Source organism: Nuphar pumila, chromosome 2 (genome assembly GCF_984573655.1).
Source record: "Nuphar pumila chromosome 2, dmNupPumi1.hap1.1, whole genome shotgun sequence".
Classification (NCBI taxonomy): domain Eukaryota; kingdom Viridiplantae; phylum Streptophyta; class Magnoliopsida; order Nymphaeales; family Nymphaeaceae; genus Nuphar; species Nuphar pumila.
In genome coordinates, this window is record NC_143250.1 from 2,097,090 (window position 1) to 2,216,987 (window position 119,898).

The window sequence follows — 119,898 nt, forward strand, 5'->3', positions numbered from 1 at the left end:
GTTGCTTGGAACGCCACTCTCTAAAAGGTTCAGACTAAAATTTTGACTTGGCAAGCCTCCTACCTTTCGATTGCCGGCAGACTTACTCTCATCAAGCATGTTTTAAATGCGATGCTAGAATTTATTATGTCTATGTTCCTTATGCCTGTGGGGATCAATAAGAAGCTCTCTAGAGTATTGACCAGGTTTCTGTGGTCTGAGAAAGGTAACAATAAAAAACGTCACATTGTGGGTTGGGAAACGATAAGGCTACCGTAGAATAGAGGGGGTTTGGGGATTTCGGACCCTAGGTTAAGAAGTATTGTTCTGGTTGTTAAGCAAAGTTGGCTTGCACATCAATCGGGGTCCCCTTGTGCGAATTTCCTTCAGGCTAAATATGTATCAGTGGAGTCTTTGTTTGGGGGTCAGCACGCAATTAGGTCGCCCATTTCGCATCTGCGGAGATCGTGGATTCAAGCTTGGTCTGCTGTGTGGGGTGGTGAGGGCGACGACGTCGCTCAGAGCCAGTTCCTTTGTAGAGCGATCACCCATAATGGCTCCGTCCGCACTAAAGACACATACCTTTCTCTCCTTCCGGCCGGTGTGAATTGGTTCCATATGAGAATTATCCGGGGCAAAGGTCCTCCTCCGAGAGCGCACTTCCTTGCTTGGCTTATTGTGCATGATCGGGTGCAGACGGATAGCTTCCTCAAGTCTATAGGTTTCTGTATTGTGAGTAAATGTGTTCTCTGCGAGAGGGTCGAGGAATCTGCGTTGCACCTATTCTGGCAATGTCAGGTCTTTCAAGATATCTTTAAGGTTACCTGGAATAAACCGGTTGTGTCTGTGCGCCAGGAGTTATTCGCTGTAGACCTCTTGTGGGGACCCCAGCCAGTTCGTAGATGTAAACGTTGGCGGATCATTTGGAGAACTTGGTTGCTCTCTTCCTGGTGGGCCGTTTGGATGTCGCGCAACAATGCTATTTTCAGGCAGACCCCGGTTAATTTCAACAAGTTAGTAAATTATATTTTGGCGGATGTATACCCATCGTTACGCATATGCCTTCCGGATCTTCAACGCCACTTGCCGCTAAGGCCTCCTCTGGATCCGGACTGATCGCCTCGGTTTTATCTGTATTTTGTGTCTATTTTTGGCTTATGTGTTCTTTGTCTTGTTTGTCGGTTTCAACGGCTGTTGAACCGGTCGTAATGTTGATATCTCTCTCTCTCTCTCTCTCTCTCTCTCTATATATATATATATATATATATATATATATATATATTTATTCCCCCGGCCCACCTCTCTCTTTCCATTCCTCTAACTCCCTAACCCCCCTCTCTCTCTCTACTTTTTTTGTGCCCCTTCGTCAACCCCACAACCATAGGGCACATGTGACAAGCCCATCGGCTATGGGCCACCATCCATGGTCCACCTCACTCAAACTTTCGAAGGGATACAAAAATTGGCCTTAGTCCGAAGGCAGCTTTCGGCGCACCGCACACATCGCTACCTCAATGCGACAAGACCAAGTCTTCTCGATCTCTCTCTTATTTCTGCTCAGGCGGATGCCCTAGCCCGTTAATCTGCCATCCAATTTCTTTTATTTTTTTCTCATGTTCTTTTTTATGATTCAAGTTTTTTGTGTTTTTTTAATTAATATTTAATTAGTTTTTTATTGTGATTTTTTCAATTAACATATGAAATAAAAAATGTTGTTGGTTAGTACTAAGATTTAGGTTTTTTATTTGCTTTTTCTTAAATATTTGCATTTCAATAAATAGGGTTTAGGGCTTTTTGTGCATTTTTTTTCAATTAGCATTTAGGTTTTTATTGAAATGGATATTAATTACTTATTTTGGTATTTTTTAATCAATATTAGCCATGATCCACATTTTGTATTTTAATTAAAATTTTAGGGGTTTTGTTATTTTTTTCAATTAGCTTATGTATGAATATTATGAGTGATGTTTGCTAGGATTGAGGTTTTCATTTTTTTTTTTAATAGCATAAATATTTAATTAGATTTTAGAGATTTTTATGTTTTTAGAATAGCATTAGTTTATTTTATTTTATTTTATTTTTAAATAAGATGAATATTTACTTTAGGTATTTTTATTTTTTTAATTAACATTAAGAATGATTCTACATGCTTGATTATTATAAATGCATAGTTAATGAATTGAGAATTAAGGTTTCAATTTTGTATTTGTTTAAATGACATGAATTTTGGATTATGCTTTTAAGGTGTTATGTATTTTTTCTTTTTAATTAGCATTAAACATGAAGAATGAATCATTGACTTTGGTTAGAACTTAAAATTTTAAGGTTTTTTTGTTTCAATTAGCATCTGATAATTTTAGTTTTTTTTTGTTTCAATTAGCATATATTTATTTTTTAAATAACAATAATCACAATTTCATCTTTAGTTTATGTTATGGTTTGATGATTTTTTGTGTTTTTTTTCTAATTTATTTTAGTATTCAATATATATATTGTCATAGATTTTTTTTTTTTTTTTACAGTGCATTTCTACTCACCCTGGCTCAGCCCCTATTTGGTTAGCTGTGTAAATGAGATTCATTCTCTCAATTGCATGAGATTCCAAATCACATTTGAATGTTTGGGATACATCCTGGCACTTGTGTGGCAACAGCAAATGGAGGGTGATCAGGTGTGCAAACACACCAAAAGTGTGAAATCATATTGCACCTGATCTTCCTTTCTCATAGAAGAGATCAATCATGATGACTAATGACAGACAGTCGGATCCAAATCCAAGCTAGGCCTGACTACGTAGAGTCGAAATTTTACAATACTATATCCAATAAAAATAGACTTAAACGTGTTTTACATATAAAGAACAAAAAAGATTGGATTTGATTTAAATCTCAATGCAGATCTGACAGAAAATGTTGATTTGAATCCAAGCTGAATATGCATTTGGATATTTGAAGAACGATATCTGAAAACAATGCATCAGGCTCATAAGGTCCAATAAAACCATATCCAAACTCCCATTCAACATATATACATAGTTGCCGCATAAAACCCTAACGCACCCCTAGCCACCACACCAAACCCCTTTGGTACTGAGAAAAACAAATCATGTGACGTGATGGCATACTTTGGCTGCACCTGATCACCCTCCATCTTGTAGGGGTATGCCAACCCGCTAACCTGGCTGACCGGTTTAATAAACCGGTTAGGTGGGCAGGTCAACCCATTTACCCAAACCTTACCCGCCCACCAACCCGTTTACCTGACACCGACCCGCCCGCCAACCTGCCCACCAACCCGTTTACCCGACCCATTTATTAAATGGGTTAACCGTGTTGTGTCGGGTTACCCGTTTAATAAATGGGTCGGGTCCGTGTTGAGGTATGCCTGCCACCCCTAGTTGTTGGGCACAAGAAACGATGGCGGGTGATTAGATGCAGCGCGCACTAAAAGTGTGCCATCACATGGCACCTGATCCTCCCTCATTGGGGCTACAGGTGTACACATTTGATTTTAAAATTTTGAGCAGATCAGGTAAAGGGTACCCTTTGATGCGTTTCATCCTTATCTTGAATGGCATCCAAATTCCAAACACCACTATTTAGCTTTATTTTCAACCAGTCCATTCTGGATCCATCACATGGATGAAGAGCAACAGAGGGAGCCCTAACAGATTACTGTCAAAGATAACCCTGACCTAATCCACTCTCATTTTGTATTGCTAAGTATGGCTAGTTATTAGTCGACCTTGATTAGACTTAAGCTCAAATTGGAGCCCAAATCTAATATGATTCTTATTCAAGCATGGAAATATGCATTCAGTATGGGGATATGGTTTTGATGTGAAAAGACAGGTGCATAATTCACCTATCACCCTCTATCTTGGAGACAGTGCCTGTCAGGTGGGAGTGCTTAATGCACAAATTTTTGTGCAATCATATTGCACACGGACTCGGTTTTGATTGGTTTGGAAGCAGTGCCATAAATCTTATTATCTGAATTTTTTTGCAAGAAAAAATCTCGTGGTGTATTTAAAAAGTGTTTTTCACAAGAAACCCACGAAAAATAACTGGTCCCTATTTAAAATACATAAAATATATAAATTTTCATGTCAAGAAATTAAGAATTCGATAATATCACAGTAATATCATGAATAAATCATAATAAATTTAAAAATAAAATTGCTCTTGGCATTGTGCTCGAGAACCGAACAAGTGATATGGCAAATCACCGCTCTTATGTGTCTTGGCATAACCACCGTCCATCCCCAGGGATCAACAGCAACCGCTGTTGATGACGTCAGGAGCAAGTTGTGGTGGGCTCCACTGATTGCACGATGAATCGGTGGCTACGGAGTCATGCCAAAACACAAACGGAAATGTGATTTTGACACATGAGTGGTCTCATACCAAAACCATGTGGTGCTGGATACTTATCATGTCAATGGTTCATGAATAAATTAAGGACATGCACGCAGTTGCTTGCTTTGGAAGCTCTATTACTTTTTTGTAGCACACGTTACAACCTAACTTGTCCAAAAAACAATAAAATGAAAAGACCCTCAACCTGTTTAATGAGCAAATATGGGATGCCAGATTATTTTATATACCTACTTTATAAAATATTTTATATATAAAATATAAAACAAATTCTTTCAATCATTTTTTAATCTTCTCAAGGGCTTTCGCTCGTTTGATATGAATGTCAGCAAGTCGATGAGACGTCATAAGTTCGAAACCCAGGATAGTATCCGTTGTTGCCAGGTCGAAACTGGGTGAGCTCCCCTGATGAGCAGGGAAACCTCAAAAGTTTTACCAATTGAAAGCCAACCAACGTATGGTCGAGAGAACTATAAAAAACAAAAAAAATCAAAGTTTTTCACATACAAGAAAAGAATATATATTTACGCTGCCAAGTGCCAATTAGGGCTTCACTTGTTTGGTAGGAGCTGTTAGTGCACGTCACCATGTGTTGCGACGTTGCAAGTTCAAAACCCAATGATATATTGTGTAACCAGGGAGGGTGGTAGGACGTCTGACTAACCCCAGCTTGGCTATCAAAAGTATATATATATATATATATATATATAATAAACAAATAAAATATCAAGTCCACACGTGCTAAACAGCTGTACATAATACATATTACATCATTCCAAGTCAGTCCCACACAAGACAAGCAAGAGAACATATCTCATACGTATTCAATCTGATCTATGTGCACGGATAGATTGAGCAAAGGCAGCAACCCTCCTCCTTATCTCGTCTGGGTTGGCCCCAACCATCTTATCAGCCAACTGCTTTGCCTCATTCAGGAACACAAACGTTGGCATAGCCTTTACCTTCATCTTGGATGCAACCCCCTGTCAGAAAACAGCATGTTATGTATCAGAGTAAATTTATGTATAGAACTCAAATAACTAAAAAAAACTACTTGAAACAAAAAAAAAACTTGAGATTGTTGTTTTTGTGTAACTCGAGAAAAATTGCCTCGCTAATCGAGTTCATTAGCATAAAACCCCAGATCCTCCTCGCCCACTAAGGAGTACGCTGAGGATGCACACTCGTAGGTTTTGAACTTGTGACATCCTGCCAACTTGGGAAAGTTGGCAAATCTCCCATACCAGATGAGCAGAGCCTTAGTGGGCAAGAGCATTTGAGATTCTTTTGTTTGGAAGATATTTGGTACCTTGACTTCATCAACATCTACCAAGAGGAAGAGAATATCTTGATAACTCAAGGCCAGTTCCTCAAAGAAATGGTTCATGGCAATGGATGGTGCACACCAAGATGCAGTGAAGTGAACCACAACCTGAAAATCAATAGAAATTATGAGTAACATAACAAAGAAATGGAAAGTAAAAGGAGAGGGGGAAAAGAAAAAAAGTTGGCACAATGATATCTAGTCAAAAGAATGTTTTACAGAGCAGGATTGGTCTTTGGCTTGAGAAAGGAAATAGTCCCAAGACTCCTCTGACTCTACTTTGAGAACCCTTGATTTATGAAGCTGCTCTTGAGACGCCATGATGAAAACCCACAAAATTCTTTAGACCTCTGACAGGCACAAGAAGGTTGGGAATTTATAGAGGGAGTTGTAGATAGAACCAAGCAATAGCAACCCATAGTTTTTCTTTCTGTCGTCCAGAAGTGGTTATATGAAAATGGTGTTCATATAGCTTAGATGAGTCATCATTCAGATCACCGCTCTACAAAAATCAACAACTTGGATGCACTGAGACCCCCAACTTGAAGCTGAATCGATGGCCCACAACAGATGATAAAACTAGTTGGCATATACATAACAGCTTCATAGAACACAATGTTCACGTAATTCTCATTGGCAGGATCAATTTTACTTTAGCTTATTATTTGGCCCATTATTCGGTGGGTCCCAGTCAATTGCCCACAAGTATGCCCGGGATTGAACAATATATCAAGCAACTTGTCCCACAAATTGATTGATAATTCTAAAACCCACATCACGATCACAGGCATATGGGCACCATGTTTATGTAGTCATAACTCATTCGTGATTTGTAATCTTTTGAATTATCCTGGCATTAAGTTGAGCATGGGACCCTCTCTAAAAGATTAGATAGGGATCTCCTTTCTTTCTTCTAGGATAGCAGGGAGGACAGAAGAAAATATCTGAGACTTTTTACTTTTTTAGGTACCTTTGTTTTATATTGTGTGTCCCTAGTGTAGCATATATTAGTGGTGCAATACCCGCATTCCTGATAATTTATCTACTAAAGGGAAAAGGATAATTATTCAACCCAAAAGAATCCTATGATGGTAGCACCTACGCCTGTGAATCTTGGTTTCAACTTGAACCATTAGGAAAAGTATGACCGCCACAAACGAGGTCTATGCAAACATGACCCAATTGATGAACCGATAACACAGAATGCCCTATGCATGTGCGCGTACACAACATATCCATTATCGAATGAAGGATTTGCATAAACACTTGAAAATAAAACCTTGTTGTTAGCTTTTATCACAACAAGAAGCATTTTTTCTTCTTCCGTGGTGAACATTTAATTCAACAACATGAATACTGCATATTTTATGTATGATTGATTTGGAGCTCCAATTATTTGCCCTTTTTCTTTTTCATGTTTGTGGACACATTTCTAAACATATAGTTAATTAAATGACTAATGCTTCCAAGCCATAAGCTTACGTAGGGCTGGTAAACGAGCTCAACGAACCGAACAGGGCATGTTCGAGCGCAGCTTGTTTACCAATGAAAGGAGCTCGTAGCTCGGCTCATGCTCGTGTTTAGGCTAGCCAAGCTTCAGCTTGGTTCATCCATGAATGAGACGAGTCGAACGCGAACTGGCTCGTGTAAAAACTTTTCATATGGGATATATATATATATACATACAAAGAGAAGGTTGCATAAAAAGATATATACATAAAATATAAAATATGAACTATTAAGTATAATATATAAAATATATATGCTTTAATGTATGCATTCTTTTCTTTATATATTACACTTAAAATATATAGTGCACATATATATAAGGAGTAATGAGTTTCTTAGACCTCCTTTTTAGTTAGGTCTCGTAAGGCCCATTTAAAAATAGTAATTTTAAGTATTTTTTTGCACTAAATTGCTCATGCTAAACACATCTAATGGTTCAGATCTATCATAAAACACTTATAACCTATAGGGCAGAAGGAGGAATGGGCCTAATATGTTCATTTCTCATATATATATATATATATATATATATATATATATATATATATATATATATATATATATATATATATTTTAAGGTACACAAGCTACTCGTGGCATGGCTCGCCAGCTATACGAACCGATTATGAACAAGTTCATGATGAGCGGAGTCACGAGCTTCTGGGTTTGTTTGCCAGCCCTAAGCTTATGCTTCCAGATGAAGTTAGTATCCAATTATTTATTAGACAGTTCTTTTTGTTTTATAAAGGAGAAACCATTATTACGGTTTGAACATCTCGTCGGGGCTGAGAGGTGCCATGTTTTTTTTTATGAAGGATGGAAAAACCACCCTAAGGATTAGAGACCTAGTTGTGTTGGCTCAGCCAGATGTACGTATCTCGATCGTGTAAATTTGTGGTGCACCCCTTGCCCCTAGGGAGTTGCCCTACTTTGGCTAAACCAGGCTGTTAGGAAAACCACGAGCAAGAGACAACCAAAAGGAAACAAAGAACAAGAACGATCAAACAAAACACAAGAACACAGATTTACGTGGAAAAACCTCTCCTCAAATCCGAGAGAGAGTAAAAAACCACGGCCGCCCAAAGAGAAATATTATTACTCTTAACTAACAGTTACAAGCTGCGGAAAGAAAAGTAAGAATATAAACAAGGCAAGGGCGACAACCCTAACCAAATCGGGTCGGATCCACTGAAAATCGGGTCCCAAACATAAGTCCCAAAAAAAAATTCTTCTGGGGGGGGGGGGGGGGAGCCCCCAGAGCCCCCCTGGACCCCCGCCCGTTGACCGCGCAGCGGGACCCGCGCCGGGGGGAGCCCCCAGACCCCCCTTCCTGCAAGGGCAAAAACAGTGAATCAGGCTCCACAACTCATCACAGGCCACATCCCTTGCCCTCATTAATGATGCGAGAGGTTTGACATTCATGTAAATGAAACCAAAGGGTCGGGTTTATCCAGACTCGACCTGTACCAAACCCTATAGGGTCCAAGTATGGTGATAAAGACCCACAAATTTTATACTAGACCCGGTCCTGACCTGAGTTACGATTAAGACCTGGGTTCAGTGCAGAATATATATCTGATTAATATATGGATCTAGGTATAATTTGTGAAATTTTATACCAGACCCAATCCCGACCTAAGTTTCAATTAAGACCCGCAATTTTTCAATGTAAAAATGATAAAAAATAGTATTTTACTAGGTATGGCCCAGGTCTGGTTCATGTATTTCTTATCAGATTTAGGTATGGTTTCTCTTATAGTAGGTCTGAATACACTTGGGTCTGAACCCGATACCATACCTAAAAATTGGGGTCAGGTATAGTTCTACCTGTGTTAAAACCAAACCCGACCCGTTGACACCCGCTACTGACCACCCGTCTAGTAGCCAAGGCCCCTTCTACTTGTGAGAAGTATTCTCACCTTGCTCTTAGAGGATAGCTTTTCATTGGCTAAATAACCACTACCATAGTTTGGATGTCCAACTATATATGGACCGAGCTGTGTCATTTTGATCACGCCGTACCGGAGTCTGTATTCTCAGTGTAAAACTCTATGAGTACCCTCCTCCCTGCCTACGAGAGAGTTTTCCAGGGAGGACACACACCCCAAGTGTCGAACTCTCGAACTCTAAAGCCCTAAGCATTTAGCAAGGTGTGCATGCATACTCTGGGCGTCAAACTCATGACATCATTCAACTTGAACACTTTAAATAGACCAACCTATCCAAGTGTGCAGATCCCTCGTGAGCAATTATTTGCTTGATAGTTAGGAAACAATGTTAAGAAAAGAAATGAATTGGCTTAGCTTTCAAGTGGAATGGGTATCATGAGTTCGATACCTCTAAGATGTGTCTCTTGCCACAAAGTCAAACCATCCTTTAGTGTAAATGTAAAGGAAAAAAGGCCTCACTTTCCATCCTAGAGCCCAGATTTCAAATGAAAACCATCATAGTCAACAGTTTTGTTGCTTTGAATGTTTATCACTAAAAAAAATTGATTCGGACTTTTTTTTCCTAATATTTACACGGAGAAACTGCCCATGGGATTAGAGACCTAGCCACACTGGCTCCGCACACTGTCCTGACCGCGAAAAGTTATGTGATTACTTTTTTGCGCTTAGGGAGTCACCAAACTTCGACTTGTGCAAGAGATAACGCGCATAGGATTTGAACCTAAACCACCTGTCTAGCAGCCTAGGCCCCATCCCACTACGCCAAACTCCTTTGGGGCTTGGGACTTGGAAACTGCTTTCATAACCAACTTGTTGAGTTTGAAACATAAGGCCGGCAATTGCCCACAGGTCTCAGATTTTCTCCAAAAACATTCTTCACTTATTCTTTTCTGTTTATCTCACTTTTCACAACCAGCAAGCCAACCCCCCTACCTCTTTAGTTTCCTCGTGGCTTCGAACTTGCGACAAGGGATGCACACTCCATGTATTAAATTTAAACAACTTAGACTTGTGAAACTTTTAAGTTTCTCTTTTTCTCAACCTTATTTTTTGTGGCCATAGCCATATTTCGTTGCATCCATTGAGGTATTCAAAACCCAACACTTTCCTGTGCTATATGTGAAACAAAAAGGAGCTTGGTGACCAACTGTGATCGAAGTTTGAAAACACACACTTCAACAATCCCAAGACAGATTCAAAATCACCAACTTATAAAATAAGAAAAAGAAAATCTTAAAGCACCAAACCAACTAGTTTGCCATATGAAGGATGCGATTTGTCACCAACCAGAAATCAATGGATTGTTTGGCTTAATTCCACAAAGTTGTCGCCAGGAAAATCTCTTGAGTTTGCTGTCTCCCTGCCTATACCATTTCGACATCTTTCCATCTTGTGTCTTATGCATAAATGTTTGAAAGAGCAATATAGGCCCCAACACCATCAGCCTTCAAGTGAAAAATATTATCTGGTATAAATCTGAGCATAGTGCTACCATTTGAGGAATTACAGAATACTCTCTCTGCAATTGATAAAAGAGCTGAATACACTCACCTACCAAGTTAGCATGGCTGCACTGAGACAAATCGAGGCGCTAGTTAACCCCATCTAGTCTAATTTCAATCTGCTTCATCTCATAAAAAGTGATTCAGAGTCCCCTCCCTTTCCAATGAAGTCTATAGCCTGTAATCTTAGCACTCATAACAGAACAAGATCCTCTCTGGCATCTCCTAAAAAACTTGCTATGCACGCTCAGACGCTACCCATTTAGCATACATATCCAAGATGGCAGTTTGGAAAGCAGCTCTCCAGATTGAAAAGACGCAATTGGGTACTCTCTAATTCTCTCTGTAAGAGAGAAATAGAGGTTTTTGTTGGGTGTTTTGATAGATTTGAGGAGAAGGAAGCCATTGCTCATGAGAACAGTCCCAACTCCCAAGTGTAGGTGTCTCAAACGGTAAAGAAAGAATGAGGATTTTCGTTTATTTCACGTTAAGGCGGTGGTTGGGGAAGGCGAAGGGGTGTTGTACTTCGTTTTTTTAGTCCCATATCGATGGGATGGAGGAAAGGAGGGGGTTGAGATTATTATAAAAATGGGCACGAGAGGTGTGATAAGGCATCTTTGCGCTTGGGGCAATGACGCAGCTAGTGAGGTAAAACCGAGGCGCGTCAATTGCTGGTTGAAAACTATTTCCAAACCCCCTCTGAGGCCTGGGTTTGGCCTAGGCCTTAGAGAATTTCTGGAAGGGTTCCCTTAACAGGGTAAGCCCTACAATTGGTTAAATTAAATATTTTCTGTAGCCACTTTTATGGGGTATCCGTCCGAAAGGTTAACGGTAATGATGCTCCAACCAGCCAAAGGAAACTTGTTTAGGGCCCAGTAATGGTGTTGTTTTCCATGATTGGGAAGCCCTTTTTTTCTAAATTATTTGGGGATATTTCACCCTAGAAAGAGTATTCCTTATGAAAGAGAGCTTTCATACGAAAGGGAAAGAAACAAACTCCCCTTTGATCGATGCTTAATATTTTTCTTCACCTACTTTTATGAGGTCAATGAATGATTTAGCGTTATATTTTTTATATCTCTTCGATGGCCTCCCAATTCTGGGTCTGTTAGGTCAAGGGCCATTCGGTCTGATGACCCATTAAAACCCAATGAGTTTGGTAGAACGCCTGACGCTTCGGCTGTGGCTAGGCTAAATGTTCACCGGGCTTGACCCAATGACCTGAGTCCATGAAACCAAATCCAGCCCACGTAGTTACCAAATGCAGTATTTGGTGCAAATACAAAGGGAGAGGGTCTCACTCTTCCAAATGCATAAACTACCATCCCAGCTACCAGTTCCCAAACAGAACCGAGCTGTGTTTGAGAGAGTAATTCTGACAACTGAGCATGTGCATTGCTTGACTGCAGGACATGTTAGTAAGAGAGACTAGTTAGCCATGGGGGGCTGAATGACTAAAGGCACTTAAAGCAAATGGAGAAGAATTGACCAAATAAAAACACTGTTTGGTTTTCACTTTTCAGGTTGGTACCCCCAGATCCTACATTTTATACAAGAAACACTACAGGTATGTGAGGAGTCTAGACGTGAAAAATAGCCGAAACCTCTCGGTTTAGTACTCGTTTGCAGCTTGGTATGAAATATCTCTTTTCACCTCTATCAAACTGCATCCTGGGGTCTTCCTCAACCCTCTTTCTCTCATCAAACCTCTCAACCGCTCTGCATCTTCCCACCTCCCTGCCGCAGCATAAATATTCGACAGCAAGACATAGTTTCCTGTGTTTTCAGGTTCCAATTTGAATAGATGGTATGCTGCCAACTCCCCAAGGTCGATGTTCCCATGGAGCACGCAGCCACCGAGCAAGGCACCCCACACTGCATAATTAGAATCGAACGGCATTCTTTTGATCAGATCATGTGCTTCCTCAAGCCGACCAGCACGAGCTAGCAGATCGACGGCACAGGCATAGTGATCGACGGATACTTCCCTATTGTAATTCTTGACCATGAAGCTGAATAGGTTCAAACCCTCTTCCAACATTCCAGCATGACTACAAGCTTGGATTGTAGATGTAAAGGTGATCTCATTAGGATCTAATCCAGAGTGGATCATTTGATGGAACAGAGAAAGAGCAGCTTGTCCATCACCATGCATCCCATATCCTGAAATAATTGCACTCCATGAGACAACATCCTTCTCACTCATCCCATCAAAGAGCTTGCGTGCAGAGTCTAGGCTACCACATTTCGTGTATACACCAATGATCCCTGTGCTAATTTCTAAGGCTGAGCTGAATCCTGTTTTGATTAAATGGCAATGCATGTTCTTTCCTTGCTGTAAATCTGCTAAGTTAGCATATGAAGGAAGAACTGACACCATAGTTGCATGATCATGATTCACTTCCTCCAAAAGCATTTGCTTGAAAAGTTTCACAGCTTCGCTCGCGAGCCCATTCTGTGTATACCCGGTGATAATTGCATTCCATGGTACTGTTCTCCTTCTAGAAGTATTCATGAACATTCGATGCCCAAGATCCACATTCCCACACTTTGCATACATGTCGATCAGTGCAGTCTCTACAAAAACATCCGAGTGTAAACCATTCCTAATTGAAAAACCATGAATGCATTTCCCGTAATTTGAGAAAGAAACACTTCCACAACCAGAGAGAAGACAGGATATAGTCAGTGAATTAGGTCTCACGTTGGAGATTTGCATCTGGTAGAAGAGTGAAAATGCTTCACCAACATCTCCTTGCTGGACATAGCCATCAATCATGGCAGTCCATGAAACAACATCTCTTATGTGCATCTCATTGAAGATTTGGCGTGCATCATCTAAACACCCACACTTTGCATACATATCCAACAAACAGTTTCTTACTGAGAGGACTTCAACAAGCCCCAAGGAATCAACTAATTCATGAATTTCCTTCCCCTTCTGCAAGTTCTGCAACTGCGCACAAGCAGGCAACACACCAGAAAGAGTGGCTGCATCGCTCCCAACACCCGCATCCTCCATCATATCATACATCCTTAAAGCTTCCTCAGCATGCCCATTCTGAAAATACCCAGAGATCATAGTGTTCCAAGACACCAATGTTCGCACGGGCATTTTATCGAACAATTGGCTTGCATCATTCAAACAACCACATTTCACATACATATCCAAAATCGAGTTAGCCACGAACGAATTCGATTCATACCCATCATTTCTTGCATCACGATGAAGCTTCCTCCCTTCTTCGATCGCCGACAGGCACGAACACGCCTTGAACACAAATGGGTAGGTAAAATTATCGGCAGAAATGCCTTCACAACCCATTCTTTTATACAAGTGAAGTGCCTTCACAGGATACCCATTTGTTGCATACCCCCTAATCATGGAGTTCCAAGCATAGGAACTCTTAGTACCCATCTTCTCAAACAGCGATTCGGCGACGACCATTTCGCCGCAGAGTGCATACATTGCAGTAAGAGTTACGTCCACTGCGTTCAAGCGAAGCCCTGAAACAATCACATTGGCGTGTATTTGCTTCCCTCTTGAGAGGTTCTTGGCTTCCCCTGCTTTTCTCAATAGAAGAACGAATGGATGAGAGAAAGGAGGCCTTTTCATGGTAGGATGTAGGAGAGTATCTTGAGTTAATCCACGGAAGATTGTTCATATTTATTTGATTTACTGAGTGAGGAGCGAATTTCTCAGAAGAACACTCGATTGGTTTTCCCCTCTCTGTGTTTCAGTTGCCAACTTCCAGGATGACGAGAAGCATAAACTTGTCGCTGGTTGCTCTCCAGCAGAGATCTTCATAACCATAGGATAGAATACGTGAACGAAAGAAGCGTCCAAAAGTCGAGCAAATTCTCACCAACTCTACCAGCTAATTTTACATTTGTTAAATAGAAAATAATAATATTTGAACTTGTCAAGCTCAACGTAACTCATAAGATAAATACATTGTTTCAAAGCTGTAATCAATAAGATTTGGGATTTAACCTATTGCTTGTAAGACAAACCCTTCAATCAACTACACAAAATATATAGAGAATATATTTACTGCTAGTTATGGAGCCCAAATCGAGCATGATTGGACAAATTTTTGTTCTTGCTAAACGGTGAATTTCTTTCTTTTTAAATTTTTGTTTTTCTGGAAATATTGTTTTTATATACACAAGGTGTGTAATTTTCTATGTACCAATGCTTAAAGGAGATAAAGGGGGGCCCTCGTATTGCACCACCACTGAGAAAGGATATCCCCCACGTGCCTGACAGCCATTCATTTGGACATGGTAGAAGAGGTTTGCTCAGCAGCCCCTGTACCAAGCAAGAATGAGGGGAGCTTCTGAAACAGTTCTTCAAGCAAGTAGGATCATCCCTAACAAGCTCATAAGCACCAGAAGGCCCAAATGCCTAAAGATTTATGCACAGAAACAAGCTCAGTTTCCAGACTCAGAAGACACTGGTTTGCAGTTCACAAGAAGGGTTGCCGCACTCAGCCTTGCCACTGTCACACTCTCTGGCCAACTAAATGCAGGAATGTCACTAGCTGAGGAGGGAAGACGCTTCTGGCTGGATGGCCCTCTAAACACTCTGCCTCCTGTTTTAAACAGTATGTTTCTTTGTCACCTGTCTCCTAAACTAGATGGTTACAGCATTATCTCTGTTTGGGAGCTTTGCATTAGGATGGAAACACCATTTTCTTGTGTTGCCAAAACATGGTTTCGCCCGAATGTGGTGTTCAGAATAGAGTTGCCAAAAACATCCTCTTATGAATTGGTCTAAAAATGTAACTTTAGATTTGTCGACTTCATAACCAGTACAATGTTTTGCCAACACCACTGCTCGCAAACAGCAAAGAGTGTTTGAGAAACCACAAGGCACTTCTTCCAAACAGCGGAGGATGTTGTGGAATCCACAAATCCCCCAATTCAAGGCACCCAATTAATGAATTGTTGAGAGAAGTAAATCCTGAGCCAATTGTTAACAGACATTGTACATAATCTTTGCTTGCAGATATAGCCAATGAGACAGGAACACGTTCGTTTCTCAAGCAAGGCATTTACATGGCTAAAGTTGGACCCAAGGGAAGTGCCTACAGACTAAAGAAGTATGCTTTTGATCTTCTGGGCATGGCAGATATCATAGAGCAGGATGCGTGGGCATACATAAGAAGGTTTCTGCGCCTTAAATCGACATTCATGTACTACGATTTCGACAAAGTGATCACTGCAGCTCCAGCAGATAAAAAACAGGGCCTCACCAATCTCGCCAACAGATTATTTGATAATGTTGAAAAGGCACGTACAGTAAGGCTCCATTTGGCAGCCGGTGTTGAGAGGGGACTGATGGGGAGTGGAGAAGAGAATGGGAGATGAGGCTGGAGTTGTCAACAACATTCTTGCGAGGATGTAGTTGAAAATGGCTCATATCCACTCCCAACACGATTCTCTTCCCCCAAAATGGAGTTCCCAAGCACCTGTGGGTGTAGGTGGTATTTATCAGTACCATCTCCCCTATCATCTCCAGCTCCAAAACAGAGCCTAAGACGCAAGAAAAAATTTCTAATTTTTTTTTGAGGCCACAAACCCAAGCTAGATTTTCTTTTTCTGAATATTTGAATCGCATTGGAATTGGCAGTTGGAAGATGCAATCAAGTTACGCAGTGTTCCTCAGACGAAATCTTGCTACAAAGAGACCAGTAGCATTCTCGAAGAGGTGATGATTCAAATGGCTTAGCAGCATGACAATAAATTTGGTGGTGTTTTGCTTGATCTCATGTTCCAAATTATACCATTGTGATTTTTGAGGTTCAAAAAACCAACCTTGCCTCTCTCTCTCTCTCTCTCATCAGAGGGTTCTTTTTCTTCGTGGCTTTCTGAACAAAAGTGAGATTTCTAAAATCTCTTTCCTCAACTTTGAAGGAAGATCGCCTAACCAATCTGAGATAACTCTGCCATTGGAGTGTTTTCCTCGGATCCTCCTGAAACCATTTTCTAAACAACTTTCTGAGACAAATAAATGGGCCCTAATTCTTGTGGCATTACTTGATTGATCAAGTCTCTGGCCAAAAAATTAGCCAAACACCAACATAGAAAACATGGCCTCATGTCCAATCAACAAATTTTACCAGAGAGAAAACGAGTAAAATGCAACGCAGAAATTTCAAAGACATCGAGAAACTGCAATGAGTGACTTCAGAAACATAACTGGAAGCACAACTCTTCAAACTTCAGGAAAAGTAATCCAGTGTCATACAGCTTTGGAGTACAAAGCAATTAGCAATTTGAATTCAACATGGGCACAAAAAGGGTACCCAAATTAGAATCTGCATGAATTTCTTCACAATAATGTTACAGTAGGTATTGTCAGAAACTCCTACATAACTGCATACGTTATACAGTCACGCCAATGAAAAGCTACAGAATTGAATAGCATCGAGGCGCTAGTGCTAATCTGCATTCATATTCTAGTAAATGGACTTTCGCTATTGCAACAAACATCATAGAGAAAGTGCACTCCCTGCGGAAGGATCAGATGAGATACAGACAGCAAAACACTCGGTCTCCACCAAGAAAACAAGATATCTGTTCACCAAGAGATTAAAAATTAGTAAACTGAACGAGATACATTGCTGGTCACTGATTAACATTGGAAACTCATTATAGAAGGATCAAAGAAAACAACCTAGCCTCTCTTGATTTGGCATGCAACAAAATTGATGCTATCCAAAACAGAGATAATCATGAGCAGTCTAATTCCTGGGTCCAATCAATAGCCCACAAGCACTACAGTATAATATTTCTGATATAATACTAATGAGGCAGAAAAACAAGCAGTAGATATGAACTTCCAGGATATCAGAGAACAAACACTACATGTAAGAAGACTGGAAAAAGATTCGTAACATAAAATTCTTCTAGGCCTTCATTTACGCATTGATCATAAGCTAACAGGTTTATCATTATACCATTACTCATCATAAAGACTCAAAGTATTCAAAAGCAAGAGAACTCAAAAAAACAAAGTACCTCTTCAACCATAACTCAAGCGAGCATCAGAAGGACGGACATGAGTTTGACGGCGAGGAACGCCAATCTCACAAGCATTTACTTTTGCAGCAAAACGTAAAGAGCACAATGACTCGTTCACAGAGGAAGGAGCAGGAGAGATGTTGAGAAACATCAATGTCTTGGAATCACCCCCAAGACAAGGCTATCAACAACAAAACATATTTGTCAGAAATAAGAACAAAAAAAATGAAGATGTCTGAAATACTAAGATGTTCTACAAACTACTAGAGCCTAAGATCATACTCAGCAAAACACATTAGGGAAGAAAGGTTCACCTGCAAAAGGTATGTCAACTTTGAGTTTCTAAATGGCACATGGGCATCTCTGTTTGCAATAGCCAGGATGACATCTCCCAAGCATGATAGACTTTTATTAATTGCCTGTAGAAAATTGCCAGCCAACAAATGTAACTATTTTGAATAGCATGAATGAAATGCCAATGGAAAAGGAAGTTCTGAATTTAAACGGTCCCCAGTTTCTAAATGGCACAGAAATTGGTACCTGAGTTTCTTTTAAACGGTCCCCAGTTGAACCACTCTTTGACAGGCGCTCGCTTCCAGCAAGATCAATAAGATTAAGGACCCCTCGTACTTGTTGCTCAGTGCTCTATCAAGAGAATAGGCATCTAATATATCAATCAAAATTCAGCCATAATGCAGAAAAAGACAGACATGATACGAAAAACCAAACATATTTTACCGCATTAAATCCTGAAATTCGTAATGTGAAAACACAATGGCTCCGTGATGACTGTTCATTCATTTGTGTATAACCTACAGACCTAAGGGAGTGCACAAAATGTCAATACCAAACAAAGTATCTACTTTCAGAAATCACAAATTAAAATGTACGTCTCCAACTAGGGAACAAAAAGTAGAAATGCTTGTAACAAGGAACTCTCAGAATTATCACCATAGGGGATCTTCAATACTTTTTGTCTCTAGGAATCATCACGCAAATTGTGGAGAAAATAATGGGAGATGATAAGATTAAAAGAAAGGTCTTACTGATCTAAGTTCATGATGCTCAGCTGATAAAATTGGGATAATGTTGTAATAAATTAAAAGCAGAGGTATTCTGAAAATGCCCAGATATTTCTCAACACTCAGCCTTGGAAAATCACAAGAGCAATATTCCAGTATACCAAAATTATCAAATATACACATGACAGATTAGAATTACTTGACAAATCTAAAACTCTAGAGCAAGAATCAAAAAGTTCCCACATTTGTCTTAATTGTGCAAAACTCGGCACTTTCCCCCCTCAACGAAGCAAGTAGTTATCTTTGTTTGAACACAAGGCTAAAAAATCACAACCAAAAGCAACCAAAAAACTATATTATCCACAAAAAACAAAAAAAAGGGCATGATACATACTTAAAAGCAAGCCTAGATTGTGAAAATGTAAAACTGTACATATATGTATATATAATAATATTATATTATATATATATATATAAATACATTTTTCATTTCTTTCTTTTCTGTAATTTTTTTCCTTTATTTTTATTTTTTGTCTTTATGTCATCTAGTTCAGTTTGAACTAGAATGACTGTTGCTAGTCAAGTCCTGTCCAGACTTGACTAGCAATAGAGCTGTTGGACTGACACAGTCCAACAGCTCTTAATAGAGCTGTTGAACTGACACATTCCAACAGCTCTAAATAGAGCTGTTGGACTGTGCCCAACAGCTCTATTGAGTCCTCTTTCAGCTGTGTATATAAAGGGGTGCAGCCCCTCTTGTATTTTACTCCAATGCTTCTTAAGCAATTGGTTTTTCATATCAATAAAGAATACATTTTTTTTTATTTTGTTTCCAGTTATACCCTTTTTAAGGGTTATGCTTTAGTGTCATTCTTGACACTTGCTCTTGTTAATCTAAGCTCGTGTTTCGAAAATCCCCATTTCATTTCATGGTATCAAAGCTGCGGAAGTACTAAATCTTGAGGAAAAGCTGCCTCGGTTTCCGTGCCCGTTTGCAAAAGTGTTCGCCACTTGAAGAGAAGTGTTTTATCACTTCATTGGAGAAGATTTCGTATCTTGTTGTATTGTTTTTTTTTCTTTCTTTTTCATTTTCCTTCTTGTTTCTCTTCTATCCCTATTCTTTCTCTCCTTGTAATCGATGGATGACAATGATAAAGTCACCATCATGCCTATGAAACTAAGCGATACGAACTATGTAACATGGGCTTCAATCATGAAGCACCATATATAGGGAAAAGGCTTATGGGGGATTGTGGATGGTTCCGATTCGGAACCTAAGCTATCTCTTACTAAAAAGGAGGGAGATAAAGAGGTCCCTCTATCGGAAGAAGAGAAAATCAAGGCTATTGCCTCATACGAGAAGAAATGGAAAGAATGGAGAATATCTCATGCGAAGATAATGTCATGGCTTATCAATAGCGTTGACATTAAAAAATGCTCAAGTCTTGCCAAATTTGATCATGCCGATAAGGCATGGGAATACCTTAAGAATATGTATTCCCTTAAAGATATTGCACACGTGTGCAACCTCCAAGAAAAAGTTCGAATGATGACACAAGGAGACAAAACTATTCGTGAATATTACAATGGGTTGTCCGAACTTTGGGAAGAACTTTCCCTTTTAGAACCAAAGTGGCATTGTGCCGAAGACATCGAGCTTCGTCAGAAACAACTTGATGCCGAACTTTTTTACCAGTTTATCACTGGATTAAGGCCGGAATTTGAAACCACTAAATCGGCCCTACTTCACCGGGGAAAAATTCCTTCTATTGTTGAAACTATTGAAGAGTTAACAATGGAAGAAAATCGTCTCCGAAAAGGTTCTTTAAAAATTGAAGATGATTCTGTTTTAGCCGTGTCTAGACTAGGGAATCATGTTCGATCATATAGGCCTCCTCACTTTAACCGACAAAATGGTGACTATGATAAGAAGAAAGTTATTTGTCATCACTGTCATGAACCGGGACACTATAGGCCACAATGTCCCAAACTTAAGGAGCTGAGAGAAAAAAGAGCTGCAATTGCTGGATCGGAGCCTAAAGATCAGGATGCACCAGTTTCCCTGGCCCAACTAATGGAGATTCTTCAGCCTCTCATCAAAGGTGTCTCTTCCGCATCTGAAGCTTCAACCGGCGCAGCAGCCTCATCTTTTTCTGATCTAGGTAAAATTTCTTGGCTTCTTGACTCTGGTGCATCTTTTCATATGACCCCAAATAATCAAAGTCTATCCAAATGTGTTAAAAATAAAACAAGTGTGTCAAAGGTCTTTACTGCTGATAGGACTTCTCTTGAAATAGAAGGAATAGGAAATTTTGAAAAAATTTATAAAACAAAAAAATTTTTTATTCCAGAAATTAGACATGTTCCCAAATTAAATTTAAATCTTTTATCTGTATCTCAAATTTCTGATTATGGGTGTAATATTTCTTTTTTTTCTCATGGTTGTTGGGTACAGGATTGTCAGTCAGGCAAGCTGATTGGAGAAGGCCATAGAGAAGGAGGACTCTATTACATGGATTTTTTGGAAATGCCGAAGAAAGCTTTTTGTTATAATATTCAAAAAATAGAGTTGGAATTGTGGCATAAGAGACTTGGTCACCCACATATAGCCAAAATCCAACATTTTCCAAATCTAGGGAAATTTTGTAACTATGAATCATTTGATTGTAAAGATTGTATTCTCGGCAAAATGAAAAGATTACCATTTCAGAACAGAACCTTTTTCTCTTCAAGACCACTTGAATTAATACACTCGGATGTTTGGGGTCCTGCACCAGTAATTTCTAAAGGAGGATTTGTTTACTATGTTATTTTTGTCGATGATTTCTCCCGACATACGTGGATGTACTTTCTCAAACATAAGTCTGAAGTATTTTCAAACTTTCAAACTTTTCATAATATGGTTAAAAACAAGTTTCAAAATGATATTACTATTTTTCGCACAGATTCAGGGGGAGAGTTCTTATCCACAGATTTTCAAAATTACCTTAAATTGCATGACATCACACATCAAAGATCTTGTCCTTATACACCTCAACAAAATGGACTGGCAGAACGAAAACATCGTCATATTATAGAAACCACTAGGACTTTATTAATAGCAAATCAAGTCCCGAAAGACTTTTGGGCAGAAGTTGCCTTAACTGCCACATATCTCATTAATAGGATGCCATCTTCTTCGTTACAAAATATCACTCTCATTGAAAAACTTATGAACATTTCTCCAGACTACTCTAGACTAAGAATATTTGGGTGCAAATGTTTCATATTTACTGACAAAAATGATAAACTTTCCCCTCGTGCGATTCCCTGTGCCTTTTTAGGATATGCTGAAAACCAGAAAGGTTATAGATGTTTTGACTTCAAAAATAATAAACTATATGTGTCTAGAAATGTTTCATTTCTTAAAAAGGAGAGCTTCTTTGATTTTAGAAAATTAAAAGACGTCACTGAGTACTCCTTTTTGCTAGATCTAACATCAACATCTAATGAATATGACCTTGACTGTAACTTTGATGATGATCAAAGAATTATTGATCTTAATGTTGAAAATGAAGAAGTTCATAGAGATACTAGTATTCAATATTCCAGGCGACAAGAGTCTAATCCTCCATGTGCACTTGAGAGATATTCTAACATTCCAACTAGACAATCAATCCGAATCTCGAGGCCTCCAGGAAAGTTTGTATCATACGAGTCTTTCTCACCCACATATAGGGCAGTTATTGCATTAATTCACACATATGAAGAACTATCCACATATTTTCAAGCAAAAAATGATATCAAATGGATAGAAGCCATGAAAGCTGAATTAGATGCACTTGAAAAGGCTTCTACATGGAATATTCAAGATCTTCCTCCAGGGAAGAAAACTATAGGATGTTGATGGGTTTATAAAATTAAAACCAAGAGTGATGGTACTCTTGAAAGATATAAAGCCCGTTTAGTAGCCAAAGGTTATGCCCAAGAATATGAGATTGATTATGAAGAAACCTTTGCTCCGGTGGCTCGTATGACTACTGTCCGAACATTAATTGCCTTAGCTTCTATCAAAAAATGGTCTATTTTCAAATGAATGTCAAAAATGCTTTTTTAAATGGAAGGCTAGTTGAAGAAGTATATATGGAACCCCCTCCTGGTCTAAGTATTCCTAAGGGTAAAGTCCTTCGCTTAGAAAAAGCTCTTTATGGACTTAAACAAGCATCAAAAGCTTGGTATGATAGGTTTAGTCGTGTTATGATTGATATCGGTTTTCAATTCTGTTTAACTGACACTGCTTTGTTTATTAAGAATTCTGATGCAGGGATCATTGTGCTTCTTCTCTATGTGGATGATATGATCATCACCGGAAGCGATAAACAGGGAGTTGAAACAATCAAAACACTTCTTAAATCTCATTTTGAAATGACTGATTTGGGCTTGTTGAGATATTTTTTAGGCATTGAAGTTGCTTATTCTCCTAGAGGATATTTATTATCTCAGACTAAATTTGCTTTTGATATTGTTTTCAGGTCTGGTATTACTGATGATAAGAAAGTCGACACTCCAGAAGTTGTTAATGTTAAAATGAAGATTGATTATGGAGAACTTCTTGCAGACCCTACTCCTTACAGACAGCTTGTCGGGGCACTTTCCTATCTATCCATTACCAGACCAGATATAGCACATGTTGTTCATACAGCAAGTCAATTTCAACATGCTCCTATTTCTGTTCATATGGGAGCAGTCATGCGTATTATCAGATACATCAAGTCCTCTCTTTCACGAGGACTTTTCTTATCTTCCTCTTCTTCTCTTGATTTAATTGCATATACTGATGCTGATTGGGGAGGTGATCCCAATAACAGACACTCAACCACTGGCTTTTGTGTCTTTTTAGGGGAATCATTAATCTCGTGGAGGTGTAAAAAGCAGCAGAAGGTATCTCTCTCATCCACCGAAGCTGAATACAGAGCCATGGCAACCACGACCATGGAAGTAGTTTGGCTCCGACGACTGCTTGCTGACATGGGAGTTGAAGCAACAAAGGCTTCACAAATGTGTTGTGACAACAAAAGTGCGATCTACATTGCCAGTAACAGAACATTCCACGAACGCACCAAACACATCGAAATGGATTGTCACTACGTCAGAGAGGAATATCTACACGGGATAATTGATCTGCCATATGTCACTTCAGAATATCAGTTAGCAGACTTCTTTACAAAGCCTCTCACTGCTCCCCGATTTCACTTTCTCTTAGACAAACTTTCGCTCATTGTACCGTAAGTTTGAGGGGGAGTGTTAAAATGTAAAACTGTACATATATGTATATATAATAATATTATATTATTATATATATATATAAATACATTTTTCATTTCTTTCTTTTCTGTAATTTTTTTCCTTTATTTTTATTTTTTGTCTTTATGTCATCTAGTTCAGTTTGAACTAGAATGACTGTTGCTAGTCAAGTACTGTCTAGACTTGACTAGCAATAGAGCTGTTGGACTGACACATTCCAACAACTCTAAATAGAGCTGTTGGACTGTGCCCAACAGCTCTATTGAGTCCTCTTTCAGCTGTGTATATAAAGGGGTGCAGCCCCTCTTGTATTTTACTCCAATGCTTCTTAAGCAATTGGTTTTTCATATCAATAAAGAATACATTTTTATTTTTATTTTGTTTCCAGTTATACCCTTTTTAAGGGTTATGCTTTAGTGTCATTCTTGACACTTGCTCTTGTTAATCTAAGCTCGTGTTTCGAAAATCCCCATTTCATTTCATAGATTACACAAGTAAACAAATCCACAAACTTTTCATATACCCCTAAAACTCAAAATGTTCTAAAGGGAACATTAAGAGTTTGGCGTGCAAGAAGGAATGAGATGCTCAATCAAGATATCCAAGATCAAGGATCCAAAGCTTAGTACATGGACAAGATTTTTGTGTTAAGCAATATTGCTTATTATTCTCGTTTTGACAGTCAGTGGAAGACTTACCATCCATAGGAGTAGAGTAACTTAAATTACATTTGTTTTTTACTCTTGAGTCATAGATTAAGTTAGTTTCAGATATTTCTTCTCCAGAGTCACTAGAATATGAAAACTGAAATATGAGAAATAGAACTATGGGCATTTCCAACACTTTTTTTGCAAATCCAACCATGTGGATGTGCTTGGCATGGTGAATTTGCTAGGAATCAAATATTGGATCATGTATTTTCGATGAAAAAAATGCAATTTTTGAATGCTTTAATTTATGAAGATCATGAGCCATTGATTTTAAAGCCTTAAAAAATCTCATTTATGCATTAAAATCACATGATTCAAGAGCAGGCTCTTATAAAACGAAGCATGTAGATCACATCTGTACAGTTAGATTCAAGAGAAAAGAACAAAAAATCCATAAAAACATTGTGGTTCACACATTAGTTCTCATATTTCCAGTTCACATATTCTAATGACTCTTCTTCTCTACATGTAAATCTTTGATTTGTGCCTGTTGATTTGCAATTAGCGGATTCAGATCTACTTTAGTTGACATCAAAGTCTTACAATAGCTATGTTTGACTGCAGCTTCTCAAAGGTATCTAGCCCTAAAATTCATATCCAAAGACTTGAATATTCAAACAGAGATTGAAGGCTTCATACAATTCCTTAACACATTCAGCAAGAAGTATTTTCTAATGAACATCCTTCTACTGTCTTTAATCGATGAAATTGTACTTAATCGACTTATAACCTAAGACACATCAATTGGATCCCTCAAACACTGATGAATGCATGACATTCCCGAGATTTGAGTGTTGCCTGTTCGAAAATAGGAACATTTGAATCACGACATTTCCCTTTCATTCAAATCACAAAGAAAGATATTCCTAACAGGCTGGTTGACCATATAATCAGAAGAAACAACTGATGCAGGTCCAAATGAAAACCAAAAATGCCCCTCCAACTTGAATTTGATTTCCTTTTAAGGAGAATAGTAGATAACGGGTATGATGAGAAAGTTATTGGAAGCTTTACATGTTGGTTATTCGCAAGGGAGTAGATAAAAATTATTCCTCTGTTTTTCTTTATTATAGTTTAAATTGACTTAGATCTTTCTTCTCCATTAGATGATTTGATCCCTTTGGAGTGCAATAAGTGCAATCCATTCTATTTCAGTTGAATTGTATTGGATCAGTTTGCAAAGAAAAGGACAGAAACAGCAAAAATTAGAGGGTACCAATATCAAATCTTGAAAAACAAGGGCACATATGACCACTAGAGGAATACAGCGTCTATATCAGAGTTAATAATGACTGCACCACATAACATACATGCAGTATTATGCATTCCAAAATTACCTGCTTTGAGCAGCCCGATGCAGAAGAGATGACACCTCCTTCAAACTACAAACTTCTACGATAGTAAGGTCAGACACAGACGTGTTCCCATTCGCATCATGTTTAATTGAGTATTGCTTTCCAACAGTACCATTTTCTGATCGAGGTGTCTCATAACCAGCACCCCGGCTGGGTGATAACAGATCTCGTATTGCTTCATTATATATCTCAAGCATAGAAGCCTACAATTGTGGAAGAGAGACAATAATAAAACATCAAATTGAAGACATCTATCATAGACCCAAATATAAATGGAAAAGATGAACTGATGTAAGGTCTTATGATCCTACCTCCATTTTAAACGTCCATCCTTGTGAAGAAAGAGACTGGCTGGTTTGAAATATTTGCTCCAGAGAACGAGGAATCAAACCTTTCTGCTCTGGGACCTCCGTCCCACCCATCATCGTATAAGTTTTACCTGACCCTGTCTGTCCATAAGCAAAAATGCATACCTGCCAAAAGAATATTGGGTAAGTATGCATGACTAAATTGTATGTATTTAACCATAGAAAGAAAGGAAAACAGTAAAACATTATGGTAACCTAGTGAATGCACTAAGAGCAAGCATAAGACAATAATGAAGTGAATACAAAAAAGTAAAAGAAAAACATAGAAGCACAAAAAACATATTACCAGGAACTTCTAGGATATTAAGCACATTGGGATGAGTTTTTTTAACATTGGAAACCAAGTAACTGGCATCATGAATAAGAAATGTCATTAATTCTAAAATGAATTTGTGCAATGCAACATGCAACTGAATAGAAGAATAATGGACATGATAGGTGGTTGGGCCACCAACAGTTCACAATTCACTCTTTGGTGCAGTCTGATTTAAAGAGAGGATGACAGTCCAAGGACCAATTATGACAGTAATTCTACAAACAATCACATATATCATGACTTATAAGTTGTAAAGGATATAAATGATGTATCCAATCACCTTATAACCATCAAGTGCACTTTGAACCAATTGAGAAATCTCAATGAAGACATCCTCCTGAGACGCCTCATGGTTAAAAACCTTATCAAAACTGAATGAATGTTTCTGTCCTGCCAGGCGAAACTAGTGTTTAAATAAATAGAAACATGAAATATTCAAGTAAAAGAACAAGCACTTTACATATTCCACAAACATTCCCACAATGAATGGACATTTGAAGCCATATGAATTGGACATACATTTCATATTCTATTAATCATTATCACAGAAAATGTAATGTTGAAGATATTCTCACCAGGATTCTGGAACAGTTCTATCCCACGACCAAGCAACTCTGCTGATGAAGGATATGAAACAACAGCCGTGTCACCACCACCACAATCATCTTCAGGTAACAAGGGCCTAACCCTACAAAAGACTCGTATATTTCCCTTTAATTCCTACAATATAAAACAAAAATAAGAAGATAACAAAGAAGAAATAGGAATGCTTTAATGCACAAAAACATTGCTCAATACCAATATGGTATTGTGCAATTTCCTCCGCACTAACTCCCCATCAAAAATGCAACGTTCTTTATCGACAAGGATATTTTCCAGCTCATTCAATTTTTTTTCCCTGTTTTCACATTCTTGTTTCAACTCTGAGGCCGATATTTCTAGCATCTGCAAGTTAATAATTGACAGTGAAGTTGGTTACTGAGGATCATATGTCAAAGGTGTATACTTAAGTGAAACCAAGAAACTTTAACCCAGGATGATGGATTTTATCCACAATCGAGGCAAACTTTGAATATCAGATATGACCCTAAAACAAAATAACAGTGTAAGGTTGGCCAGTGAAAAAAGCATAGGTTTTGCAATCCTTTAAACTCAACCCAGGCATATTCCAGCCCAGGATTCAAAATTAACATTAACCCAAGGCATTGATGTGAAACTTTGTAACCGAATTAGCCTCAAGACCATTCTGAGTCCCAAATGCATAAATTAGACAGATCTAATCATAAGGGCAGCAACAAAATTTGCAGTTTGAAAAAATATATAAAAGAACCATACCTGCTTTTCTTCACGAGCAACTTTCAATTGCTGCTCAAGCATCCTTACTCGCTCCTTCTGGAATTCATAACTCTCCTATAAAATCAATGGGACAAATAAGAACAAACCGAAGCTAGAACGAAGACAATAAAAACTAAACTTCAGCCAAAAGTTAAAATCCAAATCGAACCTCAAGGCAATTAGTCTTTGTGGACAAATGTTCCAACTCGGCAGTTGATTTTCCTGTACATTCCTTATACCTTTCAACCTCAGCAATCAAAGTGTTCACCTTGGCCTTTTGCATATCCCTATCCTCTCTCACTAGCTGTAGCTCTGCAGTTAGGCGAACCACTTCTTCCTTTGCCAAATGTTTAGCATCTACAGCTTCTTGCAATGAATCCTGGTAAGCAAAAAATGTTGAATAATATTACAAACCCAAGAAAAACACAGAATCATGTAAAGGGAAAAATATAAATGCATGGCATCACTAATGTGGGAAAGCAATAAACAGAAAATAAGACTTAACAGGCGAAAGGGGGATAGGTTAACAATTTTTTCATAAATGGTAAATGTTCAACAAGCCTAGGCTGATTCCAACATAGAATGAGCATGTGCAACATATTGTAGACAAATTGGATTGTAGTTCTAGGAAAAAAACTGCAAAAGCAACTAGGACAGATCAAGCCCGCAGACAAAGAAACACCAAATTAGTGTTCAAGTATTATGAATTCAACCTTTTATTTTTTTTGCCTCATTATTTTCCTTTAACTCAATCCGGAAAAAAAAAATTGGAAGCTAAAACTTATGAATGACACCCTTTTCTATCACCATTCTTAAATTTATCCAAGGTTCACACAGTCAACAATAAAATGCTTGAAATCAAACTGTTTCCACGTCCTAGCTTGAGATGACATGTCCAAGACCAAAAGAAACTAAGTATTTATTAAGAAACAAATAAACTAGTATATAGATCAAAAAAAATTATCAGTCCATATTGTATGCCAAAAAATTACTGCACTACAGGACGCTCTTTCCTTTAGAAACAAATAACTAACTATACTAAGTCCAACAAAATACAAATTACCTGCTTCCAAGCAGCATGAACCAAAGCAAAAAATGAAAACAGAATTTTAACTTTTCCCTAGGATCTTCTTGTAAAAGATTAATGGAATGAAACAAAGTAATAAAGAATGTGAAGAGAAGAAGGAAAACTAACTTACTTTACAAGTGGCCAATTGATTCTGCACTGAAGTCAAATGAGCCCTAATGCCACTCAAAGTTTCCACAATTGCAGCTTTCTCATTTTGCAATCGGGAAATTGTAGCCGAGGCACTAGCTGCATCATTGCAGAGTCTACTGTTGTACTGCTGCAAACTAGAATTGTATTCTTGCACCCTTTTGTTAATGTCACGAAGTTCGGCAATCTGCTCAACAGAATAGGACAAAGAAAACATCAGCAATGCATTGATGAGAATACTTGAACTAATTTTGATAAGTTACCAGTTGGTTGGCATTTGTTATTTCTTGATGTGCTTTTTCAAGTTCTTCAGATAGAGATGCCAGTGACTTTTCCAAAAGAATTCTAGCTTGCACTTCCCTCTCATAGGATTCAACGGAAGCCTGAAAATTCAGATCATAGTATGAAGACATTAGCAAAAGAGAGGCTTATCACAGCATGTTAAAAGACAAAAGCATCATATATGAATAAATAAACATGGCTACCAGTTTATCAGCTTCTTCCTTTAAAAATTTTTCATGCAATTCTGCAGAGTTTTTCCTGAGCTCTTCAATGGTCTGAGACAACTCATCTAATTTTTGGTTCATCTCACCCACTAAACAAACATAAAGACAAAGTTTAAAATGTAAAATTATTGCAACAACAAATCAATGCTAATTCCCACTAGTCCAAAGCCAGAAGTCACTATGCTTAGTTTGGCCAGAAGGCCTTCCTAAATACAGATAACTTCTGCATAGATAGCACTGATTTCACCTCCAGAAACAACGGTTCATTAACCAAATTAACAATTTTCGTTCAAACGTACATGTTTCAGCATGCTTTTCACTTTCCTTAATATGGCGATCCTCCAAGTCCAGGTACCATTTAACACAAGCACGGAGCTTTTTTATATGTTCTGCCATCATCTCACACTTCCCCTGACAACAGAAAAAGGAAAGGTTACACATTTTCGCTATCTTCTTATCAACCCCAGAGTCCAGTTGGCAAGAGATGCAATGTGGAAAGAAAATGTAAGAAAATAACGAACCTTGAAATCGTACTTTGTTTTCCCTTTCAACTTCTCATTCAAAAGTGTCAGTGCATCCTCCTTCCGAAACTCAACTAACCCACCATCCATGTTGGTACCATCGCTAGAACCTTGAGTGGCAGAAGAAGTGCTGCTCATCGAATCACCCAGCCCTTGACCCGCATTCGCATCTGAAAGTACTCGTCTATTCCTCACAGTCGGGCCCCCCATCCTCCCCATCCCTGAAGCTTCACGGGCTAATTTCCGACGTTTGTCTACAGGCACTTCCTCCGAGGGTTCCTTCCTCTAAGAATTTCGAAAAAAGATAAAATGAATCAAACAAAAAAATAAGAGCCAACAAGATTGTCAGACATCAAAACCTGACAGACAAGGATGCACCAGCACGAATCTGTGTGCCAAAAACAGAAATATCTTTTTTGGGGGGGATTAAGAACCAATTCCGCAGAATTAAAATCCTGCTTTGAGCCAGAAACATCAACATTCGTATGGGGAAAATGATTTCTTAACTAAACCCCAAGAAAAACCTCTGTCCTCAACATTCCCCAGATACAGATTCAGTATTTGTTGTAATATACACAACAATAATTTCAATTCCACAAACAAAGCGCACTAAAAGGCACAAAAATCCAAAGAATTACACGAACCATAAAATGCAAAATTGAGAGAAAGTAGATCTGACAGATACGATTTTACATTTTCAGCTAACCGCAACAAAATCCCAAATTGCCAATCCAGATACATAAAAAAGAAAACCCCAGTCAAGCGAATTCAAATTAGTCACACAGCAAACACCCTAAAGATCAAAAACCTTCTCATCGCAAGCAAACAACCAAACACCCACTACAAAAAGCACAAAACTAGAAACCCCAAAGTCAAAAACCATCCAAAAGCAACATTATCTTCATCCAGAAACCAATCAAAACCCCCGAATCACGAAAAAAACTGATCTACGAAATCCGGGACGCTGAATCCGACGGTAGAAAACTCGAAAAAAAAAAGCACAGGATCATCAAGCCTTACATTGAAAGGGCTCCTGGGGGGCTTGCCGGGGAATTTGTTCTCGCTCCTAAATGACATGAAACTATCCCGATGGGCGGTACCTTCCTTTTTCAACGCCAGCCAGGACCCAAGAAACGCACCAGATAAAATAAAGAAAATTGGCAAAACAATAAAGAAAATTCCGGGAGAAAAAAAGGACGAGCTTTCAATTTCGCTGCTGGGCCTCCATTGACGTGGATCGGAAGCAACGGAGACGTACGAACCCTAAAGCTTTTCCGTCGCCCGAGCGATCGAAGAAAAACCTTAATTTCTCGTCTGTCTTGAACGCCCCACTTCCTCTTTCTTTCTTGCTCGTCGTGAGAGAGAAGGATCGATCGGGAGGAAGGGTTTTTTCTGGTGGTGGGTGGAAAATTAGTGTTTGGAGAGAGCAACGGTAGAGAGAGAGACAGAGAGATTTCGGGGGAATTTGAAATGATTTGAAAAGCCATCGTCTGGGCGGGCTTGTAAAGGGGAGCTCCTTCTTTCTTCTTCTTGTGATTTGACGAAAATGTCCACAAAGAGTTCCCGAAATTACTTCATAAAAGTTTGTGTCTAGGATTTTTGGAATTTTAAAAATGGGAAATATCTTGTTTGGCCCCTCGGTTTATATTAAATCTCAAAAAAAAACTATCATTCGATTGGGCATCTCTCTCTCTCTCTCTCTCTCTCTCTTTTTGTCATTGGGCAAGTTAGGATGCAGAGGGATTAAGAGTAGGATGCAAACGGTACAGATCCGAAACAGCTAAATACATAGGAATTTGGATCGAAAGAGGATCCAGAACAGCCACAATTTACAAAACCGCTATCATAAATCCGACCCATTTGCATCCCTAGGTTAGAGGGTCGGATCAAGCACGTGAGCTAACATCATATCAGTTTTTAAGTGAGGCTAGGAGCTAACATCCAGCCTATCTAAGCTGAAATTCAAGCTTATGTGATTGATCTGCCTAAATGAGTAAAACCTTTACTTTTTTAAAAGTAAACAGGTCAAATTATCTTTCTTTTTTTTTGGATAATTGAAGAAAAAGCATCTCGCTCGTTCAGTTCATTCACGTAAAATCTCAATCTTTTTTTTGAAAGGCAAGCTGGGGTTAGGCAGACCCCATCTGTTATTATTCATAGTACCACTGAGTTTTGAACCTGCAACGTCCCACCACAAAGAGATGTGCGCAGAGCGCCGATCGGCAAGACAAGCTGCCTAATTTTATCTCAAATTTGATTTAGTTTGTACCATATTTGTTTTGACCCTAATCTGGAGACATGTCATCTGGATCAGACAATGTGGATTGGGCTTAGGCCTTTTGCAGGTTGTGAGTTGAAGACTGTGTTCTTCTTGCCTTAGGGGATTACAATCATTTGTACCAACGGGGCTCTGCTTGTCTGGTAGGAGCAGCTACTGCACATCACCTGTGTTGAGACTTTGCAAGTTCAAATCCCAATGGTATTGTTGTATAACTAGTAGGGGTCTGCATAACCCCAGCCTGCCTTTCAAAAAAAAAGATTACAATCATTTGTCCCTATTTTTTTTTTATGATGAAGCTTGACTTTTGGGTGCTATTCCTATTCACTCAATCAAGCTTAACCATGATTCCATCTACATTGAACCGTTTGAAGCATGAGCATAAGCTTAGTTTTACTTTTTTTTAAATGATCTTAATTAGTTTTATCAATGCTTACCTAGTGCAATGTAGGCCCGTAAGGTTGACTAGCTTTATCATATCTATGCCAAAATCTTGTTGGGGTAAACTAGTGTTGGGTGCAGGAGAAGTAGGATTAGCTAAGCTTAATATTTCTTTTAATAGGTTGAGTGTAGGAGAACTTAGTGCCCTCAATCTATTGCCCTTTTTTATCAAGCTGTTAATAAAGTTCTTGTAAACTTGTGTATTTCAAGTTGTCTCTCCCTGCAGGCAAGGGGTGTGCCCTGGTTTTACACCGCTGGAGAAGCGACCACAGGCTTGCAGGATTGACCAGCGCGGCCAGGTCGCTTACTCTCGGGGTGGTTTTCTCCGGTTTTCGTCCGGAGAAAAAGTTACACATGCATGGCTCACGCTTGTGAGCTCGCATCAAGTAATCAAATTTTCAATGGAAATTTGTTGAAACTGTTTGTTATAGCATCAAATTAAAGTAAAACGCCATCATATTTGCAAATTCAGTAGTCAAAACTGCATCCCGTTTGCCAATTAAATCACTAATAGCAGAGTGTAATGTCATGCGTTCGTGAAAACAAGTAAAAAGATGAATCAGCAATTTTTGTTTCATTTAGTATCACTTTCATGATCTTTAAGAAAGTGATTTGACATCTTCATCATCCATTGCGTCATCCCACGAGAATCCCAGTCTTTATGCAATTTGTGGACGGTGAGGATGCTAAATAACTTTCCTTAAAGTGATTTGGCAGATCACCTGAACTGCTCTCAAGGAAATTACAGCAATCTCACTATAACCCTGGCTTCTTTTTTTTCCTTCAATATAGTCAAGCTGAGGGATAGCCTTATAACCCAGAGCCCTCAACAAGATGGATCAAATCTCTAATTTATCATCACAAAGGAAAATCTAGCAAAAACATTGCCCATTTCTTTGTAGATCAATCCTTTTTTTTGCCCATTTATTTGTAGTTCAATCCTTTTTTTTTATAATTATGGAGTTCTATAGGGCTTAAAACTGATTAATTTTCAAAATTTAGGAGTCTTATGCACCATCCAATTTTTTTTCTAAAAGGCAAAGTTACTAAACTGGCTAAATCACTTCATAATGTTAGGAAGACAAAGTTATTAAATTGGCAAATGACTTCATAATGTTAGGTAGAGTCTTGGATTACTGAATGTCTTAAAAGCTATGCTCAGAAGTGAGAGTTACATTTGAACTTCCCTCTTGAAAGAGTAGTGTGCCTATTTTATGATATTGCTTGCCTTCTAGGAGAGTGATATCTAAGGAACACAAAGAGACCCCACATCCTCAATCACTTGATTTTCACCTCAAAGTGTAAGACAAAAGAAGGTAATGTCTCACGTGCTGCTAGCAACTGGTACTTAGCTTGCCCAACTAACACTTTTAACTTTTCCCTTTTGGACTCCCTTCTCCAAGAATGCTCTTAAAAGTTGTAACAACCATAATTTAATTAATTTGGCAATTTCTACTTGCTCTTGCCCTACTTCATCTATATTCCAACCACCTTTCTTTGTGTATAAAAATATAAAATATGTTGCATCAATCTACTTTTTTCATGTTGAAAAGTGAAGATAATGAGCTCACTTTTCTCAATCTTCCAACTCATCCATGGGCTCTAGAAACGTCAACTTGTGAGCAAGCTCAATGGCTTCCAAGAGTCACTTTTCAATATGATAATTGAAGCAGTCTTTACACAATTGCTTAATAACTGTGTATTAAGGCACTTGAGTAACTTTCCATTTTTGCGAGATCGAGGGGGCAGCGTAGTTGGAAAGGGCCTCGACTGTTAGATGGGCAGTTGGGGTTCGATTCCCGCAGGCACCATTCCCCTTGCATAAGCCCAAGCTGGTGGCATCCTGGGTCAAGGGGTATGCCCGGGTTTACACCCCTCTGGGTGGTTTTTCCATTCCTATATGCAAAAAAAAAACTTTGCCTTTTTGCGATACGATGATATAAGAAAATATCCTATTTGATGACTATATAAAGATGTGTTGATGCATGCAAGTACACATGTTTCTATGTGTGTGTTAAACTTGATTGAGACATGACTAACATCGCCATTAATTCTTCACGCGATGAGTTTGTTGGTGATTGTTTATATTAGTATTGGCTACTTAATCATGTGCTAAAGTGAACATACTCCTTCTATTCAGTCTCTTGACCAAGTATGACAATGGATTTTAGCAGTTTTTATAACAGAAATGAAATTTGAATTCTTATTCAACCATAAAGATGACACTTCTACTCAACATATTATTGATAAACAAACTTCTCATGATTGGGCTGAGTGTGGCTCGTAAGTTCTTGTGTTTTGAAACAATAAAGGGTGTGTTGGTGGTAAGGCTCCCTTCCATTAAACAAAATGATAAGTATATCAACTATACAAATTGACAAAATAACTAAGAGAGTCGCCACTATTACAAGTGATTAGATTAGGGAGGTTTACATAAATGAGCATGAATAATTTTTTTTATAACGTTAAAAGAATTTTCTCTTGTTTAGAAGGGTCGAAAAAAAGTACTGTTTTTTTCATGTTGTATTACCTTTCTTACATCTTTCCCACTTTCAAATGTGCCCTTGGAGTTGTTGGTAATTCTATCTATTTAGATTCCATTTTTAGGATTGAATGTTAGTAGTGAGATTTTAGATGTTAATTTGACATCTCAAGTTAAATTTGCTCAATTAGTTCAAGATATTAATGGCATTGATTCAAATTCTTTGGAAAGAAACTAAGTGACTATGGGTGGATCTGAACCTATTCAGGTCGAGCCACAAGTTAAGGGCACTCCTGATAAGAAGAACCTAAGGGAAGGTGCACATCTAATTGCTCGACCTACAGTTGAGGTGGGGCCGGAAGTGGCAGATTTCTTTATGGCTAAGGAATTGCCTAACGGGCAGGATAAGGATATTAAGGGAACTAATGTAATTGAATTTAGAAAGGACTCCTTGGAGGAGTCAAGGACGCAAGAGATGAAGTCCACTCATAGCTCCAAATGAGGAAGTTGTTATGTGTGTTGATGGTAATAGCTGTCAAGGCGGAGTTGCACCTAAAGAGGTTGAATCTAATAAGGCTCCTAAGACGTTATTAAAGGAGATTATTTTCTTCTTCTCCATATAAAGTTTTTTTTTTTCTGAAAGGCAAGGTGGGGGTAGGCAGACAGACCCTACCAGTTATACAACAATACCATTGGGATTTGAACTTGGAACGTCCCAACACAAGGTGACGTGCACTAGCTGCTCCTACCAAACAAGCGGAGACCCTGGTCAGCCTAGAAAAGTTAAATCTTCTCTGGAGATGACATCTCAGGGAATTTTGTTTTGGGTCTCGATTAATTAATCTAATATCCAAAACTATTCCAAAAAATGGATAACAAGTTTTTTTAGTATGACATGTTGTATGTGTTTGGAATTGTTTCTTAATGTGCATCAGTCATTCTTTGATACCCAATAAGGGTTTCTTATGAATCATGTGTATTGTTGGATTAACTTTCTATTTTGGAAGATCGATGTAATTTAGGCTGTTTGATTAATGAACGATAAGAAAGCGAAAGATAGTTTATTTCGGAAAGGAAGCGAGCTACTCACTAAGGGCACATTTGGAAGCAACAAAATTTTTCATAAAAAAAGGAAAGTTTGTCTCTAAGAAGTTTGGATAAAATAACTTTTCCAAATGAAAAAGTTTCACTTGTTTGTGAAGCATGAGAATAATAATGAAAAAAAAATTGTGGTCATCATCAACGCCGATGCCTCTCTCGACTTCTCCACCGAAAACAACCTCTGCCTCCTGAGCAGCTCTACCGTCGTCGTTTAGGATTCTGATAACAACAATTGTGGCATCTCCGTCACTGCCCTCGATGATTCTAACAACATCGTTGATGGTTCAAAATCTACAAATAACCCAAGGTTGTTCGATCATCCACAATCGAACGGTCTAAGTGTTTCAAATCAAATCTCTCTCTCTCTCTCTAGACGAAGCTTTCTCGTGGACCAATCGTACGATCTAAACCATGCTTTCGTCTGCTAGACAGGGTGCTTGTTTCGTCAGATCTGCTGAGTTCTATTAATGACATTTCATGTTACCTACTTCCACCATCTGTCTCAGACTATAGTCAGATTGTGATCCGATGGGGACAAGGCTTCACCGGCGACAGATCCTTTAGATTTGAGCAATGGTGGCTTAAGGAGGCGGGTTTCGAGTCACTAGTCCAACAATCTTGGAGTCGGCCTTGCTATGCGGTCCGGGCGGCTACTAGATGCATGGTTAAACTTTTTCGCCTATCCCGTGATATTAAATATTGGCTTATCTCCAATAAAATAAGCAAATTCCAAAATATGGAGGATTGGGAGCGCGAGCTGTCTTCTATAAATCAGTCTCTCTTGGATACGACCTATATGAATGCATCAGATATTGAAAGCCTCAATGCTAGATCGGCCGAGCTGACCCTTTTAGTGAAATCTTGGCGTCTAAAGGATGAGATTCGTTGGAAGCAGCGGTCAAGGGTGACTTGGCTTAAAGCGGGTGACGGGAATACAAGGTTCTTTCATTCTTTAGCGTCGCACAGGCATCGAGTACATGCGATTCATTCTATGTATATCAACGGTGTCTCCTTTTCGGGCGATCAGGTAATCAATGTTGTTACCAACTATTTCTCTAACCTGTATTCCTGCAACCAAACTGCAGGTGGCAATATGGGTACGACTTTATTTTTGTCCTTAGATCGAGCGATCTCCAACTCGATTCAGGGGTTATTCACCGAAGAAGAAATCGTCTCAGCAGTGCAGGATTCGTCTGGGTAGAAAGCTCCAGGTTTTGATGGGTATCCAGTGGATTTCTTTCGCATATTCTGGCAATGTGTTAAGAGTGACATTCTTAGTGTCTTCGCTGAGTTTCATCGCAATGGCAGATTGCCGCTTCATGTTCACCTAGCAATTGTGTCACTTATTCCTAAGGAGGAAGCCGCATCGGATATCTCGCGGTTTTGACCTATATCTGTGTTAGGGAGCTTATATCGCATTATTGCCAAGGTCTTGGCTAATAGGATGCGGTCAGTCGCTCCTAGGATTTTTTCGGAGGCGCAGTTTGCCTTCATTCCTAACAGAAGGCTTCAACATTCCTTCTTTTTGGCCACAGAAGTGCTGCACTCTCTGAAGATCAGCGGGGGGGCCTTTTTCACTCTTAAGCTTGACTTTCATAAAGCCTACGACTCGGTTCATTGGCCGTTCCTCTTCAACATGTTGGCGAACCTGGGCTTCGGTAGGCGTTTCTCTAGCTGGGTGCATGAGCTGGTTACCAATGCCCAGTCACAGATTCAGATCAATGGGGTCAAGGGAAATCAGTTCAAACTTGGTCGTGGTCTTCGGCAAGGATGTCCTCTGTCTCCGTTACTCTTTAATATCGTCTCTGAAGGCATTGTGGTTTTGGTTAAGAGGGCAGTGGAGGATGGTCTAATTGAGTCTCTCGGTATACAGGAGTGCCGTAATCAGATCCTGACCTACGCGGATGACATAATTATCTTCGGAAGGGCGTTCATCCAACAAATGTTAAGATTCAAGCTTGTCCTTCTTTTTTTCCTATCGATGTCAGGGTTATCCATCAACTACGATAAGTGTTGTCTATCCATGGTCAATGCTCCTCCGTCAATGCTGGACATGGGCCAGCGGATATTCGGGTGCTCGGTATCGGAAAACTCCTTTTCTTACCTGGGTTTGCCGCTTCAACTCAGTCGTGTAACAACGGCAGCCTGGAGCGCTACTATTCAAAGGGTTCAGAACAAAATATCGGGCTGGCAAGCTTCTTACCTTTCTATCGCAGGTAGACTGACTCTCATCAAGCACGTTCTTTCTGCTATGCCAGAATTTTTTATGTCTATGTTCCTGATGCCTATGGAGGTTAGTAAGAAGCTAATTCAGGTAGTGGCGAACTTTCTGTGGTCGGGGAGAGGTACCAAAAACAAACGCCACCTTATAGGGTGGGACACCCTTCGACTTCCCCTATCCAGGGGGGGTTGGGTATCAAGGATCCAAGGATGAGGAGTATGATTCTCGTCGTGAAGCAAAGCTGGCTTGCACACCAACCTGGGTCCCCGTGTGCAAGCATGCTTCTGGCTAAATACGGAGGTGTGGAATCCTTGGTGGGGGCCACTAGCGTGCGTCAGCGCACAATGTCAAAGCTTCGTCGATCATGGATCCAAGCTTGGTCTGCGGTTCTGTTTCATAATGGAAATGTTGACTCGCAGTCTCAGTTCGTTGGTCGCATCTTTGCTCCGAACGGATCTTTCCGCTCAAAAGAAGGCTACCTCGCTCTCCTTCCGTCGGGGGTGAACCGGTTTCCGACGAGCCTGCTCTGGGGCAAGGGTCCGACCCCGAGATCATGTTTCTTGGCTTGGCAAATTTTGCACGATCGGGTGCAGACTGACAATTTCCTCAAATCCATCGGATTCCATCAGCCGAGTAAATGTGTGTTGTGCGAGGCGGCCGAAGAATTTGCGTTTCACCTTTTTTGGGAGTGCTCTGTCTTTCAAAACATTTTCAAGGTGACTTGGAATAAGCCGGGGGTCAGCGTGCGCCAGGAATCGTTCGCCAGCGATTTGCTGTGGGGTCCTAAGCAAGTTCGTCATTGCAACTATTGGCGGATCATTTGGCGAACCTGGCTTCTCTCGTCATGGTGGGTTGTATGGATGACTCGCAACAATGCTATCTTTCGGCATATTCCGGCAGTGTTCAACAAAATGGTGAACCTTATTTTGGCGGACGTGTATGCCATTATTCGCATCAACATCCCTGATCTACAACACAATCTGCCCACTAGGACCACTCATGATCCAGGGTGATGCTCGCCGACAAACTGGAGTTGTTCCGTGCTTTTCTGTTAACTTTTTTTTTCATTTTTCTCATTTTTTCATTCCTCTTTCTTCTTTTTTCCTTCGTTTTGGGGCTCCTTGGCATGTCTTGGGCCTGGTGGGTTATCTGGTAGGTTCAATGTTGGTTGAACCTGTTTCGTAATGTTGATGGTTATAGTTCGGCTCTCTCTCTCTCTCTCTCTCTCTCTCTCTCTCCTTGTACCCCGACGACATAACTGCATGGCCTCCACCACCTTCCCCTTTTCTTCAACCCAACACTAGTTAAGACCCCACCCTTCCCATATTGATGGTTGTTTGCACCCACCTGCCACCCCCACTTTTTCTACCACTGTTGGCAGGCAGTCGCCAGTGGCCAGTAGGCAAGCTGACTGTTGCGGGAGGCCAACCAGAGAGAGAGGAGGGTTGAGTCGGGAATGTAATACCTGCAAAATTTTTGGGATTTTAAATGAAATTATTTGGGTATTTCTTAGATAATTGATCGATGATTAATTATCAATAATATCTCAATATTTAATTAAGGTTATTTGATCATTGATTTTATGAAATCAGTGAATTTCAATTATTTGACAATTATATCTATTTAAACATTTAATTGAGAAATTCAAGAGGTGTAAAATAAAGTATTGAGATCTGGATCTTAGGAAAGATCCAAATTGATGAACCTAAGTATTCAAGATTGGATCTAGCTGGTGGACCCAATCCAAAATTTCATTATTAAGTTTGGATCTGGGAGAGGATCCAAACTCAAATAAAGCATTTATGAGTTTGAAGATTCTGGATCCGCTTTGTATGGATCTTCATGTGATTCAGATCAACCCAAATGAGTTTGGATAAGGTTTAAACCCATATCAAGGTTTAAACCAGTCACCAAAGGGAATTGGATCTACTTGCGACCCAAATGAATCTCTCTAAAGTAAAAGTATTTTGGATCCATTTAAAGACCCAAATGGATTCCACTAAGAAAATAAATTCTTGGATCCATTTGAAAACTCAAATGGATCCCTCTAAGGTGTTTTGGATCCATTTGAAAACTCAAATGGATCTCAATGAGTATTTTATATACATTTGAAAACCCAAATGGATCCTACTAAATAAAAAGTATTTTTGGATCCCTTTGAAAATCCAAATGAATCCTGTTAATATTTTGGATCCATTTGGAGAGCCAAATGGATCCTACTAAGAAAATAATATTTTGGAAAACCACCCTCACGATCACCTACCACCATCGCAGCCCCACTGTTGCTCGACGACCACCCAATCACCTGGCTGGATGCCACCTGCGTCCATCATTTTCTCTTGAGCGCCCCTCTTCCACACTACCTCGCTGCCGCACGACCAACCCACCTGAGCCAATGAGCAGAGATTGTCGGTAGCCCCAGTCGGCGCCACCAATGGCAACACCAACCAGTGCCACCACTAGTACCTCCAGCAACGCCTCTTGACCCTGTGCTCCCTCCTTTGTTCCTTCTTTCCTGCTCTTTTTCCTGCCGTTATTCGCCCGACCTCTATGAGTTTCAGCTGGAGCTCGGCCGAGCCCGACTACCATGGCATGTAGCCTTCTCGGCCCCCCTTAGATTTTTTGGCATGACGGGAAGAGCTGCCCGACTCTTCCCCTTTTCTCTGCTCCCCTTGCTCTCAAGCAATGAGGGGTCGACCCTCACTTACCCTGCAACAAAGAAAAGGAAGAAAAAGAAAGAAAAAGAAAAGAAAGAAAGGAAAAGATGTGTGGCATGCGTATTGCCGCCATCATCGCCGAGTTTGGTGGGCCCCACTGTCGTGGCCACCATGTTGTTGCCATCAGGCCAAGTAGGCCCATGGTATGGACCATCTCTCGAGATCTGTGCACCTTAGAATACGTACTCCTCTAGAATCATGCACTGCCTTAAGCACTATGCACCACCTCAGAAACCGCACCATTGCCTCCATTGTCTGATTCACACATGTTTATGTACTAGATATGAAGCTTGAGGCATACACTCTAGTCTTCATCACGTTCAGACCGTCAGCAAGTGCTTCATATCATGGAGCTTCACACATTTTAATGTAGGGTAAATCTATGCTAACTCTGGTTTCGTTTCTAATGCATGTGAATGTACAGTTCGTATGTCGGTCTTCTTAGACAATTATATAATATATAATTATATTCAATTTTCATATATGTATATACACATACATATATAACAATATATATATATATACATATATGTTTATTTATATAGAATATACAAGGGGTAAAAATTTATGAGTTTTTTGAATAAATTATGAGCTTTTACAAGCTTTTGAAATGTTCAAAAACTTTTGCATGTTTAGAAGCTCTTTAAATAAAGTACAAGTTTTTACAAGCTTTTGGAATGTTCACAAACTTTTGCATGTTTAGAAGAAATGCTTACAAGCTCTTTAAATAAAGTACAAGTTTTTACAAGCTTTTGGAATGTTCACAAACTTTCGCATGTTTAGAAGAAATGTTTACGAGCCCTTAAAATAATTATGAGCTTTGAAAATAATTACAAACTTTGGATATATTTACGAGCTCTTGAAATGTTTACGAGCTTTTGAAATAATTACAGGCTTTGAAAATAATCATGAACTTTGGAAATGTTTATGATCTCTTGAAATAATTACGAGCTTTAAAAATAATCACGAACTTTAAAAATGTTTACTTAAAATGTTTATGAGCTTTAGAAATAATCATCAACTTTGAAAATATTTACGAGCTCTTGAAATGTTTACGAGCTTTGAAAATAATCATGAACTTTGAAAATGTTTATGCGCTCTTGAAATGTTTGCTAACTTTTGAAATAATTATGAGCTTTGAAAATAATCACAAACTTTGAAAAAGTTTGCGAGCTTTTAAAATGTTTACGAGCTTTTGAAATAGTTACGAGCTTTGAAAATAATTATGAACTTTAGAAATAGTTAGGAGCTTTTGAGAGAGTTACGAGCTTTTGAAATAGTAATGAACTTTAGAAATAGTTACGAGCTTTTGAAATATTTATGAGCTTTTGAAATATTTACAAACTTTAAAATATTTTTGAGCTTTTTATGAGCTCCTTGAATGATTATAAGCTTTTTGCACATTTACATGCTCTTACATAACTATGAGCTTTTGTATGTCTATAAACTCTTGAATGAACTTTCACGTCTTTATGAGCTTTAATGATATATGCATGCTATGAATGTTCAAACTCAAATATTGGAGCTATGGGTCACAAAGCTCTGTTAAATATGCTCATATGTTGAAATGTTAAATAATTGTATTACATTGCAAGTGATAATATACTTTTTGAAACAACACATGATGATATATGTATGCAATGATTGTTCAAACTCAAATATTGGAGTTACAGCTCACAGAGCCCTGTTAGCAATGCTTGCATGTCGCAATGTTAAATAACAATGTTATATTGCATGTGATAATGTGCTTTTTGAAATGACACGTGATGATGCTCGCATGAAATGAGATAATTGTACCCATGTTTTATAAATAATGTGTGCAAGCATGCAATGAATATGTATGCTCATAATGGAGCTAAGGTTCACAAAACCTTACAAGCTATCTTAAACATGTGATATATGTGATGTTGAAATAATACATGATGCATTAATAAATGGTTATGGCTCATGATGGAGCTCGGGGCTCATGGAACCTATTTAGACATGCAGAGTGTGTTCTTATATATTTTTTTGTTATGTCACGTGAAACGATGCATGATTTGTATGAATGATAGTTAATATTGTAGCTTGTAGTTCAAGGAACCCTTGTGGTGCCATTTGAGCACATGGGCGTGTATAGCATGTAAATTGTACTATGATGTAAAACATGAAAAATATGTATTTACTTGTGATTGCTCGTATACGAGCTTGGGATTTACACAAACTCAAGAAGTGTGAAAGTGACATTGTACTATGAATGATACTTGCATACACACACATGTACACTTAATTGGTTGGTTCTCCTTCACTAGCGAAGCGTTCATATGGGCTAAAAGCGCTCGAGCAACATCTGAATGAGTTGAGTACCTACGAATGAATCATGATTAACCTGTAGAGGTACTAGGGTTATTGAACCCTGAATTGCTTAATGATGTGAGGCTTATGAAATGACAAAATCTCCTAATAAGAACCATGTCACCCATTCAGATCTGTGGAGTACCTAAAGAGGTAGGCGGTACAAACCTTGAGAGACAAAATTATTTTATGGGAGCAAAGTGTCCTAAATGGTATCTAGTCACTCTGATGATAGGAGACCAAGGCTATAATGTGTCCTAGGTGATAGATTTTCAACTATTGCAGCTAGTTCAAGATGTATTCTATTTCATGTATACATCATTGCAAGTTTCTTCCGGTCATAGACCGATTGTTTTGGGTCCTGCTTAGTTCGACACCCGAGTAAAATACAACTGATGAATAATATACCTCTAGAATGTTGCGACTGTTTAAGGGTATGGTTTCCTTGTGCACATAAGGGAGCTATAATCAAGAGAAATAAAGACCTGATGCAGAACATCCAAATGATCCGAGCATTGAAGATGAGTTGGATGTGAATCCAACTCTCCAGACCCGATCCGGGATACGATAGCTGAGATGATTGAATCCCATTTAGGACTTGTCAGGTCCAATTGGATCCTTGGAAAATCCATTTTCGTCAATCATTATATTTCACAATATTGATTCTATTTTGGCAAATTGGGAATCATAATTGATATTTCTTTTTCTTTTTATTTTATTTTTTAGGGTGTTGGATTCTACGGATCTGGATAGTTCTAGTGTTCTGTAGGATTTTTTTGTAGTACTAGAGGGTGTAGGAGTAATTGGGTAGTTTTATTTTTATTTTTTACAATTTTGATGTTGGATCCAAAGTAATATGTGTGTAAAGATCCAGTTTGAGTATTGGATCTTGTAACAAGATCCAATACCACCACCTGGATCCATATTGGTGCCATAGAGTTTGACCGATATGGACTTGGGTCAATGATATTCAAGATTTTCTTGACCAACCACATCAGCACATCCTCATTGGGCGTGATTGAGGTGTTGCCCAGCTGGTTCAATTAATTCAAAAGGGTGTTGTGCCATTGGGCCAATTTGAGGTGCAATGAGAGCTGAAACTTGTTTGAATTAAGCTCTCTCATTGGCCTCAAGGGAGGTTGTCTCTCACGTAGCCAATAAGAAAACTTTCTCTCTTTGTGCCTCTTGAATTCCAGCAGAAAAATTAGTGAGGGATCTTTTGCCTCTTTGAGAAAAAAAATCTGGAAAAGTGTTGGAAGAATAATGAACGATTTTGGGTGTTTGAGCTGAGTTTAGAGGATTCTAGCTAGGATAAGCCGAGTAGAATGCCCTTCAGCCTCGTGGTATCATGTTGGACGTGAAGGGCGACCACCATTGTTGCTCAAGTTGTGTTCATGATCCTAAGTGTTGCGTGTGTTCCATGGTAGCAGCTTGAAACTGTACACCTTGTCTTGTGACCATTGAAGTTGAAGGGGGTGCTTGTGACTTAAACTGGACGATTTTCATCTTTGTTGGTTTGGCTAATAACCCCATTGCTTTGTCAACTTGTGTTATGGTTGTTGTTAGTGTTTTTCTTGAATCTGCCATGTCAAAGCTAGAGGTTGAGTTGTGTTGACTCCTTGCTTGAAACTTATTTGTCTTTCAAAGAATTAGGATTTGTGAGGTAATTGTGATTGAATATTCTCTATATGTGAGTGGCGTATTTTCTAACCGGAGTTGGGTCTTGGAGGAAAGAGCTATTCACATTGAAGAATCAATCTTTAGAATTATTGTTTTTGTGCAGGTTAAACTTTTAAACACCTTAAATAAAACTATAACTAAAAACTTGTGTGAGCACTCATGTGTTTTCTCCATTTGAGATTGATTGACCCATTGCTGATGTTTGGATTGTATCTTGCTAGATATAGGTTCAATTTCAACGTTCTTTAGCTCGTTGGAAAGCTAAGAACGGCCTCTACAACTTTGTCGTTTACCACTTTGCCAGAATCTACAGCATAACATAGCTAAAATTCTTGGCAAAATTCGATTATCTGAATGGGCTTTGCATGAATGTCTGTTATTTCTTTTCCTGACATATTATAGTATGTGTTTTGTATCTCAGTCAATACTACTCTGATTTTCAATTTTTTTAATGTTCTGAAAAGTAGTCATCCACCACTACAACTTTCATGTTTTCTACATTCCAAGATTCGTAACTCTAAGCCTTCAAATCTGTGCATGTTACCAACCTGTTAAATTTTCAAATTGTTAGTTTGGTTAGACTGAAGTAGAAAATATCTTCATGTATTTTGAACATAACTCACTGTGGTTTGTCCAAAATTCACAGATAATAGTTCGTTGGAAAGTAAAAATGAAAACAAACAACTTTTCTGTTTTAAGTTTTCGCAAAATCAATGTTTTAAGGGTCCGGAATCCCCTCTGAAGTAGATTGTCAGTCCAGTGGCTGGACTACAGTGACTGTCTGTCTTGTCTGTGTAGTTTCAGACAAAAATCTCTACACCCAACCAACTGTCCAGTGTGTTTTGTCCATCCCGGGTCTGTTGGATATTGTCTCCAACTTCGAGAACTGAAAACTCGCTTAGCTCCCAACATAACCAAGTCATCTTGTTCGAATCCCGCAAGTTTGACTCGCCCGACACACATCTTCTTCCGTGCGTTGAGATCCGTTTGGATCTCAGATCATGGATCGACTTCATCGCCGACCCCACCATCACCTTTTTACTCACATAGTTTTGAAATAAAAATATGCCCTAATACTACACAGTTATATTTTGAATAAAGTTGCATGTTTCTTCATAGTTGATAACTCTGAAACATGTTATATTGTTCTTGTTAAACTATATTAGAATTATATAATGCTTGAGAAACTGTATTATAATTGTATTATGCTTGAGGAACTATATTAGAATTATATCATGCCTTGATGAAATATGACATCTCATATTGAAATGTATTATGCCTTAATGAACTGTGACATCTCATATTTAAATATACATACCTTGATGAATTGTGATATCTCATATTGGCATGTATCATGCCTTGGTGAACTACACGGATAATGTGTCGAATGCACATGAGTGAATTATGTTATCATTAAATGTGTCCTTGAGGTTTCATGTCCTTATCAATTATGGACCCTGACATGAGATCATGATTGAACATATTATATATGTTAGTAAATGACACACCACACATAATTAATTATGTTAGTAAATGACACACCATACATAATTAGTTATTTTGTGAATGAACATATTATGTTCTCTTGATTGATATATATATCACATATATGTAGTACAATTAAAATATATCATAGATATCTGATTGAATGATGTATATTATCATTAATGTGTTACTTGTATTAACTTTGTACACTCACTACGTGGCTTTTACGAGTCTGACCTATTTTATGAGCATACAAGTGATTACAGGTTTAGCTACGGAGCAGATGTGAGATGTTGTGACGTTATAGACAAGTCAATCATTTTTCTTTTTCGAGTACTGAATTCAGATACATATTATTGTTTTGACTTTTATAATACTCGGTCTTTTGGAATTAACATACCTTAAATGAGTCATGTTATCTGCATTTGAATTCAGTATAATTGTTTTTGTGTGAAACGTAACCTATCTGAGGTTTTGAACCCAAGTTTAAAAAGATTTTTACTGATAATTATTCAATAAAAGAAAAAATTTAATTTTTACGTATTTTTCAAAGGTTAAAAAATTTTCAAGAGATGGTTAGCAATTGATATTCATTGTACCTCTTGTCCATTTCCTCCTCCAAACTCATTGTATGTGTATCAAACACCGACAACTAGGCTACCAGCGATTGGGTTGTGGTCGGATTCCGACATTCTTGAGGTTCAATACACAGTTTCGTCTTCGACGGAGGCCTTAATGAAAAAACATTTCTTGGATAGGTGGAGATATTTTTTTTTATAAAAAATCATATTATTTTTTAGAAAAACTTTCTTTAAATTTTTTTTCTCTCATTTGAAATTATTGAAGAAGTGTACATTTTTCCTTCCTACTTTCACTTTTCCTACATCCTTCCCACTTTCAAATGTGCCCTAAAGGACATCAAATTTTTTGTATTTTGAAAGACCCCCCCCCGTCTTTTGAGGAAGCAAGGAGTTTCCTGCTTCCCAAGTGCCATATAGCAATAAGCTTCCAGTAACTATGCTTTGTGCACACCCACTTATCCTGAAAACCAAGACAAGTTGGGATAATTTGCCCTGTAACAAAATACATCCCAACTTATTCGATGAGTGGTACATCCAAACACCACCTTAGAATAGACTTTGTCATATACATTAAACAACTGAAGATGATTGATTGAACCCAACCTTACAGGGGCTGGGTTGGACCATTCATGATCCAGATCAAACACTGCCATTGGCTACCTCTTGTGAAACCCAATCTAGGTGGCTAAGTTGTTCTTCCAATGACGTGACACGTGTCACCACATGAGTGGTTCCCACGTTATCCCAACCAACGGGGAGATAAGGAACCGATCGCACAAAAGAGATTGCGTCGAGGGAGAAAACACCAACTGCACATAAACCACAGCTTTCTACTCACAGCGTTACAGGAAGATCTCCGTGAGCTTCAGGAAGCATAAGAAGATGGCTCATGCAATGGCTTCAATGGCTGGCCTAGGCGGTGCTTCCCAAGCAGTTCTCGATGGGAGCCGCCAGCTAAGTTGCTCGAGCCGACTGATCGGAGCCACCTGTGGCAGCCGCATAGCTGTGAGCCGGTCGACATTTGTTCCAATTAGAGCTCAGCAGGCTCCAGTGGAGTCTGAATCCGTGGCTCAGAGCAGCCGCCGAGCTGTCCTCAGCTTCCTGACTGCTGGAGTCGCTGCCGGGGCCTTCGTCAAGTCGGTGCTCGCGGAGGCTAAGACGATCAAAGTGGGGCCTCCTCCACCACCTTCCGGCGGATTGCGTAAGTTTCCGAATTCTTGTCTAATAATTTGATTAGTCTTGTTATCCTTCAGATCGGTGTTCCTGAAATTAACAAGTGCAATTGAGCCATTTTACTTCTTTTTAGATATTTTGGCATTGTCGTTGCTTGAGAAGATGAACAAGATCAGTTCATGACAATTGCATTTCTTTGATATTGTATAAGCTGAAATGAAGTTGATGGTATGTTTTAATGCCATCAAAAAGCTAGAATTCTCTTAATTACTTGGTGTTCCTTTTGGTGTTTTGGGAAATTTTTGAAATCTTGGAAATTTGGATTCTTAGTGTCATCTAATCGGCCTCCCAAGACGATTGCAAGCACGCTCGTAATAAAGATTATTCAATTTATGATTGTTGGTGGGTCTCACCAAGAGAATATGTTTTAATGTGCCAAAATACATAGATAACTCCCTGCTGCGGACAACTGTATCAAAGAGTAGAATCACTTCTATTTGTGCACTTTCAAGTAGATTTGATTTTATGGATAGATTTATGACAACCTTCTTCTCTCTCTCTCTCTCTCATATTATTTGAAGGGTAGGAAAAAACTTATCCTCTTATCGTTTTTAACTCATCCTACATTTAGTGGAAATCATGTTTCAGATCTAGTAATTTAGATGCAAAAGGTTATCTTTTAATAGTTACATTTTGATACAATCTGAACCATACATCTTCTTACTTGATATATATTGTACTATTTAATTTTCTTGAACTAAAACATACTCCATGGAAAATGAACCATGATAAACATATCAATATGGCCCAATCTACTTCAAAATGCATGAGATACATGTATGATTCTTCAAATCTGCCAGTACATGTTTTTCTTTGTTTTGCATTGTTGGTTATATATATATATATATATATATATATCTGTGTGTGTGTGTGTGTGTGTGAACGAAATTGCAGTTTAAAACGTCATTTTTGCAATCATGAAGCTGGAACTCTGAACTCTGATGAGGCAAGGGACCTGATATTGCCTTTGAAGGACCGTTTCTATATCCAGCCACTAACTCCAGTTGAGGCTGCTAAGAGAGCAAAGGAATCAGCGAAAGACATTCTTGGCGTCAAGAGCTTGATTGACAAGAAGGCCTGGCCTTATGTGACGAATGATCTCCGTCTCAGGGCATCTTATCTCCGCTATGATCTCAACACTGTCATTGCTGCAAAGCCAAAGGATGAGAAGAAGAGCCTGAAAGAACTCACAGGAAAACTCTTCTCCACGATCGACAATGTAAACTCATCCTTCTTAACCTCTGCTTTTGTTTTACATTATTTTCTGTAAGTGAATTAGTGCAATCAAACTTCTAGCCATAAGGATGAGGTTCTTTACATCTATGAAAAGCAGCAAGGTATACATCAACTAGATGGTGCTGCTAGGTGAAGTTTGAATTGTCAGTAGTTGACTATCTGCAACTGCAGCATGACATGACCTGGTTCAGCTACCAAGTCCCTGTAGTAGAAATTCAGACATTTTGTGCAGAGTTTCATCTTGTTTACTTGTCATGGGACTAACAGTCATGCTGATAATGAACTTTTTCATCTAAATATATGCTTAACCAGAATAAGTTTTCTGAGCAAAAGCATTTGACTTCGTCCAGTCCAAGCCTATTCAAGTGGCAGATCAAAAAATGTCTAAGCAATGTAATGACTTGAGCATAACTAAGTCACACTGGACTAAGGCTTTGTTTGCAGGCTAATCAAGCAACCTTAGTTATTGGTGGTTATCCTGGCCTGTCTTTTGTAGCATGCACTCCAATTCTCTGATTTACTAAACAAATTTTTATATACATACAAAAAATCCTATTTAGAACAGTAATATGTGTTTTTTGCAGTTTAAATTTATTGATGTTTGTTTATCTGTTTGTTGGTCAGCTGGATCATGCAGCCAAGATAAAGAGCACCCCAGAAGCAGAGAAATACTATGCAGAGACCGTCACTACACTTAACGATGTTCTTGCTAAGCTAGGGTAGATTCATCGATTCTGTTTTGTAATATGCAGCTATTTGGCTTCTGTCTAAAACTTCAAAGCCCATCAGTCCATTAATGCAATGCTACCTTTTGAGGACTTAAGTTTGCAATGGAGATGATTTTGCATAGGAAGTTTGTTTCCAAATTTCAGTAAAAATAAGAATGAATGACTAGTGGAAGGATCAGTTTCTGAATCCTTCCTAGCAAAACATCAAATTTCCATATACATGTGCCAAGAACAAGTGGAAAATATCAATTTTATCTGGAACTGGTGACACACAAATTATCCCTGAATCAAACAATTTGTATAAAAGCAATGATAACTAATGGGAAGCTGGCTTTTTAAGATTGAGAGCTAGTCCTTTGCCATTAAGGCAAACAAGTAAGAAATACTGGAAAACTGTAGCTTGGCTGAGGACAATGGGAAATCCTGTTTTATCTTATCAGTAAACACAATACAGCAGTGTAGTAGCAAGCGATTGCTCTAAAATTGAAATGTGATGATAACTAAAAGTGACCAAAAAGATCTTTCTCTGCAACACATCACCTCCTAGATAAAAATGTTCACATATCACTGGATACTGAAGAGCCCCTGGGTCATATAACATGAAAGCTGGTTTTGAGATACTTGGATATCTTCAAAAATTTCTCTTTCAAGGGGAAAGAATAAAGATAAACAGCATTTCATGCAATATAAAGCGGGTCAGCATGAGTTGCAGTCAGTTTGCCAGAATGTAGGAAGCCAACATATATGTGTAGAGACTCTGAAATCGCCCTGACTGGATGTGTTAACAAATCTATCATCTGTCTTCAATGCAAAATAAAGTTGATAGCTGGACAAAAAAAAACAATCTTCCTTGAAACATGCATGTGCAATCTCCTGATTTGAGAAAACTACAACATTTAAGCTAATGCATACAGAATAATTAAAAAGACAAATTTGTCGAAAGTTATTGTTGCGGCTGAAATGAACATACAGCAGAAGTAAAGTTTCAAAAATTCATTGTGTTTAAATAATTTAGTAAGTTATTTTATGTTCATCCTAACAAAAAAAAACGTGGTTATGGTTATTTTGGAATATAATTAGGGAGATTCTGGTAATTCTGAAAGACATTTCGGAAGTTTATGTAATTTTAAAATGTCAGTAATTTCCATAACCTAAAGGGAGGTTTCTTTAATTTTAGAAAGGTTTTAAGTTCTTTTTACAATCGTATCCTTAAAAATCATAAAGTTCATAAGTCATAACTCATTACTGAGGGACCTCATGTTCGAATCCTAAGCGCACCATCCCTGAGCTTGACCAGAAGGGATGGTATAGAAAATTTAGAGCAGCACAGTTTTAAAAGTACAAGTTAAGGCAGATCCAATTAGTAAATGGTAGAACTTAGTATGGGACATTCAAACCCAAATTTGACAAACCAAAGTATTTGAATTTGATTATCGTTTGTTATATGTGTTTCATACAATAGATTTAAACCTGATAAAAATTTCAAATTTGTTAAAGAATAGGGTACCCTAAAAAGCATAATAATAATAATGATGGCTTCACGTAGATAAGAGAATGTTAGGACCACTCTAGGCCTTCTGCAGTTGTAGTCCAAATTAAACCATTTCCCTACCTAATAATGATGTGATACGTATATTTTACCTCCATACCTGATCATGATGCGCATGTGACCGTTAGATTTTACCCATTGACAACTTTTTAAATGGCCACCTATTGACAATTACTTTTGTACTTATTTAAGTACAATAGGGGCTGGGAAAGAAGAGGTTAGGCTCATGTTAACTCATAAAAAAACTCGTTCATAACTCATAAAACAGGCTTTGCAAGCTTAATATGAACAATACCTACTCGGCTTGGCACGACTCGGCTAGTCTAGTATGAGCCTGTTGGGTAGTAATAAATATATTATATATATATTTTACATGTATTTTCTTTTATAATTCTATTGATTGCAGCTCTAAAACAAGTGTATGTTTTATATAAATAAGCCAGCTTGAACTTGGCTCGTTTAACTTGGGCCATTATCAACTCAAATTCGGCTTCGCTCCCACGAGAATGAAGCTTGAACATTTCAAACTCTGCTCATTCAGCTCGTTTACCAGACCTAAATTCTTGATGTCTCCACTTATTCAGAAAAGTGAGACAAGCTGGGAAATTGGCATTGCCATTTACAGTTCAAATTTCCAACTTAGCCAACATTTGATCAGATGCATCCAAGCACTCCTTATGGGTTATGGGTTATGCATAAAATTTGGTACCTTTTTCACCAAGTTCGCATATATTTCAGAAATAGGCCTACCTATGAGTGTAAATTTCCACATCGCAAGAAATTTTTTATATTCACGTTTCCGAATGGTAATTCAGTGATGTTTAAGATGTTTGGTCGTTTTTTAGGGATGTTAATAAATTGAATTTTATCCGACTCAATCTGACTCTTTTTAGTAGGATTTGGTAAGCCAAAACGATACCCAGTTATAATAAGATGCGGATATGTTTTTTAGTTTTTGCTATTGAATCCAATGAATATCCTAATTTGATGGATATCCGAATCAGATTACATGTAAGAAACTGAATTTGGTATGAGCTTTTTACAATTCAAATCTGAATCCATTTAGCCAACATCCAATTAGTCGAATATGATATTGGCAACATTCTGTCCGAATCCGAACGGTTTAAATCCCTAGCCTTTTTTTTTCTTGAAGAGGAACTAAAACATTTCATTCATGCCAAGCTTCAATAACAGTTATACAAAACGAAGAGTTGGTATGAGCTTTTTTACAATTCAAACGACTAGTGTGTGCAGTCAAATTATCAAATTTCAGAACCTTGTTGAGTTTTAATCAGTTATTTTGGGAGGGGTTATGTGATTTCAATCATTTGAGGGGTGTCTGGGAAAAATCCGGCTTTCCCCCTTCGCTTCTCTCTCTCTCTCTCATATTCGTGAAAAGGCCATTCGTTCTCTGCAATTGGAATCGACCGAGAAGAAGCATTGGAATCGGCATAAGAAGAACAGGCATGTTTTTTTCTTTCATAAGAATTAGCTTCTGTGATACGTATTTCTTACTTACCCCATATGTGGTTTCTATTTGGACTATTACTTGCAGCTTCAACTTGCATGTAACGATTGGATTTGCTTTGTGGGTTGCCCTTATTTTCAGTGCTAACTTTGTTTCTTGTCTACCCATTTGCTGGTTATTTGGGTTCGTCATGGATTGACATGCCTTGGATCATTAGTGTTCAATTTTGGGGTTTCTTGTTCTTGTATGGGTTTTCTTCTTTTTCCTAACTTTTTCTAGTGGAATTGAATGTGTGAACTTTCAGGCACCAATGTGGTGTGATTTGGTTGAGTGCCGATGGCCTTCTTAATTGTGGCTCTTTCCACTTTGTTATTTACACTGGTTTTCAGTTTCTCTCTTTTCTGTTTTCATGTTTTACGATTTCTTTATGGCCGTGAGTCCGCCCCCCCCCCCCCTCTCTCTCTCTGGAGATCATATTCATTGGTATGTGTATTTTATTCATATATTTTTTCCAATGTTGTAAGCTCTGAAACATTTGCTGCTGCAATTGAAAACTTTTTTATTTATAATTTTAGACTTTATTTTCTTTGGAGAATGATAATGAAAAGGCTTAATTATCCATGGGAAATTTGCTGACAATCGTGTAATGTCTGTGTTGTTCTTGTCACAATATGAATTCCGTCATGGCTACCTCATAGGACATATAAATAATGACGATATTTTCATTTTCCCATTTTCCTTTTGTCATATTTCCTTGTTGATGAACGTACGGTTGCTTTCTTTTTTTACTTATGTGAAGGTTGGATATTGTGTTCGTGCTGGCGATAGCTCTTCAGCTAATTTTGTGAAATTTAAGTGCAGAGGAAGAGTGTTTCAGTTGACAGTTCTTGGGTGCGTCCCATTCCTCACTTGCATAGGGACATCGCAGCAAAATGGTGATTCAATTTCCATATTTTTTTTTTATTTCTTTTGTCATCTTTTATGTTCAATTTCCTTTTCTTGTAGAATTTTTTCTAATAAAATGTTAGAAAAGAAAGAATAAAAAAGAAAAGCCTGAACTGTTGATCTTCATTATTAATCAGACATGTAGACTGAAAAAAGGTATTTCAGGATATTCTTCACAACTCAATTTAGCTGTAGGTAATTAAACATTGCACATCCTTCCATCCAGTAACTCCCTCTGAGTAGTCATATTGTGGGTGTGTAGGCGACCCCGTTATTCAAAAAAATAGTATAGTCTAGAATGTTGCTTTGTGTCTCACATTCTACAATGCACTTTCCCAGCTTATCCCCTTTATCTGGATAAGTGGGGTGCATCCCACTGCTAGATTAAATTTATGTGATTCTCCTGTTTCTTTTGTCCTTTTTGGAGATGATATTTTTTATTATTGATATAGGTGCTATTGGTGATTTATCTTATCCAAGAAGCTAGTCATGGATCTTATTGGTGAATCAAGGAAACAATACTCTGTAAATGAACTAATATTTAGGTGGTTGTTACTACTGTAATACAAAATATTTGTTTCATATGTAACAAACCCACAGTCAGGAATGTTTTTTATTATGGAGTTCTAAGTCTACTGATGCATATTTACAAATTGTGTAAATACTAAAAGTATATTGAATATATGCAAGCTCATACATTGCATTAGCTTCTTCGTTCATATTTTTGTCGTGGGTATGCAACTTACTTTTTCTCCTCTGTCTTATTGAAGTGCATTATTTTACTTAAAAATACCTTCTAAGGGTGTTGTTTACTGTGTTTGGGTTTTTTATTTTTACTTGAGTTCCTTGCATACAAACGTAAGGGCTACTTGCTATATGCAAGCTATGTACATTCGTGTTAAGCGCCATAAGACAACCTACTTTCTGCAATGCGATCCAACTGAGACAATTCTAGATGTGAAGCAAAAGCTACATTCCTTGATTGACCAGCCTGCTAGTAATCAGAGGTTAATTCTCTTTGCAACTGGTGTAACATTGGATGATTCCAAAACATTGGCTGAGGAGAAGGTACTGACCGAAAGTCAGCTCCATATTTAGTTTATGCTTTTTATGTGATGTGAAACCAAACATTTGTGGAACACTTACTGCATAACATAAAGTGACTTTGGCCATCATTTAAGTTATGCAGGATTACTATCTGATAGCATTCATTTTCTGCCAATTTGTTGCTTTTGGTTACTTTATTTTGTTGAATATGCTCTTATTTGTAGAGGAACTTCACCAAAAAGACAAAAGACAAAATATCTCTTCCATATTAGAAGTAACCATCTTGTTTGTGTATCCTGAGTGAATATCTTGTAGCTTTGTTGGCATAATGTTGGACTGGGATGTGAATTCTCACACACACATGCACACACATGCACACACACACACATGCACACACATGCACATGCACACATGAACACACATGCACACACACACACACACAACACACACACACACACACACATGCACACACATGCATACACACACACAACTCTAAGTCGAACCCAAATCGGAGCCAGGAGCTTGATTCCAAAACAAAGTCATGCACTGGATAGATGCCGACCAAGAATTGTTGCATTCATTTGCTACTACCGACTATTACTAGATCAATACAGAATCTGGTTCAAAAACTTTTTATTGGCATCTGCCTGCATTGGATAATTGACGTGTGATCAGCATTAAGAATTATCATTTGTTTATTCTACTTCGTGCAAAACATTGCTAGGTCTGAGCAAATCTAGCAATTCCATTACCAAAAGTGTCAATTAGAAACTAGATCATTCAGTCTTATCCCATCTGTATGGGGTCAGTATGCAAGTCATGTTGCACCTTTTGTTTCTATCTGATGCTAAGCTCAAAGCAACCCAACATTCTCTTGTGTCCCATTCACTCTTTTCCTGCAATTCTTTATTGGTTTCAACCTTCTCTTAGAAAATGACAATTTTTTTTAAGTATGATTTGGAAAAAGTTGAGATTCTAGTGTTCAAAGGCAGTTTCTTGAAGGCTTGGTTTTTACCTAGTTTGGCCTCATTTTACCTTTCTAGAAAGAAATGTTACTGTATTTTCCCCTTTTTAATGATCTAGAAAAATTGTGACTCACAATTTTAATTTCAAGTGTCTTATAAGTTGCTCTCTATGGTTGGATTTGCATTGTGATCTTTATTTTATACATTTTTTACCTTTTAACTTTTCCTGACATTGAGTTCTCATAGTTTTTCTGTTTCCACATGCAGGTTGAAAATGATGCAATTGTGGCATTAACTCTGAGAAAAGGTTGTCTTTTATATCCTCTTTGTCTTCAAATATACAAAAAAGTAGAGGCATGATACACGTACTCCCACAAGCCACACATACACTTTAATTAAATGATGGCCTATATTGTCAAATTCTGGAAAAATATCTGATTTATGTTTGATTTTCTTACTACTTCCAATGTACTTTGTAGTCATTACTTGGAATATCTTAATTTCCTATCCTTTATTTTGATCCTCTGTCCTTGACTGACTTTAAGTTCAATAGGGTATTTCATATGCACTGATCTTTGTCTAGAAGTTATTGATGGGAATGAGTTTAAGCTCAATAGGGTATTTCATATGCACTGATCTTTGTCTAGAAGATGTTATTGATGGGATTGAGTTTAAGCTCAATAGGGTATTTCATATGCACTGATCTTTGTCTATAAGATGTTATTGATGGGAAAGAGCAATGACATGTACATCTTGTTTTGTCCATGAACAATTTTATAGGCAATTCCTGAAAAGGTTATGATTTTATATCATGTTTGGGCTTAAATTCACCCAATATAGAAAAACTATTGGTCAATATTTGGTGGATGCACTTTAATCTATGTGACAGACATTGTTTTTGGGAATCTTTGGAAAGTTAACACCCCATGATGTACCCATGTCAAACCGGGTCACATCAGGTTGGATCCAAATCATATTCCAACAGTTTCCTTATCTATTTATTTTATTTTTGTTTAATTATTTGTCTTGAAAGTTGGACGGTGTTAGTTTGCTTTGGTTGAATTGATATCTGTCATTTGAGATTTGTGGCACCAACTGCATTGTCTAACATTGAAACATGTGTTGCAGTTTATGTGGATGAAGGTGACGACAACTTTCTTTGGTGTGAGGATTCAACTTTTGATGGGTGTAGGGATGATGGTATTGATGAAAAATCAGAACTTGATAGGGAATGGAATAGGAGGCAAAATCAATTCCATACAATATCCTCAAGCAATTTCATGTCATATGTTTCTTCTATTTATGTGAAATGCTCTGTTTCTGATGAATGGTACATTGTCACTTTTGGCTAATGGGTTTCCATAACAAGGGCTTTAGATTGGTTACAGAGATGGGTTGATGGCAGGGAAGGAAGCTTCTGCACAGGAAGGCTTCAATGCTGGTTTCAGGGAATCTGTGATTGCTGGATATACTTGGGGATTGGTTAGAGGTATTAGCAGGTAAGAGTATATCTTAGTTATCACTTTTGTCCTCGAGTTAAACTGTGATGGAGGCGGTTGGTACTTGTTCTAGTAATGGTACTAAGATATGAATTTGCACTGTAATCTAAGATTTTGCAAATTACATCAGTGTGAGTCCATTCTTGCTCATGGATTTTTGCTATTGACCTTTTCTCTTTATTCCTTATTGATATGTTGTAAAACATGTGAAGTGCATTAGCTTGCCTTCCGGATGACTTGAAGGAGAAGCTGGTCGGAGGATCAGATAAAAGAAGTGAACTTCAAACATTGCATGAAGCTACAAGTTCTGTTTCATCAAATGAGGCCTTGAGATTGTTTCATGCTGATATAATCAATAGAAAATCTCTGGACCGTAGTCTGGATTCTTCAGATGGTTTGCAACAAGTGAATGTTTTGGATGATGTTTCATACTATGGGAAGTTGGAAAGCTTTAGGAACGAACTCAAGGCTGCTCTCTGTGAATCTCCTGCTTGTGAAATGATTGCAACACTAGAGTCCAAGATGGCTGGCTAACTTTTATTATTTAGAGAAGCGCTGATGCAGAAGTTAGGCTCGGTTTAGGAGTTGGAGATGGGAGGGGAGACGTGAGGGGTTAATAGATCTACCTATACCATTTACCCTCATTGATGTCTTGAAGCCAGGATTTAGGACATGGGAAGGGTGATGGGAGTGGAGAAGAGAGCAGAGTTATGCCTTTTTTAACTACATCCTCACAAGGATGTAGTTGACAACTGGACTCTCAACACCCATTTTCTTCTCACACTCCCAACACGGGCTCCCAAGCAGATCCTCAAGTGTATTGTGGCTTATCAGGTGGTCATTACTCAGCTGTACGTTTTGTAACTTGGTGGGTGGTGTTATTGCTTAAGAATAAAGTTGTTTGCCTGTTGCTGAAAGGCTTTGGTAAGGTAAGGCTGTGACATTTTTTAGTGTGTCATTGCCATATTCTTTTACAGATGAACATGGATAACATATTTATTTATAGATACAATTTCTTATCATTTCTTGGATCCACATTTTCCATGGATCATTTGTCTATATATGAAATAAACATTGCTTATGTTTTGCTTGGCCCTGATTTTTCTTCCAGTTTTCTCTTAGTAATCACTCGCATGTATCCAACCTCGAGGTCTGGCCGAATCTAATCGATTTGTTGTCTTACTAAGTCCTAACCATTCCAAGAAATTAATGGCAAGGTAGAAGCAGCTTTCTAGGAGAATGTTAGATCAAGGCCATGCCAGTGTGAATGAAAAATCACAAACCAGCTCTTATATTTCTCAATATTAGTGTCAACCTTCTTTTGGTTCCTAAATCGTTTTTGTAACAACACTGACATAGAATGATATTGCAATTAATAGGTCTGTTTGGACCTATCAACCAAAGTCAAGACCAAGCGTACATTTTTATTGGCAAAAGGCCTAAAATCCTAGTAGGTACAAAACTAGACCGGTCTCTGATCCTCATTGTATGGTCACCAAAATATCTTCAAATTGGGTCAGAGATCAGAGTGGGTCCAAAATTAAAGACACCAACAACACTCAATACCACAGACTTTATGTTGGCGAAGGCATACAAATATTAATTGAATCTTTATGATGTTTCCATGGCCTTCCTACCTGGGTGTTTGTACAAGCCAGGGCCAAGCCTGAGTTCTTCAATCTTAGCATGATAGTTAATGATGTCGAGCCCGAGCCAAGCCCTATTTGCATGTATCCAGGGGTGGGCAAGTGGGAACTTCAGAGAGATGTTACAAGTGTTGGTGTTGAGGTCCATACTTTTGGAGTGGGCTTCCTCAACCTCCTTATACATTAATTGATCCAACCGCTGCAAGAAGATATAGTATCTAAGAAAAGACATTAAATGCAATAAAAAGTGTTGTTTGAACGCCTAGAGATGCAAGAAGAAATCCAAGGTGCACATAGTTTGTTTTATTACACCTCCCTGTAGAAATAGATCAAAATAGGAAACTTCATGCTGATTTAAATTTATGCGTTTATCGACCATCAAATTCTGAAGCAGACACCTGCATGGCACTCGAGTTAGATCTGCTTGTTTTTCTATACGCTCTCATCTCTGACCTGTGAAATAAGTAGGAGGTGAAGGAGCAGGGAGTGCCACACAGCTGCTGTTGAGCATCATAACAATAAAAGACATAGTAGGTCTGTCTTTTGGATCATCTTGAACACAAAGCAAACCAATCTGAATACATCCTAACACTTCAGTTATTTGACATGATTCAGCCAAAGCCCGATCCATCAATTCCAAGGCTTTGTCATCTCTCCGGAGTCTCCAAGCCTGCAAAATTCCAATACTCATTTGAGTATATATATTTAAGAATGAAAAATGACTGTACTACCCTTGAGAATAATGATATTTTATATAATAGCCAAAAGATATCGCAATATTTCTTGCGTAGCCATCCACCTGATTTTTGTTGAATTTGGGAGCATTTTCTAAAGAATTTACCCTTCTGCTAAAACATGATGCAGTGAAACTCATAGTTTCAACGAAACTCCAAGTCGCCACCACCTTCACAATCACCATTACCACCGCCACCATCATCAATTGCGGTGGTAATGGTGATTGCGGTATTGATAATGGTGGTGATGACAATGGTGACAGTGGTGGTGATGATGGTGGAGAGAAGTAGTAATAGTATTGATAGTGGTGGTGGTGACGGTGATAGGGCCAATGGGGTGGAGTGGAAGAAAAGAAGTAGATGTAAAAAAAAAAGTAAGTCTCACAATTGTGATTCATTAGTTTTGTGACGATTAGGTTTTTCAATTGAGTTTCACTATTTTGATGTATAGGCTAACCTCAATTTTGCTGACGAAAGTGGAGTTTTGTTGAAACTGTGGTGAAAGTAGAGTTTTGCTCGATCACACTTTAGAGAAAGGACAAAATAGTCAGAAATGCCCCCAAATTCAGTGAAAATCAGGTGGCTGGGTATGCAAGAAATATTGCGATATCTTCTGGATATTATGTGAAATACCATTATTCTCAAAGGTAGTATGGTCATTTTCTTATTTAAGAACCTTTATTCCTCGAAAAAACTACGCTAATATGAGAATCCAATAAGCTTACACCTTTAAAAAAAAAATAGCGAATCCACTAAACTTACATATCCGATAAGGCTGCATTGCCCAGGTGCTGATTGAAAGGAAGGAGAATTCTTATGACCACTCACAATCTCCTATAACAAGATGCCAAAACTATAAACATCTGACTTAGCCGAATAACGTCTTTGCATCACATACTCCGGTGCCATATGTCCACTACAAGTAGAAAAACATGTTGCCACCAATACACATTTAAATTAATAAACAAGTTGTCATCAGAATTTACCAAAAGGAGAGCGTCTAGTGCGCAATCTAGAATCAATTTAGCTTTTCTATTAAATTGCAACAATCGGCCTTTGTGTAGACTCTATAGATAGAAAAAGGATGCTACCCTACGACATATTATGTTTGGCAGGAGCAGTTAGTTAACGTCACCTTGTGTTGGGACGTTCAAAGTTGGAACCCAAATGTATAAAGGGGTCTGCCTAACCCCAGCTAGCTTTCTCTGTCAAAAAAAAAAAAAACATTTTGAGTGAGAATTTGAAATCGACATAGGATGCATGGATTCCATCATATATGCCGTACAATGGGATCACGTTCCTCTAGATACAATCAGTAGTGTTGCTCGAATATAAGGAAGACCAATCAATGTATAATGTTGCCAGTCCTGAGCTTTGGTACTTGGGTAGTCATTCACATGGTATATCAATTGTAAGGTTTATATAGTCTGCGCTATCAATTGAGAGATAAAATCTCAATTAATTTGATTAAGTCCAGTGCATCTCCACCATAACTCTTCTCCTGTCCTTCCGTGTTCCAAGTCATTTGAAGATACATGCGGGTCAAAAAAGTGCTATTCTAAGGCTGCCAAGTGTAAATCATGAAACTATTGCAGACAGTTTTGTTTTATCAAATTTTCTTCCTACTGAATGAATGAATAAAAAGCTTTGCCTTTTTCTCAAAAAAAAAAAAAAGATACTCCTCAAATAGTTCATGGAAGGTACAAGCTTACTGTGTTCCAGCAATCTTGCTTGTGTTTGCCTGCGTTTCGTCCCCTCCGAAATTTCTTGCCATTCCAAAATCTGCAATTTTCGGGTTCATCTCCTTATCTAACAGCACATTACTGGCTTTCAGATTCCTGTGAATTATCTTAAGCCTAGAATCTTCATGAAGTTGCAAATTAATTATAACAGATAGAACATTAAGTTAAATGAATTGTAATCAAATGATATGTGAAGTAGTAGTAATTACCTTGTAAACAGGACCATATCCACCTTGTCCAAGCTTGTTTTCAACTGAGAAATTGTTTGTGGCAACTCTAATGTCATCTAAATCAAAGAACAGTGGTTCCTTGTTCACCAGATCTGTTGATTGGACATAGAGAAGTTCTTTTTCTTCTGTTAAGTTTGGAGTTCTAAGCATGTGAAACTTTTTTTTTTACCAAGAAACCAAGAATTGTGAAACATAAGAACTCATTGTTCATTACCTTGTGGTTTTCTTTCCCTTCTTCCCCTCATTATCAGGAAGCCAGCACAAGTGATGAGGAGAAGTCCTGCTATTGGGATTAAAATGGAGACAATAATAATGCTTGTGCTGTGTTTTCCATTACCTGCATTGGAAGTCTATGCCATTTCGTGATCGCCTCTCAGCAACGCATATAATAAATCATTTCATACGTATTATGTAAAGAATAATATTTTAAAGCTATTTTTATGCTTCTTGCTCATGTTGGTACGTACTTGGAGACGCTTGAGCAACTAATAATAATTGAGGCAGAACCCGAAATTTTGATCTGAATTTGACAAACCAAAGTATTTGAATTTGATTATCGTTTGTTAGATGTGTTTCATGCAATAGATTTAAAGCTAATAAAAAATTCAAATTTGTTAAAGAATAGGGTACCCTAAAAAGCATAATAATAATAATGATGGCTTCACGTAGATAAGAGAATGTTAGGACCACTCTAGGCCTTCTGTAGTCGTAGTCCAAATTAAGCCATTTGCCTACCTAATAATGATGTGATACGTATATTTTACCTCCATACCTGATCATGATGCGCATGTGACCGTTAGATTTTACCCATTGACAACTTTTTAAATGGCCACCTATTGACAATTACTTTTGTACTTATTTAAGTACAATAGGGGCTGGGAAAGAAGAGGTTAGGCTCATGTTAACTCATAAAAAAACTCGTTCATAACTCATAAAACAGGCTTTGCAAGCTTAATATGAACAATACCTACTCGGCTTGGCACGACTCGGCTAGTCTAGTATGAGCCTGTTGGGTAGTAATAAATATATTATATATATATTTTACATGTATTTTCTTTTATAATTCTATTGATTGCAGCTCTAAAACAAGTGTATGTTTTATATAAATAAGCCAGCTTGAACTTGGCTCGTTTAACTTGGGCCATTATCAACTCAAATTCGGCAATGCTCCCACGAGAATGAAGCTTGAACATTTCAAACTCTGCTCATTCAGCTCGTTTACCAGACCTAAATTCTTGATGTCTCCACTTATTCAGAAAAGTGAGACAAGCTGGGAAATTGGCATTGCCATTTACAGTTCAAATTTCCAACTTAGCCAACATTTGATCAGATGCATCCAAGCACTCCTTATGGGTTATGGGTTATGCATAAAATTTGCTACCTTTTTCACCAAGTTCGCATATATTTCAGAAATAGGCCTACCTATGAGTGTAAATTTCCACATCGCAAGAAATTTTTTATATTCACGTTTCCGAATGGTAATTCAGTGATGTTTAAGATGTTTGGTCGTTTTTTAGGGATGTTAATAAATTGAATTTTATCCGACTCAATCTGACTCTTTTTAGTAGGATTTGGTAAGCCAAAACGATACCCAGTTATAATAAGATGCGGATATGTTTTTTAGTTTTTGCTATTGAATCCAATGAATATCCTAATTTGATGGATATCCGAATCAGATTACATGTAAGAAACTGAATTTGGTATGAGCTTTTTACAATTCAAATCTGAATCGATTTAGCCAACATCCAATTAGTCGAATATGATATTGGCAACATTCTGTCCGAATCCGAACGGTTTAAATCCCTAGCCTTTTTTTTTCTTGAAGAGGAACTAAAACATTTCATTCATGCCAAGCTTCAATAACAGTTATACAAAACGAAGAGTCGGCAAGGACCAAGGAGGGGACTAGTGTGTGCAGTCAAATTATCAAATTTCAGAACCTTGTTGAGTTTTAATCAGTTATTTTGGGAGGGGTTATGTGATTTCAATCATTTGAGGGGTGTCTGGGAAAAATCCGGCTTTCCCCCTTCGCTTCTCTCTCTCTCTCTCATATTCGTGAAAAGGCCATTCGTTCTCTGCAATTGGAATCGACCGAGAAGAAGCATTGGAATCGGCATAAGAAGAACAGGCATGTTTTTTTCTTTCATAAGAATTAGCTTCTGTGATACGTATTTCTTACTTACCCCATATGTGGTTTCTATTTGGACTATTACTTGCAGCTTCAACTTGCATGTAACGATTGGATTTGCTTTGTGGGTTGCCCTTATTTTCAGTGCTAACTTTGTTTCTTGTCTACCCATTTGCTGGTTATTTGGGTTCGTCATGGATTGACATGCCTTGGATCATTAGTGTTCAATTTTGGGGTTTCTTGTTCTTGTATGGGTTTTCTTCTTTTTCCTAACTTTTTTCTAGTGGAATTGAATTTGTGAACTTTCAGGCACCAATGTGGTGTGATTTGGTTGAGTGCCGATGGCCTTCTTAATTGTGGCTCTTGCCACTTTGTTATTTGCACTGATTTTCAGTTTCTCTCTTTTCTGTTTTCATGTTTTACGATTTCCTTATGGTCGTGAGTCCCCTCTCTTTCTCTCTCTCTCTCTCTGGAGATCATATTCATTAGTATGTGTATTTTATTCATATATTTTTTCCAATGATGTAAGCTCTGAAACATTTGCTGCTGCAATTGAAAACTTTTTTATTTATAATTTTAGACTTTATTTTCTTTGGAGAATGATACATGAACAGGCTTAATTTTCCATGGAAATTTTACTGACAATCGTGTAATGTATGTGTTGTTCTTCTCACAATATGAATTCCGTCAGGGCTACCTCATAAGGCATATAAATAAGGACGATATTTTCATTTTCCCATTTTCCTTTTGTCCTATTTCCTTGTCCATGAACGCACGGTTGCTTTCTTTTTTTACTTATGTGAAGGTTGGATATTGTGTTCGTGCTGGCGATAGCTCTTCAGCTAATTTTGTGAAATTTAAGTGCAGAGGAAGAGTGTTTCAGTTGACAGTTCTTGGGTGCGTCCCATTCCTCACTTGCATAGGGACATCGCAGCAAAATGGTGATTCAATTTCCATATATTTTTTTATTTCTTTTGTTATCTTTTATGTTCAATTTCCTTTTCTTGTAGAATTTTTTCTAATTAAATGTTAGAAAAAAAGAAGAAGAAGCCTGAACTGTTGATCTTCATTATTAATCAGACATGTAGACTGAAAAAAGGTATTTCAGGATATTCTTCACAACTCAGTTTAGCTGTAGGTAATTAAACGTTGCGCATTCTTCCATCAAGTAACTCCCTGAGTAGTCATATTGTGGGTGTGTAGGCAACCCCGTTATTAAAAAAAATAGCATAGTCTAGAATGTTGCTTTGTGCTTCACATTCTACAATGCATTTTCCCAGCTTATCCCCTTTATCTGGATAAGTGGGGTGCATCCCACTGCTAGTTTAAATTTATGTGATTCTCCTGTTTCTTTTGTCCTTTCTGGAGATGATATTTTTGATGATTGATAGGTGCTTTTGGTGATTTAACTTATCCAAGAAGCTAGTCATGGATCTTATTGGTGCATCAAGGAAACAATACTCTGTAAATGAACTAGTATTTAGGTGGTGGTTGTTACTACTGTAATACAAAATATTTGTTTCATATGTAACAAACCCACAGTCAGGAATGGTTTTTATTATGGAGTTCTAAATCTACTGATGCATATTTACAAATTGTGTAATTACTAAAAGTATATTGAATATATGCAAGCTCATACATTGCATTAGCTTCTTCGTTCATATTTTTGTCGTGGGTATGCAACTTACTTTTTCTCCTCTGTCTTATTGAAGTGCATTATTTTACTTAAAAATACCTTCTAAGGGTGTTGTTTACTGTGTTTGGGTTTTTTATTTTTACTTGATTTCCTTGCATACAAACGTAAGAGCTACTTGCTATATGCAGGCTATGTACATTCGTGTTAAGCGCCATAAGACAACCTACTTTCTGCAATGCGATCCAACTGAGACAATTCTAGATGTGAAGCAAAAGCTACATTCCTTGATTGACCAGCCTGCTAGTAATCAGAGGTTAATTCTCTTTGCAACTGGTGTAACATTGGATGATTCCAAAACATTGGCTGAGGAGAAGGTACTGACCGAAATTCAGCTCCATATTTAGTTTATGCTTTTTATGTGATATGAAACCAAACATTTGTGGAACACTTACTGCATAACATAAAGTGACTTTGGCCATCATTTAAGTTATGCAGGATTACTATCTGATAGCATTCATTTTCTGCCAATTTGTTGCTTTTGGTTACTTTATTTTGTTGAATATGCTCTTATTTGTAGAGGAACTTCACCAAAAAGACAAAGGACAAAATATCTCTTCCATATTAGAAGTAACCACCTTGTTTGTGTATCCTGAGTGAATATCTTGTAGCTTTGTTGGCATAATGTTGGACTGGTTTGTGAATTCTCACAAACACACATGCACACACACACACACACACATATGCACGCACATGCACACACGCATACACACATGCATATACACAACTCTAAGTCGAATCCAAATCGAAGCCAGGAGCTTGATTCCAAAACAAAGTCATGCACTGGATTGATGCCAACCAAGAATTGTTGCATTCATTTGCTACTACCGACTATTACTAGATCTATGCAGAGTCTGGTTCAAAGAACTTTTATTGGCATCAGCCTGTGTTGGATAATTGACGTGTGATCAGCATTAAGATTTAAGAATTATCATTTGTTTATTCTACTTCGGGCAAAACATTGCTAGGTCTGAGCAAATCTAGCAATTCCATTACCAAAGGTGTCAATTAGAAACTAGATCATTCAGTCTTATCACATCTGTATGGGGTCAGTATGCAAGTCTTGTTGCACCTTTTGTTTCTATCTGATGCTAAGCTCAGAGCAACCCAACATTCTCTTGTCCCATTCACTATTTTCCTGCAATTCTTTATTGGTTTCAACCTTGTCTTAAAAAATGACAATTTTTTTTAAGTATGATTTGGAAAAAGCTGAGATTCTAGTGTTCAAAGGCAGTCTCTTGAAGGTTTGGTTTTTACCTAGTTTGGCCCATGGTTGTCAGTCAAGGAAGCGGGAGCGGGAAGTGATAGCGAAGCGAGGCACTTTCAAAATTTTAGGAAGCGGGGAGCGTGGGACGACTTAGGAGCGAATCAGGAATCGTCTCGGAAGCAACCTAGGAAGTGAACCGAAAGCGACCTAGCAAGCGAGGGGGAAGCGAAAAAGAGAAAAAAATAATAAAAATAAAAACACAAAAAAAAGGAAAAAAGGGGGAAGCGCGCTTCCCAAAAAAAATTGGCGCTTTCCTGTGCGTTTATGAAGTGCGACGTTTCACTCTTCCAAAACGCACTTCCCCACTTAGCTAGGCATTTCCGGTAACTCTGGTTTGGCCTCATTTTACCTTTCTATAAAGAAATGTAACTGTATTTTACCCTTTTTAATGATCTAGAAGAATTGTGACTTACAATTTTAATTTCAAGTGTCTTATAAGTTGCTCTCTATGGTTGGATTTGCATTGTGATCTTTCTTTTATACATTTTTTACCTTTTAACTTTTTCTGACATTGAGTTCTCATAGTTTTTCTATTTTCACATACAGGTTGAAAATGATGCAATTGTGGCATTAACTCTGAGAAAAGGTTGCCTTTTATATCCTCTTTGTCTTCAAATATACAAAAAAGTAGAGGCATGATACATGTACTCCCACAAGCCACACAGACACTTTAATTAAATGATGGCCTATATTTTCAAATTCTGGAAAAATATCTGATTTATGTGTGATTTTCTTACTACTTCCAATGTACTTTGTAGTCATTAATTGGAATATCTTAATTTCCTATCCTTTATTTTGATCCTCTGTCCTTGACTGAGTTTAAGTTCAATAGGATATTTCATATGCACTGATCTTTGTCTAGAAGATGTTATTGATGGGAACGAGTTTAATCTCAATAGGGTATTTCATATGCACTGATCTTTGTCTATAAGATGTTATTGATGGGAAAGAGCAATGACATGTACATCTTGTTTTGTCCATGAACAATTTTATAGGCAATTCCTGAAAAGGCTATGATTTTATATCATGTTTGGGCTTGAATTCACTCAATATAGAAAAACTATTGGTCAATATTTGGTGGGATATACTTTAATCTATGTGACACATTGTTTTGGGGAATCTTTGGAAAGTTAACAAAAAAATTGATAAATTCAAGACGTTCATCAAATCTTAACGAGTCAAGGGCCTATAAAGTTTGGTGCAAGAATATCATGATAAATTTGAATCTACTGAATACTGATAATAAATCTCAGGGTATTGGAAAATCTCTATGTATCATGATATTTGAAAATGCTGGATATATTTGTGATAGATAACCTGTTCTACTAGCTTATTTAATTTTTGGTATCTAATCTTATATATTTTGATGGGATCCTTCTGACTCCCATTGTTAAAACAGTCAGTGGATGTGGAAGGCATGGACTTGGCTTACCAACATTCTCTGTCAGTTTAAAACTTGTTTAACTGAAGCATCTGTTTGATTCTTGATCTGGTTATGCCCATGCCAATTCACACACGCTACACACTGTTTCATGGTTGCTGTACCTAGAAAAGAATTTGCATTCTCCATGAAGCGCCCCTGATTTTGTTTTCTCCTTGTTCTGTGTGTTCTTTTGTTTCGTTCTTCTGTTTTGCTTCTTGTTTTACATTGATTCTATAGAAGTTATCTTACTTTTGTTTGTCCTCCAGATAACAGTGAATTTGAGGATGTCAACATTGAGAAACCGGAGGATGTTGGTAATTCGCCTGAAGCAGATGCTGTGTCGAGCTAAATACCACCAAACTACTTCAGATTGATCACTGTAGATGCTATTTTATCATCATTGTCATCATCAGTACTTTTGCAATGATCACACTTCCATTGTTAGATGAAAGTCCAGAGAGGATGAACCATGCTTTGTAGGTAATCTTGTAAGAACACTGCTACTTCTTGTAACCTGAACATCTGCAAGTCTGATATGCTCTGAAGGGCATAAGTTTTCTCGTTTCGCTACAGGGAAGGTAATTAACTGTTGCCAACTTTAACTTATGGAAATGGTAAATAGAACATGTTAAACATGATCCAAAGGTTAGTTTCTGCTTTTGGAGATGTGTAAATCAAGTGCCTACCACCATAAGTTATGGTGGTTCAGTACCACACCCTTTCTGAAAGAGAAAACATATGGTGGTTTTGAAGTCATAGGATGCATTGAATGTCCTGGATCTTGGATTCGTGTGATGAATTTGATGTGGGGCTTATGTCATATTCATGTTTTTTTTGGGATGTGGGAGTGTGTAGCTGTAAATGGGGATTTCAGATCCTTGGATCTAAGATCCTTGTTTGAGAGGGGGTTGAATCAAGGTGTGGGACCTGTACCATGCAGTGGATTTCTCTGTAAATCTACGGCATTCAAATGCCCCCTTAGAGACTAAGACCACCACTTCATTCTTGTAATGAGCCGACTCGGGTTCGAGCTGGTAATGATTCCGAGCTAAACAAGTTGAGCTTTGCAGAGCTCGAATCAATAAAATTTCATCCCCAAAATCTATTGCTTGCAAACCAAATACTTCAATCATTCACTGTACACTATATTGTATGATGTAAAATATATTTATGACTACTTAATGAGCTTATACGAGTCGACCAGAGCCAACATCTATTGTTCATTTTTGGTTTGCTGAGTCTATTTTACTAGTTCGAATGAGGAGCTGAACACAAGCCGGGCTACAAGCAGCTTGGCTTATTTGCCAGCCTAGTACTGGCCTGTATGTCCACTTCCCAATGACGAACTCGGCATCCAGACTCTCCCCAGACCCAGCCCAGTGGGATTTGAACCTGGACAGACCCAAGTAGGTTGGAAATGCAAACAGGATTAAATGGCCAGGGCCCCAGTCTTTGTGCTCCGTATACAATGAGATCAAGTTGGATGTTTTCTCATCCCAACCTGGATCCTACCCATTTATCTTCGAATTCATTTGCATTTAATATGGATTTGACCTGATAAGGGAGGCTAGTGTCTTGTCCATTCGGGTCGGCCTACGGCATCGTTCAACTGATTTGGTCTATAAGGTCTGGTTCACCTAAAAAGGTGTTGTGCATAATTTTTTTTTTTTGGATTTATAACCTTAAGAAACTGCACCCGGCAGGATGACCTGATCGCTCTGGCTCAGCCTGCTATACCTATGGTTGTCATGCCGGCAGCGTAAATCTCCGAGGCTAGGACCCCACCCGGGGAACAGCCAAAAATCGTTAAAATGATGAATACCTTATTTGAAAGGTTTTGCATCGGAAACGAGGGTTAGTAAAATAGCATTAAAAAATGAGTTGCAAAAAGATGGACGAATAATGCATACATGTTTAATTCAGTTTTAATTTTATAAAACATGGTAAAAAAGTTAAAAAGCAGATATATGCATGAGATTTTTCTTTGAAAACAACTCAGGGTGTAGGAACATGAGATTCATATTCAAGAATTATTGTGATCTGAACTCAAGATCTGATCCAATTGTTCTTTTTTGAAAAGTATTTTTAAAATGTAAATTTTCGTAGTATAAACATTTTTCCAAAAGAACGGTTTTTATGTTTTTTTTTTTGAAAAATACATAGTTTCAGTTTGTTTGTTTTTTTCATTTTCAAAGTTTTATTGAAGAAAGCGTGTTTTAAATGGAGTTTTGCTAACTATGGTGTCCTGCTGTTGTTTTTGAACCTCAATAACATTGATGATATTTTGAACATGTCGCAAAAAAAAAGCGATAACTTGGCAGCTGATTCAAACGTTTAATACATCACAATATACTGAAAGTATCATGATTTTGCCATCATGAACATATTGTGATTTCCAATGTTTACAGTTTTATTAGTTAAACTTAAAAGAAATGTTTTAAATTTATTTTTTCACGACTTTTAATTTCTTTTTCGTTTTAAAATTAAATATATTTATTTTGGAAAAGTCACTGATAAAAACATGACAGAATAAAACACATTGAAAGTCTAATAATAATTTCTCGTCCAAAAATTTGCATTTTTCAATATGGTTTGGACTTTTTAGTCACCGGGGTACACTAAGGTGCCTAGGTGATGCAACATGCGACGCTACACGCTGTGTCATTTAAGCATTATTTTATAATCTTATTGTTTCTAATAACATTAATAATAGATATTTACTACTTAATATATGATAATATATCAGACATAATTTTTTAAATACAAAATTTCATGTGCTAATATTGAAAAAGGGTTAATGTTTGCCATCCTCGTGAGCAAGGAACTTTTAATAAAAAATTCTAATGTTTTTATTTTTGTAATGTTTTTTTGTACGTCTAACACTCTAGATGTGATGTACACATTTAGCTTAGTAGAAGTCCGTGCTTAGGACATGTTATGCCAACATTTATGTAAGGTTTTACATGAATTAAAAAATCAACCTTCATAATAAGAAAGCACTTGTTTGATAGTTATTAAAAAAAATTAACAATATTTGCAATTTCAGAAACATGTGGCCCATATTTGAAATTAGGAGCAAAAGTTTGGCCGCTGCATAAATTTTTCCCAAAAATCAAAGATCAAACCAAACATAAATTGGTCCAAATCACGAATTTCACATTCAAGCAAGAGCGGAGCCCACAAGGCATCTGCCGAGCGTTCCCCGGCGGATCCCTCGAGGCTCTCTCTCTCTTAAGTCTTAACTATGAAACCACCAAACCCCTCCTCTCATGGCTGATTTCTCATGAAATTCTCGCATCTCAATCTTCAAGACGCCATTTTCAACGGTTCCAAGGTACCCAACATCTCTTCCTTCCACAGATTCCTTCTCTTTTCTGAGCTAAATTGTTCATAGAGCACCATGTTTGCGCAAGTTCACAATACAATCATCACAGAGCACTCCATATGGCTCTCTTTGAGTATCGACCCTCGACCATCTATAGAGAAAAAGCCCATCTTCTCTTGGTTCGGTCTTGGCTCCAATAAGAGGAGGAAATCCACCCTCTGTTTCTCTCTTGATAGTGCCCTTCAACCTAAGCCTACACCCAAAAGAATTCAGGAAACTTTTGATGTAGAAAGGGGTTCAGGGGGAACCCAGATTAGAGAATCGAGTTTGAGTGTTTGTGATAAGATTGAGAGGCTTGTTTTGTTGGGTAGATATAGCGAAGCTTTGGAGTGGTTTGAAATTCTTGAGATTGGTAGTGAGGTTGTGGGGAGAAGTACTTATGAGTCACTGATTAATGCTTGTATGGAGTTGAAGTCCTTTAGAGATGTGAAAAGGGTTCATCAGCACATGGTGAAAAGTGGGTTTCAGCCAGATCGGTATTTGATGAACAGGGTGCTACTGGTGCATGTGAAATCTGGGTACATGGTCGGCGCTCGCCAACTGTTTGAAGAAATGCCTAAGAGAGACTTGGTGTCTTTTAACATGATGATTGCCGGAACTGTTGATTCGGGTGATTATGAGGAGGCGTTGGTGTTGTTCTTGCAATTGTTGGAGGAGGTTTCAGATGCAAGTCCGCGCACATTTGCGTCTGTACTTCGTGCTTGCGCAGGGTTGTCCGATATTTGTGTCGGTAGGCAGTTCCATTGTTGTCTGTTGAAGATGAGAATGGATAGAGATGTCTTCATACACTGCGCATTGATTGATATGTACAGCAAGTGTGGGAGTATTGAGGATGCACATATAGTGTTTGATGAGATGCCTAAGAAGACTGTGGTGGGGTGGAACTCCATCATAGCTGCTTATGCTCTTCATGGGTACAGTGAGAAGGCGATGGAGTTATATTATGAGATGCAACGTATGGGAGTGAAGATGGACCACTTTACTTACTCGATGGTGGTTCGACTTTGTGTTCGATTAGCTTCTCATGAACATGCTAAGCAAGCCCATGCTGGTCTAATTCGTAATGGGTTTGGGTTAGATACTGTCGCCAATACTGCACTTGTAGACTTCTATAGCAAGTGGGGCAGGCTAGAAGATGCGAGACATATTTTCAACAAGATGCCATCTAAAAGTATAATCTCATGGAATGCCCTGATTGCTGGATATGGTAACCATGGCTGTGGAAGTGAGGCGGTTGATTTGTTTGAGCTGATGCTTAGTAAGGGAATGCGTCCCAACCATGTAACTTTTCTTGCAGTGCTATCTGCCTGTAGTTACTCTGGTTTGTGGGATCAGGGTTGGCACTATTTCGAGTTGATGAGTCGAGATTATAATCTTAAACCGAGAGCCATGCATTATGCGTGCATGATTGAACTGTTAGGCCGTGAAGGGCGTCTGGATGAGGCATTTGCTTTGATAAGGGGTGCCCCTTTTAAACCAACCAAGAACATGTGGGCAGCCTTGCTGACAGCTTGTAGGGTTCAGAAGAATTTGGAGCTTGGCAGGTTTGCTGCTGAGAAGCTTTTTGGTATGGAGCCTAATAAGCTCAGTAACTATGCTGTGCTTCTCAATATTTATGGTTCTTCTGGGAGGATTGAGGATGCTGAAATGGTTAGAGAGGCCTTAAGGAAAAGGGGTTTAAGATTGCTTCCTGCATGCAGTTGGATCGAGATAAAGAAAAGACCTCATGGTTTTCTTTTCGGGGACAAGTCTCATCCTCAAAGTGAAGAGATATATCAAAAGTTAAAATGGTTAACAAACGAAATAGCAAAGATGGGTTATGTTCCCAATGATGAGTTTCTTCTTCCTGATGTACAAGAGCGGGATGACCGACAATCTGTTGCTTTCCATAGTGAAAAGTTGGCTGTTTCTTTTGGGCTGATAAGTACACCAGGTTCCACTTCACTGCATGTGGTACAAAGTCATCGCATCTGTGGGGACTGTCATAATGCCTTAAAGTTGATATCTGCAGCCACTGGGCGTGAAATTGTTGTGAGAGATGCCAGCCGGTTTCACCATTTCAAACATGGGAGCTGCTCTTGTGGGGATTACTGGTGATGCTGATGCACTTGAAATAGCTCATGAGGAAGACCAAAATCAAGATAACTCTCGGTATATCAAAATACCTCATTGGAACATGAAAATATGTGATTGGTTGTGAAATCAAGCTCCTTTTTCATGCAAAGAGATGATTAAAGGGTCGTGGTGGTCACATGATCTACACATGGTTGACGGATGAAACAGCGTCCAGCTCAACAATTCGGTTGCATTATGTGAAACGGCAATGAGACTTCTTTTAATGGTAAAATCTTCCATTGAGTTGCATGAGTCTTCATTCTTGAAATACAAAATTCCTATGCCACCTCTGCTTGAGAGTCTCCTGCTACATTCCTCGTCTTGCCAATGGCTCTAGTCTGGTTCAATCTTATTAAAAGTGTCAATTTTGGAAGAATTTAGCTGCTTCTGAGAAATCATATTCACATGTACAATAATTGAAGAAAATGTATATATATTCTTATTCAAAATAAACATGTATTTCTTTTTTTCTTTATTGTAATCATGAGAAAATTTCGGCAATTGATTTTCCTAATGCACATCAGTTTTCATGCATTGCAAAATTCAGTAATAAACTATGCTATATCACTATGCCTCAGAACAGACTTAATCTCGTATCGATAGATCTCTTGTTTGGCTTAAAGGCCTATGCCACTTCATAGGTTAACCTAAGCCACAATGTGATCGCGAATATTAAAATGGTTAAATTCATTTGGCTTATCTAGGGTTTTGTTTGAGTTGGTCAGAGTCTTCCAAGTGTGAGAATGGTTAACAACTAGATTAGAAGAAGCACCTTAATTTGGCATGGCTAGAAATGCTCCAAGTCTTAGTTAAGGCACAGTTTGACTCGTCGAGCCATATAATGCAGTTCATTTATCTTTGGCACAAAATAAGCCTTTAGTACAACCCTTGAGATTAAGGGATCTCTGAACAGATCTCTTATGTGCCACAGCCAATCACATGACTGCATTTTGAGTGGGGCCTGCATTCTAGTGCTGTGGGGGGCATGGAATTCTGTCATGTGATTGGTTAGTGTGACATAATGGATCAGTTAAGAGATCCCTGGATCCCTTCTTAGTGCAGTGTTACACTTTGTACAGCAATTCAAAATCTATGATAGCATCTTCTATGAAATGCAAAGATGTATTGACCCTGAGCAAAGCCCTTGCAGAGTGCTGCTATGAATTTTGTATCTTAATATCATATTTTCATTATTGCTCACTATTAAAAGCAAGATTTTGCTTTTCTTCCTCCCATCATATTCATCAGTTCTTTTTTGCAGGGCAGGCATTCCCTTTAAGATCTAAAACCAAGATCCCTTGAATAAGATAGCAAGCTCCATCGAGCCAGTTATCACATTCCATAGATATCACGTAGCATTATATTGTTTTTATTATCATTAACATAGGTACATAATTTGTCTTTATTATTAAAGCCGAAATTAGTTCTTTTCCACTAGATAATACACTTACGAATTTGAATCTTTGGCCTTCTCTGCATTTGTTGGTGGAAGAGATTCACCATTAGAAATCTTGGGTATTTTGATTTCAAGAATGCTTTCATCGATAAATGCTTCCAATTTTCCAGGATCTGAATTCTCTGGTGGTTCGAGCCGGCGAACGTATCCGAAGTCCCACCAGTCTTGGCATCGCCAATCTTTTCCACCCTTCTCTTGCCTTTTCCACTGTCCACTAATTTCTACTAGCTTCCCTCCTTCCACACGTATCTGAAGATCACTATTCTTTCCTCCTGATGCCAACAAGTGTACAAGTTTAGAGTTATAACTTACCATACAAAATAACTTGTACGAGGATAATAAGGTCAGGCATTGCAGGAACATGACCAAGATCATGAACTACAACGTTGAGAGAGAGAGAGAGAGATCCGAAACATGTGTCTTTTTATGAAGAGGACGGGACAGATTTTTTAAATTTTTAATATACAGAATACATATTTCAGACAGTTATAACTATGTAACAATATATTTGTTCATAATAAAACACAAAATATAAAATATATGAAAAATGTGTCATAGCCTTGTGCAGCTGTCCTCTAGACACGAACCCTAAAGCGTGTCCCTGTGACATAGATTGGTTCTTTCTAACTTCAGATAATCCGGACAGATTCATCAAAACCCAACCATGAGTACAAAGGTTGCCTTATGTCTACATTGATCTACTTGGCAAGCCAAATCAATTGATAATGGGCTCAGCTTGGTCTACAGAAAATTTGGAAGGTTCACCAAACCGACTGATAATATATTGCTAACCAGGTTAGGTCTATGGAGAACTTGAAAGTCTCACAAAGCCAAGTGGAAATTCATGAACCAGGTCTCAAAGTGCTCCTACTAGCTTGAATCACACTGAGCCTAAAGGTTGGCCACCTAACTCATTCTACTGAACCCCATGTTTACGCACAGGAGACACCCACAATGGATTTCGAACATGAGACGTGGGGATGTCTCCAACTCTCACACCGTGTCCCTATCTGCGTCTGTGCCCCCTGTATGGCTGACTCAGCGGGGCTTGGAAAGGAAAAAACTGCCTTGAAAAAGAATAGACTGATCTTGTGAGGGAGCTCATGCCAATCAAGTCTTGAGGTTCACTGCAATCTTTCAGACTCAAAATCAAGTTGGGTCCAGGGATTCCTGCAACCTGCTAGAACCTAATGTTAGTCTAAGGCTCAGGGTTGGGGTGGAATGAACGACTTTTGCTGGACCCGGATCCTAATCCAATCAGCTTCTATGTTTTTCGGAACTAAATTTGCTTATAGAACATTGTAGTTTTGTTCATATCTATACTGGAGTTGACTACTCTCATGTTTTCCTCCGATATGTGTTTGGAAACCCCTAAAGTCCTTGACAGAGCTGACCATATATCGGATCTGATTTATCAGGGGCCAGCAAAACCTGAAGAAATGGATTCGGGTTGTTCAGATACCAAACCCAAATACATGTCGGCAATCCTGGTTATGTCTGACTTCTGAATCATCAGCTTGGTGTCCTTTGTTGGGTCTGAGTTGTCCAGGTCAATCAGTGATTCAGTAGTCCATAACCATGCCTTTAACAGACCCGAAAGAGGAATCGTAGGTCTGGGCCCAATTCACAAACTTCAAGCTCTCTACTTCATTACAGTAAGATTAGACTTTATCACTAAATACACAAAACTTACCTGGTAATTCTGCTTTCAAAACATACTCAGTCTCTGTTTCAAACCAGTCCACACCCGGAAACCCACCGGAGCCCCGGCGGAAGCCTGCGAGGAGACTCTCGGATTCGAAATCCCAGAGAGGGAATGCATCCGAGGGATCAAAGAACTTCCCAAACAGGAGCGGGCTGAAAATGGAACAGCCACAGAAGATCTTCTGCATAAGCTCATCACTCCCTTGAGAGCTGATTGATTCAAACACATCCTCGGTTAGCGAGAATCGCCATTTCTTCGGATCCCGGTCTCTCTCAAATCGGATCTCGAGTGCTTGTAGGCATGCCATCTTCAACTAAGCTAGCTCTAAGTTCTGTGAATGGTGAAGAGTTAATGGTTTCAGAGCAGAACTCTCTTCTTTCCGGTAAAGGCCAACTTTTTGTAAAGCAAAAGAATGGATTCCCACCTGTGCTCCATTTGAAAAAGCAGGGAATATTTGCTCTCTAGAGTCTTCCCTGTGGTTGAAATTGAATATGGATGTGAAAGATATGTTGCTTTTCATATTCCTTTTCCATGGTAATGGATCTGGGCCCGGACCCAGTCCATCCGACTGCATCGTGTCTAAGGTGACGTGAGTGTCTGTGTGAAGTCGGTAGTCATAAACCAGGGCAGATCAGGTGATTTGACAAAACACAAATTTTGTGTTTTGAAATCACCACCGTCCTTCACTTCAATCAACACCATTCATTGTGCCTGGCACCCACCAAAAAGTGCTGATGTCATCATTTCACAACGGATGGTGTTGATTGAAGTGATGGGCGGTGGTAATTTCAAAACACAAAAGTTGTGTTTTGTCAAATCACCCGATCTGTTCTGGTCATAAACCGACGCCTTTGGTGTCGTTATGCATTGATCATTCATGAGGAATCACCTATAAATATGTATGTTGTCTCTCATTTGTAGTGTGATCGGCTTTGGGCCAGTGGCGGAGCCATTCTAACGGGAAGGTGGGGCACGTACCCACCCTGACCCGCTGAAATCCCTTAAGAGGGATATGGGTCAGGGTGGGTAGTGTTGGGCTAAAGGGTTCCTGAGGTTCAGCTTAGTCGAGATATCTCTCATAGGTGGTTTACATGATATTTTATTAATTATATAATAGGTTTATATTTTTGATGAACATTATCCAAATAAGCAACTACAGCGCAAAAACTGTCAGATTTTCGGTTCATGGGACCCACACATCCATTAAGTGACATCAGAGTGAGACTCACCAACTCAACAAGTAGTATATTAGATCAACTGATCAAGTATGATCTGTTTGTGGATCCATCTGATATGATCACAGCCAATACAGTGGAAATTAGAGAAAATAAAACCTCATTAAAATGGAAATTAGAGAAAAATTGCAAGAATTTCATAGCCAAATAATTGTATTTTAACTCTATTAGTTTGCCATTTTGCAGCCATATGGCCTTGGCGCAAATTTTAAGCATGCAAAACTGCAAGATATATGACAACGTTGCCCAAAATAATGGCTCTCTCTCTCTCCCCCCAAAAGCAGGATAAAAAAAAAACATGTGGTAAGCAGGGGTCCTGTATCAAGCTGAAGGCCCAGGATCGAATACCTCTGCCACATGGGGCGGCTGTTGTTCTGGTAGGGGTCCACATAACCCAGCTGGACTTTCAGAAAAAAATAAAAAGCAGGATAAAAAAGTGATATTGTCCGGATAGCATTTCTCTTATAATTAAAGCCTATATCAGCTCATCCGACCTCAGCTGAATACCATTTATTCATACTTAATTCGTTTAAGGTAAACAAGCTGCTCATAACTGGGCTCAGCTCGGTTCACCAGCTATACAAATTGTAACTGCACTCACCAGCTATAAGAATGAGCTCATTATGAACTAAACTGAGCCAAGCCACAAGCTGCTTAGTTCATTTTCAGCCATACCCGCTAACGGTGGTTAAGGAAATTGGACATTTTGTGGTCTCTTCTGTATTCTTATAAATCAGCCAGTTTCAATGTTGCTTTAAAAAAATATCGTCAGACACCCACTTGGAAATTAGTTGGCATAGACTGTTGAAATCATTATCATTATCATCATCACCAAAGCAGTCTTTGGATTTTTCTCCATCTCTTCCCATCAACTAGTCTCCTTAGGAGATAGGATCAGGTTCAAGGAACTTTTGTGGATCTTTGGATGCGCGTTCATCATGGAAATGGATGGCATCAAAAACTCGTCCAAAAGGATGGTCTTTACCTGATGGCCCCAACAAAATTTCCTGATGCCGTTCGCTTCTTAGATGAATGGCATCAATCATGCAAAGATGGACAGCTGAAATTCGTTCAAAACAAGGTGCACTGGGTAGGTTCCCATCACTGTTCATTTTCATGATGAACGGCATCCAGTATCCTTGGACAGTTTAGGATCTGATGCTCACTCCCCACCTACAGCTATTACTTTTAACAATCTTCGGCATCTTTTTCTGCACCATTTCTCAGATTTATAGGCGTCTAATCTAAACTATATCTTCTGTTCACAAGCAAAAGGAGAATGGCCACATTAACCATCATCTCATTGCTTTTGACCCCCATTACAGAGTTGCTCAAGTGCGCATGCGTCCCCTTAAGGAAGCATATGGGCTACCTGATGAATCACAGACAGAACTATGAAAGTCTCCGAACAGAAATACAGGAATTGGAGCATGTAGAGAATGATCGGAAAGCATCAGTGGACCTGGAAAAGCAGAGAGGGAAGGTGGTCAAGCAGCAAGTGGAATGGTGGCTAGAGAAAGCCCAAACTCTCAAGGCTGAAGCAGGCACTATTATTGATGAATTTAAAGAAGAAAAGAGATGCATATGGGGTTGCTTCCCTAATTGTTCGAGTAATTACAAGCAGGGCAAAGCAGCCAAAACTAAAATCTTGCAGATCCGTGACCACAAAGGCAGAACATTTGATGCCTTGGCATCAACACCACCAGAAGAGAGGAAGCCGGAGATGCCCACCATACCGGTGGATGGCCTAGAGGGAGCAACTGCAACCATTCAGAGCGTTCTAAGGTATATAGCAGATGGAACAACCCCAAAGATCGGCATCCATGGAATGGGAGGAGTTGGCAAGACGACCCTTGTGAGGCATGTATACAACAACCAAGTTGAGGGGTTCGATTATGTGTTCTTCGTAACCGTGTCCGGAGATCCTAACTATCATAACATACAAAAGAGCATTGCTAGAGACTTGCACATGCCTTGGGATGATGATGATGCAGGGAGGGAGAAAAGGAAAATGCAGATTTTTCAAAGGTTGAAGAAAAAGAAGTACTTGTTGATATTGGATGATGTGTGGACTGGTTTTGAATTGCAGGAATTAGGAATCCCAAATCCAACAATTCAAAATGGTTGTAAACTTGTGGTGGTGACTCGAACTTTGGAAGTATGCAATGCCATGGAGACTGACAAAAACCTCAAGGTGGAAGTCATGTCTGAAGGTGATGCATGGAAACTATTTCATGAGAAGGCAGGGGATGTGATCCTACATCCAAGCATACAAGGGACTGCAAAGAGGGTCTTGAAAGAGTGTGGGGGCTTACCACTGGCCATCATCACTGTGGGAAGGGCCATGAGACACAAGACAGAGGTGTCACTGTGGCAGAACGCCCGAAGGACTTTGGAGCAGTGCACCAGTGAGATTCAAGGTATGGAACAAAACGTCTTCCGATGTCTGAAACTTAGTTATGATTACCTGGATGATAATGTCAAGAAGTGCCTCTTATACCTTTGTTTATTTCCTGAGGATGAGTTCATTTTTACATACTCCTTAAGCATAAATTGGTACTTGGAGGGCTTCATAAACAACGTAAATAATTTCAAGGAAGCCCAGAACAAGGGTAGTGCTATCATCAACAAGCTTAAAGATGCATGCTTGTTAGAAAGTGGGAACTATGCTCGAACTGTAGTGGTGCACGATTTAGTCCGGGACATGGCTATGTGGATCACATCATCAGGAGATAGGCCTATCTCTTTGACGAAGACAGGCCCTGGAGTGCACGAGGCACCAGAAGAAGATGAGTGGAAAGGAGCTAAGAGAATGTCTCTCAAGGGGACCTGCATAGACAGACTTCCAGACAGTCCAAATTGTCCAAATCTATTAACATTATTACTAGCAGGAAATGAGAGCCTAACGGGGCTCCCAACTGGCTTCTTTCAATCCATGCATGTGCTACAAATACTTGATCTTAGTGGTACTGGCATTTGTTCATTGCCTTCGTCTCTATCCTCATTGAAAAACCTTTGCGCTCTGCACCTTGCAAGATGCAAGAAGTTACAGTATGTAGAAGTTGTAGCAGATCTTCCCAATCTTCAAGTTCTGGATCTGTATTTGACCGGCATAAAAGAGTTCCCTGAAGGGTTTGTGAATTTGCATAAACTAAGAATACTTAGTTTGAGTTTCACACCCAATCTTAAGAGAATCCCAACTAATTTTCTTGCTCGTTTGCTACTCTTAGAAGCAGTAATAATGTATAGAAGCTACGGAGACTGGGCAACAGGATATGGCGATCTAAACAATTCAGACGAGTTGCAAACAAGGCTAAATTTGCTAGACTTGGCAAACTTGACACATCTGAATACTCTAGAGATCACCATCAAAGACAGTGATGAAAGTCTTCAATGGCTTCTAAACAGCACATTGGTAAATCACCTTGAAGGTTTGGCCATAGAGAGCTGCCTTGCCTTCAAAGGAATCCATTCATCTCAGGCTAAGGATTTGGAAAGGCTGACGGCCCTTTGCATAATTTCATGTCCAGAATTGGAGAAAATAACAAGTGCAGAGGATCCTAAAGAGCTAATCTTTCCATGTTTGCGTTTACTTGAATTGGAGGGACTACCAAAGCTAGAAAGCATTCACATGGGAGTGGAGGGGCATGTAAACTTCCAAAGTTTAGAAAGGCTAACTGTCAAAGGTTGCAACCGGTTGAAGAATCTCTTTACATGCGACTTACTGAGACAATTGCAAAATCTAAACTACTTCAAGGTATTTGACTGCCGTGAAATGGAGATGATAATTGAAGGCCAACTTGGAGAAGAACATGTCCTCCCAAGGTTAAGAAGTATCGAAATCTGTAACTTGCAGAAGCTATCCACCATAGTTGATGGTGTCTTAGGCTCCCCTGCCTTGGAATTGCTTGGAGTAAGCAATTGTCCAATGCTAAAGAGGCTCCCTCTGGATCCCAAACATTCTAGAAGAATAAAAAGCATCAGAGGAGAAAAGAAATGGTTGAATGGACTGATGCGGGAAGACCAGAATAACATAGCTGCACTTCAAGCCTACTTTGACTTTAATGATTGAAGTTTGGGAATGATCATGGAGAAGAGAAATCATATTTTAGTATTCGTCACCCTTCTTTAAACTTGCCTTCAAATGCATTTCCAAATAAATTACCATCAAGTTGGTTATCTACATGGGCTGTCATTCAGAAAATTGCGTCAATTTGTGGCCCTGCAACAGTTAACCCCCATGTTGTGTGTGTCAAAATTTTTTTGTTGGTATGTTGGGTTATGAACGGAATTTAGTGTTGGCTTGATAAGTTTTTATGATTAGACATCGAGTTTGCAGATCACAAATGATGTTGGTTTAATTTTTTATTTATTTTATTTTTTACTTTTAATTTCTTAATATCTTTTGCCAATAAGCATGTATGTTTGGTCTTCACTTTGGTTAAAAGGTACAAGCGGTGCTATTAATTGCAATACTGGTTCGGTTATATGAAAAAAACCTATTCTATGTCGGTGTTACAAAAACGGTTTAGGAACTATAAGAAAGTTAACACTAATATTGAGAAATATGAGAGCTGGTTGATGATTTTTCATTGTCACAGACTGGCATGGTCTTGATCTAACATTCTCCTAGAAAGCTGCTTCTACCTTGCCATTAATTTCTTGGAATGGTAAGGGCTTCAGTAGGTCATCAAATGGATTGGATTCGGTTAAACTTGAGGTTGGAAACATGCGAGTGATTACTAAGAAGAAGGCTGGAAGAAAAGTTGGGGCCAAGCAAAACATAAGCAATGTTTATTTCAAATATAGACAAAAGATCCATGGAAAATGTGGATCCAAGAAATGACAAGAAATTGTATCTATAAATAAATATGTCAACCATGTTCAACTGTAAAAGAATATCGTAATGATTACCAAAGCCTTTCAGCAACAGGCAAACAACTTTATTCTTAAGCAATAACATAACCCAAGTTACAAAACGTACAGCTGAGTAATGACCACCTGAGAAGCCACAATACACTTAAGGATCGGATTGGGAGCGTGTGTTGGGAATGGAGAAGAAAATGGGTGATGAGAGTATCGAGGATGTAGTTAAAAAAAAGCCCATCTCTACTCCTCCACTCCCATCACCCTTCTCATGACATAAATCCTGGCTTCAAGACATCAATGAGGGTAAATGGTATAGGTAGCATCTATTAACTCCTCATCTCCCCTCCCATCTCAACTCCCAAACGGAGCCTAAATTCTTCTGCATCAGCGCTTCTCTAAATAAGAAAAGTTAGCCAGCCATCTTGGACTCTAGTGTTGCAATCATTTCACAAGCAGGAGATTCACAAAGAGCAGCCTTGAGTTCGTTCCTAAAGCTTTCCAGCTTCCCATAGTATGAAGCATCACCCAAAACATTCACTTGTTGCAAACCAGAATCCAGACCACGGTCCAGAGATTTTCTATTGATTATATCAGCATGAAACAATCTCAAGGCCTCATTTGATGAAACAGAACTTGTAGATTCATGCAATGTTTGAAGCTCACTTCTTTTATCTGATCCTCCGATCAACTTCTCCTTCAAGTCATCCGGAAGGCAAGCTAATGCACTTCACATGTTTTCCAACACATCAAAAAGGGAAAGGAAAAAGAGAAAAGGTCAAGGTCAATAGCAAATCTTAATCCATGAGCAAGAATGGAATCACACTGATGTAATTTACAAAATCTTAGATAATAGTGCAAATTCATATCTTAGTACCATTACTAGAACAAATATCAATCACCTCTATCTCAGTTCACAGAAGTGATAACTAAGATCTACTCTTACCTGCTAATACCTCTAACCAATCCCCAAGTATATCCAGCAATCACAGATTCCCTGAAACCAGCATTGAAGCCTTCCTGTGCAGAAGCTTCCTTCCCTGCCATCAACCCATCCCTGTACCCAATCTAAAGCCCTTGTTATGGAAACCTATTAGCCAAAGTGACAACGTACCATTCGTCATAAACAGAGCATTTCACATAAATAGAATAAACTTATGACATGAAATTGCTTGAGGATACTGTATGGAATTGATTTTGCCTCCTGTTCCATTCCCTATCAAGTTCAGATTTCCCATCAAGAACATCATCTCTACACCCATCAAAAGTTGAATCCTCACACCAGAGATCGTCGTCGCCTTCATCCACATAAACTGTAACACATGTTTCAATGTTAGACAATGCAGTTGCTGCCACAAATCTCATGTGACCAAGCAACACCCAACTTCAGGAATTGCATATACCAATTCAGAGAAAGTAAATTATAAAAAAGAAGAAAAAACGAGAAAAAAGGGGGAAAAAAGCTCATCAGCAGAGAAAGACCCTATTTTTCTCTGTCAACACCAAATACAACCAGAAACAAGAGAACATATTCAGCCCTAAAAAGAAAAACAAGAAAAGAGAATAATAACAGAAATTCAGAAAGAAAGAAAAACCTAAATTTCTCCAACACAAATTCAGAAAAGAGAAAGGATGAAACCACCGAAATTCACTGTATCACAACACCGAGAGAGAGAGAGAGAGAGAGAGAGAGAGAAACCCCAAAAAATGAACAAAAAATGAAAAGACAGGAAAAGAACTCACCTTTCTCCATTCCACCCGTCTCCTCCTTCTTCCTTTCTTCCTAAAGGTAATCTCTTTTCTTGATCAGAAAATGGGACCAAAAATACGAAAATAGGAAGCAAGAGATCATAATCTTCCGAGATCCGAAGCTGAGAGAATCACCGGCAGTCATCCAGAAATCGCAATTGGGGTGGGGGAAAAGACGAGGGTTTTCACTAATTTTATACTTACTACAAAAGGTGAACGACGCCCAAAACGTCAAAAAAAAATGAAATTTCGAAAGAGCCGCTTGCTTTTCAATTATTTACGGATACCTCCAAAACTTTTGTGGAACTCATGCGCACACCAAAAGTTTGAGAGTTTGCAAATTCACACAAAAATTTTAACTTGGATTAATCAAAATTATCGTAGGACTGTTAACAAAATTATTTTATGTAAAAAATCAACAAAATAACTTAATCATTAGTCATTTTAAAAAAAACTTTTATATAACCACCTCTAAATTCCTAAGCTAATCTAAGAATAATCTAAAATTCTTGGGGTATATGGGCACTAAAAGTTTCAACCCAAAAAATATTCTAGTCAACCCAAAACCAACCTAAGCAATATAAGGCTCAAGTTTGGGACATGATTTTTTCTAGATACCTGACCTGAGTATTTTATATGCATTTTTTAATAAAAATAAATTTATGAAATTATACTAATTTAAATTTAAGATTTCATTTTTGTAATCCAGCAAAATCCGAATTCAAAAAATTATTATTTGGTCAGGTTCGGTATACCCAGACCCTGATAGGTCAGGTAACCGACCATTGACAGCCCTAGAGCCAATCAACATAACAATGACATGTCCCACTGATAGCACAACCAAATCCGTGTTTGAAAACTTAAAACTTTATGCATACCAAACATGGACCCGATTATGCTATCGATAGATCAGGTCTTTATTGGATTGATTAGCTTGCTAAAATTTAAACATGATTATATAATGTTTTTTAAAATATATATAAATAATTAATTAGTGTAGTGGTTAGTGTCTTTGTTTTATATTAAGGAGGTCAAGAGTTTAATTATACATATGACATGCTTTGGTCAATCTTTGTTCAGACTTTTTAGAATAAAGGTAAATTAGGAATTCATCTCACAAATTACAATTGTAACATGATAAATTTAAAACAGGAGTTAGTGTTAACCTGAGAACAATCTTCGTTAATTCATGGTTAAGGGAATTTGATTAACCCAAGTAAAATCTTTAGCGTGAATTTGTAAAATTCTCAAACTTTTGGTGTATGCATAAATTAAACCCAAAAGTTTCGGAGGTATTTGAAAATTTCTCTTTTCTATTTTATGTTGCAGAGATAGATTAGTCCCACAATCATTTAGTTGAACTTTGTTTAGACAAATAAAATGATTAAACTGCCAGTTATTGTTTTTGTTTAATTGAGAATTACTTGTTCGTCATGCTAGATTAGACTTTAAATCACATTTTATATGAGGCGGATTTAAGACATAGTTGCAATTTGCAAATAGTGGTACCATTTCAAGCATCAAGATTTTATCATCCACTTGTGGATGTCACCAAATTGATGGGACGTCACAAGTTCAAAACCCAATTTTATCATCCACTCGTGATAGAGGGGGGCTCAAAGGTTTTACCAACCAAAGGCTAGCTAATATGCGGTCGGTGATGAGTTTTTTTCCTTGGATTATCCAAAAAAAATTATCATGAAATTTTCAAATAATAAATCTTAATATTTTTAAAATGTTTTCAAAATGCGAACTATTATAAGGTGTTGTTTTTTATGTTAACACTTTTAAATTTTTTAAAAATAACTCATTATATTCAATTAGGGGTGGCAATTTCTGACACGACCCGCCAACCCGACCTGCCAACCCACCTCTTAGGTGGGTTCGGGTTGGGCTTAAGCCAACCCGTTTAATAAACGGGTCGACTCGTGTAACTCGTTTATTAAACAGGTCGGGTTCGGGTTGGGAGTATGCCAACCCACCAACCCGGCTGACCCGTTTAATAAACGGGTTAGGCGGGTGGGTCAACCTGACAACCCAACCCGCCAACCCGACCCGTCAACCTGACCCGCGAACCTGAGAACCCGTTTGCTCGACCCAACCCATTTATTAAATGGGTTGGCGGGTCGTGTCGGTTACCCATTTATTAAACGGGTCAGGTTCGTGTTTGCCACAGCCGACCCATTTAATAAACGGGTCGGGTTCGGGTTGAGGTATGCTGACCCGCCAACCCGTCGGGTCGACCCGCCAACCCGTCGGGTCGACCCGCCAACCCGTCGGGTCGACCCGCCAACCCGACACGATTGCCACCCCTATATTCAATTATGTTCTTACATACTTTATATAATGTTAAATTCAACATATACTGATATCTTTTTTAGATTTACCATGAAAACAAAAATTTTAAAGCTTTCATCGAAAAAGTTCCTCGTAACCCAATTTGTGTAGTTAAATCTTGATGTTTATGGTTGGTTGGTTTGAGTCGCCTAACAGCTCAAGCTACGTCAACTGTTGATGCAGCCTAGGCGTATTCTCTAAGTTGCACACACACCAAGTTAACCAAGCAGGTTGGGTACAGCTCCAAATTGGGAATTTAACACTTTAGTGTTCATTAAATATTTGCACTTGTTGAATAAAATCTTACACGCAGTTGGAACTCGAGATGGTTTCAGATCAACACGCAAAACCCAAGATTTGCATCATGGCAGATTCAAACCCAAATCTTTCTGTTGGGCAAGAAAGTCTGAACCTAAATCCAGATCCAAACTAAATCTTATGTAGTAGAGTCAAAACTGGATCCGAACTTTAATTGTTTTTTCATGTAAAAGGTGTAAAAGGTGCACAACTTCGATTCATCAGCATCTGAATGTAAATCTGATAGAAGGAACCAATCCCAACCAAATCCCCAAGCGAGAAAGTCTTGATCGTGTAAGCCAGAATCCAATCAAAATATGCATTTAAATCTTATTTCAAGCTCCATATCACAGAATCATGTGTCAGATTGCGATCACAAGCCCAACAAATTCTGATCCACTTGCACCCCTTAACGCAAAACCAGATCCAACTAGTTTAAGGATAACTGGATCTGAAATAGCCCAAACATCAGAGTAAACTGCCATTGATCAGTTGGATATCCAGACCAAATCGGACTCTCAAACCCTCTACAATCCGAGTCAGGTCGAACCAAAAGCCCACTAAGGGACAACCCAATGTTCCCACATACCTCATCTCCCATCCAACTAGTTTAAGGATAACTGGATCTGAAATAGCCCAAACATCAGAGTAAACTGCAATTGATCAGTTGGATATCCAGACCAAATCGGACTCTCAAACCCTCTACAATCCGAGTCAGGTCGAACCAAAAAACCCACTGAGGGACAACCCAATGTTCCAACATACCTCATCTCCCCCCGTCTCCTGCCATCAGTAGAGGCCAATCAGACGCACTGACTCATAATTGGCATTTATTGAAAGGCAAAATAAGTAATTAGGCTAAAAGCAGAAAGCATGATGAGGTCAACATTGTTCCAAAACGGTGTTTTGATCATATTGCATTGAAATACAAATCTCAATCTCTCTTCTGAGATCAATTTTACTCGAGCATTTACATGCCGGCAGTGGCCAACCAAGTACTGAAATATGGCCCCTGCAAAAAATGTTTTTAAACTACAGACAACTCCCCCATAGTAGAAAAGTGCCACGAGAAGAAGAGCTAAATCCTCCATCCAATTTGAGGGGTAAAAGGGGTTTATAACAACAACACTAGTACAGCTAATCCTCACCCGCGCTGATGCTGTAGTGCCCATAATTACCAACCTGTTTCAAACCATTCCTCTATGAACAAGATTAAATGAGAGAGAGAGAGAGAGAGAGAGAGAGAGAGAGAGAGAGAGATACCCGAGCATTTGACCTTTGCTTGTTCAACTCTTGTGTCCTGGCTTTGTTTACAACCGAATTTGGTGACAAATACATCCTCTGCACTCGCAGCGAATTCATCCCAAATACCAAAAAAAAGAAAGTTCAAGAACAGAACTTCAGCAAACTTTTGCCTATGATACTGCCAAACGAGTACTTTTACCTTCTCTTTTGTTGTCAATACTTGTTTCTTGTTCTGCTTTGGTTTAAAGTCAAAAACATCGTGCAGAAAAGCATTACCCTGCAAACCACGTGTATTTCAGCAGTTACATTCGTTCTCAATATACAAGGATAATATATATATATATATATAGAGAGAGAGAGAGAGAGATAGGGAAGGGGACCGTCCTAAAATCTAAAACCAACTGCGATCGGACGGCTCCCCTTCTCCAATGCTTTGAGTATCTCATGGATCTTATATATTTGTTCTTTATAATTTATTTAGTAAGAAATATGTTTACACAAAGACTTTAAGACATATAAACATGTTTTTTGAAATGTGAAAAAATCGATGACACATAATGAATCAATACAAAGTATTGTGGGCTGTTGATTTTTAGCACTATAAAAAATGCATCTAAACATCAGAAATTCATAATCCAAAATGTCACTCACTAAATGAATGATACAAATCTAATATATAAAGTCTAATCGATGGACAACTCGATCGTTAGGAAAGAAACATCATCGATTATTATTGGTTATATATATATATATATATATATATATATATATATATATATATATATATATATATATATATATATATGCCACAAAGATAAAAAGGAGACTTGCCAGCAAGTGTGCCTGAAAGCCACCTCCAAGAAAGCCTTTGAACATGTTCATCTGCATTTATTAATAAGCCCAGGTTTGTCAATGTACAACGGCAATCAGCTACCGTAATAATGAATCCTTAAACTCTTAAAACAGGGAAGCTATACCTGTATTGACTGCACCCAGGAAGTAACACTTAAACAATCAGAGTTGCTCAATTTCACAGCCACATCTGGACCTACTCCTTCCTGTAAGACCATAACGTGAGTGGTTACTCAGAGAAGGTTGCAAAGAGTCGATGTATAGACAGTAGTCTGACCAGCTCCATTCAAGTGAGATGAATATAACTTTCCTCTAAAGGTATACTAGGAAAACATTCTCCTGTACTAAATGAATTGCACAGACCCCACACAAATCGCTAGCACCAATGATACACAATCAGACAGGGATGCCTACCACTAGAGAGGGCAGGTTCCATCAGTAAGGGTTTGTTAAAAGTAGTGAAATGGAACAAACTCGGTACAATTTTCTTTCAAAAGAAAAGTTAGCCAATTGCTGAGAGAGACTAGAACAATGGGACACCAACAAAATGGATATCGTATAGACACTTGAAGTAAGCAATTCAGCGTGAACATCCTGTGATCTTTATCTTAAAAATTAAAAGTTCTGCCAACATCAACGGGATGTAGATGTTGGATTCCACGGTCACCAGACATAATAAGGTAAATTAAGCTCTCCAGTTAAGAACGTCAAACAACTTACTACAGGAATAGGTGGCGAAAACTAACCTCTATGTAAGCTAGAATGTCACAGAAAAAACTCCGCTGACTACCCAGTTCTTTCTTTGATGTTCCCTTTCCACCAGCTTCAATAGAGAGATCCTTCATCCGACAGATAACATCTTCATATGTATTTCTTGACAAGTTTCCGCTAATGGACTCGAAGGGCTCTCGATCATCAAACTCAGATGTATTTACACTCGCCCTTTCAAAAATTATGGCAACCCCTTCTCCAGCAGCAAGCCGCACAGAGCGTTCTTCCATCTTTAACAGCTGGACCAGAGCAGGGAATCTCGATCCAAGTTTAAAATATTATGCAATCAGATTTAAAATTATAAAAAGCCGGCCACAAGTAGAAAAGTGAACTAAAAACAAGGAGTTGACGCTTACCCCTTCATGCAAAAAGAATCAATATGATCTACAGTTGCTGTTGACAAAAGGAAAGCCCATGAAGTCAGTGCAGCTGCCCTAACTTCATGATTTGGTTCAGTGATTCCAGAAGCCTGCAAGAATACAATGATAAATTATTCACAGGAGGAAACCACGATATTCAGCATCATTCACGACATGTTAACAGATTAATAGAAGTACAGAGCATCCAGGGAGCAGCAATACTCACCTTAGCCTTATTATAAGCACCAACTTGCCAGAGAACATTAAGTATACTATCTGTATCTTCCTCACTTCCCACAACAAAGGTCATAATAGCGAGAGATTTCAGTGCCTGAAAAATATTGATCATCATAACATATACTCAATGGAATTACGAGAATATAATGATCCAGGTTAGAGTGGACACTGGAGTAGGTTGATAGGCTATCCGGCCTAAAATGTGCCAATATTGGGCTCAAATTTTGGACTGAACCTGAATTGCTCAGGCTTAGAACCAGCCCTACATGAAAATGGGAATGGGCTCAGGTCAGATAGAAATTATGCCTTGGTGGAAGATGACTCAGGTCAACCAAAACTAGGCCTGATATTACCCACGAACTGAAGGTTTTGGGGACTTGACCCAATAGAACTTGGTCAGGGCCAGTCAAATCTAACATTTCCCTTTGGCCCATCTGGTACCCTGAGAACTAGCCACCGGCACAGCCCATGTCTGCTCCTCAACAGTACCCTTTCTTAAATGAACCAAGAATCCAAAAACATGCATACCAAAACACGACTAGCAACATTTGAGCCTTGTTTAGCAATACGAGATAAGTGCGAACTTGATTCACTGTAAATCATGGAAGCCAGTTCACTCTCACCTACTGTAACAATAAGCAAACCTGCAAAATCAAAAGGTTCTTAATAAATCACAGTATGGAATTTCTGCTCAACAAATGTGACAGCAGCGGACTTATTCTCACCCAAGACACGGGCAGCTAAGGAAATCTCAGAAGCAGAGCCTTTTTTGAGGATGGAAACACACTGATGGAGCAAAGTTTCACCCCTTTATAAGAAACATAAGATGAACGCGATGACTAGAAGATGTGAATAATTAAGAATTTAAGATATCAGGCGTTCCTCCCTAATCTCTAATAAAATATTACACGCTGTAGATGTGCACACTTACTTGTTTGCTGCAAAATCAACATGTATCCCACTCATGAATACCTTGCACAGGCCATTTAGTCCAGCTTCCCTCGTTGATAACCTAAAAAAAGACATACATTTCTTGCAGATCAGATAAAACACAAGCACCACAATTAGCACTTACTATGAGTACAAACACAAGCAACTGCAATTAGCTATACAGTTGCAAACTTGAAAATCCTTGATACAAGAGATCCAAACGTATAAACCTATTCACAAAGAGAGATTCTATAGTAACACTTCTTTCTATAAATGCAATGAAAGAACCATCCCTTCCTGTCGGATTTGTCCTATCAGATAGAAAGAGAGGCCCCACCCTTCTTTACCATTTTAGAGGATGGAGCGAAGGGAGGGTTAACATATAATTGTGGCAAAGTGGTTTATGATTTCATCTCAGAAGCATTATTATCTGGTTCACTCGGAGCTTTGGCAACCTTCGTAGGAGGTGTGATGTACATGAACTCATTTGAAGGGAGTGGAACACTTCTCAGATTGGGCCTTCTATTTATCCTATGTACCATGTCCTTATGGTGGCACCATGTTCGATGTGAATCCACATTGGAAAGGCATCGTACCAAAGTTGTACAATTAGGACTTCGATATGGCTCTATTCTGCTCATCATATCGGAGGTTACATTCCTTTTTGCCTTCTCATTCTTCTTACGTTCCTTTTTTCCTTCTCATTGTTCTTTCACATCTATGGTAGATATGGGAGTTTTAGATCCATGGGAAATCCCTTTTCTTAATACCCCTATTCCCCCTTTCATCCGGAGCTGCCATAACTTGGGCTCATCATGCTATACTCACAGAGAAGAAAAAACAAGCAGTTTAAGCTTTAGTAAGACAAGCTCAAGTCAATTAGCACCTACCATGATTAGCGTTCAAGAACATGAAAGCAATTTTATCTTTGTATTAGGGCGTGTGATGTTGGCCCAAAACACACTGAAGAAATAAAGCAAAATCACGATAAACCATAGACTGAATTTGATGGTTCAAGAGTCAGTTAAATATCCTACCTTTCTAGAACTTAGAATGCAAAAGAAAATTAACACAAACACACGAGTACATGCATGAAAGCACAGACATATATATACTCCAAACATGTTTCTGAAACAACTATCAAGTAACATTATTCTACAATCAGTAATGGATTAACAGAAGGTGTTGCTCTCAATTATAAATATTTTAGCCAAAGAATCTCGTCCAGGTGAAAAAATCTTCTCTCAATCATCCATAGAATTTAAAAACTCTTACCAAAGAAAATCAAAGGAAATAAAAAAGCATGTTACCTCTTCTCGTAGAGGGCATCCAAGTAGCTATCGAGTTCAGCTGTCTCACTGTGAACCTCATCAACTTCCGGCGCCAAAGAAAGCTCGGATGACTCAGCTGTTGAAACCGTACTCAGGGTCTCGTCATCGCTAGCAAAGGAAGAAGCAGCCCGGCGCCGGCTCTTTCCTATCAACGCAAGGGAACAAATTAACCAACAGGAAGATACAGGAAAAAAGAGACTTCCCTTTCTTACATTTCTAACAATTCCATATGTTTAGCAACAGATGCTCAAAAGAACATTGGAAAAAAAAGAGAAGAATCCCTCAATCAATCCAAGACGTCAATCAGCTCAGAAATATTTAAAAAAATAACTAAATTTTCTTGCTTCATTTCCTCGATTTACAAAAATAAAAAAAATAACGTGCGAAAAAGTAGGGAAATTTTAGGGTTTTTTTTTAATTTGAAGTATTTTAATTTATCTCCTGAAATTTTCATATAAACTAGACAGAAAATTCAAGAAAAAGGGAAAAAAACCCCAAATTCCACTGTTTCATCTCCTCAAAATCCAGAGAAGAAACTAAAAATTTCAGGCGTGCGAAAACAAAAAAATGAAAAAATTAGCTCGTTGATCAGGTGAGAGAAAAGGCTAAACATCCATAGATAATCCGATCAAATCGTAAAAAGGAAAAATCTCACAGGAAAAACCGAAAAGGTCTCGTAAGCAAATATAAATCCATTTCATCCACTGAATAACAGAAATTCAGAATAAAAACAACTAAATTTCTCCAACATAAATTCAAAAAAGAGAAAAGATGAAGAGAGAGAGAGAGGATAACAGAAACCCTAAAAAATGGACAAAAGAAAAGAAAATAAAGGAATATAACTCGCCTTTCCCCATTCCTCCCGTCTCCTCCTTCCTTCTTCCTTTCCTCCTAAAGATAATCTCTGTGCTTGTTCAGACAATGGGACCAAAAACACGAAAATAGGAAGCAAGAGATCATAATCTTCCAAGATCCGAAAATGAGAGAACCACCGGCAGCCATCCGGAATCGCGATCGGAGTGGGGGAAAAGGCGAGGGTTTTCGCGATTTTTATACTAGAAGTCTAGAACAAACGTTGGCCGACGCCAGCCGAGTGCATCAACACAAAAGTAAAAAAAAAGTAATTTCTAAAAAGCCCCTAGCTTATCAATTATTTACATAAACCCTATTCTCTTTCCTCTTATTACACTTTGCAGTTGCTTATTTTCTATTTTATGTTGCTGAGTAGGGTATTAACGGGTCGAGTTTGGTTCGAACCCATGCAGAACCAGACCCAAACCTGACTAGAGATGATAGTACCAGGTCCGAACCCAGGTCTAATTGGACCCATTATAAGAGAAACCATACCCAGATCTTATAAAGAGTACATGAAACAGACCGGACTATATATAATAATATAATATTTTTTATTATTTTTATATTGAAAAATTGCAGATCTTATCAGCCAGGGTAAAATTTTATAAACCATATCTGAAACCGTGTATTAATTTAACCGTTTGGGCCTGACCTGGATTCTAATTGAGACTTCTTATTTATCACCAAACCCTGACCCTGTAGGGTTTTGTACAGGTTGAGTCTGGATCAAACCCTACCCATTGATAATTCTTTAATTTGCAGAGATAAGATTAGTCCCACAGTCATTTAGTTGAACTTTGTTTAGACAAATAAAATGATTAAACTGCCATCCTTATTGATTTTGTTTAATTGAGAATGAGTTGTTGGCCATAGTAGATTAGAATTTAAAGCACCATTTTATACCGGAGGTGTAGTTGTAATTTGCATTTTTATTTTTTCTGATAGTCAAGCTGGGGTTAGCCAGACCCCCTACTAGATATCTCTTAATCTCTATGTAGCAGAGGGATTCAAACCTGGGGCTTCAGTTTGGCACAGGACCCCGCTTAACATTTTAGTATCAAGATTTTATCATAATATTTTCAAATACAATGAATATTAAAAAGTTTACCAACCTTGTCTGGTAGGAGCAGCTAGTGCACGTCTCTTTGTGTTGGGACGTTGCATGTTCAAAACCCAATGGTATAGTTGTATAACTGATAGGAGTCTGCCTAACCCCAGCTTGCCTTTGTAAAAAAAAGAATGTTAAAATTTTTTAAATGTTTTCAAAACATGACTATTTTAAGGTGAAGTTTTTTTATGTTAATACGTTTACATTTTTAAAAAATAACTCATTATATTTATTTATGTTCTTATATATTTTATACATGTTAAATTCAACATATTCTGATAGTTTGTTTTTTTAAATTTTACCATGAAAACGAAAATTTTAAAGCTTTCAGCAAAAAAAAAATTCCTCATAAAGCAATGTGTGTAGTTGATGTGAAATAAGTTGCGAATTGAGATAAAGTAACTAAGTTGTGACGACCGAAATATCAGGCAGCTCTTTTGTAAATAGTTGATAAGTTAGGCGAGTTTTTGGAGATTAATAAAATAAATTTGGTTTATATTAGAAAAGGTGACGCTTTTAACGGTCAAGTTTTGGGAGAGTGAAAAATATGAAAGCCAAATTTAGAGGAAGATTCAAAGGGGTTAAAGTGAAAAACACGCAATATATTCGTTGCGTAGATTCTGAGAGAACTGAAAATGAGGGAATACGCTGAAGTAGTAGGATCTCCCACACGGGGAGGTGTGGGCAATGGGGCGGGCGGCACTTTGGCCCAAGCCAAGCCGTCCTGTCCAGGACCACCATGAGTAGGGTTTGAGTCAAGGTTTTAGGTCCTGACTCGTGCTACTGGCCTGTTATATACATGAGTTCGGTCCGAATTGGTTCACGGACCATCGAGCTAACCCAATAAACCTAAGCTATCTAATTATTGTTTTAGTAGTTGGTTACATGGTAACTACCTGATTAGTTACATTGATTATATAAAAAATATAAAAATAATTCACGAGTGTATTGTTTTTTATTAAATTTATTAATTTTTATAATATAAAATTAATTTATGAAGTTTATTAAAAAATAGCCTACAAATGGGTTTGGGACAAGTTAGACCGACCAGCTGAACATCTGATTCATTAAGCCCGGTCATGAGCTACTATTCAAACCCAGCCCATTAATAAATGGGCCGAGCTGCACTTAAAACTCGATGAGTCAGGGCTTGGTGATAAAGTTGGAGGTCCGATTAGAATCCAGGTTGGACCCAAAATGTCTAGATCCCTGGTTATGATTTGTGAATTTTCATACCAAACTCGGCCCGGTGCGAGTTCTGATTAGAACCCGTGATTTTTAAATGTGAAAAAGATAAAAAGCATTAATTCACTGGTATGGACTGTGTGGTTCATGCAATCTTTATAAGACCCGGCTATGGGTTTTTTTTATGTCTGGCTCGATCAGACCTAAGTCCGGACTCGTTACCCACACTGCAAAGTCAGATCCAGATTTGGACATACCTGAGTTTGAACTAGATCCGACCCGTTTAGTCCCCCCTGCTTGGGCCCAAAATAAGCCGACAGTCAATGTCTCACTTCTCGGTCATGCAATAGTTCAACTTAAGAATAAAATTGAATAAGTCAGATCCAAATCGATTCATATCCAAATTTAAAGATTGAAATGAGACTGCGAGCAGGTCATCTTGTACCCACGTGAATCATACGAAAGGCTATTAACCTAAAGAGTTGGAGACGCAACCTACACCATATTAATTAACCTTCAATGCATATCCATAACCTGTTATCCACGGTCAAGAAAGTAACTCATCCAAGCTACACTAGCACCATCCTCATGCAACCCTTTCTCTTACAAAGATTTCACGTCGACAATGCTGTCCAGCTAACCGCTTAGCTGTGTGTACGTGTGGGCATCGGCCCCGCCCTTTTAAAACTTTACCCATAGGGTTTGATATTAGGGATGACACTGGTCTTGGGGAAATGGGGCCCTGCCCCGCCACACTCCGTTTGGATCGGGGATGGAAGTTAAAATAAAAACCTAATGGGCTTAGGCTTTCTTCCTTCCCGCCTTCTTCCCCTCCTGATCCCCACCTTGACCCGCCCTGTCCTGCCCTGCCCCACCCTCGATCCTTCTTTAAGAATGGCAGTGGACCAAGGGAAAACGGGTCTCGCCCAAAGCCGTACCTGTGTTTTATGGGGCCTGAGGCGGAGGAAAAAAATGGGCCCCCTATTCATAGTAGGAGTTTGGGGCAGCACCTCCGAATTTTTTTTAAAGAATCAAAATAACAATAAAATTTGCATTCACATTAAACAAATATAAAATGTTCAATTCCAAATCTCCACCAGACCAAATGGAATGACGAATCCAGAAAAAGAAACAAATGAAGATTTTGGGAGATACCTGAATCGATCTAGCGACCTCTGTTGCCACTGCTCTGGTGAGAAATCGAGCAAAAAAGAAGTTCTAAATTTCAGATCAAATCCAGGCGGCACCGGAAGCCGAAACTCTGATGTCAATTTTGATCGAGTGAGCTCTGAATTGGTGTGGAGTTATCGAATCTGAATTAGATTGAAGAAGAAGAGAGGCTAACGCAGAAGAATTAGATTGAAGAAGAAAAGAGGCCAGCGCAAGGGTTTTAGATTGAAGAAGTCGAGAGGGCGCAGGGGTTTTAGATTGAAAAAGATGAGGGGGCGCATGGGTTTTTAATGTTTAATCAGATCCGGGTCGGATAAAAGATCCAAGTTTGATCCTTTACCCGAACCATTTCTAAACAAATGGGAAGCTCGGGTCTTAAAAATGGGCCCCTAAATTTTTTTTGAGCCCAGAGGCCCAAGCCTCATTGACCTCTCTACAGGTCCGGCTTTGGTCTCGCCCCACCTCATCCCGTTTGGATCGGGGATAGAGAACATGAAACGGGGATGAAAGTTAAAATTAAAACCCGTGTGGAGATGAAGGCGGGAATGGAGGGCAGGATTTTGAGATGAGCGGGGTGGAGACCTTGTCTCCCGTCCCACCCTGATCCACTGTCATCCCTAATACTAGTTGGTTCCGGTTCAAACCCTGCCCCATTGACACACCTAAGGTGCAAGTGGTGGAAAAATGTCAAGAAAATGATAACCTTATGCATGGTATATGAGTGTCATACTCATGTAATCATATCGCCTTCTATCTGTTCTTTACTGAATGATGGACGTGTGTCCTCACGGTTTTGCTACGTGGAAGCGCTTGCGTGATACCTTTCTGATCCAAACGAGTCGGACACATGCCTGATCCAAATCCAAAGCCAAATCCAATTTTATGAAGTGGATCAAGATTTTAAATATGAGACAAGTTAGATTCAATTAAGTAGATTAACTACGGGTCATATGGTAGTACTGGATCCAGTTCAAAAACAATGTTGGGATCAAAGTTTCACGGATAAAGCAAAAAAGGATTGGATATGATCCAGATTCAAAATTGAATCCTTCAAAAAATATTAATCTGAATCCGCCTAATCTGTTGTAGATACATATCCAGCTATTGCTTTTAAATTCATGTCAAGGTGTTGGGTTCGGATAAGAGGTCTAACCAAGCCTGATCCATTTGCAACCTTAGTTTCTAGAATTGCATGAGCACCTGGATCCAGGTGTGGACCTGTCCATGGATAATCCACCTACTGCCACATCAGGGAAATCCACATTATTCAGTCCAGGTAAGAATTAAAAGTGCTCAATCTAGAACCTTATCCAACTAGGAATCGTAGCCACTCATCCTAAAATCCCATAAGATCAACTTGAATGTGTCCATTTTCAGGTCCTATTGGGTCTGACTTTGTGTCAAAAAAACCCATCTCATACCCACTTTGGTTAAATGTTGGGTCATGAATAGTATTGAATGGTAAGTTTGTTTAATGAACCATGTGATTGATGGTTGACTGGCCCAAACTTTTTGGGGTTATTTAATTGTTTGGTCCTTATCTTTGCTGCCAAAAAAATCAATTGTTGTTTATGGTTTAATGCTGATAATACAAAATGATTAAAAGTATCCTCAACATCTCTTTACTTATTTTTATATTTAAGCAGAAAAATCACTCCAAGGATGAGTCCCAACAAAACAAGCTAGGGTCCACTCATCCAATATGTCATCCCTATCTTCGTACCCTTCATTTGGGATTTCATTGATAAGTTGTTTTGATCAAATCAGACACTTGTGATATACATCATTTATCAACTTCTAAATCAACGAAATCAGACTTATTTTTGTAACACCCTAAATTTTACCAATATTTTTTAGAATCTTTTTACAAATACATTGCAAAAGACTGGTTTTACTTTAATTTTTTTTTTCAAATTCAAGTTTCAAACCAGGATATAAATTTCACAAGACAATTGCATACTTTTACAAAACATAAATATCACTATATTTCACAAAATGTAACTTATATAAAATGTCAGCCACATTTACAAAATATACAAAGTTCTCAAAAACCACATAAGCAGGTTCACCAATGTCCATGAGATACTTGTGTCCTTTGTTGCCGCATCTGTCTATTGCTGAGTACTTGAAAAATAGTAATAATTGTGAAGTGAGACAAACCACAGTCTCAACGTGAACTAACTACTCATATAAATGTCACGAGATAGTAGCATGATATCAAGTTCGTTCAAAAAAGTCATTATGCTTAAAATTCATTTTTAGGCAGAAAAAGTCGATCTACTACTCATCCAAAAGTCGACCTTCAAGAGAATTATCATTCAAAAGAAAAAACTCAAAGAAGTCAACTTGCCTCACCTCGAGGTTGACTCAAGAACTAAAAAAATACATATAAGGAAGAACTCAAGAGGAGTCAACTCTTTCAACTCAAGGGTCGACCCTTATCTAACAAAGAGTCTACTAAGATACATCCATAAGTCGACTATAAAAAATCTGGCATAATTTTCAAAACTATAAGAGGAGTCAACTCTCATGACATAAGAGTCCACTCTCAACTCAACAAAATCATCCATTATAAATGTAAAACCTGAAAAAATTTGATAATTATCAAAATAAATAAATGTTAAAATTCTTCAAAATAAATACGATAACGTGATATGGATTCCAAATGGATCTTGAATCCAAACATGATCAAATGGATTCAGTATTTGGATTCGGATACGATGAATGGATTCAGATCTTGGATGGATCTGAAACTCAATTCGAATCCAATTGGATCTTAATGGATCCAAATATGGTCAAATTTTAATCAAGAACCGAAAATCTAGTCAGAGAGTTCAGAAGATCTAAAATATAATTTTTATCCAACTCGTATTTGAGAATCGTCGAAAAACCAATTCGTATATAAATAAGTTAACAAAGACCAATAATGTAACAAGAGGTGAAGTGGTGTTATGGCAAGAGGTATTGCCTAGTTATGAGGCAACCCGAGTTTGAATCTCATTGACCACATACACGAATTTTAGCAAGAGGACGTGGTTTTTTATCAAAAATGCCTAACGTCCATGAAGACTTAAGTAAATTAAGTAAGATATAAATTGCAATGAAATAGAAAGTAGTGCACTGGTGGGGTTTGTTGTCCCTTAGGGAGGTGAACCTTAGTTCAAAACCCCCTATGTGCTGGGTGAGTTTTTGCCCAAAATAATTTAATTGCATTTTGGGTTTCGTAATTCCTCATTTAAGAGAGCTTAAATGAGGAAAGACATATTTCAAGAGGGAGGTGGTTGACCAACTTCCCAAGTTGGAAACCCAATAAAGGACATTAAAGAGGGTGAGAAAAATGTTTTGGGAAGACCACCATGCCCACGATTTTAGAATTGGGAAAAAAATGTTTCAATGACATTGGAATGTTGTAGATCTAAGTATCATTAATGACTTAATTTTTGGAATTTTGATTCAAGGTTTAATCAAACATTCATGTCAGGTACATTGATTTATTCCATTTTGATGATAACCATGTATACATTATGACAGTTTAGTATATATCATTCATGGTTGTGTACATTAATTTTTGTCATAACATTAGCAGAAACCATGTATACAAATATGACTGATATTTCAAGTTATTGTGAGATATTTTAGTATGATGTTTTCTTGTTTATGTGAGTCGTGAATCGGATGGTTCCAACGTACCTCTATGTGTAATGTTTTGTGACTACCAAAAAAAAATACTATGTTGACGGTGCGCTATAGACCCGAACAACATGGTATTGTTGTCTCGATGGGTTTTGTTGCAGCCCTAGCTTGCCATTTCAAAAATATATATATTGTTTTGTGTTGGGCTGCATACCCAAACACATGTCTCAGTGGGGTCTGTCGTAGCCCCAACTTGCCTTTGAAACAAAAAAGAAATATACACTGGTTGGGCACTGCAGACTCGAACACTTGTCTCAGTGGGTTCTGCTGCAACCCTAGTTTGCCTTTAATATATATATATATATATATATATATATATATATATATATATATATATATATATATATATATATATTGTGTGGGATAGACGTTGCAGACTTCAACAACACTATATGTTGTCTCAATGGGTTCTGCTGCAACCCTAGCTTGACCTTGAGAAAAGAAAATATATTGGCCAATGCGTTTGGTTGTCGTTGTCATTGCCGATACTCACCCTTAGTAAATGAGTGACCGACGGGTATCATTAGTTGGTCTGCAGTCCATCATGAACTTGTTGCAGTAAGGTTATAACTGAAGAATAACAAATGAGTAAACAAATAGACAAATTACTATGATGGATAACTTAACTCTCATTCATGATAGGTATGGGAATAGACTAAAGGAGGTCTGTTATAGCCCGGTCCATGTAAGACATGTAAATATATATGTATATGTGTGGGAATGTCAGTCACACACACACACACACACACACACACACACACACACACACACACACACACACATATATATATATATAATTCAAATGAAAAATAATAATAAATTTAACAAATTCTCTATTTGTATCCCAAGTTACAAGTATGCACATGGGATACAAATGCTTCAAATACTAATCGTATGACGAAGATCATAAATTTACACTTTCTAGTAGTATGTAAAATGATACTATACTTGTCCATCCACATGAAAGTGTTGTAAGTCCCGCACAAAGAGAATATGACCATGTCTTGTTCATGTACCATATTTTTGGCTAATGATAATTTTAAACCAATCGTACCCTAATGAAAATTCCAGAGTCTCGCTATGTGACATGGGTTTTGCTCTACTTTTAGGTGAGGTCTTGATGGATTTAGTGTTCTTTTTCTATGATTTAAGATATAAGAGTGTTGATCTAGTGTTAGTGAGCAAAGGGAGAAAGGTTAAAGCATTTTGAATATTGAACTACAAAGGGAGTCTGAGCATCAAATTGGATATGATTTTTTTGGACTAAAATACTGGTATTTTGTTCCATATGATTCAAATAAAACCTTAACTCCGCCTGTGTAGTTATACACTGCCGGTCCCAAGCCCGGATAAAGGAGGAGGGTTGCGGTAGGCCTGTGACAGCCAGCATAAAAACTTTGTCATATCCTATGAAAATGAACCAATATGAGAATTTCGTTGGGGCGTTCCCTACTGAGCGACGCGTTGTACTCTCTAGGCCCGGAGGCAGTGATAAATGTGCAAGGGTTGCTAGGTCGTCGCCCAGAAGCGACGCGTCACACCGGTGCCCGGGTGTGGTGTCAAATAGGCAAGGGTTCCCTCACTTTGTTGGACGGGTGGGGGTAAAGAAGTTAGTCCAAGACCATAAAATTAGGTTAGCCACTTGGAACATAGGGTCTTTAACTGGTAAGTTGGTAGAGTTAGTAGATGTTATGTGTAGGAGAAAGATTGATATTTTATGTCTTCAAGAGACCAAATGGGTAGGTGAGAAAGCTAAAGTGATAGAACCTTGGGGGTATAAGATTTGGTATACAGGAATAAATAGGAATAGGAATGGAGTAGGGATTGTTATGAGTCGTCAGTTTATAGATAATGTAGTTGAGGTTCGTAGGAAGGGTGATAGAATTTTACTTATTAAATTAGTATTAGGTACGGATATTATTAATATTATTAGTGTTTATGCACCTCAAGTAGGTTCAAATGATTCCATTAAGCATCAATTTTGGGAAGATTTAGATGGAGTAGTACAAGAGACATCTTATGGAGAAAAGCTTTTCATCGGCGGTAGGCATTAGTAGGGATGGATTTGAGAATATCCATGGAGGCTATGGTATAGGAGAAAGAAATGAAAGTGGAGAAAGGATTTTAGATTTTTGTTTGTCCTATGATATGATCTTAGCAAACACTTGGTTTAGGAAGAGGGAGTCTCACCTAGTAACATTTAAAAGTGGGGTTAATACGAGTCAAATAAATTTTTTCCTACTTAGAAAGAGAGATAGGGGTTGTTGCATCGATTGTAAGGTTATACCAGGAGAAAGTGTAGCTACACAACATAGAGTCTTAATTTTAGATCTTAGAATTAGACAATGCCGCAAAAGGGATAGACATAGGATAGATCCTAGAATTAAGTGGTGGGCACTGAAAGGAGCTAAACAAGGAATGTTTGTAGAGCAGGTAGTTAAGGAAGTTGATTGGTGTCTCGAGGAGGATTCAGAATCAATGTGGAATAAGATAGCGGGTGGTATGAGAAAAGTAGCTAAGGAGGTATTGGGTGAGTCTAAAGGCGGTGCACCACTAGGTAAGGATACATCATGGTGGAACGAGGATGTCAAATTAGCTATTAAGGTTAAAAGAGAGTGTTATAGAAATCTAAGTAAGAGTCGTGATAATGAGAATTTGGAGAAGTATATAATAGCAAAGAAGGAAGCTAAAAAAGTTGTTCGAAACGCGAGGGCTAAGGTATATAAGGAGGTTTATGACAAGTTGGATACCAAAGAAGGCGAGAAGGATATTTATAGGCTTGCAAAGATGAGAGATAGGAAATCGAAGGATTTGGGTATGGTTAGATGTATCAAAGATGAAACGCAAAGGGTTTTAGTCAAAGATGAGGAGATTAAGGAGAGATGGAAAGATTATTTTGATAAGCTATTTAATGATAGTCATGCTCAAGATCTTGGAGACTTCTCCATTCCTTTTCATGAGATAAATCGTGACTTCATGCGCAAGATTCAAAAAGAAGAAATTGCAGAGGCTTTGAAGAAAATGAAATCAAGAAGGGCAGTTGGCCCAGATGGTATACCTATCGAGGCTTGGAAATGCTTGGGAGAGAAAGGTTTAGAATGGTTGACAAATCTTTTTAACTTGATTTGGCGAACAAATAAGATGCCTAATGAGTGGAGGAAGAGTACTTTGGTGCCTTTATATAAGAATAAGGGTGATATACAAGATTGCACAAACTATCGTGGTATAAAACTCATGAGTCATACTATGAAACTTTGGGAGAGGGTGATTGAGTCTAGGTTGAGGAAGGTTGTCATGATATCGAAGAATCAATTTGGTTTTATGCCTGGAAGATCAACTATGGAAGCTATACATCTTCTTAGACAACTTATTGAAAGATATAGAGAGATGAACAAGGATTTGCATATGGTTTTTATTGATTTAGAGAAGGCATACGATAGAGTACCTAGGGACGTTCTCTGGTGGACAATGATGAAGAAAGGTGTTTCTCTCAAGTACATTAGTATAATTAAAGATATGTATGAAGGAGTAGTAACCAATGTCCGCACTTGTGGAGGGGTGACAACCAATTTTCCGATAACGGTTGGGTTACATCAAGGATCTGCTTTAAGCCCTTTCCTATTTGCGATAGTGATGGATGAACTTACGAGATCAATTCAAGAAAATATATCGTGGTGTATGTTGTTTGCTGATGATATTGTTTTGATTGATGAGTCTAGAGCTGGGGTTAATGCTAAGTTAGAATTATGGAGACAGACATTGGAAGCTAGAGGTTTTAAGTTGAGTAAGAGTAAGACTGAATATATGGAATGTCGGTTTAGTAAGCAACGAAGTAGTGATGGGAGTGTAGTGAAGCTTGGTGAGCAAGATATACCGGTGAATGATTATTTCAAATATTTGGGATCCATCATTCAAAAGTATGGAGAAATTGATGGAGATGTAAATCATAGGATAAAGGTTGGGTGGATGAAATGGAAAAGTGCTACTGGAGTGCTGTGCGATCGTAGAATGCCATTGCGGTTGAAGGGAAAGTTTTATAGGACGACTATTAGACCCGCTTTACTATATGGTACGGAATGTTGGGCTGCCAAGAGACATCATATTCAAAAAATGAGTGTAGCTGAGATGCGGATGCTTAGATGGATGTGTGGAAATACAATAAAAGATAAGATTCGGAACGAAGAGATACGTAAGAAGGTAGGTGTTGCACCCATTGAAAATAAGATGCGAGAGAATCGTTTACGGTGGTTTGGACATATTCGGCGAAGGCCTAATGATGCTCCAGTTAGAAGGTTGGAGAAATGGGAAAATATATTAGTTAAAAGAGGTCGGGGTAGGCCTAGGAAGACTTGGATGGAGATGATAGGAAAGGATATGAATGCTTTGAACCTCACCGAGGACATGGCGTTGGATAGAAATGATTGGAGGAAAAGGATTCATGTGGAAGACCCAAAATGAATTTCTTTTTGGTTCATATCGCTGACCCCAATTGTTTTGGGATGAAGGCGTAGTTGTTGTTGTTTGTTGTTGTATGATTCAAATAAAACCTTGAAGATTTGGTCACTATGAAGTCATCAAGATGCTTGTAATTTTTGAGAAAATTAACAAACCTAAAAAGTATGTTTAAGCCCATAAATGTTACGCCCAAAATTACAGTTGCAAAAAAAGAAAACTTTTGGTAAATGTCCAGAAATGTGAATCCCTTTTGAAAAATGTTGGGCATTGATACCGGTCACCATGGGAATGGTCAGGTAATTTAGCATGGAAAGACTTCAGTGCTTCAAGTCATCAGTTACAGAAGTGCTTATATACCGTTATCTGTAGCATACATGTGGGTGTGTTCCTGTGTGCTGCTGACATATGACATCTGTATGCAAAGATGTAGACATGTAGATTTATTGTAAAAGCAAGTCTCTGTACCTGATTTTGAAAAACTTTACGCTGCACATCAATTTTAAAAAAAATAAGAAAAATTACAGGACATTTGACCACAGGCACACATGTTTTCTAATGAATCTTTGCTCTCATGATCCCTTAATCGCAATTAGGATCAGCTTCTTATGGACTGAAACAAATCAGTTTTTTTTGTTTGATGGTTTGATTTTCAACTTTCTTGTTTGCTGAGCATATTGAGCTAATGATCTTGCTTATTTTTCTACATCCAGTCATGGTTTTTCGTTGTGCTTTATGAAGAGTTTGTGCAATGTCTATGTTTACTCAGTTGGGGTCTTCATTAATTTAGTAATTCTTATTTAATATTATCTGATTGCTGGTGTTAGTCAATTGTTATGGTTTTGTATGGAAGTGAGCTAGGTTCTGGTTGATTGGCATTTCTCTTATTTTGATTGCCATTGTCAATCTTCCATTGGGGTTTGGCGGAGTCAACATTCTGCTCTACTTCCACAGATTAATTTCATTTTAGTTTTGTGGTTTAGAATTAATTGTGATGGAACCAATTAATTTTTATTGAGTGTTTGTGATAACTTGTTCCATTTAGGTTTCAGTATGTTAAGTGCAACTCATAATGGTGCATAGTTTGTATCGTTATATATGGTTATATGGCATGTTAGCCCCTCTTTGATAATCCAAATGCTGTGGTTTTCAATCATCCAAATATTGCAGAATGTCAAGAAAAATTCATGAATGATGACCATCAATTGTGGCTTGTGAGTTTTAATTGTAACTAGTGGTGTTGATTATATAGTAGCAGCTTGTATTTTCAATTGCAGTTTACCTAGAAGACTTGGGTATAAGAGGGTTTGTCACGTGTACATAAAACACCTTTTTTTAGCAGTTGCGACCTGAGATTAGGCTAAGGTTTAATCCATTGGTTTTTTCATTCTAGTGAAATTGGTTTGAGATTTTATGTTTGCTTTGGATGGTAGTTTATGTTGAGAGGAGGAATGTGATGAGAAATGGCCTTTTACTTCTGAAGCGCTGGCTCCTCCCCAACCCCCCCATCAGAAAAAAGAAGAGAAGAAATCCCAAGTGCTGATCACATGTATCACTATCAATGGAATTGATGAATAAATTGCATTTAATTCAACCACGAAAAGACTTATTTTCAATTATTCTTTATGTAAGTTGCAGAAATTCTCAGTTACCTTTATGGTTGAGCCTGGCATGTATGCAGGTGCTCACTGGTGTGCAGTCACAGCAATTATGTACAGATACATGTAAAACACTTAGAAAAAACATCGATAACCTCGGTATTCTATGACCTATAAGATGTTGGATATGCAGTTAGGAATACATGATTTCTCTCGTCAATTTATTTGTAGGAATTCTTAATTACATGCTTTTTGTCTTTTATTCACTGACCCATTATTCAGTAAGGTCTATATGGATGAGTCAAGGCCTTTCACTGTGTGCATGTTCTTGTTTATGTTGTGTTCAACTTTTGCATCCAATCCAATGCTGTAATTTTTTCTGTCTGATGAGCAGAAGTTATTCAGTACTGGCCTATACACCCTGAAGCTTACTTTTTATGTTGAGCACTTGATCTTGGATCTATGTCAGAGAATTTTCTGTTTTATTTGTTTCTTTCTTGAAGGTTCATTATAAGAATTAGCTGTTATCTTATGAACTTCGTGCCCTCTTTAAGTTTTCTGTCTGCTGTAACATCAATACTTTTCCTTAACCAGTGGATGTTTCTGTTTTGCCTTGATCATTTGCCATTTTAGTGTCTTTTTTTTTTTCAGTGACCTTTCTACCTTTTTCAAGTACATAAGATTTGAGATGTGTGCATTAATCATCTACTTCTCCATGTTTTCTCTTGTGTGTGTTTTCACCCTCAATAGGATTAAGCTTCCCTCCGGTGCCAAGAAGATTGTGCCAAGTGGTTGCAGAGCCATGATCGGTCAGGTTGCTGGTGGTGGTAGGACTGAGAAACCTATGCTTAAGGCAGGTAATGCTTATCACAAGTACCGGGTGAAGAGGAACTGCTGGCCCAAGGTTCGTGGTGTTGCTATGAATCCAGTTGAGCATCCCCATGGTGGTGGTAACCATCAACACATTGGGCATGCCAGCACTGTCCGTCGTGATGCCCCTCCTGGCCAAAAGGTCGGTCTCATTGCTGCAAGAAGGACCGGTCGTCTCAGGGGGCAGGCGGCTGCTACTGCTGCCAAGTCAGAAAAGAGCTCTTAAGATATATTCTTACATTTGTTTTTTTCCTTTTCTTGTTGGGATTGGAACTGTTCTGTTTGTAGGGTTGTTTTGATGGGCTATTCCTTCATCTCACCCTTTGTGGGGTGGGAACGTTTCCAGTCTTTTGTCACGCTGTTGTTGAAGTTTTGTTTTGATGTTGGATTCATGATAAAGTTGGTAGGGATTCAGATATTCACTGTTGCTCATCTGTCTGGGTTTTGGTAGGCTTTATCTTATTTGGTGGTGTTTCTTGTGATTGATGGCATGGATGTTCCCAAGCTTGTTGTTTCAATTTCTGTTTAGAATTTCATTCCTTACTGGGTGTATGCAATTGTCGACCTCCCATGAAATCGATGAATGCAGAAGGTTAACTGGTGTTCTCCAAATCCAAAATCCAGTCTTGTATCACGTCTGATGGATGCTGTGTGAAATCTTTCCTTGATTCTTTACCCTTTTCCATCTGTTCTTTCAGTAGTTACCTATGTCACATGGGTGCGGTGCAATTTTTAAAACTTTGGACACGGGGACTCGACTATATATATATATATATCATTTTTTTAGTTTTTATCTTAAAAATAAATAAATATAGACTCGGTCAACATTGACCAAGTTTAAAACGTTGATGGACTCGGCCCCAGTGCGTTGACCGAGTTTGATTCTTCGTTGATCATGTCCACCCCGCACTCGTGTCGACGCGTGTGCGTTGACCCCCTAACCGAGTCCGTGTGACATAGGTAGTTACCCGCAAGGTTGTTAAATGCGATGAGGCGAAGCGAGGCGTTGAGCCTGCACTTCGCCTCTGAGGCGTATGCCTCTCACAACTGGTATGGAAGTGAAGCGGTGGGAGGGGAGGCAGTAGGAGAAGGACCACGCGCCCAGCTGGTACGGAAGCGAGGGATATGCCGGTCGTCCGGTGGTCGGAGAAGACTGAGCAGCACAGCAACTCCGGTGGTCGGTGGTCACAACTGGTCGGAGGTTGATGAGGGGCAATTTGCGCATCACAGCAACGCCTCAGTACCTTGAGCGTGCACCTCGCCTCTGAGGCGTACGCTTCTGGTACTGAGGCGTACGCCTCTCACAACACTGGTTACCGGTTTCGCATGTGATTATTTGGCTATCTCCCTGGAGGGTACGGAGCTTTGCTGAATATGGTTATTACATGAAAATATTAGAAATATCCTTTGACAATATTCAGTGATTAGTGATTATTTAGACTGCTATAGCACTTGTTTTTGTAACTAGGATGTTTGATTGACAAACACGATTTTGTTCGACGTTGGATCTTTACATAGTCCATCTCTTGGTGCCAATGCCTAATTAAGTTTATTGCATTAAGCCTTCACCAAATTCATGAAACATAAAGTTTCCTCCAACTTTAGGAACTTTGCTAAAATGAACAGGGCTGGACATGCGATTCCAGGGCATATCTGCATACAACATTCAAGACCGCATGACCTTGGGCTTGTGGATAGTAGGGAGCTTTTTCCTTATCGCAAGTTCGAATCTCCATGTATGCACCTCCTTCTGCAAGGCAAAGCAGGAGACTCCCTAGTTGTCAAAAAGGGGGCCCATTAGAGTTTACGCTGCCAGAACGGCAATGCTAAGACCAGCGATCAGGCCTTCGATCACAGATGTGGTTTCTTCGTGTAATAAAAAAAAAAAACAAATCCTTAAAATATAAGATTGAACTATCATAAGCTTCCTCTTTCTCTAAAAGAAGAGAGAGCAATGTTGTCAGAATAGGTTTGAATCGGATCGAATCAGTCCTTAGCCGATTCAAAGGCTGCTAATTCACCTGTCATTTCAACTCAAGTTTTTAAATATTTTTTAAGAGGGTTATTTCTTTTAACATTTTCAAATATTTTTTATTTTTTTAATGACACGTGATCCACTGGCGAAAAAGTACTGATCCGAAAACGATTGGATTGAATTCAGTTTTTTTTTTGAGAAACCAATTCACCTACTGACCTCATTTTAACAACATTGAGAGTGAGAGAGAGAGAGAGAGAGACAGTTTCCACACACAATCTAACTGATCTTGTCATTTTTGTGCTTCATTAGAAAGCATTGCCCAAAGCCTTTGAGATGATTGAATCCAGCACTCAAGTACTAGTTGGTTTGCGCTAAGTCTTGTTGGGAGGAACGCATTCAGCAAGCAAGGACTTGATCCGGTCTCATAAATGCAGTGTCTACATCGTGCTAGATTCACGATTTCCGGCTACCAGTTCACTTTCCCCAATATCCTTATGAAATAGTATCGCCCTACTTATGCGTAAATTTGAGGAAAGAAATAGCGTAAATATGGGCCATGCTTGCTAGTAATAGGGTTCAATACCTTATATGTGGCTAAATCATTACATGAGACCAACCAATGATAAATGAATTGACCAAGGGGGTATGTGTGTGTGTGTGTGGGGGGGGGGGGGGGGGGGCGCTCCTCGCATGGTTGGTAGGAGCTGTCAGTGCATATCTCCTTGTGGTGGGACATTGCAGGTTTAAAACCCAGTGGTAAGTTGAACAATAACTAGTGGGGGTCTGCCTAACCCAAGCTTGCCTTTCAAAAAAAATGATAAATGAATTGACTAAGTTCGAATTCATCGAATGAAGTCCTGTCCCATTGGGAAAAGTGACCCAATCTTATGCAGAATTGATTGATGAGATTTAATACAGGTCTGCTTCTAAGTCATCCTTATCTTATATTTCATTGATCCAAGCTATTTTGATCAAATGGGACTCTATAGATGTGATGTACATGGTCCATTTAGTGTAGATCAATACTTGATTTGTTGAAATTCGGGGGATTTTTTGGCAATTCAAAAATAAACGGCTGAGAAAATGCAAAATTTTGTGATTTAAAAATTCATATTTTTTTATAAAAAAAGTATGATGCAAGGGTTGATTCTTATTAAATCAACCATAACAAATCGGGTATCAATATGGGGAAATACATAGGGGATGAGTGGAACCAAATTGGTTTGCACCTGATCCTTAACCGCTGACCCCATCTCCATCATTAATTATCTACTAATTTCTTTTAATTACCTAAAAACAGGTCAAAATAGTGTCCGAAAAAAATATCATTATTGCTTGAAACGCGTCCAATCCATGCACACGTACATATGGAGAGAGAGAGAGAAGGTCGATCTCACCCAGTTTATTGCAAGATTCATATGATAACCAGCATCCCCTCAGGTATAATAGTAGCACTTAAGGGGGAGTTTTCAGCCTTACAAAGAGTCTATGCAATTTGGAAGGGCTCAGCTAAGAGAGCATAGAGGCGGTCCCTAGACTCGTGCTCAAGGACACCAAAGCCATCTTCATACTCATACATGCAATGTGCCACCCTTGCAATATTAAGGGACACATTGGCAAAAGAACGAGGGAAGGCCTGAGATGCCAACTCCCTATTGAGCCTCCTCCATGCATCTCTCAGCAGGTTCCTGATGTGCTGGCGTGCAGCTTCTTCTGATGTCTTTGCCTCACTCATGTAAATCTGAATCGATCTTGGCAGGTTTCCTCTCCCAAATCCAGCCTTCAATATGCATAAAAAAGGGAAACAAAGAGAATTAGCAAAACTTGTTTTTTTCCATAAGGAACGGGGAAACCACCCTCGGGATATCAGGGACCTAGTCGCACTGGCTATGCCTGCTGTACCTATAGTCGCTGTCCCAAGGGGCATAGTAGCCTTACTCTTCATGACGAAAGGGGATGACATCCATGAGAATGAAACCCTGACTACCAGCCTAGCAGCCAAGGACCCCTCCCACTACACCAAACCCCTTGGGACTTCACAAGAGTTGTTTTCATCACACTAATAATGAAGTCTAAATGGTGCTAAAACTAAGCTCAATATACTAATAGCAAGTAAACCATATTCCTTGTGATGAAACAAAACGACCACTCTGAAAATTTTGTGATTCTTCATGGTTGTGGATTAAATACTACACATTACATACCCTTGATCTCTGCAGATCAGCAGAAAGGCGAAGGATCACTGATGACGATTGAATGATGCTGGATTCAGACTGTAACCGTTGGATTGCTTGTTCCTCTATGTTTTGGCTGAGGAAGAAGTATGCAGGGAACAGTATAGGACTGGTCATAGATGCGCGTATGTTGCTCAGGTACTCCTCCAGCCTCGGTGTCTGTCCACCGCGGTACCACCTTGCTTCCACCAAATATGATTTACATACACTCACCCACTGAACGAAAAACAAACAAAATAACCACACTTGCAGCATCATACGCATGTGGCTCCATGCAATATATATATATATGTGTGTGTGTGTGTGTGTGTGTGTGTGTGTTGTGTGCGCATGTGAGTGTGTACTTGTGTTGAGTAGAGGGTAGCTGCCTATTATCATCTGTGCTTACTGGCAGTTTACCAAGCTTCTGAAGGGTTTTTCTATGTTTATCTCAAATCTGACCATAAAGATGTGTTCTACAAGCTTGATTTTGTAGGAATGGACTCTTGGATCATCTCATTCGGACACGTGGGTACGTAGGTTTTTATGAGGTTTGAAAATTGACTGTTTACAATTTTCATAAATTTTAAAGCTGAAAAAATCACGTTTTTTGTAAAAAAAAAAACACTCTTCAAGTGTCATTTTTCTAGCGAATTGACCATACCCAGGGACAGATTACCCCAAAAACTCGGTTTCCTCGTGGTAAGCTTTTAACTTTTATGGTTATACATATATATAGGGAGAGAAAGAAAGAGAGAGACGGTACCGCTCTCCTCATGTATGTGGTGATGTCCCGGCCATGTCTCCTAAGGACAGTATAGGCAATTTGGTTTGTGGTGTTGTAGAGAGCCGCATAGAAGACCCTCAAAGACTGTGGCAGTCGATCAATTGCTTGAAGATCCCATCTATCATATAACATTTTTTTTTGTTTAGCACCAGCTGCAATATTTGATAAGTATGTATATAAGCCTACGTTGATGAATCTCTTTTTTCCAAACAGCACCACCATCATCATCTTACCTTTCAACAGCTTGTACAAAGTGTTCAAGCTCCTCAACCGATTGATGCTCACCAAAGATATCCTCAACAGTGGCTATCAAGTAAGAAACTCTAGCGAGTTCCATTCTGTACTGAGAGAAGTGGGGCTCATACATCTTCCCAACGGCCATGAAGTAGCTCTCAGCCAACCTGTCCCTTGCAAAGCTAATGTGTTCTGCTAAGCCCAAGTCTCTCCACCACCTAAAAAAAACATAAGTACACCCTAATACTCAATTAGATTATAAGAAAAATGTTATAATTTGAAGAATATAAATAATAGCATCCAAGTTAAGATCATCAATCTGGACTATTACCCAGATAGCTCCCTAAGTTCTCTTTGGTGGACTGACTGCACCACATTGAAGTCCAACCTAGCCAACTCATGCAAGACTTGGCTCCTGCGGTCTGTCCTCTCAAAACACTCAATGTACTCTCTGGCCTCTATCCTACGAACCCTCCTGTGGAAAGGAACCTGCAGGGCTCGCTGCACCTGTCTAGCCAGGCTCTGGTCCACACGGCTTACCCTGGCTCTGAGATTCTCAGTGGTGAAAGACACAGCTTCTTCTAGTATGGTTTCCCCTTCATAGGCCAGGTGTGCTGCTTCATAGAAGCTCAGCAACGCCCTCACATCTTCGCGCAGGCTTTCTGTGAATCGCCCCGATTGATCCCTAAATCTGCTGAAAACATCTGTCATGAAAACCATTTCAAGCATTAGCTCAGTAGTAGTGCAGAGTAAGAACTAGTTAAATCACAATGTAATTAGCACATAGTGCATATTATATACCTGCAGAAACAGTGTAGCCATACTGTCTCAGTATCCTGAATCTAAGAGAACAAGAGTAGAGATCCTCAAATCCCCTGGTTGTAGTAGATATGGTATCTAGAGCTCTCCTAATCTCACTCTCAAAGTGGTAGGCCACACCAAGACGTTCAAGAGAATCAATGAGCTCCAACTGAGCCACAGGCTCAGTTGTGGAGACTATGATTTGCCTGACTTCCCTTCTCAATTCTTCAATCCTACTCCTCTGTGTCTCACTCTGCAGACATTAATTTTACATCTTTGAGTCGAATCATATTGAGTTACAAAACCTCAAAAAACTTGAGTTTGAACCAATCAAACTTACTGCTGCAGCGCTTGTAATAGACTGGATGAACTCATAGTTCCACAGATTTGGTTGGTATCTTGAGGGCCTCCTTTGAGGTGCGGACCCACATGTTTGAGCTCTTGTGGCACATCTCACAAGGGTGGCGCACCATGGCTTGGATCCTGCCTTGGTGCTGGGTGCAAGCCTTGGTGAAGCAATGGAGGGAGTGGAGAGGGAGGCAAGGTGGGCGGCCATTGCACCAAGTGTTTGATGATTTTGTAAGACTAAAGACGCAGAGTTTCAGAAGACGTGCACAAGTTGGTGTCCTTGAATGACTAACACCGGCTTGGTTTGCATCCTTATATACAATTTCTGCACCAGATTAGGGCCTATTGGCGGTGCTTTTATTGGTTGAGTTGGAGCATTTCACTAAAGATCAACCTCTTAAAATAAGGTGCTTACGTGCATTTTAAGGGTATGAAACCTATACCTTTGTGTAAGAATAGAATGCATAAATGCTTCACGGTTCTGCAAACTAGTGAAAGCTGAACCGGGTCGGCTGCTGCTCGCCACTTAAAAACCGTCTACGGAGTGCATCATGTAGAAGACCAACACGTATTCCAGTTCCAAGAGCCCTCTTCTTCTGTATACTCTTCAAATTCTGTCCAGCATGCGTTGGTCTTATTTCTGCTCCAGTGGAAGTTTTTCTGAATGGTGTTTGGAGAACACTCCGTACATGGACAGTATTTACTGGTTTTGATTTGGTTCTCCACTAGTCCACTGCCTTTGGCATCTATTTTTGTACAACGTGGGTCCTTGTCATATCCCATTCACTAACTGACTTCATCTCTTCACACACACACACACACACACACACACACACACATATATATATATATATATATATATATATATATATATATATTGCATATGATCTCAATGAGTTCAATCTCACATATCCTCATCAATTTCCAAGTGCATCGATCCATATGGATGAACTTCACATTGTTCATTTAGTACAAATTTTGTTTTTAATCTAGGATTTTGGAACTGAAAGGCCTTCTTTTCATAATTACATTTTGGTCAAACTAGAATTGTCTTTATTTAAGATATATTTAAATATTTAGATTATTAATTTAAAGTATGTTTTAAAGTAAATGAACAATATATATATATATATATATATATATATATATATATATATATATATATATATATATTGTGTGTGTGTGTGTGTGCACGCTCTGTATTCCAACACGATGTTTGGCACCAATTTTCAAACTTTAATCTTCATGAATTGAGAGTCGTTAATTTGCCATTGTCTTGCAAATTGAGTCTTATGATGCATTGAAGATATTTAAAGCAACTACCAACACAGCAAATAACTCATATTAAACACATTTGCATGGTTAGATTCATATTTTTTTCATTGCAAAATTATGATGTTTCATGTCATGAAACTATGGTACATTATAGGCCACTGATTCTTTAAGCTCTTTAAAAATCTGCATATTTTCTCCTTTAAAAAAAAATCTGCATATTATCAAAAGCTTATGATTAGGAACCTGTCTTCTACTAAACAAAACATGTAGATCATATCAACAGGATCTGATCCACAAAAAATCTCAAAATTTGTAAAAAAATATTGTTTTCTGCTAGATATATAGTTCAATAATCAGCTACAGGAAATATTGTATATAGTGGGCAATGCCACAAACATTTCTGTTAACTTGTTTTTGTTCAACACAATGCAACAAATATTGTATATAGTTAGCATTCACATGCAGCTCCAAATTCATATTTAGAGGTTTCCTAGAGTCCTCTCTCTCTCTCTTCTGGTCCTTGTTTGAGTTGCCTTTTTTCATGCCTAGGCTTGCGCCTTAAGACCAAATTTGCCAATAGATTATGAAATGAAGATCCAAATCCCACAAAAAATTGAACTCAATCGGCAAGATGTCTTAGTTCATGTCCGATCCATTAAAGGCTTCACATGGCCCTGTAGGGAAGCAACTACTACATAGACCATATTTGCCATTTATTTAGCAGCCTCTTCCATTTGAGATCAAAGGAGCGGTTAAGTGACATGGCTAAGTGCCATAGCCAATCACATGCCAGCATTGCATGGGGCCCACAGTTTCAGAGTGCAGGCCCCACATAAAATTTATGGATTGATTGGCTATAATAAGGAAGCGAAAACTTTATCTTAGGCTCGTGTATTCCCATAATGCACGGGACAAGTAGTCCAGGACAACTCAACCTGGACTACAGAGCCTGCAAAAAATAGGGATGCAAGGAGGTGGTAGAGAGCAGTTGCGTCCCTGACATATTGTCTGGTGTTTGCTTCCACCCCAGGGCCCACGCATCCTTCAAACAAAGCCTTAACTATTGTTGGGCTCATGTGCACGACTTTAAAATACAGAGCACTCAAAATTAGGGATGTAAACGGGTTGGATTCTGGTCGAATATAGTCAAATACCGAGTCCAACTTAATCGGATTTGGAGTAGAATAGGATCAGCTAAAACCAAATTGATATCCAACCAATTTAAAATCCAACTTTTACACCTATTTGAATTTGAATTCTAGAATTGGATTCAGATCTTAGTCAGACCCATACTCGGATCTTAGTCAGACTGGGAATCAGATTCGGTTGCAAAACTCAATTCCAAGTCTGAATCTGATTATTAATGGGATCCGACTTTGGCTACTGAATTCTGATTGGTGTCTGACGTCGGATAATATTCGGCTGGTCGACATCCCTACTCAAAATTTGATGCAGTAAAATGCAAAGAAAATGGTTAAGATGGGAAGGACATGGAATGCATTATATGATAATTTGAAGTTTTTTTTTTTTAAAGTGAAGTGTGTTTAGCTGAGTACATTAACATGATGCTATTGACTGAATCCTTGTTTTCTATGTTACAGGGACACACCATTTTAGCTGTGTCCCTGGTGACACGGACACACTTGGACACATCGACACAGATGGCATTATTTTAATATTTTAATAAAAACCAATTTTCAATGTTGAAATATTCAAAAAATAAATTTTATTGATTAAAATATTAAAAAAAATTTGTGTCCTTGTGTCCCATTTAAAAAAAAAAAAAACTGTAAGTCGAATCCAAATCCAGTGTCCTCAGTCCACGAATCATTGTGACAGCTTCTTTTAGGATAGGTGGAGAAAAAACAGCCGATTTTTTGGTCACTATAGGTACTATTATTTTTATCAAACCTTGTGTCTAACACAAAGCCCCAAAGAGACAACCCATCCACCAGCTTCGACCTTGCAACAAGGGACACATCTTTCAGGTATTGCACTCATGACGTCTGTTCAACTTGAGATGCAGAGCCGACCTCCTAACCAAGAGTTTGAGCCCCTAGTGGGCACTATAAATCTTATTCCAAGTTTTTTTTTTCTTTTTTTTTTCCGACAGAGAAGGCTAGGGTTAGGCAGTGGGGCAGGTTATATGCCCCCCCCCCCAACATGCACTATAACTACAGTGTATGTTTTGGGGTCCCGACTGAGTGTTGCGTGACACTCAGTCGGGTGTATGGGTGCACCTTACACCGCCGTATATCCTATGGGCGAGTGTATGGTGCACCCGTATACCTTACTGAGCACCAGGCGACGCTCAGCCAGGACCCTGAAATATGCACTGTAGCTACAGTGCATGTTCCAGGGCAAACACACAACACCCTGACCCTACCCGTTGTACAACGACCATAACATAGGGATTCAAACTTGCAACATCCCAACACAATGTGACGTGCACTAACGGTTCCTGCCAGACAAGTGAATCTCCCGTTGGTAATTGTTTTCTATCCTTATATAAATTTCATCTTTATCACACGAGTTCTTTCTCATCTAGTAGGGGCAACTTGTGAATATCACCAAGTTGTCAGGATGTCAAGAGTTCAAATCGACTGAGGCGGATGGTCATCAGCAATGCAGCTGCATACTAAGTGCGGCTGCATAAAAATGATCTCAAATTTTAACAACTAGGATAGCTATATCCTTTGTGTGACAGCATCTTTGTTGGGAAAACAAGATTTTAAGATGAGGGTCCATCGCATAATTTTCATATCTAGGGCAAAACGTCATGTGAATTTTCTATACTACCAATTACTCCTTAATGGCCAAGGAGTATCAATAATGGTGATCCACTGATAAATCTAAAAATAAATCAACTATTTGACCTTGGAAGAATGAACTATAGTGATCTCTCTCTCTCTCTCTCTCTCTCTCTCTCTATATATATATATATATATTTCATTTGTGAACCATCAAGGCATTTTGGAACTGTGAAATAAGGACTTAATGGACCAATATCCTGATGTGAAAGCAAGAATGAAAAGAGGCAATAATGAAGCACTTAATGTACCAATATCCTTTTCTTTTTGAAAGGCAAGCTGGGTTAGGCAGACCCCTACCAGTTATACAACTATACCATTGGGTTTTGAACCTGCAACCTCCCAACACAAGGTGACGTACACTAGCTGCTCATACCAGGCAAGCGGAGCCCCCGTTGTTAATGGACCAGTATCCTGATGTGGAAGCAACTTTCTAAGTTTTACTTTTAAATTTGGCACAAAGCCTTATTGAACCCAATAAAATAAGTGAGAACTCTA

The 119,898-nt window shown here is 38.5% G+C and overlaps 14 protein-coding genes, 1 non-coding gene and 1 pseudogene across 16 annotated transcripts; 9 read left to right on the forward strand and 7 right to left on the reverse strand.

Moving 5' to 3' along the window:
* Positions 1 to 5,076: 5,076 nt before the first annotated feature.
* Positions 5,077 to 6,037, reverse strand: LOC149844431 (thioredoxin-like protein CXXS1). The gene is made up of 3 exons (XM_089997212.1): positions 5,899 to 6,037; positions 5,665 to 5,787; positions 5,077 to 5,338 (listed from the first exon to the last, which is right to left on the reverse strand). The coding sequence occupies exons 1-3, from the start codon at positions 5,998 to 6,000 to the stop codon at positions 5,180 to 5,182; spliced, it is 384 nt and encodes a 127-aa protein (XP_089853338.1). The 5' UTR covers positions 6,001 to 6,037; the 3' UTR covers positions 5,077 to 5,179.
* A 5,215-nt stretch (positions 6,038 to 11,252) lies between these two features.
* Positions 11,253 to 11,393, forward strand: LOC149844432 (U4 spliceosomal RNA). The gene has a single exon (XR_016430693.1). It is a non-coding gene; the product is annotated as a U4 spliceosomal RNA (small nuclear RNA).
* Positions 11,257 to 16,465, forward strand: LOC149844433 (photosynthetic NDH subunit of lumenal location 3, chloroplastic-like). 2 transcript variants are annotated; one of them, XM_089997214.1, is made up of 4 exons: positions 11,257 to 11,287; positions 14,845 to 15,246; positions 15,651 to 15,810; positions 16,275 to 16,465. In XM_089997214.1, the coding sequence occupies exons 2-4, from the start codon at positions 14,967 to 14,969 to the stop codon at positions 16,354 to 16,356; spliced, it is 522 nt and encodes a 173-aa protein (XP_089853340.1). In that variant the 5' UTR covers positions 11,257 to 11,287; positions 14,845 to 14,966; the 3' UTR covers positions 16,357 to 16,465. The 2 variants fall into 2 exon arrangements, with proteins under 2 accessions (XP_089853340.1, XP_089853339.1); XM_089997213.1 differs by having other exon boundaries at positions 11,264 to 11,287; positions 15,651 to 15,934.
* LOC149844434 (Tetratricopeptide repeat (TPR)-like superfamily protein) lies at positions 12,138 to 14,255 on the reverse strand. The gene has a single exon (XM_089997162.1). It carries the CDS (start codon positions 14,253 to 14,255, stop codon positions 12,252 to 12,254), a length of 2,004 nt encoding a protein of 667 aa, XP_089853288.1. The 3' UTR covers positions 12,138 to 12,251.
* Positions 16,466 to 16,895: 430 nt separating the features above from the next.
* LOC149844435 (kinesin-like protein KIN-14D) lies at positions 16,896 to 30,526 on the reverse strand. Its single transcript, XM_089997215.1, has 17 exons — positions 30,301 to 30,526; positions 30,079 to 30,190; positions 29,759 to 29,868; positions 29,537 to 29,656; positions 29,257 to 29,460; positions 28,227 to 28,436; positions 28,058 to 28,132; positions 27,521 to 27,667; positions 27,298 to 27,442; positions 27,003 to 27,112; positions 26,350 to 26,511; positions 26,021 to 26,241; positions 18,407 to 18,488; positions 18,209 to 18,313; positions 17,983 to 18,087; positions 17,666 to 17,849; positions 16,896 to 17,221 (listed from the first exon to the last, which is right to left on the reverse strand). The coding sequence occupies exons 1-16, from the start codon at positions 30,517 to 30,519 to the stop codon at positions 17,670 to 17,672; spliced, it is 2,307 nt and encodes a 768-aa protein (XP_089853341.1). The 5' UTR covers positions 30,520 to 30,526; the 3' UTR covers positions 16,896 to 17,221; positions 17,666 to 17,669.
* A 17,874-nt stretch (positions 30,527 to 48,400) lies between these two features.
* Positions 48,401 to 50,907, forward strand: LOC149844436 (oxygen-evolving enhancer protein 3-2, chloroplastic-like). Its single transcript, XM_089994472.1, has 3 exons — positions 48,401 to 48,821; positions 49,777 to 50,072; positions 50,714 to 50,907. Exons 1-3 carry the CDS (start codon positions 48,503 to 48,505, stop codon positions 50,810 to 50,812), a joined length of 714 nt encoding a protein of 237 aa, XP_089850598.1. The 5' UTR covers positions 48,401 to 48,502; the 3' UTR covers positions 50,813 to 50,907.
* Positions 50,908 to 55,664: 4,757 nt separating this feature from the next.
* Positions 55,665 to 58,143, forward strand: LOC149844437 (uncharacterized). The gene is made up of 3 exons (XM_089997163.1): positions 55,665 to 55,847; positions 57,059 to 57,098; positions 57,920 to 58,143. The coding sequence occupies exons 1-3, from the start codon at positions 55,665 to 55,667 to the stop codon at positions 58,141 to 58,143; spliced, it is 447 nt and encodes a 148-aa protein (XP_089853289.1).
* Positions 58,144 to 58,175: 32 nt separating this feature from the next.
* Positions 58,176 to 59,312, forward strand: LOC149844438 (uncharacterized). The gene is made up of 2 exons (XM_089997216.1): positions 58,176 to 58,290; positions 58,503 to 59,312. The coding sequence occupies exons 1-2, from the start codon at positions 58,190 to 58,192 to the stop codon at positions 58,822 to 58,824; spliced, it is 423 nt and encodes a 140-aa protein (XP_089853342.1). The 5' UTR covers positions 58,176 to 58,189; the 3' UTR covers positions 58,825 to 59,312.
* Positions 59,313 to 64,526: 5,214 nt separating this feature from the next.
* Positions 64,527 to 70,254, forward strand: LOC149844439 (uncharacterized). The gene is made up of 5 exons (XM_089994481.1): positions 64,527 to 64,770; positions 65,638 to 65,711; positions 66,595 to 66,780; positions 68,277 to 68,316; positions 69,420 to 70,254. Exons 2-5 carry the CDS (start codon positions 65,709 to 65,711, stop codon positions 69,500 to 69,502), a joined length of 312 nt encoding a protein of 103 aa, XP_089850607.1. The 5' UTR covers positions 64,527 to 64,770; positions 65,638 to 65,708; the 3' UTR covers positions 69,503 to 70,254.
* Positions 70,255 to 72,361: 2,107 nt separating this feature from the next.
* EMB3141 (Pentatricopeptide repeat (PPR-like) superfamily protein) lies at positions 72,362 to 75,293 on the forward strand. The gene has a single exon (XM_089997218.1). The coding sequence runs from the start codon at positions 72,554 to 72,556 to the stop codon at positions 74,633 to 74,635; it is 2,082 nt and encodes a 693-aa protein (XP_089853344.1). The 5' UTR covers positions 72,362 to 72,553; the 3' UTR covers positions 74,636 to 75,293.
* Positions 75,294 to 76,008: 715 nt separating this feature from the next.
* Positions 76,009 to 78,146, reverse strand: LOC149844441 (21.7 kDa class VI heat shock protein-like). The gene is made up of 2 exons (XM_089997219.1): positions 77,803 to 78,146; positions 76,009 to 76,381 (listed from the first exon to the last, which is right to left on the reverse strand). The coding sequence occupies exons 1-2, from the start codon at positions 78,119 to 78,121 to the stop codon at positions 76,101 to 76,103; spliced, it is 600 nt and encodes a 199-aa protein (XP_089853345.1). The 5' UTR covers positions 78,122 to 78,146; the 3' UTR covers positions 76,009 to 76,100.
* A 2,182-nt stretch (positions 78,147 to 80,328) lies between these two features.
* On the forward strand, positions 80,329 to 83,121 carry LOC149844442 (disease resistance protein RPS2-like). The gene has a single exon (XM_089997164.1). It carries the CDS (start codon positions 80,329 to 80,331, stop codon positions 83,119 to 83,121), a length of 2,793 nt encoding a protein of 930 aa, XP_089853290.1.
* Positions 83,122 to 83,892: 771 nt separating this feature from the next.
* LOC149844443 (uncharacterized) lies at positions 83,893 to 85,819 on the reverse strand. Its single transcript, XM_089997220.1, has 4 exons — positions 85,659 to 85,819; positions 85,098 to 85,228; positions 84,862 to 84,983; positions 83,893 to 84,643 (listed from the first exon to the last, which is right to left on the reverse strand). The coding sequence occupies exons 1-4, from the start codon at positions 85,666 to 85,668 to the stop codon at positions 84,328 to 84,330; spliced, it is 579 nt and encodes a 192-aa protein (XP_089853346.1). The 5' UTR covers positions 85,669 to 85,819; the 3' UTR covers positions 83,893 to 84,327.
* A 3,367-nt stretch (positions 85,820 to 89,186) lies between these two features.
* LOC149844444 (uncharacterized) lies at positions 89,187 to 95,104 on the reverse strand. Its single transcript, XM_089994467.1, has 13 exons — positions 94,871 to 95,104; positions 94,003 to 94,168; positions 92,694 to 92,774; positions 92,488 to 92,570; positions 92,291 to 92,406; positions 91,752 to 91,856; positions 91,523 to 91,635; positions 91,142 to 91,424; positions 90,521 to 90,601; positions 90,375 to 90,425; positions 89,743 to 89,820; positions 89,562 to 89,639; positions 89,187 to 89,480 (listed from the first exon to the last, which is right to left on the reverse strand). The coding sequence occupies exons 1-13, from the start codon at positions 94,878 to 94,880 to the stop codon at positions 89,436 to 89,438; spliced, it is 1,290 nt and encodes a 429-aa protein (XP_089850593.1). The 5' UTR covers positions 94,881 to 95,104; the 3' UTR covers positions 89,187 to 89,435.
* A 13,668-nt stretch (positions 95,105 to 108,772) lies between these two features.
* Positions 108,773 to 109,180, forward strand: LOC149844445 (large ribosomal subunit protein uL2 pseudogene; annotated as a pseudogene).
* Positions 109,181 to 112,418: 3,238 nt separating this feature from the next.
* Positions 112,419 to 115,523, reverse strand: LOC149844446 (alpha-terpineol synthase, chloroplastic-like). Its single transcript, XM_089997165.1, has 7 exons — positions 115,308 to 115,523; positions 114,968 to 115,220; positions 114,498 to 114,870; positions 114,166 to 114,384; positions 113,912 to 114,050; positions 113,137 to 113,382; positions 112,419 to 112,712 (listed from the first exon to the last, which is right to left on the reverse strand). Exons 1-7 carry the CDS (start codon positions 115,521 to 115,523, stop codon positions 112,419 to 112,421), a joined length of 1,740 nt encoding a protein of 579 aa, XP_089853291.1.
* Positions 115,524 to 119,898: the final 4,375 nt, after the last annotated feature.

Excerpts from the sequence above, each read along its gene's own strand:
- LOC149844431 (XM_089997212.1), bottom strand. The coding sequence starts at position 6,000 with ATGGCGTCTCAAGAGCAGCTTCATAAATCAAGGGTTCTCAAAGTAGAG. Across the intron at positions 5,788-5,898 it reads CCAAAGACCAATCCTGCTCT|GTTGTGGTTCACTTCACTGC; the intron begins GTAAAACATTCT and ends ATTGATTTTCAG. Across the intron at positions 5,339-5,664 it reads TAGATGTTGATGAAGTCAAG|GGGGTTGCATCCAAGATGAA; the intron begins GTACCAAATATC and ends GTTTTCTGACAG.
- LOC149844434 (XM_089997162.1), bottom strand. The coding sequence starts at position 14,255 with ATGAAAAGGCCTCCTTTCTCTCATCCATTCGTTCTTCTATTGAGAAAA.
- LOC149844433 (XM_089997213.1), top strand. The coding sequence starts at position 14,967 with ATGAGGGGAGCTTCTGAAACAGTTCTTCAAGCAAGTAGGATCATCCCT. Across the intron at positions 15,247-15,650 it reads TCTGCCTCCTGTTTTAAACA|ATATAGCCAATGAGACAGGA; the intron begins GTATGTTTCTTT and ends CTTTGCTTGCAG. Across the intron at positions 15,935-16,274 it reads TATTTGATAATGTTGAAAAG|TTGGAAGATGCAATCAAGTT; the intron begins GCACGTACAGTA and ends TGGAATTGGCAG.
- LOC149844435 (XM_089997215.1), bottom strand. The coding sequence starts at position 30,519 with ATGGGGAGGATGGGGGGCCCGACTGTGAGGAATAGACGAGTACTTTCA. Across the intron at positions 28,133-28,226 it reads CAAAGACTAATTGCCTTGAG|GAGAGTTATGAATTCCAGAA; the intron begins GTTCGATTTGGA and ends TTGATTTTATAG. Across the intron at positions 18,088-18,208 it reads ACCGTTTAAAAGAAACTCAG|GCAATTAATAAAAGTCTATC; the intron begins GTACCAATTTCT and ends AATTTTCTACAG.
- LOC149844436 (XM_089994472.1), top strand. The coding sequence starts at position 48,503 with ATGGCTCATGCAATGGCTTCAATGGCTGGCCTAGGCGGTGCTTCCCAA. Across the intron at positions 48,822-49,776 it reads ACCACCTTCCGGCGGATTGC|CTGGAACTCTGAACTCTGAT; the intron begins GTAAGTTTCCGA and ends GCAATCATGAAG. Across the intron at positions 50,073-50,713 it reads TCTTCTCCACGATCGACAAT|CTGGATCATGCAGCCAAGAT; the intron begins GTAAACTCATCC and ends TTTGTTGGTCAG.
- LOC149844437 (XM_089997163.1), top strand. The coding sequence starts at position 55,665 with ATGTACATTCGTGTTAAGCGCCATAAGACAACCTACTTTCTGCAATGC. Across the intron at positions 55,848-57,058 it reads AAACATTGGCTGAGGAGAAG|GTTGAAAATGATGCAATTGT; the intron begins GTACTGACCGAA and ends TTCCACATGCAG. Across the intron at positions 57,099-57,919 it reads GGCATTAACTCTGAGAAAAG|TTTATGTGGATGAAGGTGAC; the intron begins GTTGTCTTTTAT and ends CATGTGTTGCAG.
- LOC149844438 (XM_089997216.1), top strand. The coding sequence starts at position 58,190 with ATGGCAGGGAAGGAAGCTTCTGCACAGGAAGGCTTCAATGCTGGTTTC. Across the intron at positions 58,291-58,502 it reads TTGGTTAGAGGTATTAGCAG|TGCATTAGCTTGCCTTCCGG; the intron begins GTAAGAGTATAT and ends AAACATGTGAAG.
- LOC149844439 (XM_089994481.1), top strand. Across the intron at positions 66,781-68,276 it reads AAACATTGGCTGAGGAGAAG|GTTGAAAATGATGCAATTGT; the intron begins GTACTGACCGAA and ends TTTCACATACAG. Across the intron at positions 68,317-69,419 it reads GGCATTAACTCTGAGAAAAG|ATAACAGTGAATTTGAGGAT; the intron begins GTTGCCTTTTAT and ends TTTGTCCTCCAG.
- EMB3141 (XM_089997218.1), top strand. The coding sequence starts at position 72,554 with ATGTTTGCGCAAGTTCACAATACAATCATCACAGAGCACTCCATATGG.
- LOC149844441 (XM_089997219.1), bottom strand. The coding sequence starts at position 78,121 with ATGGCATGCCTACAAGCACTCGAGATCCGATTTGAGAGAGACCGGGAT. Across the intron at positions 76,382-77,802 it reads TTTGAAAGCAGAATTACCAG|GAGGAAAGAATAGTGATCTT; the intron begins GTAAGTTTTGTG and ends TGTTGGCATCAG.
- LOC149844442 (XM_089997164.1), top strand. The coding sequence starts at position 80,329 with ATGGCCACATTAACCATCATCTCATTGCTTTTGACCCCCATTACAGAG.
- LOC149844443 (XM_089997220.1), bottom strand. Across the intron at positions 84,984-85,097 it reads GGCAAAATCAATTCCATACA|ATTGGGTACAGGGATGGGTT; the intron begins GTATCCTCAAGC and ends CAAGGGCTTTAG. Across the intron at positions 84,644-84,861 it reads TTGGTTAGAGGTATTAGCAG|TGCATTAGCTTGCCTTCCGG; the intron begins GTAAGAGTAGAT and ends AAACATGTGAAG.
- LOC149844444 (XM_089994467.1), bottom strand. Across the intron at positions 92,775-94,002 it reads GATGCCCTCTACGAGAAGAG|GTTATCAACGAGGGAAGCTG; the intron begins GTAACATGCTTT and ends GTCTTTTTTTAG. Across the intron at positions 89,640-89,742 it reads TATTGACAACAAAAGAGAAG|AGGATGTATTTGTCACCAAA; the intron begins GTAAAAGTACTC and ends CTGCGAGTGCAG.
- LOC149844446 (XM_089997165.1), bottom strand. The coding sequence starts at position 115,523 with ATGGCCGCCCACCTTGCCTCCCTCTCCACTCCCTCCATTGCTTCACCA. Across the intron at positions 114,385-114,497 it reads GAACTTAGGGAGCTATCTGG|GTGGTGGAGAGACTTGGGCT; the intron begins GTAATAGTCCAG and ends TGTTTTTTTTAG. Across the intron at positions 113,383-113,911 it reads CCACATACATGAGGAGAGCG|TGGGTGAGTGTATGTAAATC; the intron begins GTACCGTCTCTC and ends TTTTTCGTTCAG.